A 124,599-nucleotide genomic window follows, 5' to 3' on the forward strand; every position below is an offset into this window, starting at 1 on the left:
AAAAGCCACATCACTTTACATCGACTTTACGACGAAACTGTTTCGTCGTTACTTTACGAGGAAATAACGCGGATTTTATTTTTCCGCGTAATTTTCTCGTAAAGTCGACGTAAATTTACGAGGAATGTTTTTCCTCGTTAAGCTTGTGTTTTCTTGTAGTGTAAACGAAAACAATGTCATGTTGCCACATATGTCTCTCTGGATTTTCTTTTCATGCAAATGTTTCCATCCAGAAGTTAATGGTTATTCACAATTATGCTTACGAACCTCTTTCACTTAACTGTTGACTCATTTTGGGTAACCAGGAACTAGAGATTGTCATCATCATCCTCTGTTCTCATACCTGTTTGCAAACTCCTTGAGTAATAGTCTCTGACGAAGACAAGATACTTATGTACACTAGCTTCAGCCCATTGCTGAGAAAAAAGTTTTCATCGTTTGCAAAAAATGAGCTAAGAGGGAATGGCACACTTTCTTTAACTCAACCAAGAAGTGGTGGCGCAGGCGTATCGTTCGATCCAGGGTCTAAACTCATGAACATTGGAGAATTTGATTACTTCTTCACTGTGTTGAATTCCCTCTCTGTGGACCGTTGGATCAAGACTCGTCAGATGAAATGGATGCGTAGCTTCGTTTCTCGAGGTACAAGTAGAAGAACATAGTTTGATGATTAATCGTCGGCTCTAGGTGAACTCGCTGCAAATTATAGTAGAACCATCGGTAGTTAGCTAATTCAATGGTATCATTAATAATGTAATTTCAATTCATTATATCTAATTATTATCCTAATTAATTGATGGATCTTGCAGCTTTCATGCTACCAATTAGGGGCGGGCGTTCGGATTCAGATCAGGTATTTAAGGTTTTTTGAATATTTCAGTATAGAGGTACAAAACTCATTAGTGTATTTTTTTTTATACTTCAAATTGGGTTTATGTATTTGAAGTTTGGGGAATTCGGGTCAAATTTGGGTTTTTGTATTTTCACAAATTTACATAGTCCTCACAAAAAAAGAACAACAAATGATCAAACCAAAATTCATAACATATAATTCATGAAACAAACTCTAAAAACATATATGTATATATGACTGATGTTGAATCGCTTAACGTAAATAAAAATAAAAAGAAAATGTTCGAATATGGAAAGAAGCCAAGGAGAATAATTTTTTTTGTGGTGTTCAATTTAATTAATTTGAAACAATTTAATTTTAAAATTGTGATTATCGAAAATCTTAACCGACTGCGAGTTTAGTTATAGCGAGAGAAGGATAAGAGATCTATTTAGTTTTAAGTTAAGGTGTATATATGTACATATGACTTTGGGTAGTGGTTCGGATTTCAGATAGAGATCGAGATCGAGTTCGGGTATCTAAACTTGTTCATTACAAAACCAAATCAGATATTTTGCTACTTCGGTTCAGAAATTTTTCCCTTCTAATATCAGGTAAAGGTCCAAGCATACTACCCACTTAAAAGTGGGCCCACGAAAATTAAAAAAAAAACGTAGGGAAAATAACAATGCGCTATTGGGTTTGGAAAACGGATACGAGTCCAATAATATTGGGCCCATTTGGAGAAGAAGACGCCTAGAATCTTGGCCAACCTTCTTCCTCTACCGCTTTGAGTGCGTCACCGGAGAATCTGCGGCTTCTGAATCCTCGCCGGCGTACTGTCCTACATTGCAAACAGAAAGCGGCACAGCTACACATCAATGGAAGCTGAAGATGACCCCCGCAACAAGGACCTCTTCTTCGTGCGTCTCTCTATTTTCCTTAAGAATCTCTCTATGGCTTTTGCCAAGTTTTAGTCTTTGTTGATTCGTAATTGTGCAGGATGGTCATCATCAATCTCTTTCATCCACCGAAGCTGCTTATAGTCCCAATGCCAAGAGGAAAGTTGAAAGCGGTTTTGGTCTCTTCTGCGTTATGAGAAAGAGAGCTCGTGGTGATGATGATGACATGTCTTCTTCGGATTTCGATTACGCAGAGAAAGGTGATGACTTTTTCTGCAGTGACACGGACCTGTCTGAATGTTCAGAGTTTGATGTTATATCACATCATGTTGTACAAGACAAGAGTTTGATTGGATCAGAATCTCTGTCTACATGCAACTCTGATGATGATAAGATTAGCCTTGGAATCTCTTCAATGTCTTTAACGAAAACCCTTGGCGGACCTGGTAGGCAGTGGTCAGTGTGTGGCTCTGTAACCGCAGTCAGAAACATACCTTTATTGGGAGATAGCTCAGCTGCTTTTAGTTCCTTGGATGAACAGTTAGATGTTAATGTGAGCACCTCTGAGGGCAGGGATGCAGAAGCTGATGGTGAAGATGACATGTCCTTTTCTGACATTGATGCTATGGTAAAACTTGATTACTCTTTGACACACAAGCCTGTCAAAACTTTATAATTAAAATGTGTGTTTCGTGATCTCTGACTTCACTTGAAAACATCTCCAGATACGCAGATTGAATCTGATCCCTGATGATTCAGATTCATGCTTAGATATGGAAGGTAGCTCATAGTTACTAGTTCATTTTGTTGCATCCACAAAGATTGTTAAAAAAACATGTCACGCTTTATGATTTCTAGAACGGAACATGTCTAAGCTTCCAAGGCATACATTACTTGGACTGGAACACTGCTCAGTGACTTCAGTTCCGAGAGGAATTATATCTCAAGGGGCAATAGCTGTCCTGCATTGTCGTGATTCAAAGCATTTTATCAGGAAACAAGAGGTATGTAAGTAATACAATCAATGTCCTATGTAGTCAGTCGTCTTAGTTATATGTCACAAGCTCATTTTGTCTGTTGAAAGGTAATTATTGGGAGGTCATGTGAAGGCATGAATGTTGACATTGACTTGGGTAAATACGGTTATGGGAGCAAGGTATCTCGGCGTCAGGTGATTCTCTTTATCTCTTTCAATGTTAAAATAAGTTCACTAATCAAAGTTCTTGATTACCATACTTTATATGTGACTATACTTTTCTTCCTAGGCACTGGTGAAGCTAGAGAAGAACGGAACATTCTCCTTAAAGAACCTTGGAAAGCGACATATCATTGTAAATGGGGAGAAGCTCAGTACAGGACAGATTGCATCCCTCGCATCATGTAGCTCAGTCGACGTAAGTACTATAGATTATGCACGTTGATGCATCTTTCCATTAACTAAAACTCTCAAATTGTGCCAGATCAGAGGAGAAGTGTTTGTGTTCAAGATTAACAAAGAAGCAGTGAGACAGTTCTTAAAGAACAACGCACGGAGAAACAGCAAAGACGACACCAAGTTCAGATGGTGCGAATAGATTATTGTTAGTACCTTTTGCTCTACTCGCCTCTGCATAGTCTTAATCACCCACACCTAACGCCAATGAGTGATCCACCTTTGATCATATGTGAACATTTTGGTCTTCTTTGGTATATTTTGTAAGTTATTTAGAGCCAAATGATTTGGAGCCTTTGCTTGCAACAGCTGCAATCACTTCTCTAAAGTGTGTTGTTATGTCAACAATCAAATTAGTTAATGTACATATTGACAATTTTTGGTCAAATGGGTACGTCATGGTAAGAAGACAACTTGAAGAAAAAAACAAATCCTTAACTGAATTTTGTGAATTGGTAATACGTCTAATAATAATCTGAATTTTTCTGCTTTGGAATCTAAAGAGAAGAATCAAAAGCTCTTCTTACATCTAAGTTTATGGTGGATGTTGATAGGACCAACCACACCTCACTTGTACAGTACTTGTCTTCACGCGTATGTCGGATGGACCATCTCACACATGATCAAATAATTACAAGTAGATATATTAATTATCAATCTATATATATAAGAACATCTTTCAATGGCTCTATCACATGTCTTGCTCCGCTCATCCAACGGTCCTTTTCCACTCCAAACATGGCTTCTCTTGTTTCTCTTCTTCTTGTATTGCTCACTTTTTCTTTAGCAGAGTCCAAGACTTACTGGGGTGACGTGGCAGCTCTCAAAGAGTTCAAGAACTCTGTCGACGCCAAGTCCATGACACCTGGCTCATGCCTCAGCTCCTGGGACTTCTCCGTCGATCCCTGCGACAATTTATCCGGCGAGAAATTCACGTGTGGCTTCCGCTGCGACACAATCGTTTCCGGATCGGGTCGGGTCACGGAGCTCATCCTCGACCAAGCCGGGTACTCCGGCTCCCTCTCCTCCCTTTCATTCAACTTCCCTTATCTCCACACCCTCAAACTCTCCAACAACTACTTCTCCGGTCCGCTTCCTAACTCGCTCTCCAACCTCACCCGCCTCACCAGCCTCTTCCTCTCCGGAAACTCCTTCTCAGGATCCATACGCGGTTCCCTCGGGTCAATGCCGCTTCTAGAAGAGCTCCTCCTCGACAACAACAACCTCAACGGCTCCGTTCCGACGAGCTTCAACCGTCTTTCCCGCTTAAAACGGTTAGAACTCCAGCAAAACAACATCTCCGGCGAACTTCCCGATCTAACCTCCCTCAAGAACCTAAACTACCTCGACGTTAGCGATAACCGGATCTCCGGTCCGGTCACGTCATCTTTACCCGGTTCACTAGTCCAAATCTCAATGCGAAACAATCTCTTCCAAGGAACGATACCAGAGAGCTTCAGAAACTTAACCTCTCTCGAAGTTATCGATCTCAGCCACAACGAACTCGGCGGCTCGATCCCATCGTTCATCTTCGCGCATCAAACTCTCCAACAGCTAACTCTCTCCTTCAACGGCTTCACTTCTATAGACTCGCCTCGCTACTCGCCCTCGGGTCTCCCCAGCGAGCTAATCTCCGTGGACCTCAGCAACAACAAGATCAGAGGCCCGTTACCTCTGTTCATGGGCCTGTTACCGAAGCTCTCAGCTTTGTCGTTGGAGAACAACAGCTTCTTCGGTATGGTTCCGACGCAGTACGTTTGGAAAACCGTGTCGCCTGCCGGGTTTCAGAGGCTGTTACTAGGCGGGAACTTCTTGTTTGGAGTCGTACCGGGTCCTTTGATGGCGCTCAAGCCTGGCTCGGTGAATGTGCAGCTCGCTGGAAACTGCTTCTTGTGGTGTCCCGCGACGTTTTTCTTCTGTCGGGGACAAGAACAGAGATCTGTTACGGAGTGCAGAAAGTTTAGCCGTGTTATTCCTTGATTGTTTCTTTTTTTCATTGCTTGGATCTTCGGGTCGGGTCGGATCTTTGTGATCATGTGAAGCTTTTAGGGGTCTTATGGCAGTTGCTTAACCCGAAGCTTAAAATGTGATTAAATTAATAAAGTGCCGTTAAGAGAGTCAACTAGGCGATGTTACGATACTAATTTATGTAATCAATAACATGGATGATTAGACCAACTCCATTTGGTTAGAATCCTTAATGGGTTCTTAAAATTAATTTAATAGTTAATTGTGTACTTTATGAGATTTAAAACCTCTATTAATGTAATTAGTTGTGTGAAGGTTCAATGGAAGAACCCTTATGAGGTTCTTAAATATTTTTTTTTAGAAATTAAATTATTAAACTTAAATATTACAAAACTTATAAATTATTTGATTTCATAACATTTAAACAAACATGACATAAAAACATATGAAAAATAGAAATACAAATTTATAATTAGAAAGCCATCCAATGAGCTTGTAGTTGGATTCCTAGGCTGGCTTTGGGTATTATCATCATCCTCTTCTTCATTACTATCAAGACTCTCTTCATCTTCGGGCTGAGAATCGTTGTCTCCTTTAGCACAGACTTGAACTTTCATGTGGGGGGGCAAACTTGGAGAAACACCGCTGTGGTGCGCATATTTTGATGAGAAATAGTTGACTGTCAGGTTCAAGCTGGTCACCAAGACACATAGAGAGATATATAAGTTATGTCGGTAATTATAACGGATACAACAGCGTAAACAACAACAAGAAGCTTTATCTTTCTTTACCTATTCCAAGCTGGAAGAGTTAGCGTTGTGTATGCAAGCTTGATCTTGCGTGCAAGTCCAGAGAAAGACTTGAAAGCAGCAGCAGCTTCTCGTACTGCACGCTTTCGGATGCTGCCACGCCCACTCAAACTGCAACACGAGACAAGAAAGCAAGGAGCTTTAGCCAGGAATTGGTGATTATTATTTTAAAGTTTGAAGCTTGGGGGTATCGAAGATCAGAAACTTTAGACGACAAAAGAGTACCTTTGTTCCCTTAACAGCAAGATGGTCTCCAACACACATCTCCCTGTAATCATGAGACATCCTTCCTTGCGGATACATCTAGCTTCACAATGTTAAACATGGTTCCGTTTTTCTTTATTTTGCAGAGAGTTGAGAGACAACACATTTTGATTTTAGTTTTTAAAATGAGGAAACCAGAACATCATCTGAAATATTAATACCTCTAACTACGTTCCTGTCTAAAGGTAGACTAGCTACAACACCATGTTCAAAATTCAAGAACAATGATAAGATTTAGACAAAAATTCAAGACCAAGTTTGATCCTTTTTTAACATGTAGCTTTAAAGAGCAAACGCTAAAAACAAAGGCAGATCAAATAAAATGAAAATGAAAATACCTGCATGTTGAAGGATGAACTGATAATCCCTAGAAGCAAGATAACAGATGCTAAGTAGAGCATGATATGATTATTAGCCATGAATCTCCGTCTTCTCCCTGATACAAAAAAAATTCAGAATCAAACAATGATTAGGGTTTACGGATTGATTACCGATCGGCGATTCAGTGAAGAGAGGTGATTTCAATTCCAACGAGGAGATTCACAAGATTCAAATCAACACATAAACTCAAAGAATTCGAACACGGATTTGGAGAAGGAGAGCAAAACCGATGAGAAAGAAAGAGCAGAGAGAGAGAGAAGATCAATACACAGAGGACACGTATGGGATGCTTAGTGGTTCTAAAACCTCTTAGTTTAGGGTCGGTTCTTTGGTTTTATCTCATTTTTCATTTATTTTTTTGGTTTTTTTTTAGAACCCTTTCTAAAAGACTCCCATGGAGATGCTCTTAGATAAGACGATTCTGTTGGATATGGTTTTTGGACTCTAGCAGCAAACCTTTGGCGAGCAAAGAGTTTGTTTGGGAGAGAGGTGAGATTTCTAAGTGTAGTTTGCTTGGGCTTTCCACTTTGGGCCCTATTATTTAAGCCTTTATTAGACGATACGATAAACAAAAGTTTGAAGAACATGATTTTGAATGTTTCATTCTTTCTCTCCATCTCCATGGCGCACAAAATTCAAAAAAAGGAGACAGCCGAAGTAAATGTTAAAAGAGTGCTCCGATAATGGAAATATGGGCCTCTGTGGCACCTGAAGCGAATATCATAAAGCTAGACCAAACACCAACATCCCTTTCAAAATTTTAAAGACATTATAACTAGTACTCAATCAACAAGTATTTTCCTTCGATGAAGCCTTACATGCATTTGGGTTTTCTCAAAAGTCAACACTAGCAATATATACAATCTGAGATGAGATGAAGGAAAAATTCGGATTGTATCGGTTCATGATATGTCAACCATTGATTTCATATCAAACCAGCTTTCGAGAAAAAAAAACCATTGATTTCATATCCATCATATATTCTTTTTTTTTTTTGCAACAGAGCTACATCCTGTTTCCACCATCATATATTCTTATGAGTACTTTTTGAGTGGGTGAATAAATAATAGAAAAAATTGCCAAAACAGAACATATAAACAACGTAGTTATCCCTATGTTATAAAATTATATTTGTCTATTTATTCTTCCTTTTACCCTTTCCATTTATGAAATTTAATGAAATAAATACTTTTATGAATCCAAAAAAATATTAAAAATATAAACAATTAATAAAACACCTATATACACAAACACATATTTTTTTTTTGGTTAAAAAACTTGATAAAAAAAATTTTAAAATTACGTTCCACTAAAAGTAGAATTCATCTTCTACGAAAAATGGGTTAGTAGAAAACGAATTCCAGAATAAACAAGTCCATCTACTTTTTTTAAAAAAAATAATCTAAAAATGATTAAAATTCTAAATATGGAGAATGCGAATTCTACTAATCGTAAAGATCGCTACTTTTCTTTTGAATGCAGCTTCTACTTTTATAAAGTATTCTAGAATTCCGGGTATGCGAAATCTAAACTTAACACGAACGTCTACAAAAAGTAGAAATTGTATTCAGAATTTTTGTCATGGTTCTACACAGTGTAGAAGGTGCCTTCTACGGATAAAAACCTAGTTTTTCCAAAAATTAAGGAAGTTTCAGTTAAGAAAATATTCTAAAAATATTCTAATTTCCTAAAACGTGTCCTGGTCGATTTTCTTTGTGAAAATATAAAAAAAAACTATTTTGGCTTTTCTTCTTCATCAATCTATGATTTCTCCATAGTTTGTCTTGTGATTTTCAAAAACTCTTGTTCTATGATGCATATTAATACAATATGTGGTGTTTGGGAATTTAGTGTAAGCACATGATGAGTTTTTTTGGCTGATGATAATTGGGGTAGGCTATTGTTATTGGAATCAAACTCTACCTTAGAGGATTTTAAAAGAATAGTTTTGGAAGATTTTAGAAATCAAATGCAATTAGGTTACGGGATATTTTTTTATTTGTGTCGTGTGTTCTTTTTTTTTAAAATTGTTTTTACATTTTTTTTCTTTTTAAAACATTATGGAATTACCTTATTTTTTTTTTATTTTTTTCCATTAAACTTTTTAAAAATGGTTTTAATTTATGTTTAATTTGATTAAGGAAATGTTAGTTTTGGGATTATAAAAAATATTATACTATAGAGACAACTTAGTGATGATTTTATATCATAGGGACAACTATATTGTTTTTTTGTTCCGTTTTGGCAATTTTCTCTAAATAATATACACAATTTGCTTGCCCATTCCTAGAAATGGTAACAATATTTCAATCTTCGATACATTAGTATTTCTTAGCATTTAATTCAAAATAATCAACAATGTTCCTGGGCGTTGTCGGAATCTGCTTTATTGCCACTTTTTAGTTGTCACGAATTTGAAAAAGGGGAAAAAAGGAAAAAGGAAAAAGGAGAAAAAGTAAATGCGACCATCAATTATTATTCGTGAATAATATATTTAAATCTGACTTTCCATCGTAGTAGAACTTGATATTGAAAATGCAAATGACTGTTTGAACAAAAAAAAAACAAACACATTAACTATTTTTGAAAATATGTAGTATTACTTTGATCAAAAAAAGATGTAGTATTACTTGAATTATTGTAGTTAAAGCATCATTCGGGCATCATTTTTTTTGTTTAATCTTGAGAAATGAAAATATCCCAAACCCAAATGTATAAGCTAATCTTCAAAGAAGAGGTCTAGTCCAAAGATGATTTTTTATTCTGGATATTCAAATAGGTTGTAAGATAGATCCATATTCGCGTGGTCCCAAAGTAAAACTTAGTGAAATGTCTTCAAACCTTAAGATTGTTTAGCACCCGAAAGCATGTCTACCATTAGATCAGCACATTGTGGTTAGTTAGGACATGATCTTATATAAGTATCTTACTAGTATAATATCAATATTTTTAGTCTAGTTTAATTAAATAATTTAATTTAAAATTATAAAAATTGTCTAAGCCAATGAAACAAAGATTGTAAGTTCAGGAAAATGTCGGATAGTGAAACAGGGGAGGTGTTACACGAGTTGATGGATGTGTAACTCGCGGTTACAAGTCAGTTATGAGATCTGGAAGATTTGGGTTTATCACAATATTATGAAAGATAGAATATTATGTTAAGGGTATTTAACCTGATTACTTTGGGTAGATCTAGGTTAGCCGTTTAAGACTGAAAAAGCTAGAGCAAGAGGTTTGTTCTTGAGAGCTGAAGAAATACGAGTGACATTGTGTGCAGCTCGTGTTTCTGTTTTGTGAGATTAGAAATTGGTCCGTCTCTAATCGTGTGTGACTGAGAGTAATTCAGATTAAACAGATCTAGGAAGATTGTTTAACAGATTTCTAATATACAAGAAAGCGTTCTTGGTATCCTGCGTCTTTGTTCCTGTAACTGGTAGTCTCTGAACTTTCATTTGGTATCAGAGCAGGAAACCTTTGTGGTATCATATACTACTAACAGGTTGAGATCCTGCGGATTTCATGGACACCATGAAGGAACTATTCGGGATTCATAAACCTATCATGCTGGACAGTTGCAACTTCGGTCATTGGAAGGCGAGGATGCGACAGTTGATCAGAGGAATTGATGAGGATGCATGGACCGCAGTAGTGGAAGGCTGGTTTGTCCCTAAAATGATGACCGGCGACAAAACCTTGGCCCCAAAGCCAAAGGATAGGTGGACTGATCAAGAGAAGGCAGCATCGAAGTTCAACTCTAAAGCCCTCACTGCAATCTTCTCTTCGGTGGATCTGCACCAGTTCAAAATCATCCAAGGCTGTGAATCTGCTAAAGAGGCATGGGATATTTTGACCAATCACTTTGAAGGGAATACTAGCGTGCAGAGAACAAGGATCGATCACTTAGCCTCAAAGTTTGAAAACCTTCGCATGACGGATGATGAACCAATTGACGGATTCATTTCAAATATCAGTGAACTTGCTAGCGAAGCATCAGTTCTTGGAAAGAAATATGATGAGAAGGATTTGGTAAAAAAATTAATAAGATGCCTACCTCCACGATTCGAAGCTTACAAGGCTGTACTGGATATAGTCGTTAATACTGATGAGATGAAGTTTGATCAGCTGTCTGGTATCTTAAAAGTTCGTGATCTGGAGAAAACTAATCGAACTGCAAACTCTCAAAAGAGCATCGCTTTTGTAGCTGACTCTAAAGAGCAGGATTGAGTCACAAAGATTGAAGAGAACTTGGGACTAATGGCTCCAAACTTCAACATGTTCATCAAGCGAATGGAGAAAGGAGGGAATCGATCCAACTCACGGTTTCAGAGGAATGACTCAGATCAAAACAGCTCTCAGTACACTAGGCAAGACTCGAAGAACTCGAAGAAGAAGGAGTTGCAGTGTCATGAGTGTGAAGGCTATGGGCATTATCGCATTGACTGTCTGCTAGCTAAACGAAAAGAGCTGAAGTGCATTGACTGCAAGGGTTTTGGTCACACTCGAAGTGAATGTCCTAATAATCTGAAAAAGGATAAGTCACTCATGTGTTTCAGTGATACAGACTCAGAGAATGACAGCGATGGAGATGAGCTACATCTAAACTTTATGGCACTTATCTGCAAGGAAGAAGAACCAAAGATGGATTCAGTCATGGATGAGGATGAAGATGATCTCAGCAACGACCTTGAAATAGAATATAAGTCTCTGTTTGAAAAATTTTCTGAACTCAGCCATGAGAACCTACAACTACTGAAATATAAGGCCATGCTAAAAGCTCAGGTGAATATCTTGGAATTGGAGAAACCTTCAAATCAAGTTGCTGAATTATCAATCTTAAAGAACTCAGACCAAGAGATGTTGTCCCTTAAGAGAGCGATGACAGAACATGAAAGGGTGCAGAAGTAGTTTGAGCTGAAGGTAAGTCATCTGAATGATCTACTGATCAAAGAGATGGACAATAGCAAATTACTTGAAAATCAACTCGCTGAAAATCTCAAGAGAGTAAAAATGCTCACTACTGGCACAACAACTCTGGATCATCTTCTCACCATTGGTCAGTGTCCTACCAGCAGTTGGGGTTTGGGTTTTCAAGGCTCTGCATCCAAATCTGTCGAAGAAACTGTATTTGTGAAAGGTAGTTCGAAAGTAAAAGAAATTCAAGTATCGATAAAGGTTCATCCTGATAATCAGAAAAGTGGAAACATGAAGAAGACTACTACTACGCAACGAGGAAATGGATGTCACTTCTGTGGAAAGTGTGGTCATAACATCCTTGTATCAAGGATGCTACTTCTGAAGAAATCAGTATCAAGGAGCCTCGAGAATGAATCTTTGCTTTATGGAACCATCCTTGTATGGTCATGTTTGGATAGCTAAGCGAGATCTGTACCCGAACTACAAGCAGAGAGTCTCGACTGTCTCACACATTGAGAACAATGAACTACACACTGATGCAGAACAACCTATCATCTGCAACTTTGCAACCTTGTCTACCGAAACTGAGTTAGTGAGCAACGTTGCATACACAAGTTCTGATTCCAACCTACAGTTTGATACTCATTGGTACTTTGATAGTGGCTGCTCAAAACATATGACAAGAAATCAAGATTTCTGTGAGAAACTAGAGTTTATCAAAGGAGGCAAAGTAACCTTCGGTGATGGTGGTCAAGGAAAGATACGAGGTGTGGGTGAATTGGACAAGGCTGTCTTACCTAGGCTCATTAATATCTTCTATTTGGATGGTCTTAAGGCAAAACTCATCAGTGTCAGCCAACTGTGTGATGAGGGATTGGAGGTTATCTTCAACAGCAAAGAATGTCGAGCTGTCGATGCTAGAGGGAATGTGGTTCTATGCGGTGTGCAATCTGGAAACAATTGTTATATGTGGAAGACATCACATTTGTGCTACTCGGCTAAAGAATCTAAGTTGGATCTTTGGCACAAAAAACTCAGACACATGAATACTAATGGTCTGACCCGACTGGTCAATGCTGAGGTTGTTAGGGGAGTTCCAGAACTGGAGAAACAAACTGACACTGTGTGTGGAGGTTGCTGTCAGGGAAAACAGGTTAAGGTTCAGCACAAGCAGATTTCTGAGATCAGATCCAAGGGGATACTGGAGCTGGTGCATATGGATCTTATGGGACCAATCACGCCAGACAGCATTGCTGGAAAAAGATACATCTTTGTTCTTGTAGATGACTTCTCCAGATACACTTGGGTAGACTTCCTGAGGAACAAATCTGATGCATTGGAAAGTTTCCGTATTCTGGCTTTGCAACTCAAACAGGAAAAAGACGGCATAGTGCAGATCAAGAGTGATCATGGAGGTGAGTTTCAAAATGAAGAATTTGATAAATTCTGTCACAGTCAAGAAATCCAACATAAGTATGCAGCTCCCAGAACTCCTCAACAAAATAGAGTAGTGGAAAGAAAAAACAGGACACTACAGGAGATGGCTAGAGCTATGCAGTGTGGAAACAGTGTACCATCCGATTTTTGGGCAGAAGCTATAGCCACTGTGTTATGTGATAAATCGCGTGTATGTCAAGCCTAACAAAAAAAAACTACTCCATATGAAGTGTTCAAGGGAAAGACGCCAAACCTCAGTCATATGTACGTCTTTGGTTATCTGTGTTACATCTTGAATGATAAAGAACATCTCGGGAAGTTTGATGCAAAGAGTGACGTTGGGATGTTTTTAGGATATTCAACAAACATCTCAGCATACAGAGTGTTCAATCAACGCACCAAGTTCATTGGAGATAATGTAAATGTTGTGTTTGATGACAGTATCATATTCTATCAAGCACGAGTAACTCAGAAAATTGAGTGTGTCACACAGCCAGCTTCATCATCCTCTGAGGTAAAAATCAAATACGTGTCAGAAGGAGAGGATGATCAGACCAGGGAACAGCATGTTGATCTGGATAAAGCTAAAGTGCATAAGAATCACTCTCCTGCTGATGTGATTGGTGGAGTGTTTGACGAGAGAGTCACAAGGAAGAAGGAGATTGACTTCAAGGAAATGGTCAAGCTTGCGTGCTTCATAGTTGAGATGAACGAACTCGAGTGTTTTGTATCCTTGATTGAACCTAAAACACTCCAGGAAGCACTAAATGATGAGTTTTGGACAGAGTCTATGCATCTGGAGCTTGAGCAGTTTGATCGGTTACAGGTATGGGAACTAGTTCCACGACCTGATGGTGTCAACATCATTGGCGCTAAATGGATCCACAAGAATAAGACTGATGAAAATAGGAACGTGGTCAGAAACAAATCTAGACTTGTGGGACAAGGCTACACACAAATCGAAGGTGTGGAATTTGATGAGACATTTGCCCCAGTTGCACGACTAGAGTCGATCATACTTTTGTTCGGAATGGCATGCAATCTGAAGATTAAGCTCTATCAAATGGATGTGAAAAGTGCATTCCTGAATGGTGTGTTACAGGAAGAAGTCTATGTCACACAGCCTAAGGGGTTCGAGGATCCTCACTTCCCTGATCATGTCTACAAACTCAAAAAGGCACTGTATGGACTTAAACAGACTCCCCGAGCCTGGTATGACCGACTGACTGAGTTCTTTACTCAGGCTGGGTTTCAAAGAGGAGGAGTTGATAAAACTTTGTTTATTAGTGAGAATGGAAAAGACATACTTATCATCCAAGTCTATGTTGATGATATCATATTTGGAGGAACCTCTCAGTCCATGGTTGATGAGTTTGTTAGAACTATGACCAAGGAGTTCGAAATGAGTATGGTGGGTGAGCTAAGCTATTTTCTTGGACTGCAAGTCAAGCAGCTTAATGATGGAATCACGGTATCACAAAGCACATATGCAAAAAATCTTATTAAGAGATTTTGGATGCAAACGAGTAAGACAGCCAATACTCCGATGAGCACAACTACAAAGCTGTCGCGAGATGCTGATGGGAAACCGGTCGATGAAATGCTCTATAGAGCCATGATAGACAGTCTGCTGTACCTTACTGCGAGTCGACCTGATCTATGTCTATGCGTAGGTATTTGTGCACGATATCAAGCCTCTCCAAAGGAATCACATATGAATGTTGTCAAACGCATTATCAAATATGTGAAAGGTACGTTGGATTTTGGTCTACATTATACCTTTGAAACTAATGTGAATCTTACAGGGTTCTGTGATGCTGACTGGGCAGGGTGCTTCGACGACAGACATAGCACATCTGGTGGATGTTTCTTCCTTGGAAACAACTTGGTAGCCTGGCATATCAAGAAGCAGAACTGTGTCTCTCTATCAACCGCCGAGGCTGAGTATATCGCCCTGGGGAGTTGTTGCACTCAATTACTGTGGATGCGCCAAATGCTCGTGGACTATGGTATCATCTCTGACCCTATGCTAGTTCATTGTGATAATATAAGTACTATAAACTTGTGTAAAAATCCGGTTCAGCATTCACGTACCAAACATGTTGACATTCGACATCACTTTGTGAGAGAGTTGGTTGAGATGAAAATCGTGATCCTGGAGCATGTACCAACTGAAAGACAACTGGCTGATCTATTCACCAAACCTCTGGACTATAACACGTTCCTAGGCCTTCGAAAGGCCTTAAGGATTGTGAATCTCTGAATAAGTCCTGTCAGAAGAGGAGAGCTGCTGTATATATGTGTTACTGCTTGTCGATATGTCACCACAACCCCAAAACCTTGCGCCAACAAGTTCGATTGTGTAGCTTACTCCACCTATCTTCTCAATAGTACAGTCACTTGATTCGCTGGTGAAAGACACTCATCTTTGACCAGGATGCTGCAACATTTTTGGTCTGAGCATTGATCACTGTCTGGATTGAATGAAGAAACACAACAGAGACTGAGTGAAAATAGGCAGAAGGAGAATATCGTATCTCATGCAAATGCAAAAAAAAAAAGAAAGGGAAAGGCCCGGAATGATGGTTACTCGTTTTGGAGCTGGATGACACAACATTCTGACTCTGATTTTGTTCACTGTCCGGATTGGGCAGGGTTGATGTCAACTCTTCGAGATAGCTCAGCCTGGAGTGAGGTGTTGCCCCACTTTGTCTCTAGTATTGACAACTGTCTCACTCACTTGAGTTGATAAACAGACTCTGATAAAAAGAAAAAAAAATTTGTTTACTCTGTCTGTCGAGTTGGAGAGACAGACCCACAGGATGTCTACACTATGTTTCCAGACCATACATATGACTGTGCTATAGGAGCTAAGGTGTGAGTGAGTTATGCAGTAGAATCATGTCTGTGTCAGCTACTCGGCTGAGAAATAGCTACAGATTTGGGTTGGTCTCTCTGATTTCTATTAAAACCTCTAGGTGACTTAGTACGAGTGGGAAGCAATCTCTGTAGCTCTCTTCTGGACGCTAAAGGCATCCTTGAGTATGTCTTCAGGCGGTTTGTTCAAGATACGGTTTCTCTTGCGTGATGTATTGCTCACAAGGTCATGATTATCAGTCACACAAACTCTCTCTCTCACAAACGTAAGTTATGTTTGTACATGGTAGTTTTAAAACTTAATAATAATTAAAAAATGCAACGGTTTGATTTTGAGTCCTTCATTCGTTAGTTCTGGTTCGTTTGTCTTGGGCCTATTTTTGTGTTTTCTAACGGGCCTTGTGTATGTCAGAGGCTCTCTTGTTGATTTCTCTCCGAGCTGATTAATTCTCTGTACTGCACTCCTGGATTTGAAGAAAATCCCAACTTGATGGAAGAAAGCATTGATGAAGTTTGTGGTTTTCTCACCGGCGGCATAATAAGACGATGGGAGAATATGAGTTCGAAGTATCTCACCGCTACAAATCAGGTTATGTACAAACTCGTCTGCTCGAATTGGATTCCTACCATGAACTATACATCTATGAATCAGAAGCGTCTCAGGTTTGTCTACATGCTCCATCATAATGATGGATTCGACTTTGGGAAACTAGTCTACGATCAAATTATGGCGATGGCAGGAAACACTACGACAGAGAAGACTCGTTGCATCATGTTTCCTACCTTGATTCAACATGTCATTCTCTTTCAGCGTACTATACCTCCTGACACTCTAAATGATGAATTCACGGGAACTCCAAAATTGGTCGTCAAGGACATTAAGGCCGGTCGAGGGTCTGGAGCAGATTCAAGTGCTGCCAGTCTTGAAGAAGACATCAATCGTACCATTGCTGGCCTCAAAGCCATTCGAGTTTGCCTGAGGAGTAAGGGAGTTGTACAGTATTTATATCTTTACCTGCTGCTTGTCTAACAAATATGTTATTCTCTTAATGTGCACCTAAGCAGGGGGAGATTATGTGCAATATGTCCCTCATCCTGCGTTTGATGAAGACGAGGAGGAGGATGGAGATGATGAAGACGAGGAAGAGGATTGAGGCGTCTCTGAATAACTACTGTGTCACATCTAAATTTCTTTAGAAAGTGTGATGTTGATGTTATTAATCTTGTGGCATCTAAGACTTAGACTATGTGTATTGGCTATGCTTTTTATGAATCGTATTTGCAACTTATTTAAGAATGTGTTTTTCAAGCTCATAATTAGTGGTTTAAGTTTTCTAGTTATCTCCATGCTCTTGGATATTTGTATTGTGTGGTTATTTGCAGTGCATGATGCTTAGGTTGTCATATTCAGATAAAAAAGGGAAGAATGTAAGCTCAGGAAAAGGAGCATGTCGGATCGTGAAACAGAGGAGGTGTTACACGAGTTGAGGGATGTGTAACTCGCGGTTACAAGTCAGTTATGAGACGATGACATGTCAGTGTCTCATTGGTTCCAGGATATTACTTTGGCGTGAAGCAAATGAGATTTTGAAGATTTGGACTTATCACAATATTCGGAAAGATAGAATATTATATTAAGAGTATTTAACCTGATTACTTTGGGTAGATCTAGGTTAGCCGTTTAAGATTGACAAAGCTAGAGCAAGAGGTTTGTTCTTGAGAGCTGAAGAAATACGAGTGACATTGTGTGCAGCTCGTGTTTCTGTTTTGTGAGATTAGAAATTGGTCCGTCTCTAGTCGTGTGTGATTGAGAGTAATTCGGATTAAACAGATCTAGGAAAATTGTTTAACAGATTTCTAATATATAAGAAAGTGTTCTTTGTATTCTGCGTTTTTGTTCCTGTAACTGGTAGTCTCTCAACTTTGAAAGATATGTTAAAAAGTTTCTTTACTTTATTTTAGAGTATTTTGAGAAATTCTTCTCATTCTTTCTTATACATAATCACTTTTTCATTATTATATTTTTGAAAAAAATCATTGAGATACTTCTATTGAAGATGTTTTTACAGTTTCACAGATAAGTGCCTGACCAACGATCATTTTCCTTAACCACGATATTAAAATAGAAGGAATATATACATATATTATATATAACTAAAATTAAATATTGTGAAAATATTTGCTCAGCATACGAGTAATTTGGTTTGTTCACATGCAAACAAAAAATATGAATGCATGTGAGATAAATAGAAGCAAGATTACAAGTTGGGCAAAACCTTTAATATGAGAGAGTTAACGTGACCGAGAGGAAGATAAAAGCTTCAAAGTTCACATGCAGCTTTGCTCTTTTTATAAACTATGTCACAGACATCGGTAAGGCTATAAACTTATAAGGCAGATAACACGTTTTTCACGCAGTCATTCGAACCAAATGTACATTTATTACGAGAAGAAACAAAATGTATAAACTACAAATGACTTTGCATAATTACATCTAATAGGCTACTATATAAAATAAAATAAAATTATCAAAAAGGAAATTGGAAACTTCAAAGTATAAATCGATCTTTAACATAATTGAGAATTTTTCAAGATACCATAAACATGAGTAATTTTGCATAAGAAAATGCCATTGTTTGTTGTTATAGTCTTATAGAGCATTTGTGATCGTTGTAGCCGATATCCTAAGCAAAGTCAAATGAAACATTCAATTCTAATCTTCATTTTTTTTTTGAATAAAAACGACATAGACATCAGCTTCTGAATTTGTAAGAATTTCTTTATTAAAATTTTTACTAAATCACCTACATCTATTTAAAGCATTATTGATCGTATATTTACACGAGAACTGAACATTTTATAATTTTTTTATAAAGTCCACACATTGATGGAAATATTCCTACTGATCATATTAATATCTTTGATAAATATCTAAAATGTGTTGTGAAAATAAATCTTCAGATGTTTATCTAAAGCCGTGTTTTATGGGAAAAAATTCAAAAGAGGATTTTGACAAAAGACTAGAAAGGAGTTTAGAACATTAGGGGTAAAAAGCTCTCTTTGTAGATTCGAAAGTCCCTTAACTCTAGAGCTGCCTTTGTGCTTTGAAATTGTAGAAACCTCCAAGAAAAAAAAAAACTTAATGTTGATAGTCCAAGTGATGAATGAATTCTAATAAAAATGACGTCTAGATAGTTTCTCTTTACACGCCGAAAGTTTGACTTTAGTTTTGTAAATAATATAAAAATCACATTCTTATAGATTTACTTGTTTTTAAGTTTTGATACAAATTTTATGGAAAATGTCCGATTTCAGCTTAAATTTTTCAACAGATCTATTATTTCAACTCTGATATTATTATGCTAATTTAAAATAACAATTTAAATGATCAAAAATACATTTAAATGACTAAATTTTATAATTTATACAGTTTATTTAAAATAAATTTTAACCAATATTTAATCGATACAAATTAAAGAATAAAAACATAACCAAAACATTTTTATACGTCGAAAATGGATTTTTTTCCAAATTTAACAAAAAAGGTTTTAATTAGCAATATAATTAATCAAATATTCTAACGTTTTTATCCTACCGTCATTTAATAACTCAAAGTAAATGATAATTCAGGTAGGATTCGAATCAAAATTTACTAAATTTCTCTAATAAATTCCTTCTTAAAACCCATTGAGTAAGGCATATGATCGGATAGAGTGGAATTTTATTGCGGCTCTCCTTCAAAAAATGGGTTTTGATCCTCATTGGATTAAATTAATGCGAGAGTGTGTCTCTTCGGTTCAATATAGGGTGCTTCTCAATGGGCAGCCACGAGGTGTAATTATTCCCCAGCGTGGATTACGTCAAGGAGATCCTTTATCCCCTTACTTATTTATTATGTGTACGGAGGCGTTAATTTCAAATATTAAAAAGGCGGAGCGGATGAAACAATTAACCGGTATGAAAGTGGCAAGAGCTTGCCCTGCAATCTCTCATTTGTTATTCGCAGATGATAGTTTGTTCTTTTGTAAGGCAAACAAGGAAGAGTGTCAAACTATACTCAGGATTCTAAAGGAATATGAGACCGTCTCTGGACAACAAATTAATTTCCAGAAATCCTCAATTCAATTTGGACATAAGATTGATGAAGATAGTCGTCAAGAATTGAGGGATATCTTAGGAATTCAGAATTTAGGTGGAATGGGATCTTATTTAGGCCTGCCCGAAAGCCTAGGAGGTTCTAAGGTACAAGTGTTTGGATTCGTACAAGAACGGTTAAATAATAGGGTTAATGGATGGAGTTTAAGATTTTTTACTAAGGGCGGCAAGGAGGTGATTATTAAATCGGTGATTACGGCTCTGCCAAACCATGTGATGTCTGTATATCGGTTACCGAAAACGACTGTGAAGAAGCTAACGGGTGCTGTTGCGCAGTTTTGGTGGAGTCCAGGAGGTAGTACAAGAGGTATGCATTGGAAATCATGGGATAAATTGTGTGTCCATAAAGATAATGGTGGGTTAGGTTTTAAGGACTTGACTGATTTTAATACGGCCATGCTTGGGAAGCAACTGTGGCGGCTGCTCGAGAAGCCAAATTCTCTTTTTTCTCGAGTTTTTAAAGGACGGTATTACAGGAATGCTTCACCCCTGGATCCGATTCGCTCATATTCCCCGTCATATGGCTGGAGGAGTATTACTTCTGCTAGATCTCTGGTTTGTAAAGGACTAATTAAAAGGGTGGGAACAGGATCATCTATTTCAGTATGGAATGATCCATGGCTCCCATCCACTCGCCCGAGACCAGCTAACAAAAACCTTCATAATAGTTACCCGGAGCTCACAGTGGATTCTCTCATTAATTCGGAATCCCGCACATGGAATTTACAGGCAATTAGGGATTTGGTGGATCCACACGATGCAAAAATAATCGAAAGTATACCATTGTGTAGAAATCGGATGGAAGATAGGAATGGATGGCATTTCACCAAGAATGGGAAATATACAGTACAATCAGGGTACCAAGTGGAAAGGATTTATCCTGATAAGGAAAAGCCACCAGAATTTTATGGACCCAATGTTGATATACTTAAAGCTTTCTGCTGGAAAGTGAGGTGTCCTCCAAAGTTAAAGCATTTTTTATGGCAGTTGATATCAGGATGTATGGCGGTAACGAAAAATCTAAGGGCAAGAGGAATACAAGGAGATACGTGCTGTGCACGGTGTGGTGATCCTGAAGAATCAATAAACCATGTGTTTTTTGAATGTCCCCCAGCTCGTCAAGTCTGGGCACTATCTAAAATTCCATCAAATCCGAATATTTTTCCTATTGGCTCTCTTTTTGCTAATATGGACCATCTATTTTGGAGAGTTAATCCAAAGATGGAGGATCATCAGTTTGCATGGATACTATGGTACATTTGGAAGGGTCGAAACAATAAAGTATTCAGTAATCTTGATATTGATCCCAGGGAAACACTTCGATTAGCAGAACTAGAATCAACACTTTGGGCTGAGGCACAGGTTAGTAACAACAGGTGTGCACAAGAAGTACAAGTTAGGCCTAACGTAGGAACCACAGGAAGATGGTGTTTCACAGATGGTTCTTGGAAAGATAACGACCTATTTTCAGGACAAGGTTGGCTCAATACATTATCAGGGTTTGATGGTTTACTAGGAGCAAGGAATGTAAGGGCTTGTCTTTCACCGCTTCATTCGGAGATGGAGGCATTAATTTGGGCAATGGAATGCATGAGAAACTTAAGACAGTTTCAGGTTACGTTTGCAACGGATTGTTCTCAATTGGTGAAGATGGTTTCAGAACCAGAAGAATGGCCAGCATTTGAAAGCTACCTGGAAGATATTAAGCTGTTGAGAAGAAGTTTCGTCAACTCAGATATTGTTCATGTACCTAGGACGGAGAATACAAGGGCGGATAGTTTGGCACGTAGTGCTCGGCAACAACCGTCTTTCGTCGTACACATGGATTCAGAGTTACCACTTTGGTTTACAGGGTCTATATGAGTCTGTAATCTTTTTGCTGTCAAAAAAAAAAAATAAAACCCTAAACTCAATTCTGAATGTTATCAGGAGTCCAATTCCAGATAGGCTCAAACAAAATTATTTATTTATTTATTTTAAAATCTTCACTATATATATAAGAAACGCCCACAATCTCTTCCGCGTATTTCGTCTTCTACAAAAGCTTCTCTAATCACTAGCACGCTCGCCTCCGCCGCTACCTTTACTTCCTTTCACAAACCTCAAAAGCCAAAGCTAAATCAACAAGTGATTTCGATTATCCCATTCTCTCCGGTTCAATCGATTCTGATGGTATGTTCTTCAATCTCCCTATCTAAGTTTCCACTGTTTCCGCTTCTGAAAATTACGTCGATGGTAGAGATTTTTGGGGGTTTTGATTCGATAGTTCTCCGTAATTTAGGGTTCCTACGATTCGTGACTCAATCTGCTCGATTTAGGTTTGAATTCGATACTGCGAAAACTGAATCTCAGCTCTGAATCGCTGATTCTACGATTTTAATTACGAAATGATTCTCTAGGTTTTGGACTTGCGTTTTCTCTAGATTCGATTCGAGTACTGAAACGGTGCCGTTTTGTGAATTCTGATTAGTCAGTTTAATCAGAATCTCACTCTGTTTTCACTAAACAGATGCTTCCTTGTGCGAGCTCCGAATCCGAGCCCTTGGACAAGGACTCTGAGCCTTTCGTGGAAACAGATCCAACCGGCAGATACGGTCGTTACGACGAGCTACTCGGCTCAGGCGCCGTCAAAAAAGTGTACAGAGCCTTTGACCAAGAGGAAGGCATCGAAGTCGCGTGGAATCAAGTCAAGCTGAGATGTTTCTCCGACGACACAGCCATGCTCGAGAGGCTCTACTCTGAGGTCAGGCTGCTTAAGAGCCTCAAGAACACTAACATCATCGCCTTGTATAAGGTCTGGAGAGACGAGAGGAGCAACACTTTGAACTTCATCACCGAGATTTGTACCTCTGGGAACTTGAGAGAGTATCGGAAGAAGCACAGACATGTGTCTATGAGAGCTTTGAAGAAGTGGTCCAAGCAGATACTCAAAGGGTTGGTTTATCTCCATACGCATGATCCTTGCATCATCCATAGAGATCTCAACTGCAGTAACGTTTTCGTCAATGGAAACATCGGCCAGGTAATACACAAACCAAAAGTCACTTTCTTTTTACTTTTGGTTAATGATTGTTATCTTGTTTGACGAAACCAGGTCAAGATTGGTGATCTTGGTTTAGCTGCAGTCGTGGGGAAGAACCATTTAGCTCACTCGATCCTCGGGACACCAGAGTTCATGGCTCCTGAGCTATACGAAGAGAAGTACACGGAGTTGATTGACGTTTACTCTTACGGGATGTGTGTTTTGGAGCTTGTGTCGCTGGAGATTCCATACAGCGAATGCGATAGCGTTGCCAAGATATACAGAAGGGTGAGCAGTGGAGTCAAACCAGAGGCTCTGAACAAAGTAAAGGATCTAGAAGCTAAGGCCTTTATTGAGAAGTGCATTGCGCAAAAAAAGGTGAGACCTTCTGCAGCTGAGCTTCTTCGTGACCCGTTCTTTGATGGGATAGTAGATGATGAAGAAGAAGAAAACAATGACAATAGTGGAAGTGGTCGTATTGTGTCTTGATGATGGGTGGATGCATAAGGTGACCAGTTTGTTTGTCTTGTGGTTTGAGTCTGTTTTTTTTTTAACATTTCGGGAGGCATTGTTTCGTTCTTTTTCTTTCGATTCTTTTGTCTCTTTAGTTTGCACATAAACTTTTGGTTCGATATTGGAATTACACAGCCTTTTCTTTTTAGTTATAACCTGGTTTCAAACGTGGGAGAAAGCAGAATCTATCATTTTATATGTCTCAGAAAATTTTGTAAATTATTGTTTTATGCCCTTCAATTTGCTAAACATTTGTTATCTTTTGAATGATGAATTATAAAAAATGTCTGGATTGAATAACTTGCAAAATATCTAAGCCGGCCCAAAACTCAGTACATCATCTTATCTAGTACTAAAACTAGTGCATGGGAAAAATAGAATGATTAACAAAAAATAAATGGTTTACTTGAGAATGTTCAGTTCAACTGAATCTCAAGAGAAGACAACAAAACAAGGCCGCAGATGCACTGGCAAAACAGTTTCATAATAGATATTCTTCTTTCAGTTATATGTATTACATTGAATCAATCCTCCATGAGGATCATAATTATTCTTCGTTATAATAAAGATAGCACGTCGTTTGGAAAAAATCGAAAAGTATAAAAAGGCTTTATAGCTTACCAAAATAATATGCCCACTTTCTAAAAGCCCATTTAAAAACGGCTCTGAGTGGAACCCACATTTATTTATTAAGTAAAAGACAAAAATCAAAAAACAATATTTCAAATCACAACGGTCGAATCGATGGGCTCTCAAACATTCAAAACTGCGCTTTACCTTATCGTCTTCCTCTCTCTCTCACACTTAACGTTCATATTACCTCTCTCCCTCTCCCTCTCCCTCTCCCTCTCCCTCTCCCTCTCTCTCTAAATCTAAAAACTCTTCCGTTTCTCTCTATCTCTGTGTGAAAACGATGAAGTCCCCAGCGAAGATCGGAGATTCTCGATTCTTAGGAAACATCTCGACTTCCTCTATCCGAAACCTCCTCCCCAGATCCATCTACGCGAAGCAGAAATCAATCCAAAGTCAGAGTTTCAGATCCAACGACGAGAACGCGCCACCCTGCGACCCAAACGCACTCCCTCCTCATAACGATCTTCAGTTGAAAAACAAATCTCCTCAGAAAGTTTTTCCCTCCACTCCCCCCGAAGAACACACTCAGGTACAGATCCATTACCTGAGAAGTTTCTAAATTAGGCTGACTTTAGTTTTATACCTAACAACGATTCTAGGGTAACTGTTTGATTCAAATGTGACAGATTCTCAAATTGGGACCGGAAACTTACTCTGAAGACAGAGGGGATACTGCTACAAAATCTCCATCGAAGGTAACGGTTATTTTTCGGAACGTGATAGTGAATCTTTTACTGTTTCAGTCGTTTGATTTTGAATTTGAAATTAACAACAGTTTGAAGGAAGGAGTGTGCTAGCCACAAGATCTAACGAGATGGCTAATGAGATAACAGAGGAAGATGACGAGTTGGGTGACCAGATCCGTGAACTAAAGGTCTCTCTTTTTGTTTCCATCGGTTGTGTATTTGCTGTGTGATTTCACAATGGCGTTGTGTGTAATGTTTGTTGTGGTTTACAGGAGGATCTAATCAGAACCAAGTCTGATGGTTACAAACCTGATGGAAGCAAGAGTGGTGGTTACTTTGCTAGGGAGAGCTTGAGTCAGTTGAGGATGAGCATCAACAAGTCTTTAGTCATGTCCTGTGATGATAACAAAAAAGATGATGATGGTGATTATGATGTGATGGAACTGAATAAACATGTTGAGAAGTATTGTGATGCTGATGACTTGAGGGATTCAGTGCAATCCTCCTTTGCTAGTGCTTCCTGCTGTGAAGCTGAGTCTATGAGTGGAGATGAGATCTGTTCTGAAGATGTTGAGATACACAAAGAGTGTGCATTTTCTGAATCTGTGGGAAGTGGGATCTCAATCAGTTTACCTCATCAGACTCGTGTTCTCGAAGAGCCAATTTTGTCTGAGTCTCCAAAGCTTAGGAACTTCCGCAAGAGCGTGGCTGCGTCTACAAAGTTTCAAGCAACTGCTAGGAATGTAACCGAGAGCTCCAACAAAAAGCCTTTGAATCCAACGGATTCTCTAGCTGCAAGTCTCCAGAGAGGACTGCAGATTATAGACACTCACCAACGGAGCTCTTTATCAAACAGATCTTCTGTTTCGTTCTCGTTTGGTCATCTGTCTCTGAAGCCTTGCGATGAAGCCGAGATTCTCAGTGCCTCTGTTAAATCGTTACAAGAAGTTAGATCAAAAGAAGGTGGTTCATCTATTCTCCTCTGCCTTTCTTGCAGACAGAAACTTGACCAAGAAGCTGAGGTATGTCTAGAAAACCTTGCATTTACCTGCATTTTACTTCAGTTATTAGTGAGCTTATGTTTATATCTTATATTTACCAGGGAGGATGCACAGACGAGAAGCATCTCAAGAACATATGTGCGGAGCAGGCTACCAAAATTGAGCAGCTAACTTGTCTGGTAAACATATCATGAGACTACTCAAGTGTTAAAGGCTAAGCTTTAGTTTTCTGACAATATGTTTTAATAACTTTTCAGTTAGACCAATACAAAAACAACACTATGCAAGAGCCTAGTACGGTAAGGAAACATGTTACATTTCAAAACACAAGCAAACCAGTGAGTTTTTGTTCATGCCTACTTTAACTATGCTTTATCTGTTTGTGCAGCTAATGCATACCAATGATGGAGGAGATAAGACAAACCAGCTAAGTGAAAAGGAAGCTCTTCTAAAGGAGATTGCAGAGCTCAAGAGCAAGCTGCAGCCTACTAAATCAACAGAGAACCTGAGATCCTCTCTGCTACTGCGGTCCTTTCAAATGAGGAAAAGCACTGATCTAACTAGAAACACTGAGAACAACAGTGATGGTCTAGAGGAGGAACGTGAAAGGTGGACAGAGATGGAGAGCGAATGGATATCTTTAACAGACGATCTAAGAATGGATATTGATAACCACCGAAGACACGCAGAGGATCTGGAGATAGAGCTCAGAAAAGAGAAAACGGCTGCAGAGGAGCTAAATGACGCTCTTGGTAGAGCCATGCTTGGTCACAGTAGGTTCATCGAGCAGTACACTGAGCTCCAGGAGAAGTATGATGAGTTAGTTGAGAGGCATAACGTGACGTTGGCAGGAATAGTTGATGTGAAGAAAGCAGCGGCTAAAGCTGCAGTGAAAGGTCGTCATGGGAAGAGTTTTGCCAAAGCCTTTTCAGCTGAGCTTACTGCCATTAGAGCTGAGAAGGAGAAAGAAAGAGAGTTCTTGAAGAAGGAGAACAAGGGACTTAAGATTCAGCTGAGAGATACCGCTGAAGCTGTTCAAGCTGCTGGAGAGTTACTGATCAGACTCAGAGAAGCTGAGCAATATGTACAATCCTCTGAGGTAACTCTTACTTTCATCAATCTTTTGCTTGTGGGTTGGCTCTCACTATTGAATTTTAATGTTTGGTTTGTGTTGGATTCAAAAACCATATATAATTGCAGGAACGTTTCAGCTTACTTGAAGAAGAGAATGCAAAGTTAACGATGCAGATGGAGAAGTTAAAGAGTAAGCACAAGACAGAAATGAGCACAATGAAGCAATATCTTGCGGAAAGCAAATTGCCAGGGTCTGCATTACAGCCATGGTTCACGGGGAATGAGGAACATTTATCAGAAGACAGAACCGGTTTGGTCAAGGAGGATGAAGAACACAGAACCGGTGTGGTCAGCTATGACGATTATGCAGACGATCAGGCATGGAGAGCTGAGTTTGGTGCCATATATCAAGACCATCAGTATTGATGACGAGTCTATCATTTCATTTCAAGAGCAAAAACTTCGAATCAGTCTCCTTTTGTCACAGACAAGACCCATCTTGGGTCATCTTATCTTCTTATGTTGCCTTAAAATTCTTATTCTGTCTTGTTGTTGTCGTCTTTACATCTTCAATTGTTGTGTGGCCATTAACTGATGAATCAGGTTTTCTTGTAATCTGAATATTATTAATTCGCCAAAAATCGTTCATTATCTTTTTTTTTTCTTCTGATTTAGATTCAAAAGTTAAGCTTGGGAAATTTGGTATGTGTATTTACTAATCATAGATAAGAAGAACATTTCTCAAGTTAGCTTAGCTTTCTGCTTATGCTTTCATTAATTGAGGGCTCTAACGACTGGAGGAACAACCAAGATTACTTGAGTTAGGGACAACAAATAGTGAGGTGAGACCCATTAATGTTTATCTTGGTGTCTCTTTGCATAGATGCACAGTCTAATAGAACTCTTGGTGTGTCTTTGCTTGTATGTTAAAGTGATCTATGTTTTGCAGCCATTAAAGTTGGAGTGGCTGGGTGCTGCACTGGACTTGCTCTTAGTTTCCCTGGTAAGTACTATATCGGCACTGTTCCTTTACAATTTAGACGGTGAAACTATTGAGCTATTCACGACCATTGAGACATCAAAGCACAAGCCTCAAGGTGAGTTATCACTATATTAAACATGAATTTTTACTTACAAAACCTCTCAACTAAAAATGGATCTTAAAATAACTTAACCAATTATCATCTTTCTAAAAGAATAAAGATGAATCCAGAAATTTTCTTACGGTGTTTAATCAAAGATTTTTTGTTCAGTTGAAAAGATTTGTAGCTTAATTAGCATTGTATTTTAGACATCACCGGTTTGACTTGCATTTTATTTATCATTGCAAATTTATGAATATTCCTTAAGATACCTTTTGTTGTTGTTTTTTTCCGTTGGTTGTGATTTTTTGGATAAACAATATATTTCTGTTCAAAAAAAATTCAACGGGGTTTTAAGTTCCATTTGGATTTATCATTTTGATTTAATGATCCAATACTAAAACTAACACCTCTATGTTTGCACTACTTAATTCTGTTGAGATATTTGTGTAGGCAGATACAGTAACAAATAAAATTTGCAAAATTCTTCCATTGTATAAATGGTTTTGTATGATAATGCGACGTCTCTAGACTATACACAATTAGTACTCGGATTTAATACCATTAATCAATATTATCTTAAATAAAACACAAAATAAAATGATTTTGAGAATTAGGAAAGTATCTTCTACGATCGAATATCTTATCCATTGAACCGAACTCAACTCTTTAGGTTCTTATAAACAGTCTTTTGGTTCTAAGAAAATTGAACAGTTACTAAAGACAATTGTAAAAACATACTGAAGTCATGGATCCTTCTTCTCAAATGGTCTACCTTCTCTCTCTCATCATCATCATCATCATCACAATCATCATCTTGATTATTTTCATCATTACTTCTTCCTTTTTGTGTCTTGCAGACTTGCGTTCTAAGGCTGGATACTGAGACTAGTGGATGGGACAAATCTATGCATAAGCTGTTTAAGGGCGTTCAAGGTTCTTTTTTATTCTCTCTCATTTATGTAGTTTTTCTTTTAAGTTGCAGTAATAGAATCAGTTAACTGAACCAAAAAATCTACAGACCGATCTATAATGTCTTTTTATAACATTAATGTGTTAGCTAATGATTTTGACATAAGTTTCATCGTCATCACGTGAGGCAATTGCTATGTTTAAAAACGTGAAACTGAAAATGCGACGTATTACAGTTGTGGAAACGTTGTTTTGAGGGGTGAACACTTAATCGAACGTTAAAACACTTTTTAGAACACTGATTCTGAAAATTGGTTTAGAACGTAGATACATGTAATCATAGTTAGAATTAGAAATGTTTTAATTACGAGATTCGATTAAAATCTTTTTAGAGAAAAAGACAAAAATAACACTAAATCAAGTTTTTGTTCCCAAACTAGCACTCAAGATCAAAAGTCACAAAAATAGCACTTAATATTTTATCAAAAGTCACAAACTTAGGGTTTAGAGTTAAAGGGTGGGGTTTAGGATTTAGGGTTTAGGGTTTAGGGTTTAGGGTTTAGGGTTTAAAGTTTAGGGTTTATGGTTTAGGGTTTAGAGTTTAGGGTTTAGAGTTGAGAAATGAGATTTTGGGGATAAGATTTCAAATTTTGAAAAATAAAAAAATTAAAATTTTCAAAAGATAAAATGCTATTTTGATCATTTTAGTTTTTGAGTGCTATTTTTGTGATATAAACTTAGAAAGATGTTATTTTGGAGATTTGCCATCTTTTTATACTTTTATGGATTTAAACACCCCCAGTCAATAGTCAACTAGTCAATTACTAGATTTTAACATTTATATCACTGAGAAATGATTTTCTTTTTTGGGGTGTACGTGCATGTTATGAACAGATGTGACATACACAATCGATGCAACAAGAGGATTAGTTTATCTATCAGGAAGAGCCAGCCCTGAGATTGTTCTAAGGATTCGTAAAGCAAAGAAACATGCAAAGTTAATCCACATGGATTACGGTCACGTTATTCCTCCTCCCTACAATCCTCCTAATCCTTACGAAGCCGTACCTATCACATACAATTACCAAAATACATGGCCACCGTCGCCGTATCAGTCGCCGATGTACCAGCCGACGGCGCCGCCGTCTCCTATGACGCAGTATATGTACTACCGCCAAGACCCAAATATCCAACAACCTCATCCTATGGCGTTTCCGTATAACTATTATCCGTACTACGTACCGGAGGTGCTTCAATCTCCACCGCCGTATATACCGACGCGAGAAGGCGTCACCGGCGAGCAGCAGTGTCGTATCTTGTGAAGAGGATGTCGTATTAGCGCTGAAGCATTGATTTGGTATTTTTTTTATATATATCAAATCATGCACAAACAAATGGTTTTAATTTTCATCACATTTCTTGTTTTTTTTTGTCACATTTCTCATACTGTAATCACAAGGGGATGATATTAATTGCAGACTCTAGCAAGTTATGAGATTAATTTTGTCTTTCTATATGTCTATAATGACCCAAATAAATGATTCCAGTTGTGTGTTAAAAAAAAAATTATATGCACTCGTGTGTTGATTAATTTATTTGAAATCATTCACCAAATTTAACAACTCCACCACTTACACAAGGATTTGGATAAGTAAACATGACCAAGAAGGCAATAAAACAGAGCTGAGGTGAGAAAGATTTAGAAACATTCAAAGAGAAAATAGAGTAGAGAATTGAGAGTGGCAAAATAATGGAAGCGGCAAGAATGTGTTTTGGTCCTAAAACTCTCCCTCACCTTTGCAACGGTGCTCATCTTTATATTCCGACCAAACTTTCGCTATTTCTTCACAACAAAGTTTCTCTTTCTCGGAGAGCGACAAAACACAAGTTGCTGTTGTGTGGCTACGAGTAGTCGTCCCTTGACTCACTTTGCTCCGTCTCTTTGGAGAGATCACTTCCTCTCTGCTCCCCTTGACTACTCTGTAAGTACCTCAGACAGGAGAAACACATAATCTCAATTTGGAGGCATTGAACAATTTATTAAGAAATTTAGTAATATTTTTTTAGACAATTATGGACTTATGTTCATGTATAATATTTTAAATCGATAATTTTTGGAAGCCTAAGGCCAATGTTTCACATTGCTATTCATGACCGGCTCCGTGTTTCGTAATAGGCCATTGTTGCAGAAAATGATTAATCTTGAATTGAACACTAACTTCTTTGTAGGAATATGATACTACTAGAGATAGAGATCGAATCCGTTTTTAAGCCGAAAGTGAGAAACATGCTCATGTTCTCACATCGGTGACAAGGAGAGGATTTGTCTCATCCACTTGCTTGTTAATCTTGGTACTTCTCATTACTTTGAGAAGGAAATTGAGGAGATTATCGACCAGGCTTTTCTAAATTTGGACAGTTTATTTGAGGAGGAAAACAGTTTGGAAATAACTGCCATCATGTTTGTTGTGACGGACCAGATGCACTCCTGGGCCAGATGCTCTACTAGAGCCAGACCGGATGCCCGTGCTGGAGGCCAGACGCTCAACTAGAGCCAGATGTCCATCACCAGATGTCCAACCCCTCGCTTAGTATGATATTGTCTGCTTTAGGCATAAGCCCTCACGGATTTGTTTTTGGGTCGTTACTCCCAAAAGGCCTCATACTAAGTGGAATTGGACCAGCTATATATATTAGACTTTATTCTGTCTAATATCCGATGTGGGACTTGGATTGCCTCTTTATTTATTCTGACAATCCTCCCCTCAAACCAAGGACTACAGAACCTTGGCTCTGATACCAATTTGTTGTGACGGACCAGGTGCACTCCTGGGCCAGATGCTCTACTAGAGCCAGACCGGATGCCCGTGCTGGAGGCCAGACGCTCAACTAGAGCCAGATGTCCATCACCAGATGTCCAACCCCTCGCTTAGTATGATATTGTCTGCTTTAGGCATAAGCCCTCACAGATTTGTTTTTGGGTCGTTACTCCCAAAAGGCCTCATACTAAGTGGAATTGGACCAGCTATATATATTAGACTTTATTATGTCTAATATCCGATGTGGGACTTGGATTGTCTCTTTATTTATTCTGACAATGTTTGAGGTTTTCAGGCGTTAAGGACACCATGTTTCTTCTGGTAAGAAATAGTCAATTAACTTGATTCACAGATTTAAAATGCATGTATATTTTAATAACATGATATTGATATCTAAGTTTCAACTAAGTGTGTTTGCAAGATTCAAAGGTGATGCTGGTGCAACATTTAGAGAGCATCTAGTCAGTGATGTTAGAGGAATGCTACAACTGTACGTACGAAGCATCGTATCTGGGGACAACCTCTGAAGGTATAATGGACGAAGCCTTGAGTTTCACAAGGTATCATTTGGAATCTTTGGCAAGCCAAGAAGCGACCACTCCTCCTCTTCTCTCAAGGCATATACTATCAAGGTACGTTGGTTTAACCAATCTGAAACTAATGATAGACAAGGAGCTAGTAACCGAATATCTCACCAATAAGGTCTTGCAACCATATTGCTTGCTTAGTTGTTTCTGTTGCTGCCATAAACTCCGTTTCGCATGATGATAGAGTGACTATCTCTTGCTTCTGTGAACACCATGTGATTGGATTGCCACCAAAGTAAAATATATGCCCGGTTTTACTCTTACCATCGTCGAGATCGACATTGTAGCTACTATCACTGTAACCAATTAAGCCTTCTTGCGGTTTTGCCTCGAAGATCAATCCGTATGATAGAGTACCTTGCACGTACCTCAGAACTTGTTTCAACGCGGCTTTATGGGACTCCTTTGGACTGTGCATATACCGACTCAAAATGCCAACGCTACACGCAAGATCTGGTCTCGTGTGTAGCAAGTAACGTAAGCAACCAATGTTCCTTCGGTATTCTGTCTCGTCCACGCCATTCTCCTTCTCGGTTTTGCTTTGTTTCAAACCTGCATCCATAGGTATATGCGTAGAGTTGCATCCTTTCATCCCGGCTTCCTCAAGTATCTTCTTGGCATATTTCTCCTGGCTTAACACAATGCTTCCCTTCCTTTGTATGACTTCTATTCCAAGGTAATAGCTTAACATTCCAAGATCTGTCATATCAAACTTTGCTGCCATATCTCTCTTGAAATCTACTGTCATGTTCAAGCTAGACCCTGTAATAAGTAGATCATTGACATAAACTGCAACCACCAGTAGATGTCCTTGTTCCCGTTTCTGATACAGAGAAGGTTCTTTAAGACAGCGATGAAACTTCAGCTCGTGCAGTACTGCATTAAGCTTCTCATTCCACGCCGTCGAGGCTTGTCGCAGTCCGTAAAGCGCCTTCTTTAGCTTATAGACCTTGCTCTCCTTCCCTTTGATAACAAACCCCTCCGGTTGCGATACATAAACCTCTTCTTTTAGATCACCGTGAAGGAAGGCAGTCTTAACATCTAAGTGATGCAGCTATTCCAATGATGAGACGAACCGTCTCTATCCTTGCCACAGGCGCAAAAACTTCTTCAAAATCTATCCCATGCTTTTGAATGTATCCTTTGGCAACAAGGCGTGCCTTGTACTTGCTGATACTCCCATCGAAGTTCCTCTTAATTTTAAATATCCACTTCAATCCTATTGCTTTGCAATGTGATGGGAGATCAACAAGACTCCAAGTGTCGTTCTTCACAATGGATTTTATTTCATCTTCGCATGCCTCTCTCCACACTTTTAGTTCCTTTGCCTCTTCGTAGTTCCATGGCTCCTCATTGACAAGCATCAAGAGATGTTCACATTCTATCTCACACAACGTCTCGTACATCTCATCTTCTTCGCATAGTAGTTCGTAGTCATCAAGATATACGGGTTTTACGATCGTACGAGACAAGCGTCTAAGAGCCACGGGTGCTTCCTCTTGTCTACCATCGGTATCGAGTCCTTCTTCTTCGTTATTTACCTCTTCCACCACTCGTGGAGTATCTTCTTCTCCAACTTCTTTGTAACCGAAGTTGATCATGCTCAAGTTATCATTGGCTTCTTTCTCAGTTTGAAGTCACTTCCACTTCTGATCCTCTTCAAATATTACATCCCTGCTAACCACTATTCTTCGTGTTGATGGATCAAGTAGTCGATACGCTTTTGTTCCCGGTTCGGTTCCAAGATGAACCAAAGGTCTTGATCTGTCGTCTAGTTTCTTTAGATGTGGTGTGTCAATCTTCGCATAACCAACACACCCGAAGACTCTTATGTGTCCAACATTCGGCTTCTTCCCTTTAAAACTTTCGTACGGAGTCTGCAACACCAGGGTTCTCGTTACCAACCTGTTAATGAGGTAGGTTGCGTGTCTGACTGCTTCTCCCCACAAGTAGTTCGGAACGCCCATATGTTTTAGGATACTTCTGGCCATCTCTAGTAATGTTCTGTTTCTTTTTTCCACAACTCCGTTTTGCTGTGGGGCGCATGGAGCTGTTAGGTGTCGCTTAATTCCTAAGCTATCACAATACTCTCTAAACTCTAGTGAAGTAAATTCTCCTCCTTTGTCGGTTCTAATTGTTTTGATCGTCGTTCCTGTCTCAGCTTAAACTGTAGCTTTAAAAAATTTGAACTTAGTGAAGGCTTCGCTCTTCTCCTTCATGAGAATGGTCCACATATATCTAGAATAGTCGTCGATTAGGACAAAGACATATCTGTTTCGTCCAGCGGTAGGTGGTGATATCGGACCACAAAGATCTCTATGTACTAATTCCAAGACTTTTGTTGCACGGTACGAGCTTGTCTGAGGGAAGGAAGTTCATATTTGTTTCCCTCGCAGATAGGCTTCGCATGTCTCCTTCTCCACTGTAAAACGAGGCATACCAGTTACTAGCTCCTTGTCTATCATTAGTTTCAGATTGGTTAAACCAACATGACCCAAACGTGAATGCCACTTTGATGATTCTTTGTGATGAACCAGCTGTAAGCACCTCCTATTCTCTATCTCCATCTCTACTTTGTATAGACGATTTGGTGCACGTTTTGCCCTTACAATAAGTTTGCTGTCATGATCATATAAGAATAGCAAGTCTCCCTTCATTGTTACTTCACAGCCGGATTCGGTAGCCTGTCCAAGCATTATTATATTGCTTCGTAGTTTGGGAATGTAGTACACGTCAGAGATCGTCTTGCTTTCACCATTCTTCGTGAAAAAGTTAATTGAGCCTCTACTTTTATATCTATCCGAGAATCATCACCAAACTTCACCTTCCCGGTTATGCTTCGATCAATCCTTGAAAAATACTCGAGATTTCCAGTCATGTGGTTACTGGCTCCATTATCTAAGTACCACAAGTTCTCACTAGCTGTAGTCGCATCGAGTTTGTTTGGTATGACCTTCCGCTCATTGAGATACACTATCTCATTGACCATCAATTCATCAGCTTCACGTGTAGTATTCGCTTCACTTTCTTGTGTTTCTTGCAGTTTAAGTAAGAGATCGGGACAGTTCTGGACGAAGTGTCCTATCTTATCACATCGATAACATACCACCCGTGATGCATCTCGTTCTTGGCGGTAGTATCCTCCATTCCTTTGATTTCCGTATCGTCCACGGCCTCTTCCTCGATAGCCATAACGACCACCTCTGCCTCCCTCTCGTGGAGTCATATTTTTCTTGGTAAGGTTGCTGCTGTGAGTCGTTATTAGCATACATTAGTTTGCTTTGCTCCTGATCTTCTTGTTTTTCTTCTTCTTCTTCATCATTGATTCTCTCTTCATATGCCTTTAGCCGTCCTACGATATCTTCAAAGCTTGTCTTGTTGAGGTCAACAACTTGTTGTAAGGCAGCTATGATATGTATGTATTTCTTTCTTGGCAAGCTATGAAGAAATTTCTTAACAACCTTTGGCTCCTCAATGATCTCCCCTAGTGCTGCCGATTTTGTTGATAATTCAGAGATTTTCCCAACAAAACTATCAATCGTATCAGTCTCCTTCATCTTTAGTCGATTGAAGTCTGCTGTTAGGGTTTGTAAGCGGGCTTCACGCACACGATCAGCTCCCATATGCCTCATCTTTATTGCCTCCCAAATCTCTTTTGCGGTATCAAGGTTCCCCACTTGAAGAAGTAAAGATTCCGGTATCGACTGGAATAGTAAAGCTCTTGCGACATCATTCTTCTCCCCACTCTTCTCTCATGTATCAGTGGCCTCCCAGACCTTGTGAACTTTCAATGCTGCTTGCATTCTCATTGTCCATACGGTATAATTAGTGTCGTTGAGCATCGGACACTGGATTGACGAAGAACCACCGTTCTTCAAGTTGCTAGTCACTGCAACGATATCTCCCATGTTTGCTTCAATTCAATAGTATGCTCTGATACCAATTATTGAATCAAAGAAACACAAATCTCAAATCACTCTTTATTAATCACTCAAACCTTTAGGAAACTCACTCAAAACCTAAAGCTCTCAATTCATGAGATATGCAAACACTCTTGCATCTCTTTATATATAACTCAATATTTCCTAAACTCATTAGGAATCACAAATAGATATTTTCTTATTCTATAACTCAATAGAATTAGGTAACTTGCATCTTAAGCTAACTCAAGCTTATCTCAACATATACTAGGTGCATTGTACAGACCTCGGTTTCTTAAGATGGAAATAGAAGCTGCTAGGGAATATATTTATTTCTATCAAGAAGAAGAAGGCCATAATGAGACGTTGCTCACTTTTGCAAAGGTCAATTTCAAACTTTGTCAGCTCCATTACCTTCAAGAGCTAGAAACTCTCACCAAGTACGTTTGACCTAGTTATATTTATTTTTAGCGTTTTTATATGCTTTTTCAATCTTGACTTCAAGGTCAAATTAATTAGTAATATCCTTATTTCTCTTGCATGTTCTTTAAGATTTTATCTTATTTCAAGTGTAGGATTTCTAACCGAGTTGTTGACTGTTATTGGTCCATCTTAGATAAATCATATTAATGGATATAATTTATTCATAGCTCAACTCTAATCCAAAGAATGGGTAATTACCATGTTTCTTTTATTTTATTTTTAACTTAATTCAGATGTGACATTTTAAAAACATTTTCACATTTGATGTTAATGCGGTTGAAGATGGTGGAAGGAAACTAATCTTGCATATAAACTACCATACGTAAGAGACAGGCTTCTTGAGAGTTGAGACCTTTGTCGGGGTTCTGGCGACATACTTCGAGCCACGCTATTCACTTGGGAGAATTGTAGTCTCTAAGATTTCCATATTGATGGTAGTTATGGATGACACATGTGATGCATATGGAAGTTTCGCCGAAGTTAAAAGTCTCATTGATTCCTTGCAAAGGTTAGTATGTATGTATATATATATATCTTAATATCAATGGCGTTAAATATATAACAATAAATTGCATGCATGGGAAAATCCATAAGGTGGGATCTTGGTGCCATTGACGAACTACCAAGCCATTTGAGAATCTTCATCCAAAGTATAGTAGACACTAGCGTGCAATACACAGTAGAAGAGGTAAGTCAACCAATTTGTGGTTTAATGCCTTATTGGCTTAATATCTAGAAGTAATAAAGTTTGAGTCTTATAAATTGAGCAGATTAAGAGACTTGGTAGAGCGTATGCAAACATATCGAAATGGGCACAAGCAGGTTACGTTCCAACTTTTGATGAGTACATGGAGGTCGGTATCTACTCGTCAGGGGTACGTTGCTTTGCAATGTACACCTTTATGGCGATGGAAGATTGTGACGAGGATCAAACGATCGAGTGGTTCAAATCCGAACCGAAAATGATACTAGCTTTGTGCATTATATTCCGTCTTGAAAATGACATGGCCGGATTTGAGCTAGAGATGAGGAGAGGAGAGGTGGCTAATGGTGTGTACTGTTACATGAAGCAACATGGTGTTACCAAAGAGGTGGCCGTTAGAGAAATCAAGAAGATAGTTAGAGATAACTATAAGATAGTAATGGAGGAGTTCTTGACGGTTAAAGCTGTGCCGCGACAGATTCTGGTACGGTGCATCAACACTATAAGACTGGTCAATGTGTATTACAGGGAGGGTGATGGATTCAGTGATCCCCATAGAAATCTCAAAGACCTTATCACGTCTTTGTTCATCAACCCTCTTCCTTTTTGAATCATAGGTCCACACTTTTTCTTGCATTTATTTTATTAAAACCTATGCTTTGAAAGAAAACGCATGGGGATGTAGCTCAGATGGTAGAGCGCTCGCTTAGCATGCGAGAGGTACGGGGATCGATACCCCGCATCTCCAAGTTTTTACTTGTTTTCATTTTTTTTTTCCAAAATCGTGTACAAATTTTATATCACGTTTGTGGTTATTACCTAGTTTTGTTTATCACTTTCGTTAGGGAATGCTAGTCTGGGGTTCGTGAAATAGCTAGAAATTTTATATCATTTTTAAAAAAAGTTATTTTGCTAGACAAGACATAAGATGTTACATAATTGAGTAAACTTAGCATCACTTATCATTAAAATATAGTCTCTTTTTACTATAAAATTAGATTAAGATCCGCGCCTTATCATCACTTGCACGGGATGTTTTATTATTTATTTTCGTTTTTTACTTATATTAAATTAGTGAGAGGTTAGTGACTATTACATATATAACTAAATTGGTGCGGATATATAAATCAAAATAATCATTGTTATTTATAATCATTTTATGGTAAATAAATACAAATAATAATTTTTATCTTTTATATTGTTTATAATTAAATTCAAATGATATGAATATCAATGTATAGTATATATTTTTATAACAAAAAAATTAAAGCATTGATAACAAAATTTTCAATATGAAACTTTTAATATTTTTTATTATCTTATAATCATTTTTAAAAATTCTATGAAAATTTTGAAACTAAAATATTAAATTCTTAGTATTTGTTCAACAAATTTTTTGAAATTTTAAATATTTATACATTTTATATAATATATAATTTAAACGATATTAATATATATACATATATTTTATCTTTTTTGAACACCTTATTTTTATCTAATATTTATTAAATAAGACATCTTACTCATATAATTTTATGAACATTTGTATCTTGTTATAAATAAAAATTAAACCATTGATCACAAATTTTAAAAATGAGATTTTAATTTTTTATTAATTTATATTCATTTTAAAAATTCAAAATATTACACATATATAAAAATCGAAATTTTTATTCTTTGGTTAATTTAGTTGTCTAATTTATTTTAATAATATTAATAAAAAAAATGATAGAGTATGTATAAATTATTATCAAATCTTTATTATTTAAAATCATTAATTATCATATATATTTTGATCATATTATGTAATTTCGTATGTTTTACTTAAGAAAATAATGAAGAATATTTTTATATTAATAATTAATTATATGATTAGGGTTAATGAAAAATATACTATATGTTTAGATGGCCAACCTATTTTTGTAAGGATTTTGAAATTGATTCTCGTGATAACTATTAGGGACAAAAGGTCCCACATCGGTAGTTGGAAGGGATCTTTAGTAATATATAAGATAGATGGACCACTCCACTTATCACCAATTGGTTTTAGGTTGGAAGCCCATCTAGCTTAACATGGTATCAGAGCCCGATCCACGCAGTCCAACCCGATCCATATCGACCCGGCCCAAAGTTGGCCCTCGATCCTTGCCCAAACATTCCGAGATTGACGCTTAAAGAGCCATCATCTCGAGGGGGCGTATTAGGGACAAAAGGTCCCACATCGGTAGTTGGAAGGGATCTTTAGTAATATATAAGATAGATGGACCACTCCACTTATCACCAATTGGTTTTAGGTTGGAAGCCCATCTAGCTTAACAATAACATGTCATGGTTAAAAATTGTAATGTTTCTCTTTTAATATATCGGAGATTTCAAAGATATTCTGAGAACCCTGCAGCCAAGAAAATCTATTGCGACTTCTCGGCGACTGCATAGAGAAAACAGGCAAACATTAAGAGCTTTGTAACAAACTATATATACTCAAAACCCTTTGGTCGAGTTACAAGCCTTTTCTTATGATGAACTTAAAAACAGAGTTAATGTTTGCTTGTTTTAAAAACAATCTTGTAAACTTGCCACTTCCAACACATTCATCATTGCATGCGAGAAAACTTACCGGCGGGTCGGAGGGGAACATTATTTTGGCTTTAGTACTATTTTCAAGTTCATCTTCTCTAAACGGATCATAGAAATCTGCAAAGAAAAACAAAAAAGAAGAGAGCAGATCTCATATATTTGAACTTCTTAAAACGCTCTTCCTTCAAATGTTTGAGAGCAGATCTGCAGATAATGTTACAAAGCTAAATTGAATTACACCAGAACTAGTAGATTCAAAGAACACTGAAAGAAACAAACAATTAATGACTCTATCGTTTGACACATGTTTCAATCAAACTTTGCTGGCCAAACAAGTATGGAGGTTACATAAAATGAGTCATGTAGCTTAATAGCTCAGCTCTACAAGGTAAGGGTACTTTGCTTCAACAAGTTTTTCTTGAATGTGGGAAAGGTTTCAGACCATCATATGCTTGGTGGAGTATCTTATTTGGTAGGGAGCTGCTTCTCAAAGGAATGATTAAGTCAATTGGTGATGGGAGATCGATTTGTATGATGTTTTAGCATAAACACACAAATTAAAAAACTATTTTACTAATAATGTTTGATTACAAAATAATAACAAAAAAATAATTAAATCATTAACTACACATTAATTTTTAATATTTTAATTAATTACTTTAATAATTTTACATAAAAAGTTATAAAAAAATCATATAAATTGAAACAAAAATATCTTTCAAAACATGAAAGAATTAAACGGAGGGAGTATTAAAATGTACAGTTATTTACGTATTTTGCAAATAATGTTGCTAAAGTACAAATGCTTCGTATGTCATTCTGTTCTTGTTTGTCAAGTGTACTGATGGTAAGTGAACGACAAAACGTAGAGTCATTATTCTTTTTAAACAAGTCTTCTTGAGTCCAAAATATGTCAACAAACGGACAAATGTGGGAGACCTTAGTTGCATGCATAAGTCTCCGGCTGCTGAATGATAGAACTTTGCGTCTTAGTCAGGTTATATAGTTTTCTGTGTAAAGAAAGGTTAAAAGACTGTATTCTTGTCATGTAACAACATGTCTTTTGTTTTGTGGACGATTCGCTTCCACGTGATGGATATAACAACACTAGAAACAGAAATAAACTCACTGGAGAAGTTTCCTATCTATTACCAAAAGTAAGCAATGACAATTGAACAATCTTTGTTTTTCTCAGTTTGTGAGTTTGGTTATTGGGAAAAGCCATTATGAATTTGTGATTACAGAATTTTGTGGTTTATATGGATCAGAGCAGTAAAAGTTCAATGTAATTTAAGATATACACTAGATCATGACCCGCCTGGTCGGGCGGGTTTTTATTCCTGCAATTTGTGTTTTTTTATTGTAACGCCAAATTTGGTTTAAAACTTGTGTTTTGATTTTTTTTTTGTACATTATGAAGTTAAATTTTTATAAACAAATATTACATAATTGCTCAATGAATTTTATTATATTCTGACTTCTAATATATTTTGTGTGTAATAGTTGAAAACATTTTCTGATATAATATATATTTCAATTTGGTGTGTTTTGAGTGCAAAGTTATAAATATAATACTATACAATATTACTATAGTATGTAATATATAAAACTATACATTTGTTTTTGAAATATAATCTGGACCAACGTAATTCATGAAGATCAATAATCTGGCCCAACGTACTCAAAGTACTAAGCCCATCAGAAACCAATTGGAACATAAAAATTAAGTTACGTTAGTAAATAAAGTAAACTATTCAGAAAAATCAGGAAACGTCTTCTCGGTGTCTGTCTCTCTGATCTGTTCATCTTTCTCTTTTTTTTTTCAAAAGTGTTCAACTTTCTGGATATTCATAATCATCAAAGTAAAAAAAAAACTATACAAATCCAGAGCAAAACACAGATTTATGGTGAATTTGATACTCGATCTATCGGGTACAGGTTAGACCGTGAATCCTTATTGTTTTTTCTTTGTTAATAGAATCGTTATTGTTTGTTACAATTTAAAATTTTAATAAATTGGGTTTTCTGATAGTTCGATATCTCTCTTTTGATGATAGATCTACTGTTTATAAGAGTAGTTTAGCCATAACATAGATAGATCATCGACAATCAATTCCAAAAATAATTTGAAATTTAAATATTCTTTTCGTAATTAAACCTTCGGGTAAAGATTCCAAGGTATGAAGACGGGTCAGGATAAGATAGGAGGCATTGAGTTTATATTCAAAATCCAACTTATTGACATTGGGGTTAGGATAGGTTAAGTTATGGTACATTTAATAATATATATGAGGTCGAACATGTTACAGCTAAGAAATAAGATAGATGCATTTAATTAAAATATTAGGTCCACTTTATGATAGATGAGTCGCACATGTTATGCAAATATATAAGGCATTAATTGAATTAAGATAAATGAGGTCCATATTAAAAATCCACCTAGAAGAAGTTGCGATGATTCTAATTTAATAAGATAGATTAGATCTGACAGGTCATTTATACTTCCCAATTACTATAAAAGATAATCCTAATGGTTAATCTTCATCAAGATTACACATGGCAAAAATATTATTTGATTGTTTTATGTTCTTGGCTTCAAATCATTGAAACTCCAAAACATACAATTTTCATAGGATTTTCACAGGATTTTCACTGGTTTCTACTGTGGCGTTTTAATGTTTCGCATTATGCATCATAACATAACATGACACAGAGTTCAAGGGATGACTTGTTCAGACGTTTTTTTCTTCTCTAAATTGTTTTTTTTTTTGCAGTTTTTTTTAATTAACCACAATGTCCGGCGACCGAAGTCAACCGACTAATCTGTGCCTCCAGCGATACCGACATTTGTAGATTTCCCAGTGGCCAACGGGAATTGAACTGCAGTTTCGCTACTACAGGGATAGAAGCCTGAAGAGTTAGTTTTTGGATATTAAAGAAAATAGAACACAATATTGTTTTCATTAACGGATAGATCACGTTCTTCTGAATAGAAAAGGTGACTCAAAAATAATTGCAAAAGTTGTTGATTTATTCGAATTGAGAACACCATAAGACATTATAACTTATTGACAAAATATGAGGCAGGCTTCCCTGTGTACACTCCAGCTCAGTTTTTCAATCTGCGTGTTAGAGCAAACGAAAAAAACGTTAAGACTTTCTCTCTTTAATCAACCAATTTATAATATTGTTAATGGTACATTGGTATTTACTGACCATGGCAAACAGGAGGGATTGTTAACGCCACAATTGGCAAAAAGAGCCTTGAGTTTTGCTGGGTCGATCCCGGACCGGGAGAGGAACGGGCAGAGACATTCAAGGTTCGCAGTTTTGGCCACTGTGCAGCAGGCGGGAGTCGGAGGTGGCGGGTAGTTTCCAGTGACCGCTGGACGACATTTCTGCAAGTCATTTGTGTTGACTTTACATAGGGGAATGCTCTTACCTTCTTGGATCATCATTGCTGCGGTTAAAACCATCGCAAGAACTGTGATGAGGATTCTGGCATTGTTCTTACCCATTTCTGTCTTTTTTTTAACAATATCTTCACTGTCTCTTCTCTCTCTCTCTCTCAGCTATATCGTGAAACTTAAAGATAGTGAGCTTCTTATATAGCAGTGTTAATGATAAGTGAAAGTTAGTAAAACAGTAAAGAATGTCACGGGTCTTTTACGTCAACAATTTGCAAGCAAACAGACAAATGTGGGAGACCTTAGTTTCATGTATAAGTCTTTGGGTTGGTGTGGATGAAAGAACTTTTTCCTTCACGTGACCCGATGGGTTTTGGCCTTTGTATTTTGTTCTGCCCTTGTCATTATCAAGTCATAAACATTTGTTTACAACTAAAAAAATTGTCTACTGTCATGTAACACCAGGTGACCGACCAGGTCTCTGGTTTTGTGAACGCACTCAGCTATTCTGCTTCCTCATGATTCAAGTCACAACCCCATGTTATATATTGAGGTAAAGAAAGCCCGTCTTAAATGAGGTAAAGAAAGCCCAGCTTTTTTTTTTTTTTTGAACAACTAAATCTCGTCTTATAAGAGTTATTTTTGGGTTCAGGGTGAACCTCTAACCAATTTCATTATTTCAAATTCAATATCTTTTAAAAAAATGAAATAAAATATTGTCAAGTTATATTATGTTTAAAAAAAAAAATATTAGTTATAGAAAAAAAAATTTTTAAAAAAATATTTTTAACATTGCTATCAAAACACTAAACCCTAAATCCTAATCCCTAAACCCTAATCCTAAACCCTAAACCTTTGGGTAAATCCTAAACCCTTGGATAAATCCTAAACTCTAAATAAAAAACACTAAACACTAAACCCTAAACCCTTGAGTGTTTTAGGACTTGATTGGTTACGGCTGTAATTTTAAAAAAATTGCTGTAGAATTGAAGCTGTAAGATTTTATGTTGTAGCTTTAAAAAAATTGCTGTAGAATTAAAGCTGTAAGATTTTATGTTGTAGCTGTAGAATTTTTGCCGTGAGTTTTTTTAGAGAAAATATGATTACCAGATATTATCTAATATTTATTATAATATGTTCACTATAATTAAATGAAAATCAAAATCAAATTGAGAAATATTTACTCCGTTTCAAAATGATCGAGGTTTTAGATTACGCATGTTAAAAAAAAAACCAAATCTGATTTAAATATATTATTTTGTGATTAAATATTTTACATAACGTTTAACCAATAAAAAATAAAAAATATAAATATTTGTAAAGTTTACAGTTTACCGTGATTACTTAATAAAAATTAGTAAAAATAGAAAAAAATATTTTTTGAAACAAAACTTTTTTAAAACATAGATCATTTTAAAATGGAGAGAATAGTAATTAATCACATTTTATGAACTGATTAATTATTATACAATTATCAAATGCTTAGTTTAAGTAAATGAATATAATAGTCAAGTATCATATATAATCAACATATGTGAGGTTTTATTTATATTTATGAAATTTATAGTTATATAACATATAAGTATATATATATATATATATATATATATATATATATTCTCCACATTAGTTGTCATACTCTTGAGTTATACGTGTAAATATATATTAAATTATATATATATATTACGTATCTATCCTATACTAAAAGGGATATATGAGGAGTAGGGAGGCTGTCCACGTCCTCAATTAAAATCAGCCAATAGGGTGAGTTTATTTGTCCACGTCACATTCGGTTTGGGCTTTGGTTTTTTTTATCCGTAATGTGAGGTATTTGCCCATAAGCCTGATCCAATAGAAGCCCTAAAATATGTGGGCTCCACGTTCTGTCCAGTTTATTTTGGTCGTAAAAGTTTTGTGTTTGATCTGATTTGGGTTTTCCACATTTGGTTCCATAATTAAGTCAAAATCTGCGTTTTATGCTTGAATGAATTAGGGCTTCATCATTATCTTTCTTCTTCCTCATTCAACCTCGCCGTCTACACTTATCTTAATCTGCAAACCTAATGATTGCAAACGTAAAGGTTGACATCACTGTCTCCGTACCCAACATCCATTCCTCTCTTTACCACCTCTTCTGGTTCCTGATGTCGTCCCTGAATCCACCGCTCTGTTTCGGCCGGCGAGACCACAAAACGATCCATGGAGGATTCCCCTGACATATCATGGGGCTGCAATATAGATTCAGTCGAAAACGCCACTTCTCTTCAGAGATGGCTAACCAATTCAGGCTTCCCGCCGAAGAAAATGGCTGTCGACTCTGTCGACATCAGAGAGAGGGAGGTGGGAGTCTCGGAATGAAATATCAACGAACAAACACTTGCTTAAGTTAAATTCAAAGGTATTAGAGCCAAACTCAACAGAATCGTTTTGAAACCCGTGTAGAAACTTCTTATTGTTATTGTTTTTTGTTACAGGAATGTGCTCAACTTACTTCTCAGTGCGCTCATCTACAAGACCGAACGATGGCTCTTGCCAAGGAGCTGGCATCGCTTAACTTGTGAGATTACTTTTTGTTATTTGGTCTTTTGGCGTTCTCTAAAACTAAATTTTCAATCTTTCTGAGTCTATCTATTTTTTATTTATTCAGGGTTTCCGACATAAGCTTGGAGGAAGTTGATGTGCTGAAGCTTGCCTTTTTTGAGAATAACGCAAAAGACAAAAGATACAATAGACACACCAGGTTTGTTTCCTGTGATATTGTGGTTTCGGCCTATATTGGTTTGTGGTTTCGGCCTATATTGGTTTGTGGTTTCCTCAAGTCTCTGTTCTGTTCGTATGGTCTCAGCCCGTGCTTATTCAGGTTCTTTGGGAACTTGCGTTCGATTGTCGTCTGTGTGGAGCTGGTTTTTTGGTTCTGATAAGAAACACTTTCCCTCTTTTTAATTAGTGTGCCTCAGTGTTGATTTCTTTCTTTTGGTGATTCAAAAGGTTGTCCGGTAGTGTGGAAAGGTTGTTTGTGTTTTTATGGTCTGTAATAATCGTACTTCAAATTACGTTAATGCAATTCAAAGATGAACAAAAAAAAACAAAATAGACACACCTGTCAAGTCCTTGGTTACTCGAAACATGTAGGCACATAGCTTATGTTTTGTTACAGCTTCCCTTCTCTCATTTTATCATGTAGGTACTATTGATGAGGTCCCCACGACTACTACTGTGACCAACCTCCAGAAATTCATGCTTCTGAAGTTCAACCATCTTCAAGCTCTTGCAAACTTTCTTTGAACTCCCCGGTATTGTTTTAAATTTCCTTTTGCATATTAGAATTCAACCACCATTGACTTATGTTACCTATTGATTCATCCACTTTCAGATATAGTTGGCCAAATCCGTTCAAGACTCTTAACATAAACAACTCTGTTCAAGGCTCTGACATAAACAACTCTGCTGCAACAACCCGATTATGCATGAAAGTTGGTGTCTCAATCATGCTGCCGCGCAACCTAAACCAAGAAGAAGGCTTGAGAAAGAGTTATCGAAGCAGAAGTGTGTGTGCTGATACCAAGAAACAAAATATCACCGACCTAAACCAAACATCTATTCATTCTAAGAAGCCGCCAGTTTCCAGTACATATATCATGGGGATTTTAACATTACCAGGGTCACGTGACTAACGACATTGCCAACATCGTTTACAGAAAAGCCTTCAATGGCCTCCCACAATCACTGGTATGTTAACTGCCTTCTTTATTAAAAGTCATAGCATACACCATCGCCAATGTTCTTCTGTTGGACCTTAAATACGACTGCATACACCATCACTGCCTCTCTTCTCTATCAACCAAATTAAATACGATAAAACGGTCTCCTTTACAAAACATACTTTTTCAGGTTTAGAAGAAGACTATGAGAGTTTCGCCAACATGCTTTCCTCTGTTTCTTTCTCTGTTCTGTCTGTATCTGTCCAAAGAATCATCAAATGGGATCCACTGAACTACAAGACACAGATTTGTTTAGCTCTTTTTCTGAGAACTTACACTCAACGTTCTTCACTCCAACCACAAGCTCGCTCTGATCTGACTCGGACACGGATTCACCAAAGCCATAAAACGAGGATGAAAATCGTAGAGTTGACTTGGCAGATGAGTAACTATATGAGCATCAGAAGGTACAATTTGATGATTCTTTGGCAAGATTCGATTATTTTCTCTTTTATTCAATCTCATATTCCTTATTAATTTTTTTTTTTTTTTTTTTTGATTCAGTCTTTTGGTGGAGACAACCTATTATGATTCCTTTTCAATCAAAAGAAGCTTTAATCGATGAGCAGATCCGATATGTTCAGGCAAACGTGAGTTCACGTTTTTTTAGTTGATAATTATTTAGAATCTTTCTTTTTATTTGTCGGTTATAATACGATCGTTTATAAAATAAAAAGTTTGATTGTTCATTTTGTGTCTATAGTTCCAAAACTAGAAGGAGAAAGACGAGCAGCGAAATGATGATGCATTTAAACATAAAGCAAGGAGCTACCACAACCAACAGAGAGACCAAAGTCCGCTGTGAAGGTGGAGTTCGTTGACGGGACATTCGAGAACCATGGTACTGCTGGGGAGTCACCCAAGAAAGTAGTTTCATATTAATTTAGCATTGTTACTTCTTCTTTTTTTAAGTCACGCAAGAACTCCATTATAAGTTTTTGTTTTGTTTTCTATTAACGAGATGTGGTTTTAAAGAAGGCTACATATTATATATAATGGACAACAGATAAAAGAAAGAGAGAAATGACGTCGTCTATATACTTTGAGTTTCGTACTTTGTTTTATAGAGGTTGACATATAGGAATCTTGCGTCAATATTAGACTTAGTAATTTCATAAAATTGTAAGTAAACAACACAAATTATCTCCTTAGTGTAACAAATAAACCACTGAAAACATAATTAAAAAAAAAACATTACAGATTTTTAGCTTAAATGTTATCTTTAAATTTACAGTGCTTAATTCTTTTTTCATGTGGTTTACTATCTCTTGCTTAGATCTCAATGATTTAAGACCTAGATATAATAAGAATCTTTATCTTACGTTGTTATATTGTTTGACTTAATAGATTCCAAAGATTCCTTCCCACCATTAATCTCACTATCACTGCCTCTCTCTCTATCAACCAACCTAATCTATATACGATAAATCCGATCTCTACAAAACATATTTTTGTAGGTTTAGAAGAAGACCATGAGAGATTCGCCAACAATTCATAATCTCCGTCAATACCAACCACCAAAGTCAGTAATTCATTGCAATATAATTATCACTTTTCTCAATTGATAAATTACTCAGTAGACAAATCAAATTCTACAATAGAAATGGTGATGAAATCTCAGCTGGACAACTCAAAACTCGAAGAAAAGAACAACTATTCAATTTCCCTCATCAACGAACAACGAACAACGAACATGGCCTAATTACATAACTCCAATTCAATTTCAAACTCTGCATTTAACTTTAACTTATGTTTACCGTAAAACCCGTTACCGCCAAACAATATGTGAAACTTTAATTTATCCATTAAAACCACTACGACTAAACAAAAAAAAAACATCTTAATCCACTATCTATTACATTTTTAAGTATTACAACACCTTTAATTATCAATAACACCGCGCTTGGGTGTTTACGACTCAACGCAAACACACATTAAAATGAGACATCATATTTTAATATATTTTAATATATAATTTTAAATATATTATATTTTTAATAATTTTAAAATTACTTAAAAAGAAACTAAATTATTAAAAAATTAATATACAACTAAAACTAAAGCAATATTTTGTAACATCAAAATAATAAATGAATAAAAAATATATTATGTTAATAAAATAGATTTTAGATTTTAAAGACTTCTAATTCATGTAATATTACAAAATTCAAAATTTGTTTATTACAATTAATATTTTACCATTAGATATATTAAAATAATATTCTAGATCAATATTCAGTTGTCAATTTTTAACTATTACACATAAAAAAATATTATTAAGTATGCTTTTTTTTTGAAAAGGAGATTTTATATTTTAAGTAGGTTATTGGAGTACTTTTTCTTTTCGTGAATATATTCGAGATGAGATTCCGATCTTTTAAACAAAGATAATTTATGTTCTATACATAATTTTTTTTACATAACTCTAAAATCTCGGATTTGATTGTTCATATTTTATTAGTTAATTGTGTTACATGTAATAGAAATACTTACTTCAAACTAAAAATATTTTTAAAAAATCAAATTTAAAATTAGTTATATATAATTTAATATACAAAAATGTACATACAAATAAAAATGATAAATGTAACAAATTTAAATATATTATCCGCGCGTAGCGCGGAAAAAGGATCTAGTACTTTTGAAAGAAAGGATAAGAGAATGAGGAAAATTATTATTCAAAGCACTTGAAGTAGTGTTCTAGAAAACTTGCTCTCTAAAGCAATAAACTAAAATAAAAGTTTGTTATGCATGGCAGTGCGTTTTAAAATTGAAATCTAAAGTTTGATTGCTTTTATTTTTTGACTGTAGATAAAATATGTCTGTGTACAGCCTACAGCTGTTACCAATCATTACATAAGTGTTTAGTAATTTTGATTTAGAGTTTAGGATTTATCCAAGGATTTCAGGTTTAGGGATTATGTTTTAGGGTTTAGTGTTTTGCTGACGACGTTAATTTTTTTTTTTAATTACTACTTTTTTTATTTCGTTTTTACCTTTTAATTTTAAAAACATAATATAATTTGATAATATTTTGTTTTCTTTTTAAAAAGATATCAAATATGAAATAACACAATTATGTTTGTTTGTGAATTTCTAGGTTCACCCTAAGGAGTGAACCCAAGAATAAGTGTCTTATATAAGAAGCTCATTAACTTTAACTTTTCACCATAGCAAAGCTTTAATGCTAACTGAAAGGTGCTATACGTAAGATATGTAATCATTAGGAGTCTTTTGGGTTTAGATGCGTGAAGAAACGGAGGAATGTGTGAAGGCTAAGTTGCATTTCATGCCCTAGTATCTGGGCTGTGAATGACAAAATGTTCATTGCAACTAGTTGCCTGACCAAATGTCAGTCTTTTGTTTTGGTTCTCTTTACTGAGTAATAAAAATAATTATGTACTTAATGGATTGCATAATTGCATTATTATTTTAATATATATGGATTCAATTATTGCATTATTGCATTATTATTTTAATATATATATGGATTACATATGGATTGCATAGTTGCATTATTATTTTAATATATATGGATTGCATAATTGTTTTGGTTCTCTTAAAGTTGCATTTTGTTACTTGATATGTGCTAGATGATAACCTACGCGTATGCGCGGAATGAGTTTTTTATATTAATGTTTGTTCATTAAATAATTTTAACATTTTACAACATTTCAATCTTTATCGATTGTAAAATGACGAATACAAATGTTGCTCTCTTAAATGTAGCACTGAAAAGTTAACGTATTACAACTAATTTTAATTATTTTAAAAAATTTATATGCACAAAAAAATTAAGTTTTGCTGCTGACACAAATCACCAAAACGGCAAAACCACAAGATAGGCAACATCGATTGTAAAATGACGAAAGAGGATTATGTTTTCGGCTCTCGATTTGTTTGCTATTGATTCTCCATTAGTTATCATCTAATATTAAGATAACAATAATTTTTCAATGCAAAATTTTGAAGTTAACATATTTTATATTTTATATAGTATATAATTTAATTTAAATGATATTAATATTAATATACATATATATATATAATATGAATGTTTATTAATGAGACTTTATATTCATACGATTTATGATCATTTGTGAGACTTTTACAACTTTTAGTGTGAGACTTTTACAACTTTTAGTAATTTATAGTTATTTCAAAAATTCAAAATATAACATATAAAAAAAATCTTAAGTTTTTTATTATATGCTTCATTTGATTGTTTATTTCTTTTAATAATATAAAATTAAACAAAAAAAGAGAGGATACAAAAATTGAAATATGTATTATTCATAATCATTAATTGTCATATATATGTTAATCATATTAGGTAATTCCATAACTTTTATTTAAGGAAAGCATTGAGAATATTCTTTTGTATGCTACTAATCCATTTGATAGTTAATTTAATAAAAATATCAATTTGATAGTTAGTTTAATAAAAATTATAAAAAGTAGAATATTCTTTTATATGAATCAACTTATTTTTCTAAGGATTCTATGAATCATATGACACGTAGTTACGAAAACACGTTGTAATGTTTCATAATTAATATACAGGGGATGAATTGCATAATTGCATTATTATTTTAATATTCTTCCGACTATCGTTTTATACGTACTTGGAACAAAAAGTGGCTTACATGTTAAACTTTATTTGATCTCGTGTTTCATTTAGAGGACTAACTCTCTTGTAAATTGTAATCGTTTTGTGTGTCTCTAGTTCGGGTAAATTTGAAATTAATGGCGTTCATCCACGATGATGAAGAGGAAAACTTTGTTCCTCAATTAGCCACCAATTACTATTTCGAAGATGACGACAAGGAACCTGTGTCATTCTCGTGTCTGCGAATTTAATGGAGTGACAAGAGAAAGTAGACTGAAGTGTAGCTGGTTTGTACTTGAGAGCAGTGGCGGATATAGGTAGGCCAAGGAGATAGCACTTGCACCCATGAAAAATTTAAAATCTGTTTGATGTTACTTATTTTTTTACTCATTTCCCTTTACTAAAATCATATTATATCTTCAATTCTGTGTTTATATGTAATTTGCCTCCATCCAAAAAATTGTCTACATCCGCCACTGCTTGAGAGGAACCTCTGATGATGGTCTTTTGCCTCTGCATAACAGCATAAGTTGGTTAATGCTTGGAGGTTCGCAGAGCCGTGCCTGAGATTTATTGGCCCTCAAGCAAAAAATATTTGTTGGTCCACTATATGTAATTATTAAACAAAATTAAAAGAATCCATGCCAAAGGTTCGAACTCACAACCTCTATTTACACAAATGAACTCATAACCACCTGTGCTACTGAATATTTCACGTCACAAATTGGCCCTCTAAATATATAAACTCCATCTGAACTAAAAGCACATGCTTGATGTGCTTAGTGTCAGGCACGGCCCTGGAGGTTCGACCTTTCCAACTTCATACCGGAGATCTGTTCTCACAAAGGATAATGTCTGGATTAAGCTTGAGAAGCAAGGAAAATATATGCGGAGTTGCTAAGATCATCTCCAACTCACCTCTATAATAGAAATTTCTAAAATAGAAAAAAAAAGTAGAGACTTAGGCCATCATTATCGGAGTCTCTCGGCACCGTCTTTTAGTTTATTTAGGAATAAAAGAAAATGGAAAACAGAAATTAAAATAAGAGACGTACCTTAATTAGGCAACATAAGAGACGCCTCTTGTGAGCCACGCGTCACGGTGAGAGGAGAGAGAGAGAGAGGTGATGGAGGAAGAGGAGCACGAGGTATACGGTGGAGAAATCTCAGACGTCGGAGTTGGATGGATTGATTGATTTGGTGTTGGTAACAATAGGAGTTGGATGAGATGAAGAGGAGAAGAAGACATCACCTCTTGAGAATTGTCGTTAAGCTCATCGATCCTCCAGAGGAACTGCGAATCATCAGCATCTGATCTCGACATGGCGGAGAATCGCGGTGGTGGTGGTTGCTGTCCGCCGATGGATCTGATGCGCTCGGAGCCGATGCAGCTCGTTCAGGTCATTGTTCCGATGGAATCTGCTCATCTTACCGTCTCTTACCTTGGTGATCTCGGCCTCGTCCAGTTCAAAAACGTACACATACTCTCTCTCTTTCTCTCTCCAGTTCAATTGCGATCTTTGATCATCGCAGCTTAATTTCAACGGACTTACGCTGCTCAGGTAAACTTCATGGAGGCTCTCTCTGAAAGAAACTTCGATGAAGCAATTGAGCACCGTTGCGAGTTTCTCCCTTGCCATAGATTTTCATATGTAAAGTCTGAAGGTTTTAGCTTGTTTTTGCTTAAAGCGTATAACTTTCTTCTCTCTGTTCTTTGTTAATGTTTTGATGAAGAGAATGTTGGAATGGATCTGAAGGTAAGAGCAGGGATGGAGATGGCTATGATTGATGCAGCTCCTAAGAGCGTTGGAGTGCCTTTGTGGAGATTATTTGTTGTTTTGAAGAGAGACCAGCACTGAGGAGAAGTTTGGTTATTGCAGGAAGAGTTTCAATGAGGAGAAGTTTCTTGACCAGCACTTCGCCACTAGACATTATAATCTCTTGAATACGGTATGGAGATACAATAGAGTTGATATGAGAGTTTACTTTAGTCCACTTGAGCTGATACTAGAAAACTTTTACTTAAATGTTTTTTTTAGACTGGTACAAAGTGTTTAGCGGATCTTTGTGGTGCATTGCATTGCGATTTTGTGTTGAGTTCCAAGAAGGCTAAGAGCAAGTGTAACCCTGCAGCTGCTGCCAAAAACAGTCATCTCTGCGAGGTTTCTTTCTTTGTCATGTTTATTCTTCTACTTCGTTCTCCAAGAAAGCTTACTTTGAGTGCCTCTTGTTCATTTCTTAGAATGTTCTCTGTGTTTCTTTGCTCCCCTCCTCATTGGTTTGTTAGTAAGAAAATTATTTCTTTTGAGTTTTACATGAACTATCGAAATAAGAAGTGGTGATTTTATTTAACTCTGAATCAGGTGAATGAGCTGCTGAGACATTCCTCCATGCCATTAGTTTTTCTTCCTTCACAAGTTCAACTTCTAAAGTTTTTTTTTTTTTAAGAACTCATACTTAAGAAACTTGCAATGTAGGATAAAAAATTAAGTATCTCTTAAGTAAAGTTCTTAACACATTTATTACTAAATAATTGATTAAGAGACCCTAATGGTTTCTAGGGATAATGGTGCTCTTAGATTTTGCTCTCTCTGTAATAGATGAATGATCCATTTACTTTTACCTCTATAAATAGATGAATGTTTTTTCCTCTATTGTAGTGGAAAACATTGGAGCAAAATTTCATAAAAACAGAGGCAGGTTGGAGATGTCCTAGGAATTGTTCTGGTGACATAGATACACTCAATGTTTTTTTCATACAGATGCTCTTAATTAGGGATGTTATATTGGGTTATCCAGCCCAACCCAGCACTAAAAAATATAAACCCAACCCTATTCTAGCCCTACTCATACTTTAGCCCTAATATGCATGAAGGGCTGGGTCAGGATTGGATCAGGGTTAGCCCATTCTGTAATGTCTTTCAAAACATAGGCAAATAATATTAACATGTGATTTAGATAATTATAGTAATATCATCAAATAATATATAATATAATCAAACAATGTTTTGCGGTTTTGGCGGGAAAACTCGATTTTCCGGTTTTGACGGGAAAACTCGATTTCCCTGTTTTGGCAGAAAAAACTCGATTTCCCTGTTTTGGCGGGAAAACTCGATTTCCCTGTTTTGGCGGGAAAACTCGATTTTTCAGTTTTGGCGGGAAAACTAGATTTCTCGGTTTTGGCGGAAAACACGATTTCTCGGTTTTGGCGGGAAAACACGATTTCTCAGTTTTGGCGGGAAAACTCGATTTCTCATTTTTGGCGGGAAAACTCGATTTCCCGGTTTCGGCGGGAAATCTAGATTTCTCGGTTTTGGCGGGAAACCACGATTTCTCGGTTTTGGCGGGAAAACACGATTTCTCGGTTTCAGCGGGAAAACTCGATTTCCCTGTTTTGGCGGAAAAAACTCGATTTCCCGATTTTGGCGGGAAAACTCGATTTCCTCGGTTTGGCGGGAAAACTAGATTTTTCGGTTTTGGCGGAAAAACACGATTTCTCGGTTTTGGCGGAAAACACGATTTCTCGGTTTTGGCGGAAAAACATGAATTCTCAGTTTTGGGGGAAAACACGATTTCTCGGTTTTGGGGGGGAAAACACGATTTCTCGGTTTTGGCGGGAAAACACGATTTCTCGGTTTTGGCGGGAAAACTCGATTTTCCGGTTTTGGCGAAAAAACTTGATTTCCCGATTTTGGCGGGAAAACTTAATTTCTCGATTTTGGCAGAAAAACTTATTTTTTCTGTTTTGGTGGGAAAACACGATTTCTCGGTTTTGGCGGAAAAACTCTATTTCTCCGGTTTGGCGGGAAAATTTGATTTCTCGGTTTTGGCCGGAAAACTCGATTTCCAGGTTTTGGTGGAAAATACTTTTTTTTTTTGCAATTTTAATGAAATATCAAATTTTTATGAATTCAGGTGGAATTTTTTTTTGAACTTTTAAGCCCAGTACTAAAACATTGTTGTTTAACAAAAAAAAAGTTATCTAGTACTGTGTAATAGGTCAACCCTATCAAAACCCTTTATTTCTTTAACCGAGCCCTAAATCGGCCCTAAACACCTTAAGAGTAAACACCTTATTGGACGGGCTGGGCCAACCCTAAGTCAAACAGCCCTATATAACATTCCTACTCTTAATATATTAGAAGAATTCATGGGCGTTATATTAGATTAGTCCAAAGCAGGGAAAAGACAGGACGAGTTAGTTTTTGGATATCCATGAAAGTAGAACACAATGGATGAAAGCCAAAAGCAATACTTTATTGTTTTCATTAATGTGTAGAACACGGTTCCTGTAGACAGAAAAGGTGACTTAAAAATAACTTCAAAATTTGTTGATTTTATTTGAATCGAACACCATAAGAAATTATAACTTCGAGACCTAATATTCAGATGGTGGCAAAGTACGCAGCAGGCCGGCTTGTGTCCACTCCACCTCAGTTCTTCAATCTGCGTGTTAGAGAAGAACAATTGAAAAAACGTAAGACTTTCTCTCTTTTACTCAACCAGTTTCTAGTATTGTTAATGGTACTTTGATCTTTACCGACCATGGCAAGCATGATGGATTGTTAACGCCACAATTGGCAAAAAGAGCCTTGAGTTTTGATGGGTCAATCCCGGACCTGGAGAGGAACGGGCAGAGACATTCAAGATTCGCGGTTTTGGCCACTGTGCAGCAGGCGGAAGTCGGAGGTGGCGGGTGGTTTCCAGTGACAGCTGGACGACATTTCTGCAAGTCATTTGTGTCGACGTTACATAGGGGAATGCTCTTAGCTTCTTGGATCATCATCACTGCGGTTAACACCAGCGCAAGAACTGTGATGAGGATTCTTGTATTGTTCTTACCCATTTCTGTCTTTTTCTAATCTTCACTCTCTCTCAACTCGTTGGTGAAAAGTTAAATCTAATGAGCTTCTTATATAGCAATGTAAATGCTAAGTGAAAGTAGTAGATCATGGCACGGGTCTTTTACGTTGAAAATTCGTAAGCAAACGGAAAAATGTGGGATACCTTAGTCATAGGCGGCTTAGGTGGGGAGACTAGGGCTGGGCAAATAAACCGAACCCGAAAACCCGAACCGAATCCGATCCGATAAAAATGAATCCGAACCGATCCGAACCCGATGTAAATACCGAATGGATCTTGTTTTGTGGTATTTCGGGTTATGTGTATTATCCGAACCGAACCCGAATCTAAATGAATATCCGATAGAACCCGAAAAATTCAAAACCTCTAAAAGATCTTGTACCAAACATGATCTCAATTCCTAATATATATCCAAAATACACTAAGAAATATTGAACATCTAAAATACTTATCTATTACACGAAGGTTGGTGGTTCTATTACATGAAGGTTGATGGTTGAAGATGGCCGTTGAATCTTGAAGTATTTAGATTTAGATTTTGTTTTCGTTAAACAATGTTTCTCATTTCATGAGAACTTGGTTTTCGTTTTATGCTTTTATTTATTGGGTTTTATTTTTATCAGTAAATATGTTTACTTTTCGTTTGATTTTGAATGATCACGGTTGATGTTCCTTATTTTTGAATCGATTTTACTTAAGTTTTGGTTACAAAATAGGTACAGATCAGGTATTTTAAAACTGAAGAACCGGTTTTACTCATGATTTGGTTATAAAATAAGTAAAAATCAGGTACTTTTAAACCGAAAAACCGATTGAGACCCGAACTCAAAAGTATATTGGGTTGTACCGGTTCTTTAAAGATTTACTAACCCCGACCCGAACCCGATAGAACCCGAACTGGTCCCGAACCGAACTTTCATATAATCCGAATGGGGCTGATTTTGATAAACCCGAAAAACCGAAACCCGATTGGGACCCCGAATGCCCAGGCCTAGGGGAGACAATCGGTGACTGCCCCCAGTTCATGCAGATATCTCCATATAATAAGAATTAAGGGTCCATTACAAATTTGTACAATTTTAACTATCTAAAAACAGTCTAAAAAATTCACAAATATATGCTTTTTCTTCATTAAATTTACAAAAATATTTTTTTTTAAATTTAATATAAATATAAATATAGGGGTATGCGTAATTGTTTTTGCTTTAGAAGTTAGAACCATTAGCTATGGAGTGCACGAAGACCTTTCAGTTCTCTGATGTAGTGTTTGCGACAGATTTTTCTTAATTGGTGAAAATGATGTCGACACCGGAGCACTGGCCAGCTTTCTCTACACACATGAAAGAATTCAAACGCAGTAAGTGTTTCTTCCCTGATTTCCAGATCAGACATATTCCAAGAACACAAAACACCTTGACGGACAGACTTGCATGTGGTGCGAGAAATTCTCCTACGGCTATGCTTTATGTCGATTCCATACCATCGGCTTGACTCTCCGAACCGGCTGGCGTAGTTATTTAGTTTAGCAGTTGTTGTCAAAAAAAAAATATAAAGTTAGAACCATTAAAACGTTGAGCCGACCCTGACCTTGGTTTCATGCATAAAGTCTCCGGGTTGGTAGATCAGCTGAAAGAACTTTCTCCTTTACGTGGTTCAATAGGTCTTGGTCTTCGTATTTTGTTTGGCCCTTGTCATTGTCAAGTCATATATGTTTGTTTTAAACCAAAGCAAAAAGAAATGTCATAGATTTTTTTGTAAATGATCAAAAGATTGTCATGTCTTCTTGTCATGTAACACCAGGTCTCTAGTTTGTGAACGTACTATTTGATTTCTCGTGATCCATGTCACAAGACTCACAACACCAGAAATAAAGGTAAGTAAAGCATGTGCACACTATCCACTGCTACTGGAGACAGGTTGTCTATTTTCATCAGTCTTCTGTGATTTATAGTCGAGAAAAGTAATGATGAGTATTCGACAAAAAAAAAAGTAATGATGAGTTAGTTTTTCGGATTGTCAAGAAATAAACAGCTTTATGCTTTACCGTTTTCCTGAATATATAGAACATGGTCTTCCTCTATACACAACACAAGGTATATCGAACATCATTACAATTCTTTGATTTATTTGGATTAGAACATTAAAACATCGTAAATTCAGTACATCAGATATTCAGATCAGATGCAGGACAAGACCCAACAAACACTTGCAGCACCATAGAGACATATATATGTCTCAAGCTCCATTCTTCAAACTGCGCGAAGCCAAAACTTTAGACACTTTAATTTTAAAATCCTGATAAATTTATCAATCACATGAGAAATACAATTAATATATTCTTTTCGTTTTACCTCGGCAACTAGGAGGGATTGCTATAACGCCACATTTGGCTACAAGAGCCGCAACTTTAGATGGATCAATCCCTAAAATAGGGAGATAAAACTTGAATCTGCAGAAGCATTCCAAATTAGCGGATCGGACCACTACGCAGCACTCGCTGACCGGAGGCGGGGGGTTGATTCCAGTGACGGCTGGACGACATTTCTGCATATCGTTTATGTCGATTTGGCAAATGGTAAGGCTTGTAACTTCTTTCACCATTATTGCAGCGGTTAAAACCATTGCAAGAACTGTAGATTGCGTAAGGATATTGTTCTTCCCCATTTTCTACTTATGGAAACCATTCATATCTTCTTACTATATATGAGCTTTTTATTATATAGCAAAGCTTTAATGCTAACTGAAAGGTGCTAGTAACGTAAGATATGTAATCATTAGGAGTTTTTGGGTTTAGATGCGTGAAGAAACGGACGAATGTGTGATGGCTTAGTTGCATTGCATGCCCTAGTATCCGGGCTGTGAAAGACAATATATTTTTAACTAGCTGCGTGACCAAATGTCGTCTTTTGTTTTGTTTCTCTTTACTGAGTAATAAAAATGATTATATATACTAGGGGTTTTCCCGGGCTACGCCCGGGATATTCGTATAATTTTTTGTTAACTTAAAAAGAAATTACATTTATGAACATAGACCATGTATATATATATTACAATCGACTTTAAACTATTAAATTGATAGAAATTCTAAAATTTGTTTGTATTTATTCACTATCTTGTATCTAACCAAATTAAAATCATATATAGAATGAGAAGTAAGATGAGTGAAAACTAACAAAACTGGTTATGATTTAAATACATTGTGTTAAGTTTTTGTTCTGTATAAAAATGTGTAAGATTTACAACTGATTTAAACCTTGTTTTCATTTTAGAATCTTTGGGTTCTTATGAGATTGAAAAGTTTTATAATAGAAATAAAATTGTATAAAAAATTGATCCAAATGTAAAAGTAGTATCATTGTCCAAGCCAAACCAAATTAAAGAACAATTTTTTTAGACAAACCATTACCAAAACTTGATATTTAAGACTGCATACACTTGTATGAACCTATAATCATTCACGTGACAATGATCTGATCAGGGAATCACTTTAGACTAATCTTAAGACAAAATCTTCTTACCGCCCTCCCTCTTAGTTAGTCCCGACTTCTTTATCGTCTTTAGAGAGCACTATATATCCTTTCTCGGACTGGATTCCATGATTTCTTTAATCTCGAGCTCCATACAGAGTATGCACTCTGCAAGAAAAAGCAATTTGAAGCTACTCAATTGATCAAGTCTAGCATGTTAATACAACACACACACTACTCACTTCACCTCTATAGCTTAAGATTAGAACCCACATTTACGGTGTCATGATACATCTTGTCCATTTGCCAGGTAAGAAGTATTTTTTTTAGTAATTTCCACAAACCTTTCAGTCTCATCAAAAGAAACATGTGAACCATACACTTACGCCTGCAACTCTGGAGGGAGCATGCCAATAAAATGATGATATTAGATGAGAAACCAAAAAAGTATTAAAGTGAAGTTAAGAGTTTTAGATGAGAAACCAAAAAGGAAAAGTGTTGCATGCTCTTCTTGTAAGCCTTATTCGACGTATAGTTGATGACTTATGCATAAAAGGGGTTTAATGAGAGGTTGAGATTCTCATCTAAAATAGCTAACACCGATGATATCAAGTATCAAATTATATTCAAGCAGCAAATTATATTCCTAAGTGTAAAAATGGAAATAAATTAATTTAAGATTAGAATAGTCCCTTTGATGAAGTTTCTCAACATATATTTCCTGCTAGAGAAAATAACAAAATGAGGACCAAGCATCAAGGCAATCACATATAATCTTCAGATCACTTTGGAACTTCACCATTAGCTCGTAACGATCCATCTCGCCAGAGAAAATTTTCAAATTATAATACGTGAGGTAGAAAGTAGACGGATGCTCTGCCTTAAAAAAAATAATCATAAACTGCATCTGATGTTACAGAGAAAATGAAGAATGAATCAGCTCACTATATAAACTTGGTGAAGAGAATATTCAAGAATCAAAAACCTTAACGACATAGGACTCCTTGTGACAGAACAAAAGCCGTAGTTGAACACGGTAAGCGGCGTATAAAGAAACTCAGAGGAAGATAGGTCACTTGTGCGGTAAAATGAAGATATAATTTATTTCACTTTCTACTATTCAGATCATATTCAGATCATATATGCACAGCACATGTAAACAATGATAGGTCACTTGTGCAGTAATATGAAGATATAATTTATTTCACTTTCTACATTACTGGTCCTGAAATTATTGTAAGAAAAGTGAATAAATTAATTAACCATAGTCTGAGAAGATTATAAGGATTGCATGTGGTTGCATGTTTCGCCATCTGAATTACTTCTTCAAAATGAGAGGGAAACCAATCAAAATGATGGCCTGTTTTGCCGTCTAAATCACACGGTATTGCATACCAATAAATTTGAAGAAAAGCTTTACTTTAATGTGGTTTTCGAGATTTTAGGTCATGTGGCATCATCTCCAGTTACGAAAAAAGAACACTAACTGTATATAAACATTATTATTTTAAAAAGTGATATTTTAATTTTTTATAAATGATTTTTTTTTCTTTATACTTTAGTTTTGATTTTATCATTTATATTTCTATTTAAAATATAATTTTTGTTATTTTGTCTTTCTCAGAAAATAATTAATCATCATATGATTTTATCATTTTATATCTAGGCTTAGGCAGGGGGCGTGGGGGTGGGGGGCTTGCAAGATTTATAACAAAGAATAGGCACCAAAGCGACGATATAATGAACGTAACTTATAAACTATGGCTACATGAGGTCATTCCGATTACTGATTTTTTTTATGTGCAAGGGAACATAATTATTGTATAAAAATAACTATTGCTTTATAGAATGAGTATAAAAATACCTATGCTGAATGAGTAGTAGCACTAATATAGATCAAACTGTGAGTTGTTTTGAATATGATCTACCAATACAATGATAAAAATGAATCTAATAGACACCAAAGTATATACCTGCAGATTCCACTGGTTGGTCAGGGGGTGGCGTGGCCATTGTGATTAAGCTTTCACAGTTTCTGGAGTTGAAAACCGAGAAGAAGGTGTACTACGTTTCTTGCGCTTATGCGTGAGGAATATGCGTATTTAGCAGATTTGGGTTTACTTGGAAGAGGTATAGAGAAAGAGTGTAAATGCTGGCACAATGAATAATACTTCTTTCCTTCTCAGATCAAGATTTTTCGTGATTTTGAGATTTGAAACTTATTTTGTATTAAATTAAAGATCATGTGCATTGATTAGATTGTGAGAGTTTTGATTTATTCCGAAAAACCCCCGGAAACTCTAGTCAGCACCACGTACACCTATCTCTCCTTGAACTTACTACAAACAGATTCTCTCATACCCACTACATAAGTCAACAAAACATAAAACATACTACATATGCAAAAGGCAAATGACCTTTTCCCAGATCCCTAAAGAGCCTGTGTCCATTCACATAGATCAAAGAACCATAGACTGTGAAAATCGTAAATGAATAACATTAAAATTAAAACAAAACACATGGGTTTGTCCTTCAGCAACTTGATAACATGCCACTACTCGTATCAAACTTAACTTCATTCTTAAGAACTAAAAGATTTGAAACACATAAATACTACCAAAACAATGTAGATTTAAAAAAAAAAGATAAGTGAACCAATAGATAGTAATACCGAAATGGTTCTAATCCGCAAAAACAGAGTCTAGAAAGGAAAGTAACAATGCATAGTCTTTAATAAAACCAAAAAACAGAGATAAGAAATTTCAGCCACAATTGTCCCGTTAGACTTCTGCTGACTCAACAACATCAGAACTCTTCTTCACTTTCTCATCAGCAGATTTCCCTTTCCATCTTCAGCTTCCTCATCCAAGTTGCCATCCAAGATGCCTTCAGGGTCCAGAGCCTCAGGGTGCAGTACCTTGGTGACAGTGAAAGACATGAGATAGAAACATGAGATCATCCAAGCCAACGCAATATTACAGCCTTAAAACGTTGAAAACCAAACTGAAGATACATATTTTCTCGGGTCAAGATCAACCAGCCTTAAAACGTTTAATACTCTCTAGACTAACAGCCAAAATTGCAAAGATCAGACACAACCAAGCAATATTTCATCATAACATAATCAAAACCAATCTGTTTACACAATTATATGGATTAAGAACCATAAAGGTCTCCTTTACGGTCTCAGGCCTCATCAAATTCCTTGTGCCCATAGAATCGGATCCGATCCTCAGGAAACCCAACCGTACTGTCCGCTGAAACAGAGAGGACGGAGTTCCAAAAGAAAGTCACGGTCACATTTGGCTCAACAACACGGTACACAATCTTGCTCTTAGACCCGTAGAAGTTGGTGAGTCTGTATATGGAACCAGCAACCAAGTGTGGCAGATAGGTGTCAATCCTCCCTGGCGGAATAAACCCCTGAATCACAATACCATGTTCATAACAGCGGAACAACCTTAGTTACTGTCAATCATTCGACAAACCACAATAGATAAATCAAACAAATATACTGCGAATCAGACCTGCTCGTCGATGAGCAGCATCTTCGTGTGGTCCGAGTCCCACATCCCTGAAGGACAAAACTGCATCGGACTTGTCAGAGGAGACAACGGCCTTTCCTTGGCGTTTCTTGTACCTAGCTTCTCCGGCGACAGCGTTGGCGGAGGAGTCACCAGTTATGCCTCTTTTTGGCCTAGCTACGACAGAGGAATCGGCGGTTTCAGAGGAACGGTTCACAGGCTCACCGGCGGAGTTGACCAACTTCGCGGAGGTAAGATCGCCGGAAACAGAGGTCTTGCTGTTGGAATTCATCGTTCTTGAGATTTTTGAGAGTATTGAATCCTTTCGGAAATGACCCGATATAAATAGGAGGAGATACATGAAGGCAAAACGAACCCATTAAAGAAGAATTCATGGTGCAGAGATGGATTAATGGGGTGGTGGCGATGAAACGATTTCCGTTGAGAAATCCAATCGCCGATTTCTCCACTCTCGTCGAAGAAGAAGGAAGAACAGAGACGGTAAGAGGTAGCACGAGAAATTAGGGTAAATCACGAAAACGAACTGGGCCTAATAGACCTTACAGATAAACAAATTAAAAACAAAGAAAAGTCCATTCGGTTTTTTGAATACTTTTGCCTACGTGGCACAACCACAGTTGAGGATATGTTACTTTTAGTATTGTATAGATATATATATATATATATATATATATATATATGAATATAGTAAGATTGAGTTTTTGATGACTTTGTATTTAACGAAAATCTTTTGTTTCATAATATATGGGGATTTATTAATATATGGTGGATTGCATAATTCGTTATTTTTTCTTCTGAATATTGTTTTATACTTGGAATTGTCTACCGATATTAGATGTACATTTATTTCAAAAACATAAAAATAAATAATTATACGCCACAGCAATGGAAATCTCTCAAAAACATATATGCTAAAATTAGATTTGTCAACAAAGACAACAATGGAAATCTTTTCTTTTGAACTAACAATGGAAATCTCTTCAAATAATGGAAAAATGTCAATTAAAATTTATTTGGGAAATAATTCAATAGTAACAAATATATGGTTAATTTAGACAAAAAGTAAACAATAGATGGTGTTAATGAAGCAACGAAAATAATTTAGAAACATTGGGTCCAAACTGAAGAAATAATTTAGTGGTCTAATTTAGAAACGATCGACACCTAAAACAAGTCCTTGTTAAAGCGTGAGGTCCACCGTGTCTCCTCCGCCTGTCGTTATCATAGAGCGAGTATCTGCTCCTCTTTTTGAATATTGGGCCTATTCTACCAAAGCAATTATCAGTACGGGCTTTACACACAAAACAGCCCACAAAAGCACACGTTTCTCAGCACGTGCGCGCACACGTTTCTTTAATCGTTTGTTCTCTCGTCTCCTCTTTCGTTCGCGCTGTGACGATTCGTCCTCTCTTTTTGATTCGATTCCGTCAAGTACACAGAGCGAGGAAGACTCATAGGAGAATTCTCAAAGGTTCTTGCTCCTTCTTCTTCTTCGTGTGATCGTTATTTCGTTTAGTTCTTCGATTCCTTTTGTCTAAGACGAGCCCTAATTCCCAATTTCGATTTTCCCGATTAGGGTTTAGGAGAAAGGTGTTAAATTTGCAATTTTGCCCCTTTTCGTTTCCAGTTAAACGTTATTTGGTCTCTCTCCGTTTACAATTGGAAGATCAACTCTCTTGTGATCGTTTAGTTCAGGGAAATTGATGGCGTTTATTGACGATGACGAAGAGGAAGACTCTGTTCCTCAATCAGCCACCAATTACTATTTCGAAGATGACGATAAGGAACCTGTGTCATTCGCCTATCTGCCTATTCAGTGGAGCGACAAGGAGAAAGTGGACGGAAGTGCAGCTGGTTTGTACTTGCGAGGAACCTCTGATGATGGTCTTTTGCCTCTGCATAAGCTTGTTAAGGCTTGGAGGTTCGACCTTTCCAACTACAGACCGGAGATCTCTGTTCTCACGAAGGATAATGTCTGGATCAAGCTTGAGAAGCCGAGGAAAAGCTATGCGGAGTTGATAAGAGCTGTCCTGGTGACAGTTCACGCTCTTCGGTTTCTTGGGAGGAACCCTCAGGCTTCTGAAAGATCTCTCTGGGAGCGTTTGTCTAAGATTTTCAAGTAATCTGACTCTCTCTTTTTTTTTTTTTTTAAATAACTCTTTTGTTCTTCTCTCTGTCATTCTTTTGGCTTTGACACCTGTGTTCTGGATGTTGTTTGTAGGGCATATGACGTGAAGCCATCACAGAATGATTTGGTCGATCACATTGATTTAATCGCTGAAGCTGTTAAAAGAGATGGAAAACTGTCAAAATCCAAGGTTAGTACGGAGACTTCTGCTGACTTTCTGGTCGGTTAGATGTTTGATTTAGAAGAGGCCATCTATTATAGTGTTGTAGTTTCAGTGTCTTGGAGAGTTTGTGATGACCATATTTGTTATCAGGAGTTTTGTTCGCTTCATGGCATGAATGTTTTCTGTATATGTATCATCTTTTTACCCTGACTCTCTCCTAATCTTGTGGGGTTTGTCTTTTTTTTTGTGTGGCTAGTTTATACCTGCATTTCTCTCAAAGAAGCCTACCAAATTGAGATTACTTGATGAGGTTTGCTTTTTTTCCCACTTGCTTACTCGTTTTCCTCATGTGTGTTTTCCCCTCGGTCTTAACTTCTGCTAAGAGTTGCTATTATATATCAGGACAATCCGAAGGATGATTTCATAGTTGAAGATGACTCAGCTGTAGCTTCCAATGAAGATGAATTGGATGATGAAGAAGACGATGATGACTATTTTGAGTCTGTTTGTGCAATTTGTGACAATGGTGGCGAGCTTTTGTGGTATGTTTCCTTGCTGGATATTGATCTTGGAGTTCGATTTTCTTTGGATTTGCTTTGCAGAATAAGTCTTCCACCTTTTATCTGTTTTGTTAGAATATGGCTCCTTTGTTTGTTTGTGTTATGCTGGCGCTTTTTTACATAGAGCGTGTATTTTCTCCAAAAGATTGACAACCTTTAGCGTTTCAAACAATCTTTTTGTTAATTTAGACTCTAGTGTACCTTCCGTTTTCATTTTTAGGTTGCCATTTTTGGTTTGCAAAAATATTTAATCAAACGCTCAAAATGTTAGCAATGTGAAAGATGCAAAAGCAAATGCAGAAATTGTCAGTTGTTTGAGACAACCGGTGCCTAAAAAGGTTTCTAAAGATCCACCGGTTTTGTTCTAGATTATGTGTTTTTATTTCAGTGAGCCAAATCATAAGTCTTGTGTTCTGCTTTGTGCAGTTGTGAAGGAAGCTGCCTGAGATCATTCCACGCTACCAGAAGAGATGGTGTTGATTCACATTGCGATTCTCTTGGCATGACGAAGATGCAAGTGGAAGTATGTCACATATAATATTTTCTTATGAGTTCTGAATATATCTGAGCACCTTGGTCTTCTTGTCTTATTATTTAACATTTTTCTGTATGGTTTGCTTATCCTTTTAATTTTTTTACGGCCTTGAGTAGGCACGGAGTTAATTGTTATTGTTGTTATGGATTATTTTCCAGGCGATTCAGAAATACTATTGCCCAAACTGTGAGCATAAGATCCATAGTTGTTTTATTTGCAAGAAGCTTGGTTCCTCTGATAACTCCAATGGCGCAGCAGAGGTATGGATTATTTATCACTAATGTCGAATTCTGGTCAGACGATTTTTGCTGATAATGGTGACTGTGAACTAACTAGATGACATTTGCAATTTATAATGTAATGCTGTAGGTTTTCCAATGCGTGTCAGCCACCTGTGGGTACTTTTACCATCCTCGTTGCGTCTCAAAACGACTACATTCAGGAAATAAAGAAGAGGCCGAAGCATTAGAGAGACAAATCATTGCGGGAGAGTTTACGTGCCCATTGCACAAATGCAGTGTGTGTAAAAACGGAGAGGTTAAGACTGACTCTGACTTGCAATTTGCTGTATGCCGGCGTTGTCCAAAGTCCTACCACAGAAAATGCCTGCCACGGTATACCTTCATATATTAGTCATTTACTTATTGTTGCACCTCTAGAATTCTATTTGAATAACTGTCTTGTTGGTTTCTAGGGAGATTTCTTTTGAAGATATTGATGACGAGGATATATTTACACGTGCATGGGCCGGTCTCTTGAACAACCGTGTACTCATATATTGCCTGTAAGATTTTTATATGCTGTATCTTAAGTGGGAATTCAAATTTAAACTTGCGTTGAGACACTTCTTTTCAATGATTTCCCTTGCGTAGAGAACATGAGATGGATGAAGAGCTCATGACACCAGTTAGGGACCATGTTGAATTTCCTATGAGCGAGGAGGAGAAGAGAAGAAAGATTCCTACGTTTAAAGATCTTGCCTCACGAGATAGATATGGACAAGCTTCTGTAAAATCATTTAGAAGTTCGTTTCCTTCTTCCAAAGATGGTGTCTCGACAAAGAAGCATGGATTAGTTTCGTCTGTACCAGATCATTTGAGGAAACGAAAGGAAGTTGATCCATTCAGAAAGTCGAACTTGGTTCGAAACAAATCCCAGAAGACGATGGAATATGGACAGTCTCGTGAAGCTGGCAAGAAGAAAGTGGAAGTGAATGAAGCACACGATGCTGAACACAGCAAGGTCTCACTGGGTGAGGGGTTGCTTAATTACATGCATGATTCTAACATAGTAAAATCTCGGCGCGTGGTTCCAGTCGACAGCAAACACAGTAAGACCGACTCATTCTCCTCCAAGGAGTCAGGAAGTGAAATCCCAAAATTAGACAATGATTCTCAAAGGAGGTTAGTATTTTTCTTGTTTGTAATTTAAGTTCCATTTTTTCCCGCTTAAAAAAAGTTTACGACTTATGAATAAGTTTACTCTAACATGACTACTTTTGTCACTGTAGGCTCTTGGCGATAATGAAAAAAGCTAAGGAAGAAATCACTATGGATACGATATTAAATAAATACAAAGGTCCATCCACGTACAGAAGCTCTGCAATGACTGTTCTTAGCAAGACGATCACTATGGGGAAGGTAGAGGGCTCAGTTCAGGTGGGCTAGAAAGCTGAATCCTATCTCTATCTAGGTACTCTTAGCCCTTTACTAATGAGACTTCAAACTTTGTTTCTATAGGCTGTCAGAACAGCACTGAAAAAGCTTGAGGAAGGAGGAAGTATTGAGGATGCAAAAGCAGTTTGTGAGCCAGAGGTTCTGAGCCAAATCTTCAAGTGGAAGGTCTTACGCTTAGCTTTTTAGACATGGCCGTAGCGGTCTCTTGTAGATCCCTTCCTGCATTTTTGGTTAATCCTTTTAAATGTTTGTTTCTTTTGCTTCAGGATAAGTTCAAAGTTTATCTTGCTCCCTTTCTCCATGGTGCACGCTATTCCTCCTTCGGCCGTCATTTTACTAAGCCCGACAAACTTCAACTGGTAATCAATCTTATCAAAAGCATATTTTATCTACATCCTGCAAGGATTGTCGGTTGACATTTCAAACGTTGTGAAGTCGACAGCTGAAAGAATTAATTATCAAGGAGAATGATTGGTTATATTTTGGCTGTATAGTGTTTTCAATTGGCAACTTAAAAATCTTTCTTCGGTTAGGATCACTGTGCTGTTAGTTTATACTTTCTGACACCTGCATGACTAGTTTCTTACAATCTTTTTAACTCTTGAATCTGAAATTTGATACTTGATCAGATCTTATTCTTACTTTGTCATGCAGATTGTAGATAGGCTCCACTGGTATGCAGAAGATGGTGATATGGTGAGATTTGCTCACGAACGTTATCTATTAGTATAGTTTTATTATTTTGTTTACTTCTCTTTATATCTTTTCTGAATAATGATCTTGTTAATATAATGTATCATTTTCTAGTGTATAAACAAACGTTGCTGTTTTCTTGTTCCTCTTCCAACAGATTGTGGACTTTTGTTGTGGTGCTAATGACTTTAGCTGGCTGATGAAAGCGAAGCTTGAAGAAACGGGGAAGAAGTGTTCATATAAAAATTACGATCTTTTTCAAGCGAAGGTAAATGACCTGTGCACCTGCTATCAACGTGAGCTGTTAGTAGTCTTCTTGGCTTACTCATTGAATTGTTTCTTTTACTTTCAGAATGATTTTTGTTTTGAGAAAAGAGATTGGCTGACTGTATGCAAAGAGGAGTTGCCACCAGGTCGAAGGCTGGTAAGATAAGATTTTTTTTTAAATATGAACTTTGTGTCAGCTAAATAGTTTAGTATCTGATTATTTATCATATGCTTATGAACAGATTATGGGGCTAAATCCGCCATTTGGACTCAATGCTTCTCTTGCAAACGCTTTTGTTGCGAAGGCTCTTGAATTTCTCCCAAAGATTCTCATCCTTATAGTTCCTCCCGAGACTGACAGGTTTTAGTTTCCATCTATCTCATCTTCTCCTCTGTACTAATCAGAAAACTAAATAACGACCCCACTCTTTCTCTCTCTCATTAAATCTGTCACTTTTCTCAACAGGTTAGATAAAAAGAGGTCATCTTATGTGTGTATATGGGAAGATGAAGAGATCGTATCTGGAAAGGTAAATTATTTGCAATTTCTTGTTTGTCTGCCCTCCTTGATTTAGTTTTCTGAGATGTTGAGCCTTTCTGTTTAAATTTGCTTCTTGTTTATTCCCTTCAGTCCTTTTACCTGCCTGGATCTGTCAATAACGAAGACAAACAGTTAGAAGAAAGCTGGAATGTAGTTTCACCGCCTCTTTCTCTCTGGAGTCATCCCGACTTTGCAGCCAAGCACAGGGAAATAGCGAAGATGCATAACCATTTGCCTAGGGATGTGGGGAGCTTAAATTTGAAGAAAACTGACGAAGAAGCAAATGCATCTTTTCATCCACTTGGAGCTTCTTCTGATGGCATATGTGATGATGATAAATCTACATCAAGAGATAGTCCATTTGAAAATGGTGAGAATTCCAGATTGGAAAACGAAGATGTTCCTATGGAAGTAGATGATGAGCTTGAGGTAGCTGATTGTGTTAATAACATTCTGCTCTCTGAGAAAATTGAAGCACGGGAAACTGCAGCGCATGTTAATCATCAGTCGGATCACTTGTCAAGGAGAAGTCATCTGGAAAAGGATCAAAATACCAGAGACTACTCTAGTAGGATGCTTGGGAAGAGAAATGAGATGGAAGGGGACCGAAGAGAGTTGAATAGAAGATCCGAGAGCATCGAGATCCCCGAGATGACATCTGATTGGCAGAGTCCTGTGAGGTCTTCTTCAGATGATATATATGCTGTCTGCACATCAATTTCTAATGTGTCACCACAAAGATCTCACGAGCCTGTAGAAGCATCTCTGCCTTCAATATCAAAGAAAAAAAGTAACTTGGGAAAGGATATTAGAGAACCTGAGAGTAAGGTGCAGGGCATTAGAAAACCAGAAGAGATGCGAAATCGGCCGACGAGCTCTGCAAAATCTTCTAGAGAGGACAGCTACACTGTTCGTCCATCAACAGCAAATACGAGTGAGAAACCATATGAAGCTTTTGAACGATCTTATGGTGCATCTTTATCCCATTTTGACGACGGTCTTGCTGCTAGATATGGTTTTGGTGGAGACTACAGGATGCCGGATCCTCCATTGATACCGGATCAGTTTCCATTGGCACCAGCTATGAGGAATGGGCCTAACGAGATGTATGATTACCGAGGATACTCTGACCTCAGTAGAGGAGGGGTTGGTCCTGAAGTGTATCCACAGCAGTACGGTGGGCACTTGGGTCCCATGTTAGCACCTCCTCCAAATCTGATGGACAGTGCATTACAACAACGTTATGCTCCTCATTTTGATGAAATGAATTACCAGAGGATGGGCTCTTTCCCACCTCAGGCTCCAATGCAACCTAGTGGACACAACAACTTCTATGATCCTCAGGGCTTTCCGCAGCAACCACCACCACCACCTGGAGACTTTGGGATGAGTCCAATGGGGTTTGCCCCTGGCCCGAACTACCCTTATATGGGTAGATCTGGCGGTTGGCTTAATGACTAGAACAGTTCTAGTTTACCGTGTATCTAAAACATTAGTAGTTTGGTCGATCTTTTATCTCATCAACTAAAGTTGTAGGAAGACTAGAAGAAGAAAATCCATAGTTTTTCTATTCCACTCATAACTCTTGCTAGTGAGCCTTCTTATTTTGTTTAATATAATTAAAGAAAGCCAGCTTCCATTTCTCTTTATATTATATATATAATATATCTTATGGTGACATTTTTCAATACTGGACCCCGTCCAGATCTGAGATATGGAACAAGAGTTGAGAAACTTAAGCAAGGCATGGATCTCTGCTTTAGTCTCCATCTGTTATTGTTATTTTATCTCATTTAGAATCTCCAAAGGTGTTCTTCGGCTCATCACCATTCTTCCAGTCAGTATTCTGTTTCTTGTTCTTCCTTTGTCCTTCTCTTCTGTGCATTTTTGCGTTATTTCAGCTCTTTTTTTCTCATGGCTCGCAAATTTCAAGCTTATGCTCTTTGCTTTTGATCAAGGACCTTTGTATCCACTTCCTGCTAATCTATACCGTTTCATCTGCTATGCTTGTTTCCCCATCAAAATCAGACAAAACCCGTCTCCAAGTGGCATCGCAAATCGTCTTCGTAAGAACAAACCTATACCTAAATTTGTTTTTGCTGTCAAAATTTTGATCTTTGGTGTCTTGCTACATATCTATGAATACAGCGACAGTTTACCTCGTTTTGCTGTTTTGAGTATATATTGTCTCCATATATACCTTGAGTTGGAACTTGTTTTGGTCTTTGTCGGGGCCGTGGTATCTACTCTTCTCGGCTGTGACATCGAGCCGGTTTTCAATGAGCCCTACCTAGCCACCTCTCTACAGGACTTTTGGAGCCGCAGATGGAACCTCATGGTTTCAGCTGTCCTACGATCAACCGTCCACATTCCGGTTCAGCGTTTTTGCACACGCTTTCTCGGTCCAGACGCAGCTGTGTTAGTAGGTGTCATGGCCTCGTTCCTCGTCTCGGGTTTGATGCACGAGTTGATCTACTTTTACGCAATCCGTCTGCCTCCAACTTGGGAGGTCACTTGTTTCTTTTTGTTGCACGGTGTAGCCACTACCACAGAGATAGCGGTGAAGAGAACTCTGCGGTGGAGACCACCGCATAGGGCAGTTTCAGGTCTCGGGGTTCTAACGTTGGTGAGCGTTACTGGCGTTTGGTTCTTCCTCCCTCAACTGCTGAGAAATAATGTTCATGAAAGAGCGATTAGTGAATGTTTGTTGGTTATTGACATTGCCAAACGCACGTTGTTCATTTCTTCTTCGTGATCTTTTTTTTTTTTTTATATGGTTATCTATATATAATAGCAAACCCAATTTTGATGCCAGATGAGCTAATCATTTTTTTATAGGAAAATAAAATTTAAATCTAACGGTTTCGTTTAACAATATTTTGTAATCTAACGGACATGATCATCTCTTATTTATAAGATCCGACGTCATCAATCTCTTTCACCAAAAGGCGTCTCAATCAACTGCTCTCTGAACGAGCACCCCTTATACATCCGCCTCTTTGCAAAGGACACCTCATTTGCCTCCTTTCGGATTCAACCCGTCTCTAAAATCCATCTATATATTGAAGTTTCAGATTTCTTATCCCTTTGCATATTCCATCATCATTCTGTCCATTTACATTGTCCATCATCCTCATCCATTTTTAGATGTAAGAATTTCTCTCATACAGTTCATCACCATCGTAGTACATGTATCTGTCTTTGGTTTTTTTACTTCGTTTATTATCTGGAAATAAATCAATCCAGTGTTCGTTGTTTTATTTAAAGGGACAGATTTTCAAAAAAAAATTAACTGTTTGGTACTGCGTGGGAGGAGATGGAGTGAATCACGTAGTTTTTTTGGCCGAAGAACAATCTATGTTCTCAGATTACTTATAGATTTCGACTTATTTTGTCTCTGAAATTGGAAAATTCCCAAGTTTTTCTTACTGCAGTTGATTAAAATGTATTTTTACTTGTATGGTCCAGCACAGCCTTAATAACATCCATAAGTGCATCACTCACGCGTGTGCCTTGAAGTGGAGAAGTTTGGAGTTGGAAAAGAAGTAGAGAGACTCCAACGGTGCGTTTCTATGGGAACCTGATCCTTATGATGTCACAAATCATTAATTTATAAATACAAGCATAATCTATTCATAATAGAAGGTACGTATTAATGTAAATTTCATGCTTTTGAGTTTTGAGTGATTAAAAGATTCCATATAGTTGTGTTGTTCTGTTCCTCAGAAAGAAACACTGTAAAAACAGATGAAGAAAGAAACCAACGATGAGTTCATAAAAAGTTGTGATTATATTTTTTAGTTTCATCAATCTTGTAACATGTGAAAGAAAAGCCTTCACGGAGAAGCAGAGAGAAGGACGAGTAAACGTCCTGGCAAAGAGTAAATATAAGGTTTTCCATTGTTAGTTTATTATAATTGAGTTTGGTATGATTAGATAATAATTATAAAGTAACTGTAAACCCAATAGGTGCATTTGTAAAGTCGTGAATTGTTTGTAAAGTCGTGACTTGTTGGAAGAGTCACAAGTAGTTTTCTTTACGGTTACTTAAGAAATATATGTAAGTCATGTTGTCTTATGTAAAAAGTGTCAACAATAAAAGATAAATTTTCCAAATGTATTTTGTTCTCTTTATTTTGTCCAACATTCTTTACTGCCGCACCAGTCTCTCCCGTTTAACAGACACGTAGTTGATATTGAAGGTTCCTTGATAAATGAGGTTGGTGAAAGGTTGCAATGGATTATACCTAAAGCTCATTAGTTTGCTGTGTTCACATTATTACAAGGCAAGGCAATGTCAAAGATTAATCCCTAATTGCTTGCTCGATTAGATACCCTGAAACTCCAGACCAAAGAGGAGAAGAAGTGAGTGAATTGTTTATACGCTGCGGTGTCTTGTTATATGATCCGAAAAGCAACTTACTACAAACTAACTTCTCCAAAACTCTGGAAGGGATCCTCCCTCTGCAACATCATGTGTGAAAGTATATGACTGAAGGAGAATGACCAGTCCAATAACTTACCAACTCTCCCAATAACATCAAATTCAAAAAACCAGTTCTATATATTGTCATCAAGTTCAGTATATGACTGAAGGAGATGTAACACGGTGCTGGAGACAAGCCTTGCCGTTAGAGATCCATCGCCTCTCTCTTTTGGTCGCTGTGCATCGGATCCGAGAGGCTTTGATGTAGAGAAGAGACGCACGTACGCGGAGCCATCACGTAGAGCACTTCCGGTGCCGATCACCAAGTCATCATCTCATCGGAGGAGGGTCCGAGATCCTTGCCGTGCCGCCGGAGCCTTTATCAACTCTCGACGTAGCCGTGATCATAACCGAGCGATGCGGAGGAGGCACGATCTAAATTGGAGTTGCGGCGTTTAACACCAACCACCACCATCGTTAACCGTGAGACATAGGAGGGGAAAGCCATGTCACCGGAGAGTCGTTTCATGATCACCGAGTTTGAGCCAGCCACCATCATCAACCGTAGTCCAAGCCGCGCAGCAGCTAAGTGTTATCTTCTTGTTACTTGTGTTACAAGCAACATATTTAGCTTAAGCTAAATGTTTCATGCGTAGGAAACATGCAACTTTGGATGTTATTATTCTAAAACCTAAGCGAGGCATTTTCCCATTATCTCCGACCTTGGCTAACCTGAGGGTATTTTTCTCAACTTCTCTTACACGGCTTAGGACTGTATTAAGTTTCTGAAATATGGGGATTTGAATCCAACGAATTAAATATTATAGATATTGTAGTTAATGGATTATATTGTTTCTTAAGTTATTCTTAACTACAATGGAAGTTACTTTATTTTGTTAAGAATTGTTTAAGATCACTGACTTCAATTTTGTTGGTAACGATTTGTTTTTTTTATGAAGAAGTTAAGTCTCTTACTCGATTCCTTCAATTAATAAATAGTAGATTGTATTTTCATTTGGTTACAAAATCTATATTATTATGTCTAATAGCCGACTGCAAAAAAATATCATTATTGTAAAACTCTCTACAAAGAATATTTAGTGGTTTGGTAACGTTATTGGGTAATATCAAGAATTTAGGGTTTTACAATAATGATACTTTTTGTAGAGAGTTTTACAATAATTAAATTTTTTTGCAGTCGGCTATTAGACACAATAGTATAGATTTTGTAAATATGGTTTAGGGTTTGTGTATTGGGTAATATCAAGAATTTAGAGAATATAATACGTATTGATGTTTAGTGTGTTTCAGAATAAATCATGTGTGAATTATGTTACCATATATTTGTGTATAAAAATGAATAATATTATAGTTACAATTAGTTTATGAACGATGAGTGAAAAAAAGCCATAGGTTCAACTATTTTTTAAAAGTTAATAACAAAAAAGTAAAAAATAAAGAGATTAAAACGTGGGTGTTACCCATACGGTTTTAATTAAAAATTAAAATTTTAATAATGAAACGGCATAATCTTGTAAATAAGTTGAAAAATAAGGACATAATCTTAGTAAGGATTGTGTTTTAATAGTATAGATATGTGAAATAGATGAAAAGTGGAAAACATGCCATGAAAGTAGCATCACTTTGGATACACCAGATCAATTGCTTATTTTTCAAATTAGTTCACTATAAAATTATAATTTCATAGATATTATGGTGATTAATGATCATACTGGATTTTGCAAAATACATGAAATTCTAGGAAAATAAGCTTTTTAATTTCAATCAACAATTTTATGAAAAATTCATGGGTTTGAATCTTGAAACTGAAAAGAAAAAAAATTCTTATAATCATCATATAGTTTTGTGACTATAACCAATTATTTTATGAAGAGTTATAAAGATATTATGTATGAGTAAAAATATTAAGGCTCCGACTGGTGACATGTAGTATTAAAATCGAGTTGCAATATGTATTACAATTCGATGTAACTTGCGGTAAAAATCATGTGGTAAAAACTGTAACTTTATGTGGTAAGTTTGCAGTAAAAATAAAAGTTACAATCTAAAGTATGGTTTTTAATCAAATAAATATAAACATAAGACAATGAATTATTATTAATAACAAAAAAACATTAACCTATTAAAAATAAATAAATAATAAAAATAAATGTATAAAATAAATTTTAACAAAAATTATGTTGCAATATATATTTTTCTAAGAACTATAATTACGGATTATAATATTTATCAATAACAAAATAATTTATAAATTTCTATTACAAATAAAATTTACAAATAATAAGATTTTGTAAAATAATAATTAAAAAGAAGAAGTTAAAAATACAAAAATAAGAAAAAGGAATAGAATAAAAAATCTTTGACTAACACAAAATTAGGTGAAGTTGTATAATAATGTTAAAAATATCTGGGAATTTTTTTTTTTAAAAGCAAAAAATGATAACTATGTCTCTTTAGACTAATCTCATATACTTTATGTCCCGTTAGGTTAATTATTTTCAAAATAGCAATAATTCCCTTAAAATTGTAATTTTTAAATATAATAAATAATGAGTTCGATCAAGCGGGATCGATCGATCCAAAATTATAAGGTCGAACTGATCGATTGATCCTGATCATTATGCAGAACAAAAAAAACGCGGAGCATATACTGATCGACCTGGTCTATTTCACTCGATCGTCAAAGGTCCATTTCATACGGATCGACCGATCTTGAATTATAGACCGATCGATCCGTGAAAGCATAGATATGAATCATGGTAGAATTAATGTGAAAATTTTGTGAACAATCGATGGAATATAGAAGACGGCGTGAGAATAAGGTTACCACTTTTTTCGTTTTTTTTTTTTAAAGATTGATTTTTCAAAATATGAAAGTGAATATTCCCAAATATTTTGTTTCCATATTTTTAGGAATTGATTTCTTATCCGTAGAATACATCTAATATGTAGAAATCGGTTTCTACAGGTTTTTAGAATTATAGTAATGTGTAGATTTTGATTTCTACATGTTTTAGATTTACAGTAAATCTGTAGAAGTCAGTTTCTACGTGTTTTAGATTTATATTAATGTGTAAATTTTGATTTCTAAAGATTTTAAATTGGTAGGTTAAGCGCGGAATGTGTATTCTAAATATTTTTAGAATACTCTTATTTATGTAGATCACGTTTTCTAAACATTTTAGATTCAATGAAAAAAATGGATTTCGTTTTCTACTTCGTAGAATGTCATTTATACTTTATTTAGAACAGAATCTGAAAATTATGTTTTAAACATTTTTAGAACTGAAAAAAATACCACTAAGTTCATATAGGTATTTTATCAATAGTTACTATTTTTCCAAATTTTTTTGTTTGTAAAACTATTTATTAAATTTTATTTTCAAAAATATTAAAGGGTATTATAGGTAAAAATGACACAAAATAGATATTAGTTTAAAAGAACGTGGTTATCATTTTTTTTTTGCTTAAAAAAAACAATTTTCCCAAAATATTTCTAGAAATAAGAATAAGATATTGCCATGGTGGTTTTGGAAATATAAATAACATTTTATTTACAAACAAAAAATTCCAAAACATTGAACATGAAAGCTTTTTTTTTACGTGGTGTGTTTGGAATTTATTATGTTCACTTGTAATTTTGATAGAAACTTTAATTATGACTGTATCTCAACTCTAAAACATGAGATTAGGCATGATGTTGCATTAAGTTTTGATTTAAAAATTTTATAAAGGGTATAACTCAAAATTGTAACTCAACCATAATACATGATAACTCAAACGTAAAATAAAAAAACTAAATTTAATACATGATTGGTGACATTTTTGAGTTATCTATGAGTTACACCTTTAACTCAAACTAAATCAATGTTATCACATGTTACCAATCAAAGCCTAAGTAGTCAAAATTTTTACATATGTTCAATTTTCAACCAAACATGTACGAAACAAAAGCCAGCAGCGTACCATACAATTATGTTTATCCAATATAATATTCGCATGAATATATTCATTCTAACAAATTCATCTGTTGGGGTAACATCTTTTAACACTTGTCTCTTTTATATAAATATTATTGTTTCACCAATTTTTGTTATATACGTTTTTACCTTAATAGTTTTATGATCACTTAAATAGTTTTATGATCATATATATTACTTTTCATGTATTTTCACTATATTTTATTTTGCAATTTTTCTTTCTGTAATCTTAATATTCGAATGGAATGTTATAAAAACTATGTATTTTATCATCATTTTTAGTTTATATATTTTCACATATAACCACTCTAAGCAATTCAGTGTTGATAATAGTGCAATAGACAACGATGACAAGATATTTGATTTTTAAGAATATTTATATATTCTTTATAGCATTAAACTAATTTTTGAAGGAATTATTAGTATTTTTATTTTAATAAAATTTTATATTATTAAAAAATTGTGTTGTATTTTGTTATCTATCTAATTTTAGTATCAATTATAGTTTATTTTAAAATATCTCACTTTATATATAAAATTTAATATATAGTTTCCCCGCGAATTCGCGGGGTCCGAATCCTAGTGAATACTAATAAAAAAGCAAACAAACTTTGGAAATACTCTTCATTGTGTGAAAACATATTTAGAAGTGTTAGACACATTGTGTAGTTCACTCCTTAGACCATGTGAAGCAGTTGAAACAATTATTGTCTCCCAACAGGTCTACCTGCTGACCAAAGAATGAAAAAAAATAATACATTTTTTACTATTCCTATTTTCTTTAACATCTATAAAGAATATGTTTTTTTTCATTCCTTTTATTCTAGAGTAATATAGAATAAATTTGTTCTTCAATAAAATTGATAAAGAATAATCTTTCTTTTCATTCCTGTAATTTTATTAATTTGCATTTTTTTCTTATTCATTCATAATATTCCTATAATGGTCATTAGTTAATCCGTTGATTAATTGTAGTTAAATACATTCAATTAGTTGAAATTTGAAAAACAAGAGAATGTGGTCCCATTGATGACTTCGACCAATCATAAAACATTCAATTTTATGTTTATTGATTTTAATTGGTTTAGATAAATTATCATGTAATAAATATTCTTTTTAAAAAGTATAATTTATAAAAAAAAATTATAGATAGAGAGACTTGGTTCATTTTATTTGGATACAAAAAATAAATCTTACTATACTATTAAAACTATTCACTAATATTTTTTATATTTATACAAATATTTTTTGTCAAATGGATCAAAACAAAATTCTATAATCAAAGTTTAACACTAAATAAAAATATTTTAAAATTTAGTTGTTTTGTTTAACTCAAAAAAAAAACTGATGTTAAAATAAGTTGTTTTGTACTTTTGTTGAATTTTTATAAGCAAAGCGATTGTATGTGATAAAATTGAATGTTTGTTGAATGACAAAAACCAGCAAAAAGAAAACAGAGCGCTCCAACACAGAGTTGAAAGAATGCTCAAACACGAGGACGCTTGGAAACCATACTCCCTATATCACCGGGTCGATCATCATCTCAAAGTTTTTTTAGCCATGTCGGGCTTCCTTGTGCCACATAAAACTCCTATTATCCCGAACTTCGTGCTATAGCCAAAGCACCGAAGCTTCGATCTTCTCTTCTCCAATTAGTCACCTCAGAAAGGGATGTTAATAAGTCCAAGGTATCCAACCGTAGAGCTGGCCACTCTCTAGGGGATCATACCGCAGAAACAATTTCAATAGCATCAACAAGATCACCCCCATGAATCGTAAACTTCGAATACTCTCGACAGTCCTCCGCACTTTAGCCTAAAAATCTGATTGCTTGTCGACTATGCATCAAAACCTTACCCATGTGGTCACGGAGCACCCAAGAAGCACCACTAATTAGTTTCTTTTTAGAACAGGCTACTCCAACATTACATTTCACAAAGCATAACGTAGGAGCTTCACCACTGGGCTATTTTCTCATCCGCCATGGGTTGTTGATAGAGCTCTCGATAAACCATTGTCGTGCGTCTTCCATGACCTTATCCACCGCTTTATCAGCTTCATACACCTTCTCCTTCAAATACCATTTTGTTCCTATTCTTCCACAAAACCCACAGAATCAAAGGAAACTTCTTATCTCAAAAGGCATTTGTCTTTTTAGACCATGAGTAAGTGATAAATATTAGCGTAGATAGAGGAAGAAGAATACTCTCCTATCATTTAGAAGAGAGAAAAACGGATTTGTAATTTCAAAAAAATTAAAGGAAATTATTGAATGATAAAACCATTGTACATAGGGGTGTCAATTCGGGCTGGCCCGGCCCGGGCCAAACCCGCTAATCCCATTGATATTTGAGCCTGGCCCACCCAGCCCGAAAGTATTTTGGGCCTAGAATTCAAAGTCCGGTCCGACCCTTGTAGGGCTATAGGGCTTTTCGAAAAATAATTTATCATTGTCACTTCCATCGTTTTAATATATGTGAATTTAAAAAAAAAACAGTTTTATTTTTTAGTTTTAAAATATAAAGTAAGTTTAAACTTTTCTTCTTTATCAAAAATATTTTACTTTTTCGTATGCTTTAAACACATATTATAAACAAACCAAATTTAATAAGATTTAAATAATCAAAAATAAATATATAAAAACAAAATTTATGATAAAGATAGTCAAACGTTTCATAATTTATATTTGGAAATAAAAAACATGTTGTACATAAAAGAAGAATGTACATTTGTAAAAATTAAAATGTGACACTTGTGATGATCAAACAATAAAATGCATTAAAAACTTTTATATTTTTTATTAGAGTTTTAGATAAAAATATTTAAATAATATGTCAATACTAATAATTGTTTGATTAAAGAATGATAATATTTAAGCTAAAATATAAAATTTTGGGTTTTCGGGCCGGTTCTTGCCCAAATGGACTTAGGCCCAAAATACCCAAAACCCAAATGGGTTTAGCCCGAAATGCCCGATTTTTTTTGGGCTTATAAAACTAAACCAAACCCGGTAATTTTTAGGACTAGGCGAGCTTGGGCTGCGGGCTTCGGCCCTAATTGACAAGTCTAATTGTGCATGGTCTTACAAAGTTTAACATGTTGCTAGCTTGTTCGGATCATTGAATATGATAAAACATAGTTAGACTTAATTAAGTTTGATTTAAGAGTAAACTCAAAATGTTAAACTCAAAATGTTACCAATCATGAATTATTTTAATTTTTTGAGTTAGTGTTTGAGTTAAAATGTATTATGTTTGAGTTACAATTTTCAGTTATTTCTTTACTAAAATTAGTAATTCAAATTATAACTCAACATCAAACAAAATCTCATGTATTAGAAATTTGAGTTAGTAATTTTTTTTTTTTTGCATTTTGTTAGTAACTTACGTTACAGAAATTTTTATATATTTCCTTAAGATTAAATTTATATATTTAATTTTCTAGGTTATTTTATTAAACAGATAATAAATATTATTAAAGATTTAAATTATACATACTACAACTAATACATCAAAAGTATTACCAATCAATTATTTTAATAAAATAGTAATTCATACTTATACATCAAACTCACTACATAAATCTATGGTTTATACCACGTAATTTTTACTGCAGGTCACATTAAATTATAACTTTTCTTGTAACTCAGCGCTAATACTACATGTCACCGATCATGGTCATTGCTTCTTTAGGCTTTAGTTGTATCAATTCAATATTGTATTTGTGTTCTTGGTCAAAAAGACAGAAACAATGGACAGTCTAGTGGATTCATTTAGATGTTTCATGTTAAGCGGTAATTAAAAATTATTACTACCTCCGTTTCCGAAAATAAGATTTTTTAGATCTTTTTCTTGTTCCACAAAGATAAATTTTCTATATTGTTAAGGTACTTTTTTATACTTTTGAGAAACATTAAATGAAAATATTTGAATTGATTAAATTCCATTGGTGGAAAGTTATTGGAAATTGTATAAAAAAGCAAAAAAAAAAATTATAAACATTTATTAAATTTTTAATAAGCGTGAACACTTTAGAAAATCTTACTTTTGAGAATATTTCCAAGTGAAAGAAATTCTTACTATGAAATAATATTGGATCAAGCACAACAAACCTTGATCATATTGTTTGCGGAATTTAAGAACCTCATGAAGATGAAGTCAAGAACACGTGAACTTCCAAAGATTGAAAATAACGTATCATTGAATGTGTCTAACAAAGGAAAATCTACTTTGCATGTCAAAGTATATTATATATACATACATACATACATACATATATATATATTTGGAGACAAATGTCAAAGTATATCTGTTAGAAAGTATTTAAAACAAAACAGACTGCCAAAATATCTGACATAAGTCCATTTAAAGCTGGTCTAAACTTTGCAGTCATCTATATATCTCATGCAAACATTTCAATCTATCTGAATTTTGTTGATTTAATAATGTCATATTTTAGGGAACGAAATAATACGGAAATATTCTCTTAAGGTTTGTTTCTTTTGTTTGACAAGAGAAAATTGAAAATAATTTGTTCATATGTTATTTCAAAAGCATTAGTTAATTGAATATTACTTAATTTCCAAAACACAGGAAAAACAAACCTCTAACTTTTATCATTTACTTCTTTTTTTTTTTTTTACAAAATATGTGATAGCAAATCCAAAAAATAAAAGATGCAAATTTGAAAAATGTAAAACTTATTTACAATTATGGATATTGTTTCATATCCTTATGGATATTGTTTATAAATTGCATGCTGCACACAATTAGCAACCCACAAAACTTAGAAGAAAGAGAGAGAGAGAGAGAAACAGAAGCATGGAAGAAGAGTTGAGAAACATGCTCAAGATATGGGTCTCTGCCTTAATCTCCATATCTTACTGTTATTACATCTCTTCAAAAATTTCCAAAGGTTTTCTTCGTCTCCTCTCTCTCCTTCCCACCTTCATCATCTTTCTTCTTATTCCTCTCTTCTTCTCTTCTGTCCACTTCTGTGTCATCTCTGCTTTCTTCCTCACATGGCTCGCAAACTTCAAGCTCGCTCTCTTTGCTTTTGATCAAGAACCTTTAAGCCCACTTCCTTCATCTCTCTCCCGTTTCTTCTGCTTCGCTTGTTTTCCCATCAAAACCAACCAAAAACCTTCTTCAAGTCAAACCTACAACAAACCTATGTCTAAATGGGTTCTTGCTTCCAAAATTATAATATTTTCCTTCTTATTACACCTCTATAGTAATAACTACCATAACGGTTTATCTCAGTTACCTTTCTTGGCTATCTTTACCATTCATATCTACCTTGAGTCAGAGTTCATCTTATTTTCCACCGGTACGTTGCTTTCTACACTTCTTGGTTGTGAAATCGAACGGGTCTTCAACGAGCCTTACTTGGCTACTTCATTACAAGACTTCTGGAGTCGTAGATGGAACCGCATGGTCCCATCAGTTCTACGTCCGACCGTTCACATCCCGGTTCAGCAGTTTACCACTCCCTTAATCGGTCCAAACCTGGCTTTTTATGCTGGTGTGTTGGCGACGTTTCTTGTCTCCGGGTTAATGCATGAGCTTATTTACTTTTATATTATCCGTAAGTCTCCAACTTGGGAAGTCACTTGTTTCTTTGTGTTGCATGGAGTTGTAACTTCTTTGGAGATATGGGTGAAGCAGATGCGGTTGTGTCCTCCACCGCATCGAGCTGTCTCGAGTCTTGTGGTTGTGGTGTTTGTGTTCGTTACGGCCGGTTGGTTGTTTACACCTCAAGTGCTGAGAAATAATGTGCATAAGAGAGTGATAAATGAATGTTTGTTTGTTATAGACTTTGTCAAATCACACCTTGTTAACATTGTAATGTAACGTTCATAATACGAAGAAGCGTTTTTTTTTGTTATCCTCATCGTTATTATCGATAAAAAGGTTCGGCCACACACTTAGGAAGTAGAGGCAGGACAAAGCTGGAGCAATGAAGTTTGTCATGCGTTACAAATTTGGACTCCTATAAGTAAAACAAAAAAACGTTTTATTCAAATATGTGCCAAAAAACTAAATCATATGGTGATCTAGTAGGTCGATGAATCACCATAAACTCAGTGGATAGAGTAGATAAGTGAGATCCGACCATCTTCCACGCCCTCATCCACTAGGCCAACTCCAGTTTCAGATTAACTCGGAACTACTTTCCTTATTTTGGTCAAACTCTCTATTGGAAAAAAAAAACAACCTTTATGACAAGGCCATGTGATTGGGAACAATGCATGGTGTGAATCATATTTACACATTTTTAATCATGATGAGTTGCTTGCAGTCTTTGGTATTGTACATACTAGTCACAAAACTTGGTTCCATCGTGGGCATGAGAAGACGAAGTTTGTGTGGCGGTGGAAGATAAGTCTGATGGTTTCACGATTGCTCACTGTAGTTTTACGAGTGGTTGGTTGTTTTTTCCTCCTCTTCTAAGAAGTGGCATGTTTGTTAGACTCTCTAATGAAGCTTTGTTGTTCATTGATTATGTGAAGGACTATGTTTTTTACTTTCCGGTTATGATTCGTGGATTATCAAATCATATTACTTTGTGAAATTTCAGAATTACACACATGTGATTTATAGAATAGTGAATGTAAGTCTTATTAGAAGTAGACAGGTTACACAATATATAGGTAAGTAAGGAACCTAGTCTAGGTTAATATCATTTACATTATAACCCTTTCTATATATACATATGATCCTCTATACGCCCCCTCAAGATGGAGGGACTTTAGTGACTCCAATCTTGGATGTTGCAGTGAAAAACTGTTGGCGACTGAGCGGCTTGGTCAGTGCATCTGCAAGCTGGTCTTTTGTAGAGATATGAGAGACACGAACCATGCCAAGTTGTATCATGCCCCTAATGAAGTGATAGTCAATAGCAATATGCTTCATTCTTGAGTGGAACACATGATTAGCACATAGATACGTAGCTCCAATGTTATCACAGTAAATAGCTGGTGTTACCGGGATCTGAACACCTAACTCTTGAAGCAACGAGCATATCCAACGAACCTCCGACGCAGTATTAGCAACAGCCCGATACTCTGCTTCTGTTGATGATCGCGCAACCCCATTCTGCTTCTTTGATGACCATGAAACTGGAGTAGACCCGAGATAGATGAGATATGCATTGGTTGAAACATAATCATCACTATCCCCTGCCCAATCCGCATCTGTGAAGGCATGGAGAGTAAGCGGTGATCCAACTCTCATATAGATGCCATGACTTGTTGTTCCAGCTAGATAGCGTAACACTCTTTTCGCTGTGAGCCAGTGATGTTCTGTAGGTTGGTGCATGAATTGAGACAGACGATTGACCGCAAAAGAGATATCCGGGCGAGTAAACGCAAGATATTGGAGACTACCAAAAATTGATCGATATTGAGAGGCATCAGAGAGCGGAGAGCTATCATTGAGTTTGAGTTTTGGTGTCGTCTGCATCGGTGTGGATACAGGCCTGGAGTCTACCATGTTGGTGCGAGTCAAGAGATCCAGTATGTATCGTCTCTGCATCAAGTGTAGACCCTTAGAAGACCTCGTTGCCTCTATGCCCAAGAAGTAATGAAGATCAGTCGGATCTTTTATAGAGAATCGTTGCGCCAAGGAGGTCAGCACATATGAGACGTGACGATGATCACTACCAGTTACTACAATATCATCAACATACACAAGTATGTACGTTTGATGAGAGGCAGACTTGTGTGTGAACAGAGACGTATCGGCTAAGGAGTTTTCAAATCCAATGTCAACCAAGTGTTGTTTGAGAGACAAGTACCAGGCACGTGGAGCTTGTTTCAAACCATAGATCGGCTTCTTGAGACGACACACATGATCTGGTCTATCTCGATCAACAAACCCCGGAGGTTGAGTCATATACACTTCCTCGTGAAGTTCTCCTTGAAGAAATGCGTTGTTTACATCGAGCTGCTTAATCTGCCAACCTCTGTTTACCGCAATGTCCAAAACCAGCCTTATTGTCGTCGACTTGATGACCGGACTAAATGTCTCACCGTAGTCAACTCCGTGTTGTTGGGTGTTGCCTCGTGCGACAAGACGAGCCTTTGGTCGTTCTTCTTCTCCATTCGGTAGGTACTTGATTGTGTATATCCAGCGACAACTCACAAGGTTCTGGGAGGGATGAGGCGGAACCAGTTCCCAAGTTTGATATTTGATCTGAGCATCATACTCCACCGCCATTGCCTTTCTCCATCTTTCGTCCTTAAGAGCTTGGGTAACATTTCGTGGTTCAGGACTGGGGTGTTGGCTTGTAACGGTAAGACTGAACTTTGAATTTGGTTTCACGATCTTGTTCTTTCCTCGTGTCTGCATAGGATGTTGATTCTGATGTTGTTGTAAGTCGACAGCGGTAGAGGAATTTTGTGGGTTTTGGGTGGTTTGAGAATTTATCGGTGGCTGATTTGGTGGTTCACTGGTTTGCAAATCATGGGTTTGGATATTGGGTATGGATTGTGTTTCCTGCTGTTGGGTTTCATTTATTTGGTGGTTAGTCTGGGCCTGGGGTGAAGGCCCATTTTGATTTGGAGCAGTGGGCTCAGAAGCAAGGGGGGAGGAAGAAGAAGATGGAGATTGAGTTGAAGAAGACGATACCTGAGTTTGTTGTGGCACTGGTGGAGACGTCGGTGTTGTTGGGTGAAGATCTAAGCACGGAGACGGGACCGTCGATGGCTGCAGCGGAACCTGAATAACCGGAGGAAGGTGATCAGAAACAGGAGTGACATCATCTTTGGTAGTGACATTTCCTCTTTCTGATTTGTTCATCGAGAAAGGAAAGATCGTCTCCTCGAATGTAACATGACGAGATGTATAGAGTCGTCTGGTTGGCTCATGGAGACACAGATAAGCGCTCTGACTCGTGGAGTAACCCAGAAAAATACAAGCTTTGGATCGATCTTCTAACTTGTGTTTGGTATATGGTCGCAGCCATGGGTAGCAGCGACACCCAAACACGCGAAGTCTGGAGTAATTCGGAGGCTTGCCAAAGAGTCTCTGATACGGGGAGTCATAGTCGAGGTTTGGAGTAGGCATACGATTGATCAGATAGATCGCAGCGGCGAAGGCAAAAGGCCAGTACGTCTTAGGCATTGATGCTTGGGACATGAGGGTCAAGCCAGTTTCAACTACATGCCGGTGTTTCCTCTCAGCAGCACCATTGTGCTCAGGTGTATGAGGGGGTGAAGTAAGATGAGAGATGCCCTGACTTTGAAGGTACGCACGTAATGCTATAAACTCTCCACCGTTATCTGAGAATAACGTGCCCATTTTTGTTTGAAAACGATTCTCCACCAACTGTTTGTAAGCTACAAAAGTTTCCTTGACTTGAGATTTTAGTTTTAGAGGATAAAGCCATGTATATTTTGTGTAGTGGTCAACTAGAATAAGATAATATTTGAACTGATCAGTTGATAGAACAGGAGATGACCAGACATCAGAGAAAACAACCTCGAGAGGTCGTGTAGAAGTTATACTCGATTTTGAAAAAGAAAGTTTATGGCTTTTATTGATCATGCAATCTGAGCAAGACATAGGTTTAGAAGATAACTGAGAAATAGGAAGAGAAAACTTTGAAACTGTTTTAGTAAAAATAGAAATAGAGGGATGACCCAAGCGTGAATGCCAAGAAGATAGTGTAGCTTTAGATGGAGAGGTGAACATGGCCGCTGGTGAAGCAAGACTAGTCGGCCATTCATAGAGTTTTTCTCTAGCTTTTCCGTGAACTAACCGGGTCCCCATGCTCAGATCCTTCACCTGAAAAGAAGAAGGAAAGAATTCGACGGAGACTTGATTAGTATTGCATAAACCATGAACTGAGATGAGATTTTTGTGTATGTTTGGCACACATAATGTATCAGTCAACTTAATAGGCTTAGTTGAAGAGGGAAGTATAACAGAACCAGTGTGTGTAATGGATTGATTCGATCCATCTGCAATCACCACGGCCTCACCTCCTTCATATGGTTGATGCAGGGACAGGTTCTGCAGATCCGAGGTGATGTGATGCGTAGCACCACTGTCAAGGAGCCAGTTGTTAGCCGTGTAGGGTGATGCAGCAGCTACATTCGCCCGTGGTTGCCAAGGTGTGAAGGGAGACTGTTGGGATGTGGCTTGATAGCTTTGGAGATGGGGACATCGTTTAGCTCCATGTCCTTGAGTACCACAGATTTGGCACTTGCCAAGGTAAGGTCTCTGTCCACGACTTTGGTTCTGCCAGTGCATATTGTTGTTGTTGGAGTAGAGGGCCTGGTCTGCGTGTTGAACTGATTGCTATGACTCTTGTTCTTGTTGTGGTTGTAGTTACCCTGAGTGTTCTTCTGTTGCACCATGTTCGCGGACACAGGAAGAAGAGACGCAGGCGTCATTTACGAGAGCTTAGCTTCATGATGGAGTAACTTCTCATGAATTTCGGTGATCGTGGGAGGCACCTCACGACCCTCAACCTGTTCAACCACCGTCTTGTACTCATCAGGCAAACCATCTAGAATCGCATCAATCTGATCCTCATGTTCCATAGGCTTCCCGAGAATTGCAAGTTGATCAAGTCATGTGGTAATTCCTTGTACATAGACATCGATCGTCTTTTCTTCCTTCTTCCAATACTTGAGTTGATTCCTCAGGTTCTTGATGTGCGCACGGCTTGGATTGGCATACGTGGACGCCAAGATTTCCCATATTTGGGCAGCAGAGGTCGCACGCGAGACAAGGGGCTGGATAGGCAACGTGATTGCACCAATAAGACCGCTGTAGATCAAGCGATCTTGACGGTTCCAGAGTGTGTGATCTGGATTCACCGTCGTTTCACCATCAACGGTGACTGTCGGAGATGGAATAACTGTAGATCCATCTACATGACCAACAAGGTCATAACCATCAATCAAGGCATGAACTTGGAGACTCCACATGAGGTAGTTTGTGGCCGTTAGTTTCGAGACATTGGCCATGTTGATGTTGAGAAGTGTTTGTGGATTGGTAGAGATTGTTTCAGAGAGAACTGGAGACTCCATTGTTTGTCGTGAAGGTGAAAAAGAAATTTGGAAAATTTAGGTCTTTAGGAGAGCGACGGCTCTGATACCATATAGAATAGTGAATGTAAGTCTTATTAGAAGTAGACAGGTTACAATATATAGGTAAGTAAGGAACCTAATCTAGGTTAATATCATTTACATTATAACCCTTTCCATATATACATATGATCCTCTATATGATTAGTGGTTTCGGTAGATCATCATCTACTGTAGAGATAGTTTGAGGAGGAGTTATGAGACTTCACATCTATATCATCATTTACATAAACAAGTGGTTTTGCTTACTTTTAGCTGGTCATGTTGGGACTTAAACGGATTAAGTTGTGAGTCGTTTGATTAAGCTTTAGTAATTTTGTGCAGAATCAGTAGAGCTGAAACTTTTCATAAAGGGTAAGTGTTTCGACAATGGCTTATGTCTCTGTAGCATAATCGCGTGGAGAATCTCATGAATCACGTGTTCGACATGTCTTAATTTAGCTGTTTGGTTTAATTTGGACTTTATGTAATGGGGTTAATCCCTTTTAAAACCAACCACTCGTAAATTGCATCCTTGAGACTCATGAAAGAGAAATGCTAATTGTCTTTTAGGGAATAATATTGCAGGTTCTCAGCCTAATATAAGAACCGTTTCTTAACTTTAATTAAGAAAAATTAAGAACCATCTCTTAAAACTCTTATTTAAAAACCGGTTCTTAGTTTTTCTTAGTTAAAAGTTAAGAAACAGTTCTTATTGATTCGTGAGACTTTAAACACACGTTGGCATATTTTAACCGGTTCACTTTTGTTTATCAATAAAATTTTGATTATAAAATTTAAGTATATCCAAAATAATAATATTATACCTTGTGAGGGACCATGATGAGTTCCTCCACCGGATGAAATGCCCTTAGAGCATCATTATCCAGAGGTTCTTAGGAAGAGGTTCTTAGAAAAATATAAGAAACTGTTTCTTAATTTTTAACTAAAAAGTTAAGAAACTGTTTTTTAACTTTTTAGTTAAAAATTAAGAAACAGTTTCTTATATTTCTCTAAGAACCCGGTCCTAAAAAACTCTGGATAATGATGCTCTTGTGCCACCCTGAACGGACTCTTGAAGTGTATCTTGCTATTAATATAATGAAATATATAAAATTGGATGAAAAAAGAGAGAAATCAAGACAAATTTGAATAGAGACGTCTTCGTTACAGTGTGTCAGTTTATGATTAGTCCACATTTTTATATTTTAAATCTAATTACAATGATTAGTTATTATTATATTAATATAAAATCTACGAGCGACTCTTATATCTATTAGATTTAATATTCGCGTTACGCGCGAGTCTGTATTAATAATTTATTTTAGTTTTATAATAAATTTTAAACTAATTATTTAACTGATTTAAATAATTTTCTTATCTGAAAGGTGATTTGTTGATTTTATTATTTATATTTATTTACAACTATACCCTCTTAATGGCTATTTAGTTATTTGTATTTATAAATGTAATACCTACATATATAAAAATATTCATATTTTTGAAAAAATTAATTTGTATTTTAAAATATTATAAAAATTTCTTTATGTATGTAAACTATTAATACATTATAGTATTTTATCATACATTTTACATATATTTTATTTGAATAACATAAACGATTGAACTATCTGCATAATATCTAATTTGGCTTTGTAGTTAGATAAACTTTACAATTAATGTGTGACTGTTATATATATGTAATACTCCCTCCGTTTTTTTTTGTATGATTTTTTAGAAGGTATTTTTGTTTCAATTGTATGATGTTAATTTTTTATGTAAAACTATTAAAGCAATTGATTAAAATATTAAAAATAATTATATAGTTTTTGTCTTATTTGTTCAAAATAGCAATGATTAGTTATTTTGATTAATTTTTTGTTGTAGTTGAATGCTTTTTACAAAAGTATATTTTTCTTAATTTGTGTGTTTATACTAAAACATCATATAAAAAGAAACATAAGGAGTAGTATAATATTTAGATTCAAAATTTAATCGTGATGAACTTTAATTAATATTAAATAGAATTTGTAAGATAATATAATGAATTAAACTAATGTTATGTAGTATTTTATTTATTGAAGTAATACTATCTAAAGTATTAGATTTATCTACTACTTGATCTATTTGTATTGTAATTAAGCTTGTATGATCGTCTAATGCATTACAATATATCCTAATTTATTTTTTGGATTAATAGTTAATATTTGTATGTTTTGGAGTTTACATGAAAAATTTTAAGATCTTTTGAAAACTATTACATAATTTTGATAATTGTTTTTTTAGTTGCTAAATGCTTAAGATAAGATAGCAAAAATCTTAGATAGCGTGTAAACTTGAGATCTATTTTTTCTTTCAAAATTTGTAAATTTGTATTTTTTTAGTTTGTTGATTATAATACCTAGATAGTATATCTATATTCATAAATTCATATTAATTGTTCCTTCTATTAGTATTTTATGTTATCTTTCATGCTAATTTATTGTTGGTCTTCGTTACAAATTTTATTTAAAATCTTAACTAACTTATTTGACATGGTTCTTAGGCTCTTTATTTTTCATCTATCTTATAAACATTGTTCTCTAAATATTTTCTTCGACATAACTCAACAAATGGCATCTTAAATTTTATAAGTTATTAGAGGTGAATCAAACTAATGAATATAAGAATTCATCATGTAGTTTGCTTTAAAAACAATAATTTTTTAAAATCTTGTAAACACATCATGTTAGATTATTTCAGTATATAGCTTATTTGGTTAGTTTTTAAGAAGATTTTGACTGTAACTAACTAAAATACTATTTGTCAAAACATAAAATAATATTTTTGATTAATATTAAAAAATAATGGATAAATAAATTTGTTAATTTCTTTTAATTAATTAAAATAATTTGAAACTCATAAATAAATTGTGGTCTGGGGCTCTCACTTTATTTTCTTACTGAACATCTTTCTGAGAAAGCGAGTATAAATTTCTAATTTTGTTATAAATCATATGTGGACGTCTGTAATAGCTCATTTTAATAATAAGTTTAACTTCATAAAAATTTCAAAATAACATGTATATGGTTTATTTCATTTTCTGTGAAATAATATACAAAATATGTTTTATAATTTTGAGAAATTGCTTTAACTACCAAATTCTTAATACTATTTATATATTTACCTTAATCACATTTAACTTTAGTCTTAGAGAAGTAAATAGACATTTAAATCCATAGGGTGGGGGTGGGGTTTACGAAAAGAATAGTTATGAAAATAATTTTCGAATTTCAAAATAATTTTTTCAAAAAGTCGGAAAATAATTTTGATATTTTTTCATAAGAAGGTTGGAATTTAAAAACGTATAATTCCAAAACTTTAAAATATATTTTTAGTTTTTGTTTAAATAATTATTAATATTATATATAAAATAAGGGTAAAATGATGTTTTTCCTCTTTAAAGAAACTTCATACTTTATGTATAAGTGAAAATGTCCCTCTCATTAAAGAAACATGAATAGATGTACAAAAATGAGGTAAGAGCAAAATTTTCCCTTTTTTCCAATTTTTTTTATATAAATTTATAGCTATTAAATCATTAATATTTAAGTATCTTTTGTCTTGTATATGTAAATGTATATGTGTATTTATAAAAGTGCTTATATTAATCATATGTTTTAAAAGTAGACTGTCAAATGCTTATTAACTAACTAGGAAAAGACTTGCGCCTTGCACATGGTGAGTTTATTTGTATATATTATCGATAGTTTTTTTATATATTTGATCATTTTATATATATATATATAATATTTTTTGTTGTTATTATATAATTTTTTTTCTGATGGATCAGGTCAATTTTTATTAAAAATAATGGAACAAAACTATAATTAATACATCATGGGTTGATCGGATTGGACATTAAACAAATTATGACATAAAAACCTTATTTTTCCATCGAACACATTCTTGAAAAAAGTGAACAGTATTGTTTTTACAATTGAATTATTTTGACTTTTATCTTCCATTTGGTTTTGAAAACTTTCAAATCAACTATCAAATTGATACATGTCATTTTAATGTTTTTAGTCGTATACTTAAGGAAAACTTACCTTTTTGTAATTTAAAGTCGTTTTAAAAAATTCAAAATATAAAATATAAGAAAAAATCTAAGAAAAATAAAACATATAAAGTGTCCTCATTTTTATATTTTAAAGTCGTTTAAAAAAATATATAACATATAAGGTTTCCTCATTTTGTAATTTAAAGTCATTTTAAAAAATTAAAAATATAACATATAAGAAAAAATCTAATTTTTTTATTATATGGTTAATGTGATTGTTTATTTTTTTTAATAATATAAAATTAAACAAAATGAAGAAGGATGCAAAAATTGTTATCAAATATTTATTATTTATAATCATTAATTGCCATATATATGTAAATCATATTAGGTAATTTCGTAGCTTTTATTTAGGGAAAAAATACACATTTCTTATATTTTAGGTTAATATAATGTTCTCTAATGGACATTAAACAAATTATGACATAAAAACCTTATTTTTTCCCTCGAATACATTCTTGAAAAAGTGAACAGTATTGTTTTCACAGTTGAATTATTTTGACTTTTATCTTTCATATGGTTTTGAAAGCTTTCAAATCAACCATCGAACTGATACATGTAATTTTAATGTTTTTAGTCGTATACTTAAGGAAAACTTACATTTTTGTAATTTAAACTCGTTTTAAAAAAATTCAAAATATAACATATAAGATGTATTCATTTTTGTATTTTAAAGTCGTTTTAAAAAAATATATAACATATAAGATTTTCTCATTTTTGTAATTTAAAGTCATTTTAAAAAATTCAAAATATTACATATAAGAAAAAATCTAATTTTTTATTATATGGTTAATGTGATTGTTTATTTTTTTAATAATATTAATTTAAACAAAAATGAAGAAGGATGCAAAAATTGTTATCAAATCTTTATTATTCATAATCATTAATTGCCATATATATGTAAATCATATTAGGTAATTCCGTAGCTTTTATTTAAGGAAAGAATACACACTTCCTATATTTTAGGTTAATATAATGTTCTCTAGTATTATATAATTATGAAATAATGTGACACCATTAGATAAACTATACTTTATACTAGATTAAGATTCGCGCCTTGCGCGGAATAAATATTATATATATGAATTATTGTATGTATTTTATGTTCTTACATATTATGAAATAATAAATATATATTGAATAATTAAAATTCAATAACTATTACATATATAGTTAAATTGGTGCGAACGTATAAATCAATTTTATTAATACAAACAATTTTTTAAAAATTTGATAGGATATGTAATTAAATTTAAATGATATTAATATACATAGTATATTTTTAATATTAATGTCTATTAAATGATGCTTTCCACTCATATATTATTTTTATCATGTGTATCTTTAATAGCAAAAACTTTAAATTATTGATAACAAAATTTTCATTGTGGGATTAATAATTTTAGTAATTTATAATTTAAAAAAATTAATCAATGTTTGTTCAAAACTTTTATCAAAAAAAATTATTCAAAGTAAATTTTGAAACTAAAATATTTATTTATTCAATATGGTTTATAGTTTAATTTAGAATGATATATACATATATATTTTAAATCTTAATGATTAATTAAATTAGACTTTTACTTATATGATTTTGTAATCATTTGTATTTTGTCATAACAAAAATTTTAAACCATGGATCGTAAAATTTGAATGTGAGACTTTTAACAGTTTTAGTAATTTATAGTCGTTTTTTAAAATTCAAAATATAACATATACAGAAAAATCTAAATTTTTATAATATGGTTATTGTGATTTTTTAAAATTATTTTAATAGTTTAAAATTAAACAAATTTGATAAGATACATTATTTTTTTTATCAGATCTTTATTATTCAAAATCATTAATTGTCATATATACTTTAGCCACATTAGGCAATTCCGTAATCTTTATTTAAGGAAATAATAAATGACATTAATAATGAATTTATGGTTAGTTTAATAAAAATCTTATTATATAATTAGATGGACCAACCTATTTCTCTAATAATTCTAAGAATCATCCTAGTGATGATACATGGTTACAAAAAGAAGTTGTAATATTTCACAAATAATATATAGGGGATTAGATGCTTTAGAATTCTTTGAAATGAAATTTAGAGGCATTTAGAGTGCCACCTAGGATTTGAGGTTTTTTTAATTAATACAAAATTAAGGTTCTAATTTTTCAAATGCTTCTCAATTAATATATAGGGGATACTATACTGTTATAAATAATTTTATTATAATTTTTTATCTATCATTTTTTTTTAAATGACATAAAGGATTAATAAGTATGCACAATGTCAAATTTTTCTTCGTATTTACCAAATTTTACAATGAAAGTATGATTAATATATACTTTTTGTGTGCATATGTATTTGAAATACTCTTATTTAATTATTTAAAATGCATATTGATTTAGGTTTTGATCATAATAACAATTTTGATGAGATTTAAACAATATTAAATATTTTTTCTTAGATATAAAAAAAGAGGATATAAATATATAGAATTTTAAACAAACACTAAGTGATGTTTTATTTATAAAATATATATAAAATCTAAAATATTAGATATATCTTCTACTTGATCTAGTTAGAGTATAAATCAATGTCGGGGCTATGATACTTTATTAATTCAAATGTATTTTTATAATATTTAGAAGTTTGTCATAAATTCATTGTTTCTATTTTATTGATTAAATTATTTTTTTGAAAATCAAAAATTATGTTTGAAACTATTTTTAATTTTTTTATATTTTTTATGTAATTATTTATATATTTATCAGAATCCTAAATTTAACATTCCAAAAATCATATCCCACCGCTCAACTCTAAACCCTAAGTCTAGATTAGTTAAACCTAGGAGCATAAATATCTTTTACCTTTCATTAAAATTGAGGATAAAAGTTGTTATTGTAAACATGAAAAGTGGTACAACGAATGTGGTATTTGTGGCAATTTCCCATCAAAGAATAGCTCAGAAAAAGGACCAAAATGTACCTTTTTTTTTTTTTTAAAACTTGTGTAACTGAGTATAAACTTAGACTATTTTTGAAGCTGATACCTTTATAACAAAGAAAAATTTAAATAGTAAATTTCAGTTTAAATATTTTGTTATTTGATTAGGTTAACTAATTTATTTTAACTATCTATTTTATTTTGATGTATATCCATTTGTATGTCTTGACATAATTTATGACATAATTTTTATCAAAAAAAATTTAACCTCAATTTTTAAATTTTGTTATTTATTTTATGTGAAATTTTGAAAATTTTACTATATATTACGTTAATTTTATAATATTTTTTCTTTTGTTAATTTACCTTATTTTAAATTGATTTCTATTTTATTTTGAGATAAAGAATTTTTGGAAATATTTATATTTTGAAAATAGTAAATCAATATTATTTTTATTAGTTATTTTATGTTGAAGTTTATTATAGATATTAAGTTCATTTATTATTATGTTTTTAGTTTTGTTAGTTTGCCTTATCTAATATTTATTTCTATTTTATTTTGAAAATATTGACATTTTTGAAAATAATAAATTTAAATGATGATTTTTCATATTTTGATTGGTGGCTTTAAATCATATGTGGAATAGTTTATAACCTCAACTTTTATACATATATAGATTTTTTTTTAAAATTGTATACCCTAAATTTTAAAAATTCTAGACCCTAATCTCCCCTTCCAAAAAAAAAAAACTAAACCCTAATTCTTAGCTAATTAACCCTAAGAATATATGTCATCAATTCTATTAAAACAATATCATGTTATGTCCAACTATATATTCCATTTCTTTAAAGAGCTTCTTATTATTTTCTTTATATAATTATATCTAATTTTATTTAAACAATAACCATTACATTAGGGCGATTATCAACAAGTAAAAAAAATTAATCCTACCTTTTTTTTTTGTCAACAATCCTACCTTAATATACGTAATATAACAATAACACTACATTTTTCTATAAATACACATTAACCGCTACGTTAGGATAATCCTACGTTATATAACTATATATAAATTAAATTTCTTTAATATATAAGAGAAAAATTACATATTTATAGAAACACAAAAAAAAATTACAAACCAACATTATAACCGCGAATCAAGATCTAGAACATAAAAATATGATTACAAAGAAACGAGTATACAAGCATATTGATTACAAAGAATCGAACGTATGTCGAATCAACTTTTAAATTGTTATTGTTTTATAAAATATATTTTGATTAAGATTTATACACAAATATGATTACAAAGAAAACACAAATATGATTAAAACACACACAAATATGGAAATTAAATTTCTAAAAAAGAAATGAAAACAAAAAAGGGTTTTTTTGCAGAATTGACCTATAACTTAAAGTCAAACACAAAACTAAGCTCCTTTTTTTTTTGAAAATTGGTTTTGCCCTATTCACCCCACAAGTTCATATAATTTACGAAAATGCCATCAATTTTTTTTTCTTTTTTTTTTCGAAAATGACATTTTTACTCTCTCACCCCCATCATCTTCAAGTAATTACAAGATTGCCATTGTCATCAATACCACAACCACCATGAACAACCAATTTGAAGCTCTTAATGCTCCCAAAATCGATTTACCATTCTTCTTTTTCCATTCTTGTGAACTAAACACAACATATCTCTCACTTTCTCTCCACAATGAGCTAAAAAAACCCAAGATTTTGATTCTAAATTTTTTATGGTTCATAGAGTCATATATAGAAGCTAACGATTCTGGGTGGGTTACTTTCGTTTGTGATTCTGTGTGCTTGGAGAAGCCTTATGTATGCTAAGAAACTTATCTCACCAATTTAAGGTATGACATCGAGTTTTTTTCCAGATCTGTTCGTCAGACGACTTACTTGGGAAGTCGTCTAGCTGTAGACAACTTATCTGGAAGTCGTCTGGTCAACGCAGAGGTTATTTTTGCAATTGACTTTGAAATCTGTAACCTGAGACGACTGAAAGTTAAGTCGTCTGTCTTTGTTTGGTTTCAAAAAAAATTCCAAAGAACCTAGACGACTTACATTTCAGTCGTCATAGGTTAGTTTTGCATTTGACTGGATAATTTCAGAAGTTTGACTTCCCCAGACGACTTACATTTCAGTCGTCTGGCGAAAATTAAAATAATAATATTTTTTTAAAAGTAGACGACTTACAATTAAGTCGTCATAGGTTAGTTTTGCAATTGAAAAAAAAAACTTCAAAATTTAATTATACACTGACGACTTATAATTCAGTCGTCCACGAGACGACTTACTTGTAAGTCATCCAGGATTTTTTTCCGAGATTCTGGTCAAACCTCGTAAATCTTGGACGACTTACATTTCAGTTGTCTTGTGGACGACTGAATTATAAGTCGTCTGTATATAATTAAATCTTGAAGTTTTTTTTTTTCAATTGCAAAACTAACCTATGACGACTTAACTATAAGTCGTCTACTTTTTAAAAAAAAATTATTATTTTAATTTTCACTAGACGACTGAAATGTAAGTCGTCCAGAAAAGTCAAACTTCTGAAATAATCCAGTCAAATGAAAAACTAACCTATGACGACTGAATGTAAGTCGTCTAGCTTTTTTGGAGTTTTTTTTTTAGCCAAACAATAGTAGACGACTTATTTTTCAGTCGTCTGAAATAACAAATTTCAAAGTCAATTGCAAAAATAACCTCTGCGTTGACCAGACGACGTATAGTTTAGTCGTCTGGACAACTTAGATTGAAGTCGTCCGCGTCTTCTCCGCTAGTTTTTAAGTCTTCTACGTTAGTTTTTGAATAACTTGTATTTTTAAGAGTGATAAGTAACTTCAAGATATGTAAAACTCATATTTACAAAATATGTTCTCTCCCTTAGTTTTACTAAATTTGACTAAGTTTTTCAACGCAAACTTATAATAAAATATGATATGCTTTGACTAGTTACTATTGTTTGTTTCCATCTCTTAAGTATTATTGTTATAGACAATAATGATGACTATTGTTATGAGTTGGAAGAAGGGTTAAAATGCTTCTTAAAATGTTGTATCAATATAAAGCTACCAACATTCTTGTTTATTAAGATGAGAAAAAGGCCATTGGAGTTTATTATTGCATATGAGAGATCCAAAGATAAGAAAAAGGCTACTAAAGTCTATTATTTCATTGATTTGTAAATGTGTAAACACATTGTTAGCACATTTAATACATCTTGGAAAACATTATTACTGATTTTACAAAAAATTCACAACTAAAAGAGTAGACATGCAATTCACAAAACAGACCACAAACAAAACTATTATAGATCATTCCTCTACAAAGACAAGCTTGGATTCCACTTGAGTAGACAAGACCACACGACTTTTAAGAAGCCCAGACGACTTCTAAGAAGTCGAGACGACTTCCAGGAAGTTCAGAAGACTTTTAGGAAGTTCAGACGACTTCCAGACGACTTTACAGGAAGTCCAGACGACTTTGTCAGAAGACTTCCAAGAAGTCCAGACGACTAACAGGTAGGTCATCCCAGAAGTCTTCCAGATCTGAAAAACCTGCATATTAAATCCAGATCTGAAAAACCTGCATATCCAAAAACGTTCAAATGGTTTAAAAACAGAAAAAATGAGTGAAAGATTAGATAAATCTACCTTTACAGAACACACAAAAATACATATCTAAAAATAATAGATCTACCTTTAAATTAGTGGAAGATGAGTACCATCTAATTAAAAACCTGCAAAAAAGATAGATTATTAAGAAAGACATGAGACAAAACTGGAAAATTCATATAAAGTTTGGTGTTTTCAAGTCAAAGAGATTAGAGTGGGTTTGGAGAGTTTTAGTTTGGGAAAAAAGTAAGAACTTTATACAACAAGAAGTTACCAAATGAAAAAAAATCAGACATAAGAACTTACCAAAACGCTCAGATCTATTATGAAAGGGAGACTTCGTCAGAAGACTTCCATGAAGTCCAGACGACTTCCTGGAAGTCCAGACGATTTTTTCAGAAGACTTCCAAGAAGTCCAGACGACTTCCAGACGACTTCCAGACGACTAACAGGTAAGTCGTCCAAGAAGTCTTCCAGATCTGAAAAACCTGCATATCCAAAAACGTTCAAATGACTTAAAAATAGAAAAAATGAATGGAAGATTAGATAAATCTACATTTATAGAACACACAAAAATACATATCTAAAATTAATAGATTTACCTTTAAATTAGTGGAAGATGAGTACCATTTGATTAAAAACCTGCAAAAGAGATAGATTAGTAAGAAATACATGAAACAAAACTGAAATTCATATAAAGTTTGGTGTTTTCAAGTCAAAGAGATTAGAGAGAGGTTGAAGAGTTTTAGAATGATGAACATTACATTTTTGTTGCAGCCATTTGAGAGGAGGAGAGATAATGCGTAAATTTTTCTTTATATAGGGAGACAAAAAATCCAATTAGGTTAAATATTTTTGACTCAGACGACTTCCTGGACGACTTACATTTCAGTCGTCTGGTAAAGAAATTAAAACAGACGACTTACATGTAAGTCGTCCAGAAGAGTTTAATATTTTTAGCGGGAAATTAAATATTTTTAGTGGGAAACTAAAATAGAAGACTTTCCAGACGACTTACAAGTAAGTCGTCTGGTTTAAATTATTTAAGCGGGAAAATAATTTTTTTAACAAATTTTAGGCGGGAATATTTGGACGACTTACATGTAAGTCGTCTGTTTTAATTTCTTCACCAGACGACTGAAATGTAAGTCGTCCGAGTAAAATGATCCGGTTAGGTTAAAACGTACATTGGTAAAATTAAAGGTTCGGTACGATGTGGACGACTGAAATATACGTCGTCCGAGTAAATTATTCAACCGACGACTGAAATATAAGTCGTCCACACCCTAAAGATAACCCCTAAACTTAATTATCTAATTAAAGACTTCATAAAATCAAATCAAACTTGAAAAGTGTTTACTATACACATAAATAAACACATATAGGTGAAAACTAATTTTTGAAAAAAATATTTTAGTTTTCCAAAATCTAACCCTAACAATACATACAATACTACAACATATGTTTGTCAAACTCCTAAACCAATGTATTTCATGATTTACTACTTCCACTCATCTATCTTCAAAACAAATCAATTTTATCATATCTTAATTTATATCACTTAAAACTGTTTATAATTACTTGATTTTTATTTTTCACGCATCAAAATATTTTTTTACAAGATTTATAAATTATTTTTAAAATAAACCGGTACCAGACGACTTACACTTCAGTCGTCCAGACGACTTCCAACATCTCAGACGACTCAGACGATTTACTAGGGCTATATTCGTAAAAATAGCTTCTGTTTTTTTGTTTGGTCACAAGGGGCTGAGCTGTAATTTCATTAGGCTTTTAGGTTAGTTTTGCATTTGATTCAAGTTTGAGTATAGGTTTGGGGTTAAAATCAAGTTGTGGATTAGTTTTGGCAAAAACCCCAACAAAAAATATACAAAGGACGGGTCAGAATTTCGTTCAATTGATCAGAAGTCGCGTATTTTGGGAAAATTTACATTAAAGCAATATTTAATAACATTCTAACTTCTTGATACCCTATATTTAGATTATTTAAAGCCACTTGACAGCCTAAAAAATCCTAAACCACAAAAATATAACTATGAACTACACAAACCTTAAACCCTAACATACATACAAACCCTCAATTGTATAAACATAATGAGTGTGTAATGATTTCAGCTTAGGCTCATACAAATAAAAATATAATGTCAGGTTACAGATTTTAACTTAGTGTTATATGAAACATACAAATAATACAAATAATTATTAAAAATTTGGAAAATTATAGTGGTATATTATTTTATTAATTGTGGTACTAAATTTTATTTAATAATATCGAAAAATGAAACCAATTAATATTCTATCGATTTCAAAACTTCGCAATTATAAATAAATAAATATATTATAAATTAACATCTGGTTATATATTATTACATTTGTATCTTAATACTTATCATCCTAAACATATTAAACAGCAACTACATATATACCCAAGACACATTATATATTTTTTCAAATATACATGTTATAAAATATAATATGTTCTAAAATAAAATATTTCAAAAGAAACAATCTCGCGCTTTCAAAGTGCGGGTCAATATCTAGTATATTCTTAAAATTGAAACTTTTTTAGGACTATCGTATGGCATCATCTCTCTTAAGGTTTCTCTTTAATAATTTCTTTTGTTACAACAGTTTAAGACATGGCAATGAATATGGATTACTACATCAAATTGCAAGTAGCCACTTCAACTGAAATTAACATCAAATTGTCTGCATAGCATATAAATCATACATTTGAATCTTTGATGAGTTGTTTTAAGTACGTTACGTAGAACATTAAACATTCTTGCTAGCTCGAACACAAACACAATCCCAATTTTTAATTTCTAATATACTTAGCATGACTCTTAACAAAACCTGAATAAAAACCTACTAAACAACTAAAATAAATTGCTTAGGACAAGAAATACACATAGCCAAAGAGTGAGGGAAGGTGGTTGGATACTCTTCATCACCCATAAATCATACAATCAACAAAGACCTAATCACACTTGGATACTCTTCATTACCCATAAATCATACATCCACAAAGATCCAGCTTTCTCGTAAGCCACTGCCATTGCTTCAATCGTTTCAACTTCAAGCTTGAGTTTTCCATCATCCACCTATTCACTCTTATGCTTGTCGATCAAGTCTGCGGCTGATACATCTGCGTTACTCACAAAACTAAACGTTGTTCATCGTGACACTATCCGGCACTATGTATCCTAGCTCTCCCATCTTCTTGAAGATAACCTCCGCTTTATTAACGTTTTGTTAGCATCTCGTGTAGGTGTTTAAGAGTGGAGCGTAGACATAGTACCCCTTCATGTTCTCGAAAGCCGCTTCTGCTCTATCAAAAGTCTTCTTCCCCGAGTTACGTAATTTTTTAGTAAAGCGGTGTACATAGACTCATCCCTCAGATTCTTAGAGATGCTCTCAAGAACTTCTCTGTTTCTTCTAAAAACTAACATGTTTAAAAAAGAAAAAAATCCTCTCACCAACGAAGGGTTCAACTTGTTCCCTTGTTGTCACCATTGCTCAAGCACCGTACTGATCTCTGCTTTCTAATATAAAGCCGACTCGATACGACTCCGCATAACTTGATTCGACGTCCATACGGTTACGTTTGTGTTGGAGCAGAAGAATCGAGCCATGCTATTGTGAGCGAGAATACGCTTTGCGTGTTGCTGAAGACTAATCATGCTCAACTTCAATCTTATTAAAAAAATTCTTAGATCAGCGGAAACCAAAGAAGAAGCTGAAGCAACATTGTTTAAATCTCTTTTCTTTTTCAAAACCGCTATCTCTTTCTCAAAATAAAATCTTAAAAACTCTTGGAAATTTAGACAATTATTTATAGTCACACCAATACTTCATATATCAGAAAGTTTCTCATTATCATATTAGATGGATTATTTTACCAAAAAAAAATATTAGATGGATTAAGTTAATTGTCTTTTTAGATGTTTTTGTTAATTTAACTATTTTAACATTATTTTCCATTTTATTTTGGTACAGAAGACTATCAAAAATCTATCTCCATAACAAATATACGCAGATGCATAGTAAATCATAAAGCTTCTTCCATTGTCGATATATACAATATCAACATTAATTTTTAAAAATATTTTATTTATAAATTTACTTTATTTGATAAAATTTCTATTTTATGTTTAAATTATTAAATTTTGGATATCTTGACATTTTTAAAACTGATAAAAAAACTTATTAGCTTAATTTATTAGATAATATATTTTATTTTATAGAAAATATTTTTTGGAAATTTTGACATTTTAACAAATAGTAAATTAAAAAAATTGAGATGTGTCGTATTCTGATTGGTGGTTTTAAATCTTATGTGGACGCTCTAGATGGTTAATAGCTTCAACTTTTATATAGTATATAGAAAATATTTTTTGGAAATTTTGACATTTTAACAAATAGTAAATTAAAAAATTGAGATGTGTCGTATTCTGATTGGTGGTTTTAAATCTTATGTGGACGCTCTAGATGGTTAATAGCTTCAACTTTTATATAGTATATAGAAAATATTTTTTGGAAATTTTGACATTTTAACAAATAGTAAATTAAAAAAATTGAGATGTGTCGTATTCTGATTGGTGGTTTTAAATCTTATGTGGACGCTCTAGATGGTTAATAGCTTCAACTTTTATATAGTATAGATTTTGGATATTGTTTATAAGTTGCAGCACACAATTAGCAACCCACAGAACTTAGAAGAAAAAAAAGAATGGAACAAGAGTTGAGGAACTTAATCAAGGTTTGGATCTCTGCCTTTATTTCCATATCTTACTGTTACTACATCTCTTCAAGAATCTCCAAAGGTTTTCTTCGTCTCCTCTGTCTCCTTCCCATCTTCATCATCTTTCTTCTTATTCCTCTCTTCTTCTCTTCTTTCCACTTCTGCGCCATCTCAGCTTTCTTCCTCTCATGGCTCGCAAACTTCAAGCTAGCTCTCTTTGCTTTTGATCAAGAACCTTTAAGCCCACTTCCTTCAACTCTCTCCCGTTTCTTCTGTTTCGCTTGTTTCCCCATCAAAACCAATCAAACCCCTTCTTCAAATCGTATACCTATGTCCAAATGGGGTCGTGCTTCCAAAGTTATAATCATCTCTTTCTTATTATATCTCTACGGTAAAAATTACCATAACAGTTTATCTCAGCTCCCTTTCTTGGCTATCTTTACTGTCCATGTCTACCTTGAGGCAGAGTTTATCCTCTCTCTATCGGTGCGTTGCTCTCTAAACTTCTTGGTTGTGAAATCGAACCGGTCTTCAATGAGCCTTACTTAGCTACTTCATATCCATCAGTTCTACGTCCAACCATTCACATCCCAGTTCAGCAGTATACGGCTAGGTTAATCGGTCCAAACCTGGCCTTTTATGCTGGAGTGTTGGCGACGTTCCTTGTCTCCTGGTTAATGCATGAGCTTATTTACTTTTATTTTATCCGTAAATCTCCAACTTGGGAAGTCACTTGTTTCTTTATGTTGCATGGAGTTGTAACTTCTTTGGAGATATGGGTGAAGAGGATGCGGTTGTGTCCACCACCGCATCGAGCTGTCTCGAGTCTTGTGGTTGTGGTGTTTGTGTTTGTTACGGCCGGTTGGTTGTTTACACCTCAAGTGCTGAGAAATAATGTGCATAAGAGAGTGATAAATGAATGTTTGTTTGTTATTGACTTTGTCAAATCACAGGTTGTTAATATTGTAATGTAACGTTTCATAGGTCCGACTGGGGGTTTCCGATTGGGGATTTGACCAGTAAAACCTTAAAATTTTTACAATTATCTAAAATTTCTAAAGTCAATAATTTTACCAATGGCTTTTCTTAAATTTCTCAAACTCCCTAAAAACTCTTAGAGCCTCAACTTTTATTTTTTGTTCACATTTCTTTATTTTTTTCTAAAATCAAGAATTTGTGACTTTTAATTTTTTCTAAAATATAGAAATTGTGACTTTTAATTTTTAAAAGCCACAGCCATAAAAGCCACGGACAGAATTTTTGTAAAGTGCTTAGTTTAAAAGCCATGAGAGTCAAAGTCCTAAACAATCACAGCCATAATACGAAGAAAGAGTTTTTTTTGTTATTCTCATCGTTATTATCGATAAAAAGCTTTAGGGCACACATAGTGATGGCAATCAAAGATCTGGACCGCGGGCCTGGCCCGTAAATACTTACTGCAGGGCGGGATTAGGCCTCCATTTGGTAAGCCCGCAAAATTGCGGGCCTCGCAGGACGGATTCAAAGCGGGACGGGTCGAAAGCAAGACGGGTTCAAAATGGAACGGGTCGAAAGCGGGACGGATAGAAAGCGGGATGGACTACAGGTTAACCTGCGAGATTTTGAAGACCCGCAACCCTAAGTCCCCATTTCTGCTTTCACCTAAAACATAGAGAGAGAGAGAGAGAGAAAAGGCAATTCGACGTTATGTAGCTCCGGTGATGGTGGTTTCAGGTCGATGATGCTTTCGGTCTCCCAAGCGCCTTCGAACTGCACTGGTGGAGCTTCTTCGAGTCATCATAAGAAATTTGAAAACTCACTTTCCACCGAAGAAGAAGATCTAGTTCCCGCAATGGGTTATTCATTGTTTTGCCTATATGTATTTATTCACATTATCATACATTTTGGAGTTTTAGGTTTCAATATATCTTTAAATGACTTCTATTATTCTTATTTGCAGAAGATGAAGTTGATGGTGAAGAAGAGAAATCTCCATCTTTTTGTCGCTTGTTGGTGATAAAGATGAAGAACAAGAAGTGTGATTGGTGTTTTCTTTTTATTTGTTTCTGGGAATAGCATCTTTGATTTGGTGTTGGTTTTATTTAATTTTGGATTCAGAAAACTAAAATATTTGTTATGAACTTATGAGTTATAATATTTGGATTTAACAACTAGAGTATTGTTTATTTTTAAAATGTTTGGAGTCTAACAAAAGTAAATAAACTAGTGTTTTGATCCAACTAAAATCTTCAACTAAGAAGTGTATTGCCTTATCCAGTTCAATCACTGATTAAACTCACTTACTGATACATCATGAAACTGATGAAGCGTCCTGAATCATGTCTTGAAGCGTTCAGGAGTCATATGTCTGTTTGTAATTCTATGTCCTGCGGGCCGATCCGCAAAGGCCTACATGTTTTGCGGTACGGGTTTGGTCAGCCATTTTGAGGACTGCAGCCCGCGCGGGCCTGACCCGCCGTGACCCGCTCGAAGACGAGCCCGCTGCGGTACAGGACGGGATGGGACGGATCAACCGGTTTGACATTCCTAGGCACACACTTGGGAAATAGAGACGGGACAAAACAGGAGCAATGAACTTTTTGTCACGCGTTACTAATTTGAATCTCATTTCCAAAACAAAAAATGGTTTTTGTTATAATTCATATTGTGGATGTCCATAACCGGCCCATATCTTAGAGAGAGAGTCGGTCCGTCTAGAGAAAGAGAGAGACGGACGCGCCGTAGAGAGAGAGAGAGAGTCGGCTACTTCCTTTTCTCCTTTGGCTACTTCCCTATTTATTTTAGACTTATTATTTGTACTCTTTCCATATTTGTATTTCCATATTCTAGTCTTTCCATTATTCTATGACGGTGTAATTCCCTATATATAAAGGGCTACTTATGTTTATGAATAATATAGAAACATACAGATTCTATTCTCTTTTTTCACAACATGTTATCAGTACGATTACTCTAAACCCTAAGCTAAACAAACCCTAGCCGGTGAATCCATAATCCCCTCGACGATAAACCCTAACCGTTGAGAACTCCCGATCACGAACCCTAAACCTAATACTCATCCTGTTCCCGTTCGTGACACGATCCCAGCTCACGACCTCAGACCGTCTCAACTCAATCCCGAGACACGATCTCAGCCATCTCGCGATAGACGACTCGATACCGCTCGCGATAACAGCTTGTTTCCGTTCGTGATCAGACGATCTCAGCTTCAGCTTGCGTTCCCGATACCAGCAAGGACAGCTCGCGATACGTTCCAGCTCTAGACAACCTCAGCTCGTTCGCATATCAATCTCAACGTTCAGCTCGCGATCCTCATCTCAGTGGTGGTCCATTCAACCCTACTTGAGGTTAAGGTAATCCTTAAAACCTAATCGAAACACTAGGGTAATAGAGTAAAACCCCAATGAGTAAATCGAAGCTCATAATCATAAGTTCGATTCCCTGAACCCCAATTGATCTAATGATCAAAATCGTTTTCCTAATACCTTTAGCCCCATACATGCATAATGCATGCTATGCATGAAATCGATTAAAACCCTAAAGCTAATGCATAATCGATTTTATCCAAACCCTAATTAATCTTTGAGATCAAAATTTATTGTTTGAATGTTTGTATGTTTGGATATAGTATGCTACCCTTGATTAATTAAAACCGTATTGAATTTGATCACATAGAAATCGATTGCTAGGATTGATAATCTCATTCTTGAGTTTGGTTGTTTGAATTGATAAAACCGATTGAATGATTTTCAAATTGAAGTCAAAATGATTGTTTATTCGAAACCCTAATGTCGTGAAATTAGAATCGAATACTATCTTGTTTTATTGATTAAAACCGAATGCTTGAATTGAAATAGAAATCACTAGCTAGGTTAAATTATTTATGCATTCTACTTGATAATGATCCGGCTAGTATTGATAGTTTTCATACATTCTCGAATGAACCCTAATTGATGCATTGCTCGACTGTTTGATTGCAATTACACATTAAACTCTTAGAAAACCGTTTGCTAAGATTGAAAATGAATGACCATTGTATTGATTGCATTGAAACCGTTTGCTAAGATTGTAGCCGTGCGGCTTGTTTGCATCATGCATGCATAATAGTACGAACTGATTGCATATAGAATTTGAATGCTAAGATTGAACATGTGTGCATCATATACGAATGACCTATTTGCATCATACCTATAATTCGGATTGCTTGAGCATATTGATTGCATTCGCTTGAACACTTTTAAATCTAAATTATGAAATATATGATTTCAGATGTCGAAAATCAACAACTTGGATTTTGCTGCCCTAAATCTCTCTGGAGATAATTACTTGCAATGGGCACTTGATACTAAGATCATCCTAAAATCCAAGGAACTCTGTGAATGTATCACCGACGGCAATAATGCAAGTGAGAAAGATAGATATGGAGCTATATTAATTATATGCCATCATATTATTGAGAGTCTCAAAGATCAGTATTTGACTATTGAGAATCCTCTAGACCTTTGGACATAGTTGAAAACGAGATATGATCACCAGAGAATGGTGTTATTACACAAGGCTATGTATGATTTGAGGAATCTCATAATCCAGGACTTCAAGTCCGTGGACGAGCATAACTCGGCCCTATTTAAGATAGTTTCTAAATTGAAACTGTGTGGTGAGGATATAACGGATAAAGATATGCTTGAGAAAACCTATTCCACCTTCCACACAAGCAATGTGTTGTTACAACAACAGTACCGAGAGAAGGGCTTCACAACTTATGCTAATCTGATCTCTTGTCTCTTGCTCGCTAAGCAGAACAATGAACTGTTGATGAGAACAGGGCAATTGAGACCTCCTGGGACAAACCCATTACCTGAGGCACATGCGGCCGTAGAGGATAAGAAAGAGTCGAACCATGTCCAGAGTGATAGCCAACACGGCCGTGGTCGTGGAAAATGGCACGGACGTAGTGTTCGAGGCTGAAAATCGTTTGGTCGAGGCCGAGGCAACTCATATGGCCGTGGCCAAGGAAACTCTTATGGAGGCCGTGGTCATGGCCGAGGCCGTGGTACATCATTTAAACTACAAAATTTGACCAAATCCATGTGCCATAGATGTGCTATGGATAATCATTGGGCTAAGACATGTAGGACTCCCAAACATCTCGTTGAACTCTACCAAGAGAGTTTGAAAGGGAAGAATCATGAAGCTCATATGACTTATCAAGATGGTGAAGATGATTTCAATCATGAAAGAGACGATCTTATGGATTATGAAACTTCAGATTGTTTAAAAGAATGAAGTTGAATTCGACATCTATATTTTGTGTTCTTTGCTTTGTCTTTTCCATGTTTTGATTGCTTTGAACTTATTTTATTAATGAATGAAAGTTTTTATATGAAGTCTCTAAAGTATCATTCTGGGTATAGCCAGTCTCATAGAGGGCTACGGCCAGGCCAACATCATGTTGCCTAAGGGTACGCATCTAGAGATATCTAATGCATTGTATTCACCCAGCTCTAAGAGAAACCTATTGAGCTTTAAAGACATTCGAATGAATGGTTTTCATATTGAGACTAAGGGCAAAGGAAACAAAGAGTTCCTTCAGATCAAAGAAATCGGCCAAGGACATAAGAAAGTCCTAGAGTCTATATCTACGCTCTCTACTGGACTTTATTACGCCAAGGTCAGTATGATGGAGGCCAATGCCGCATTTAATAAAGTGGCCACCAAGAATTTTACTCTCTGGCACGACCGATTTTTGAATACAAACGACCATCCTTTTAAAGACTATACGTCTTGATAATGCTGGTGAGTTCACGTCCCAAGCGTTTAATGATTATTGTATGTCCATGGAGGTAAGTGTGGAACACTCCGTGGCACATGTACATACACAGAACGGCTTGGCCGAATCATTCATAAAACGAATTCAGCTGATAGCTAGACTATTGCTTATGAGGTCTAAGCTTCCGGCCACAGCTTGGGGACACGCGGTCTTGCACGTGGCCGAACTGATTTGTATCAGACTGTCTAGTGAACATAAATATTCCCCATCACAATTGCTTACGGGTCATGAGCCAGACATATCCCATCTTAAGACATTTAGATGTGTCGTCTATGTGTCAATTGCACCACCACACAAAACAAAGATGAGACCTCAAAGGAGGATGGGGTATATGTTGGATATGATTCTCCCACGATTATAAAATACCTTGAGCCAACTACGGGTGATTTATTTAAGGCCAGGTATGCGGATTGTCACTTTGATGAATCCGAACATCCAACATTAGGGGGAGATAGCAGTAAACTGGTAAAAGAAATTACATGGAATCAAACATCCTTATCTTGGCAAGATCCTCGTACTCAAGAGTGTGATTTAGAAGTCCAAAAGATTATACATTTACAAAAGCTAGCTAATCAATTGCCAGATTCCTTTGCTGACCCGAAAAGAGTGACTAAGTCATATATACCAGCTGCTAATGCACCAATAAGAATTGATCTTCAAGAGGGACACAATCAAGTTGCTGCAGAGTCTAGACAACGTTTGAAACGTGGTAGACCAATAGGTTCTAAAGATAAGAACCCTCGGAAAACTAAGAAAGGTGCAGATAATGAAACCGAGGTTGTTAAAACCCTAGACACGACCGCGGCCGTTCCTAAATCCCGGGACTTAGCCGCGGCCGATCCCAAAACCCTAATAGCGATCGCGGCCGATCATGAATGCTTAGATGTGGTCGGCCCTGATGTATCTAATACTGATTCTTGGGACGCCAAGATTCAAGGTACTGAAGGTCTTGATAATAATGAGATCTCAATAAACTATGTCCTGTCTGGGATACAATGGAACAGAAAGAATGTCGACATTGATGATATATTTGCATGCAATGTAGCACTTGAAATCATGGATGATAATGAGGATCATGAACCCACGTCTATTTATGAGTGCACTCAACGATCAGATTGATCAAATGGAAAGAAGCTATAAACGTGGAGTTAAACTCTTTAAAGAAGAGAGATGTATTTGGACCAATAGTCCGGACACCTTATGATGTTAAACCAGTCGGCCATAAGTGGGTCTTTGTGAGAAAAAGAAACGAACATGGTAATGTCGTTAGATATAAAGCACGGCTTGTTGCACAAGGATTCTCACAGAGACCAGAAATAGATTATGAGGAGACATACTCCCATGTGGTGGATGCTACTACTTTTAGATTCCTGATAAGTCTGGCTATAAGAGAAAAAATTAGACTTGCGGTTAATGGATGTTGTAACTGCATACTTATATGGGCCATTGGATAATGAGATTTATATGAAAGTACCAGAGGGTATAGAGTTGAAAAACAAATCGAGTACTCGAGAACAACACTGTATAAAGTTGAATAAGTCACTTTATGGATTGAAACAATCACGCCGAATGTGGTACAATATATTAAGTGAGTACTTAGTGAAAGAGGGATATAAGAATGATCCGATCAGCCCTTGTATCTTTATAAATAATTCGGCCAGGGCTTTGTGATTATAGCAGTGTATGTTGATAATTTAAATATCCTAGGAACCTAGAGAGAGATTTCTCAAACAGTTGAATATCTTAAGAAAGAATTCGAGATGAAAGATCTTGGAAAAACAAAGTTTTCTTTGGGATTACAGCTTGAGTACATTAAAGATGGAATCCTTGTGCATCAAATGACATATACAGAAAAAAATACTCAAGAGATTCGATATGGCCGAGTCTCACCCATTGTCTAGCCCCATGGTCGTGAGGTCTCTAGGCCTGGACACTGATCCGTTTCGTCCTAAGATGAACGATGAAGATGTCCTAGGTCCCGAAGTGCCATATCTCAGTGCCATAGGAGCTTTGATGTATCTGGCGAGTCACACACGACCAAATATATGCTTTGTCGTGAACCTATTATCTAGGTTTAGCTCTTGTCCAACCCAAAGGCACTGAGACGGGATTAAACATGTTCTTCGTTACCTACAAAGAACGAAAGACTTGGGTTTATTTTATACTAACCATAACAAAGAAGGATTAGTTGGCTTTGCTGATGCAGGTTATCTCTCGGATCCTCACAATGCTCGATCACATACCGGCTACGTTTTTACTCATGGTGGCACGTCCATCTCATGGCGTTCCATGAAGCATACGATCGCGGCCACTTCATCAAACCACTCAGAGATCTTGGCTATTCACGAGGCCAGCCGCGAGTCTGTGTGGTTACGGTCCATGACCAACCACATCCGAGTCGATTGTGGGATGACCGAAGGCAAGGATGCACCAACCGTGATGTATGAGGACAATGCAGCGTGCATTGCTCAGCTTAAGGATGGCTACATCAAAGGAGACCGGACGAAGCACATACTGCCTAAGTTCTTCTTCACGCACGAGCTTCAGAAATCCGGCGAGGTCCAAGTCGTCCAAGTGCGTTCCAGCGACAACTCAGCCGACCTGTTCACCAAATCACTTCCTACCTGCACGTTCAGAAAGCTCACGCATCAGATTGGATGCGTAGACTGAAAGACCATTAGTGATGTTCAGAACATGGGGAGTAATATGTGTTGTACTCTTTTTCCTTCACCATAGTTTTGTCCCACTGGGTTTTCCGGGTAAGGTTTTAATGAGGCAACATCCAAAGCGTATTACAAACTCTGTATAGTTATGGCATCCAAGGGGGAGTGTTATAATTCATATTGTGGATGTCCATAACCGGCTCATATCTTAGAGAGAGAGTCGGCCCGTCTAGAGAGAGAGAGAGACGGCCGCGCCCTAGAGAGAGAGAGAGTCGGCTACTTCTTTTTCTTCTTTGGCTACTTTCCTATTTACTTTAGACTTATGATTTGTACGCTTTCCATATTTGTATTTCCATATTCTAGTATTTCCATTATTCTACGATGGTGTAATTTCCTATATATAAATGGCTCCTTATGTTTATGAATAATATAGAAACATACAGATTTTATTCTCTTGTTTCACTTAAATATGTAGCAAGAAACTAAACCATATACAGTAGTAGTCTAGTAGATCGATGGACTCACCTTGGCCATGTGATTGGGGACCATGGTTTGAATCATATTACAGTTTTATTTAATCATGATAAGTTGCAATAACAGGTTCATAATGTCAGAATCTGCTTAACAATGCGTGTAGCCATTTAAATCAAGTTTACTTAGTTTTTTTTTATATTCAGAACGTGGATGATTCGTCTGATCATTTAAACTATATAATAGAATCAAAGTCAAAGCCTCGGTGATTGGAGGAAAAAAAAAAAAGAGAAACAAGATCTAGAGAGATGGAACAAGAACTCGAGAACCTCATCAAGGTTTGGTTTTCTGCAATCATCTCAGTATCTTATTGTTACTACATATCAACCAGAATCAAAGCTGGAGTATTCCGTTTACTCTCTGTTCTTCCAGTTTGTGTTCTGTTTCTCCTTCTACCTCTGTTTTTCTCCTCTGTTCACTTCTCTGAATCGACAGCGTTCTTCCTCACATGGCTCGCCAATTTCAAACTCATCCTCTTCTCTTTCGACAAAGGTCCTCTTTACCCACTTCCCCAAACCCTCTCCCGGTTCATCTACTTCACTTGCTTCCCCATCAAGCCTCAACAAAGCCCTAAGTCTCATGACCAGATCCCTAAATGGGTTTTCGCCATTAAAGTTGTTGTATTTGGTGTGTTGTTACGTATGTATGATTACAAACAACACTTGTCTCCGACTATGCTGTTGGTTATGTACTCTCTGCATATATATTTGGAACTTGAGATTGTCTTAATGCTCGTCAAAGTCTTGGTCTTGATTACTCTTGGATGCGATCTAGAGCCACAGTCCAATGAGCCATACTTAGCCACTTCCCTTCAAGATTTCTGGGGTCGCCGGTGGAACCTCATGGTCCCGGCGATCCTCCGGCCAGCTGTTTACAACCCGGTGCAGCGAATAGCCGAAAGGACAATGAGCTCTGATCAGGCTAGGTTTTTGGCGGTTTTTGCGACGTTCATTGTCTCCGGTGCAGTTCACGAGCTGATCTTCTTTTATGTCACCCACGAGATGCCTACAGGAGAGGTCACTTGGTTCTTTCTGTTGCATGGAGTTTGCACGGCGGCGGAAGTAGCGGTGAAGAAGATGACGTTTGTGCGGCGTTGGACGTTGGGTCCTATGGCTTCACGACTGCTCACGGTAGGGTTTGTAGTTTTGACGAGTGGTTGGTTGTTTTTCCCACCTCTTATAAGAAATGGCATGTTTGTTAGACTCCCTAACGAAGCTTTGTTGTTCATTGATTTTGTCAAGGACAAGTTTTTTACTTTTATGTCATGATTCATGGATTATCAAATCATATCAATGTGGAATTTCAGAATAACTCACATGGTGATTAGTAGATCATCTACTGTAGTATGTAGAAATAGTTTTTCCACATCAAAAGTTATTCTATTACTCGAGGTGGTGTGAGAATTGACATCGAAATAGAACAACCAACAAAATCTAAATGTTTATGAAAATTTTGTGCAATCTTGGCTAACGAGCCCGCTGTCTGGTTTTGCGTCCTTGGAAAATGTGCAATCTTGAAATTTTGAAATCTTCTTTATAGATGATATCTTCGCCGGTTTGGTTAGTTACTGCAGAGATAGTTTAAAGAAAGTTCTGACACATCACATATATATCATGATTTATATATTTTTAAGGTTAGATTTTATTATTAAATATTTTATGCAAAGAGTTCTAAATTGTAAAAACAAATTACACCCTGATCCGCGCACCGGATTTGAATTTTCGGTTTTTGGTTATTTATTTAAATAAATAATGTATTTGTAATATTTGATGTATTATATTCAACGAGTAAATAATTTTTTTGGCATCTTAAACCATCTATTACGATGAATATTCGATATCATATAAAAAATTGAACAAATAGACGTAATTAGAGAATTGTAGACGATATATAAAAACAATGGTTATTAATGTAAAATATGAAGAAATATTATATTATGACTTAGTATGGCATAAAAGATTATAAATTAGTTATACATGTTTAAAGAAAATAAAATGATTTTTAAACTTCTATGAAAAATTTAACATATAAAAAAGGGCGATGAATTAGTCATCAAATTGTAACTAATTTCATAATTTTATTAATAATAAATTATTTATAGTCTTTTTTTTTCGTCAAGATAATTATTAAATGTCCATAACATTAATTTGTTAAAAGGCCATATTATGAAAGCCCATGTTATAACCATTTTTTCGGGAAGTGTAACAAAAAAAATAATACATTTAACTCTTCGTTTTATTTAATTTTGTGTCAGTAAAAAAATTAAAAAAAAAATATCTCTATCTTTTTCAATGTTAAATTTGAAGCTTATTATGCGGAAATCATACGCAAATATAGGCAATTGGTTGGAATATTTATATCTTTATATTCTTATAAATTTTAAATTTATTGTTTCCTCTTCTGCAAGCAAATCAATTACCCGAAGTAATAGATCAATTGGTTGGAATCAAATCTATTCTTATAATTAGTGTAGTTATGGTTACAGTTTCTATATTTAGGTACATTAAAGATACGACATTGAAGATATTCTGTTTTGATTAATAGAAGATATTGGATTTTGAGTTTGTATTTATTGATTTGTTTTTTATAAAGCTTAGAAAATCAATGGGATGATTGGTTGGTTGATACATCCTATAAAGAAAACGAAAACTATATGTGGTTTGAATATTGTACATCGATCGATGCATGATGTAAGTTGACTATATAAAACTTGAACATGATCATTTCAAACTAAAGTATAGGTATGTTATATGCATTTGTTATATTGTAGTTAATATATTTTAAATATTACATAAGTCAAGTGATTCATGTTTTCGTAAAAATAAAATTCAAGTTCATTATTGGACCGTACTCATACGTAATAAACTACGTTAAATATGATGTATTTTTAGGTTCATTTAATGACATTAAGTTTAAATTTGATTAAGGAAAACTCATTAATTTAACTCGAAAAGACAAACATTAAAATATGTAGGTTTATTTAATGACATTAAGTTTAAATTTGATTAAGGAAAACTCATTAATTTAACTGGAAAAGACAAGCATTAAAATAGGTAGTTTAATTTAATTCTCAATGGCATGGAAGTGTAAATAAGTTAGAAAACTTAGGATTATTTTTTAATGGGTACTTCTCTTTTAATAATAGAGATTGATACACCAGTAGCAACTAAAAGTAAACTAACATGTTCCCTCTGTTTTTAGTTGTAAGTAGTTTTTGTTAAAAGTGTGAATATTAAGAAAATTTTTACATTTGAAAAAAAGCATTTAATACATAAATTAAACCAATAATAAAAAAGTATGAATTATTTGATTGGTCATACAACATGTAATAAATGTAAAATGTGCTTTGGATTATATAAACATCTTACATTGTGAAACAAACATTTTTGCTAAAACTACTTACGTACCAAAACATAGGGAGTATTTATTTTGCGTATGAATGACTAAAAATTGTATATATAAAATCTCTATACTGTATTTGCTTTTAAAATAGTTGAATCTCAGATAAATAACCTTCATAGTAATCCAAAAAACCACACTTCAAACTAAATTCAAAACAATTATTTATCTATTATTATTTAATGTTTAATATATAGTATATCTAATATGGTTCAAAATAGATACAGATTTTCCAAAATGACAAGTTATATTGTTTTGAAATAATGTCCTATAATATATAATATAATAAATTATAATATGGTTCAAAATAGATACAGATTTTCCAAAATGACAAGTTATATTGTTTTGAAATAATGTCCTATAATATATAATATAATAAATTATGTTACTTACCGAATGGAATGATACTATACTATGTAAAACAACTTAATTTCTACAAGATTTAAAGTTAAATTTTTCATAAATCATATATATACGATGTAAAATGACAAGTTATATTTGTTTTTTGTAGTTATTTAAAACATGACTATTTAAAAAAATTATTGCTATTTATTTACAATCTTAAAATGATGTTATCATATACTTTAATAATGTGAAAATGTTGATTTTGTAAATAATCTACTAAAACATATTTTTCCCCTTAATGAATTTTTTGTATTTTTGTCGGAAAACATACAAACTTGCGTTTTGTGTTTTTTAGTTCATTTCGCAACTTTTGTTGATTGGCAAAAACCTCACAGAATCACGTTGCGCAGGGTTACCAATATAGCCAAAGTCTCAAATAATTGGGAAAGGAAAAAAAGATCGATGGAAGAACCCAAGAACCTCGTGAAAGTTTTGGGTTCCCTCCTGTTATAAGGTGTGTATGATCGGGAAGCTCTCTAACGAAGCCTTGTTCGCCATTTACTTCATCAAGCACAAGTTTTTTCGTACTTCTGGTACTTTTGTCAAAATCTTTAGTTAATGTTTTATAGTTTTTTGAAACTTATGTTTTATATATAACTAGGGGTATACCGGCGCTACGCGCCGGGTTCGGATCTTTTGTTCTTTGTATATTTTGTTTTCTAATAAGTTAAAATTGGTCCGTTTAATCCATTTGATAGTGGTTATTGTCAGTATTGTGTTACTTTATTTTTTATCTGATTAGGCGAAAGAGGAGTACCGTAAGTGATTTCATAGATTAGTATAATAAGAATATAATATATAGTTGATAGCTGGACAAAAGTAAATGTAGTACAATGTAAAAGATTAACTAAAGTCAATAGCCCTATTCGGTACATTGACGCTGCGATCACTTGCGGCGATCAAAAATCAGTCATCAAATTAGGCAAAAACAAAAGTGGCGTAATAATCAACTGACGCTACGATCAACTTTTACAAGGATTGCAAGTGACTATTCTGCCGCTGTGTAAAATAGCGTCACTTAAAATGGTGATGCGGCTGTTTCTGAGCGGCAAAAGTACTGCTGCCGGTGGTAGTCTCCACATACTTGAGCAAGAAGTTAGTTATAGTTTTGAACACCAATCACTGACGCTGCGTCTCTGAAACGAACATGGCTAATGTTCCAAGCTGCACAAAAGTAAATATAGTATAATGTAAAAGTTTAAGTAAAGTTAATGTTCCAAAAGAAACACCTAAATTCATGTGTTTGTTTACTGTTTTTTCGTGCTAATGTAGTCAACAAATTCGTTCATCCTCTTAAAGTAATAACAATCTTCACATGCGTTGTCCATGTCATGATTGTGGCAATCAGTTAGGGGTTCCATTGTGGCTGTATTTGTTAAATATTTTGTCTTCAAAATGACTCTGATGTTATAAACCATTTAGTGATCGACCCATTTATCAGCCCGTGTAGCAAGACGGGCCAAGCCCATCCGCAGGATCATACTGGCGCCTATCTACTCTTGTGTTTATCCACATTATAGTTGGTGTTTATCTTACGTATTGCTAGTCATTATCTAGTTAAGGATAAGTACGATCTCATGTCGATCCAGTACTTAGACCGTCATTACCATATGTATATAAAGACCAGTTGGTCGACCTAATAATAAACACAAGTTCCCCTCTTCATTCACAACACGTTATCAGCACGATAGACTCCAAAACCCTGAGACAAAACCTAACCTAAAATCCGTCACACATAAACCCTAATCCAGGCGTAACTTAAAATCAATCTATCTCTCAAACCCCGAGGAACCAGACAACGAGCCACATATCAAATTGAAGCTCTGGACAAGAAGAATCTATCAGAGAAAACCGTTCGTCAATCCGATCTCAGACGCGCCCACACTCGCAGAAACAATAGACGGCACCGCCTTGGTCTTTTGGAACCCTAATCCCGGAGAACCCTAATTCGTTCTTGATTCCGTTCTAGCAAGCATTACCGTCTCAGCTTCATCCCAATCTCAGCTCAGACGAACCCTTGAAATCAATCTCGTCTCGCGTTCCCGTCACTACCTCAGCTCGATCCGACGATCAGCCTCAACCCGTTCGCGAGAGACAACCAAGGCGATCGCGACCTAACAAACCTAACCCGATCGCATCCTCTCAGCTCGCGATCCCGAAGCAGCCAGCTCGCGTCCGTTCGAGGTTCATCTTGGTGGTCCGGTTTCTACAATCTGCAAAACAAAGGTAATCCTAATTCTGAGAACATGAATTGAACATGGTTGTTTTGTAAAGATTGAAACCCTAAAATCAGAACTCTAAAGATGAAAGCCATAGGGAAAATAGATCAAACCCTAAAGAGTAAATCGGAGCTCGAATAAGTCTGATCCCCTAAACCATAATTCGAGATTGATCCATTGATCAATTAAAATCAAAGTCTTAATGATTTTGAATCTCAAATCAAATCCCCTTGATCAAAGATCAAAGTTTTTCAAAATCTCCTAAAAACCCTAATTTTGGAAAATCGGTTTTAAATTGTTTGATTTAAACTTTGATTGTTTGATCACCTAGAGCTATTGATAAGATTGTTTAAATTCGAATCTAAATCACTCAAACTGAAACCCTAAAAGTTTAAATCGGTTTTAAAATGTCTTTGTTTGATGATTGATGATCTGAGATGTTAGGATTGATAAATTGATTAATAGATCTAATCTCAAGATTCGAAATCCTTAAGGCCTTGAAACTCTTAATCTTGATTGATATTTCTAAAGGCCTTGAAACCTTAAATCTCTCATTACTTAAAACCTGAAAGATTGATTTAAAGAATTTACATATTGAATGAGAGTTAGGTTGCTAGATTATTTGATTGATATGGATCGTGTGGCATTGTGTTTTTGTTATCAATCATACTGAATGGCCGTGAGGCATAATGCATTGGTTCATACATGCGGCCTTGTGCCCTTGATTGAGATTAAAGTCGTAAGGCCTAAGCATCACAAAACATGAGCCGTGTAGCCTAAAGTATTATAGATAGACTTATGAAATCATATGCACTAATTATTTGAATTGGTTGCAAGAATTTTAAATCATGAATTTATTAATGATTTCAGATGTCGAGATTTGAGCCTTCGGATTATGCTGTCCTAGATATCTCTGGAGATAATTATCCAGAATGGGAAATGAACACTTCAATTGCCCTGAAGTCTAGAGGACTCGGGAAATGTATCATTGAAAGAAATGATGAAGTTGAAAGTGAAAAGCATAGAGCCATAACAATTATGCGCTATCATCTCACTGAGGAACAGAGAAATAAGTACGAAAGTATTGAGGATCCTTATGATCTTTGGATAAAACTAAAATCCATATACTCAATGGAATTATGGCGAAATGCCATGAATGATTGGAAGATACTCAGGTTCCAGGATTTTAAATCCATGGAAGAATACGATTCTGCTTTAATGAAAATCGCCCATAGTCTTGAACTATGTGATGAAGTGGTTACAGATAATGATCTACTGTATAAAACATATTCCACATTCAATCCAAAGGATCGGTTGCTATCATATACAGCTAAAGGTTTCACAACCTATAATGACCTATTGTCATACCTATTGGCAACTGAGCAAAGAAAGCAGAAAATTAAAGATACCATTGACAGATTTGAGAAACTTCAGAAAAGATGCATTGAGGAACAAAACAGTGAGATGAGATATCCTGAGGCATTGGATCAGGATGAATCCAAGAAAGCCGTGTGGAGTAATATAGATTGTGAGGCCGGCTTATACATTGACTAAAAGAAAAATCTCGACATGATAATTTTATTTTAAGTCTATGATTTTGTGATTTGCTTTTGACCTACTTGATGATTCACGATTTTGTTTTTATATATTATCTTGCTTGGTCTTGCTTGATGATTCTTGATTAAATAACAAATAAAACCTTAATAAAAGGATAATCAGTCCACTGATAGTTGATTTCATGCATGGTTTAACTTTACCTTGATTGTATATAGGTTTAACTTTACCTTCCTGCAATCACATAAAATCAATTGTTGGGTGTAGACTAATGAGTCAGTTCACTGATAGATTGATTTCTCGCATAGATTTAACTTCATCTTAATTGTATAGGTTCAACTTTACCTTCCTACAATCACTTGAAATCAATTAATTGGTACTGACAAATGGCAAAAGACACGACATTATTCAGACCCATTGAGTTATAAAGAAATCAATTAATGCCTATACCCATATTTTCTACTGATTTATTCTATGCTAAGGATCAGTATGAAAGAGGCATAAAGCCATGGTAACCAGTATGGTTCACCACGAAATAAACACTTATGGCATGACCAGATTAGCCATCTTGATCCAAAACATGATGAAAAATTAATTAAGGCACAAAAGTGATCCCATAAAATCTCACAATGTGTTATAAGTACACAAAAGGGAAAATCACTAAAATAATTAAGGCTCCACTGTCCTAAGCACTACGAAATTATGAGTATGTTCATGAGGGGGAGAGAGGACTAAAACCCACAGTCCATGATCATATCATAAATTCGGATTCCATGGTTTACAACCATAATATACACGGTTGGAAAGCTTTAAAGCTCTCACTAATGGTACATCACCCACGTCCAGCCTAAAGCTTAAGGACATTATGTATATAAATATTGATTTACATCAGGCCATACATGTAAGCATAGACATTTCCACCTCTGAATGATTAAGGGTCATAAACCAGACATATACACAAATCATCTTAAGAAAATACGAATATTCCACCACATATATGTGTGCCATTTAAGATGGAACCTCAGATGAGGATTAGGAATATATATTAGATAAATAAGACTTCCTCCACGAAACTATAATGTATCTTGTGCCAAACATGGATGATTTAATCAAGTGGCCAAGAACACAGATTACAAAAGATAGTAATCTGATTATCCAACTTTGAAAGGAGAAAGTTATCAGGCTGATAAAGAGTAAAGAGTAAAAGAAAAATATAATGGTATCAACCATAGTTGTCTTGGCAAGATCCTCAGATCAAAGATTATGATCTAGACGTTCTAAAAGAATATGATCAAAAGATATAAAAGATAGCAGAAATATATGCCAGACACACTGACCCGAAAAGAAAAAATGACTATGTCATACCAGCTTAAGCACCACGAATTTGATGTCTAAGAGACACAATCAAATTGCTACAATGTCTATTATAGATAGACAAATAAGTTCCAAATAATAAGGAACCTCGGAAAGTAATGAAAGGTGCTCAGAATCGTACAAATCCGAGTTCATAAGAGAAACCAGTTCAGACAGAGAAATAAGGTTGCGCAACCACACATCTAAGGTACCAGACCATGTAGTTTGGGACGCCAAACTGCAAGGTATAAAGGTCTTGGATAATAAGATCTCAAAATCTAATTAGATCATGTCTGGAACAGTATGAAACTGAAGATAAAGAGTGTTAACACCAAAGATGTATTTACATACATAAGAGCTCATAAAAGATTGTAGTACTTGGGATTTGAAGGATATAACCTGAGGATCATGAACCCACGTAGAGTACTCATAAAACCTATATAGGGACGTGGGGTGTTCAAAGAATTCAAAGTAATTATAAGACAGATGGGCGTAGTAACCATGTACATACAGAAAAGCCATCTAAGAAAGAAACCAGTGAATGGATCTTGTGAGATAAGAAATTCCGTGAGTTTAAAGGACATGACCACATGGTATAGTGTGTCCATGTTCCTTCTAAATAACGTTCAAGTATAGCTTGATTACACAAGGATACTCACAAGGACCAAGGAACAATTTATAAAGAGATATGCTCCTATATGGTGGATGCTACTACAGAAAATCAAGTTTGATTTTGTCTGGATATTTACTAAAGAAATAATGGTGTAGTAAGCAGCAAATGGATCACTGGATAAAGGTATCAACGTACAATAGAAATATGAGAAAGAAATTCTCATAGAACAAGCTTTGTTCCTAAGTTGTTTATGGATTGTAATATACATCAGCTGTAAGTAATATGAAAGACTAAGTATTTAGTGCAGTCAGTCCATACAGAAAATATTATAATTCCTTGTGATCATAATAAAGACCAACTGAGAGAAAAAGGTTTTTAATGGTTCAAAGGTTCAATGATACAAGTTATTGATTGATTAAACAGACTATGTTTTACATATGGAAAGTCTGTAGAAAAATCATAGCCGTGTGTGTGTGTATGATTAAGTCAGCACGCCTAAGTGAGAACCATAAACCAGGATAGTGACCAGAAGGATGTCTGGTCGTGGCTTAGTGATTATAAGCATTGCTAAAGCAAGAAAAGATCGATAACCATGTACAAAGGTGATGTTAGGAGTTTTCAAGGCTCCTAAGACAAATGTTGTAGTATAGTGATTGTCGAACCAGTTCTGAGGGATATCAAAGCACTGAGAATGCAAGTTCTCACTTAATCTAAGTGAAACCAATGATTTAGATGAGTTTTAAGCTATGACTAAAACTAAAAAGCAATAACAGAATGATACTTTCTTGACTAAGGGAAAAGAGAACTCATGGGCATAGGGATTAGACTTTGGGTGATCAAGTTTCGAACTAAGGATGACAAATGATCAATCAAACTATCGACC

The 124,599-nt window shown here is 35.3% G+C and overlaps 17 protein-coding genes, 2 long non-coding RNA genes, 1 other non-coding gene and 1 pseudogene across 32 annotated transcripts; 15 read left to right on the plus strand and 6 right to left on the minus strand.

Moving 5' to 3' along the window:
• Nucleotides 1–1,244: 1,244 nt before the first annotated feature.
• On the plus strand, nt 1,245–5,344 carry BNAC02G12940D. 2 transcript variants are annotated; one of them, XM_013819271.3, is made up of 7 exons: nt 1,245–1,755; nt 1,835–2,362; nt 2,460–2,514; nt 2,593–2,738; nt 2,819–2,905; nt 3,000–3,128; nt 3,200–5,344. In XM_013819271.3, exons 1-7 carry the CDS (start codon nt 1,714–1,716, stop codon nt 3,224–3,226), a joined length of 1,014 nt encoding a protein of 337 aa, XP_013674725.1. In that variant the 5' UTR covers nt 1,245–1,713; the 3' UTR covers nt 3,227–5,344. The 2 variants fall into 2 exon arrangements, with proteins under 2 accessions (XP_013674725.1, XP_013674724.1); XM_013819270.3 differs by having other exon boundaries at nt 1,356–1,755; nt 3,195–5,344.
• Nucleotides 3,905–5,146, plus strand: LOC106380888 (leucine-rich repeat receptor-like protein kinase PXC2). Its single transcript, XM_013820729.3, has one exon. The coding sequence runs from the start codon at nt 3,905–3,907 to the stop codon at nt 5,144–5,146; it is 1,242 nt and encodes a 413-aa protein (XP_013676183.1).
• Nucleotides 5,345–5,455: 111 nt separating the features above from the next.
• Nucleotides 5,456–7,001, minus strand: LOC106380889. Of its 4 annotated transcripts, XR_002655765.2 has the most exons (5): nt 6,857–7,001; nt 6,546–6,643; nt 6,169–6,250; nt 5,926–6,054; nt 5,456–5,827 (listed from the first exon to the last, which is right to left on the minus strand). XR_002655765.2 is itself a non-coding variant. In XM_022695951.2 (4 exons), exons 2-4 carry the CDS (start codon nt 6,219–6,221, stop codon nt 5,536–5,538), a joined length of 474 nt encoding a protein of 157 aa, XP_022551672.2. In that variant the 5' UTR covers nt 6,222–6,250; nt 6,546–6,905; the 3' UTR covers nt 5,456–5,535. The 4 variants fall into 4 exon arrangements, 3 of the variants coding, with proteins under 3 accessions (XP_022551672.2, XP_022551674.2, XP_022551673.2); XM_022695951.2 differs by having other exon boundaries at nt 6,546–6,905; XM_022695953.2 differs by having other exon boundaries at nt 6,169–6,280; nt 6,546–6,892.
• A 14,971-nt stretch (nt 7,002–21,972) lies between these two features.
• On the plus strand, nt 21,973–23,658 carry LOC106380890 (probable serine/threonine-protein kinase WNK11). 4 transcript variants are annotated; one of them, XM_013820731.3, is made up of 3 exons: nt 21,973–22,143; nt 22,442–22,993; nt 23,066–23,658. In XM_013820731.3, the coding sequence occupies exons 2-3, from the start codon at nt 22,481–22,483 to the stop codon at nt 23,480–23,482; spliced, it is 930 nt and encodes a 309-aa protein (XP_013676185.1). In that variant the 5' UTR covers nt 21,973–22,143; nt 22,442–22,480; the 3' UTR covers nt 23,483–23,658. The 4 variants fall into 4 exon arrangements, with proteins under 4 accessions (XP_013676185.1, XP_013676184.1, XP_013676186.1 ...); XM_013820730.3 differs by having other exon boundaries at nt 21,975–22,143; nt 22,481–22,993; XM_013820732.3 differs by having other exon boundaries at nt 21,990–22,143; nt 22,446–22,993.
• A 600-nt stretch (nt 23,659–24,258) lies between these two features.
• Nucleotides 24,259–27,563, plus strand: LOC106380892 (kinesin-like protein KIN-12F). Its single transcript, XM_013820733.3, has 8 exons — nt 24,259–24,668; nt 24,766–24,834; nt 24,915–25,013; nt 25,098–25,847; nt 25,928–26,005; nt 26,084–26,125; nt 26,215–26,925; nt 27,027–27,563. The coding sequence occupies exons 1-8, from the start codon at nt 24,420–24,422 to the stop codon at nt 27,324–27,326; spliced, it is 2,298 nt and encodes a 765-aa protein (XP_013676187.1). The 5' UTR covers nt 24,259–24,419; the 3' UTR covers nt 27,327–27,563.
• Nucleotides 27,564–29,509: 1,946 nt separating this feature from the next.
• LOC106377860 (extensin-2) lies at nt 29,510–30,841 on the plus strand. The gene has a single exon (XM_048747147.1). It carries the CDS (start codon nt 29,902–29,904, stop codon nt 30,214–30,216), a length of 315 nt encoding a protein of 104 aa, XP_048603104.1. The 5' UTR covers nt 29,510–29,901; the 3' UTR covers nt 30,217–30,841.
• A 3,834-nt stretch (nt 30,842–34,675) lies between these two features.
• LOC125582152 lies at nt 34,676–36,208 on the minus strand. The gene is made up of 4 exons (XM_048748701.1): nt 36,077–36,208; nt 35,407–36,004; nt 35,125–35,336; nt 34,676–35,059 (listed from the first exon to the last, which is right to left on the minus strand). The coding sequence occupies exons 1-4, from the start codon at nt 36,206–36,208 to the stop codon at nt 34,676–34,678; spliced, it is 1,326 nt and encodes a 441-aa protein (XP_048604658.1).
• A 935-nt stretch (nt 36,209–37,143) lies between these two features.
• Nucleotides 37,144–38,016, plus strand: LOC106377861 (terpenoid synthase 22-like). Its single transcript, XM_048748702.1, has 3 exons — nt 37,144–37,211; nt 37,298–37,391; nt 37,474–38,016. Exons 1-3 carry the CDS (start codon nt 37,144–37,146, stop codon nt 38,014–38,016), a joined length of 705 nt encoding a protein of 234 aa, XP_048604659.1.
• A 65-nt stretch (nt 38,017–38,081) lies between these two features.
• TRNAA-AGC lies at nt 38,082–38,154 on the plus strand. Its single transcript has one exon. It is a non-coding gene; the product is annotated as a tRNA-Ala (tRNA).
• Nucleotides 38,155–41,572: 3,418 nt separating this feature from the next.
• Nucleotides 41,573–43,037, plus strand: LOC106380896. The gene is made up of 2 exons (XR_001276424.3): nt 41,573–41,921; nt 42,758–43,037. It is a non-coding gene; the product is annotated as an uncharacterized LOC106380896 (long non-coding RNA).
• Nucleotides 42,922–43,737, minus strand: LOC106380893 (putative lipid-transfer protein DIR1). Its single transcript, XM_013820734.3, has 2 exons — nt 43,200–43,737; nt 42,922–43,105 (listed from the first exon to the last, which is right to left on the minus strand). Coding segments are annotated over exons 1-2 (303 nt in total). The 5' UTR covers nt 43,502–43,737; the 3' UTR covers nt 42,922–43,104.
• A 1,453-nt stretch (nt 43,738–45,190) lies between these two features.
• Nucleotides 45,191–48,175, plus strand: LOC106380895. 3 transcript variants are annotated; one of them, XR_007319153.1, is made up of 8 exons: nt 45,192–45,788; nt 45,865–45,947; nt 46,038–46,130; nt 46,236–46,683; nt 46,764–47,119; nt 47,282–47,558; nt 47,656–47,741; nt 47,855–48,175. It is a non-coding gene; the product is annotated as an uncharacterized LOC106380895 (long non-coding RNA). The 3 variants fall into 3 exon arrangements; XR_007319152.1 differs by having other exon boundaries at nt 45,202–45,788; nt 46,575–46,683; XR_007319151.1 differs by having other exon boundaries at nt 45,191–45,788; nt 46,038–46,683.
• A 7,821-nt stretch (nt 48,176–55,996) lies between these two features.
• On the minus strand, nt 55,997–56,696 carry LOC106385445 (putative lipid-transfer protein DIR1). The gene is made up of 2 exons (XM_013825359.3): nt 56,305–56,696; nt 55,997–56,206 (listed from the first exon to the last, which is right to left on the minus strand). Coding segments are annotated over exons 1-2 (303 nt in total). The 5' UTR covers nt 56,607–56,696; the 3' UTR covers nt 55,997–56,205.
• Nucleotides 56,697–58,644: 1,948 nt separating this feature from the next.
• On the minus strand, nt 58,645–59,323 carry LOC106385955 (putative lipid-transfer protein DIR1). Of its 2 annotated transcripts, none has more exons than XM_022695381.2 (2): nt 58,975–59,323; nt 58,645–58,893 (listed from the first exon to the last, which is right to left on the minus strand). In XM_022695381.2, the coding sequence occupies exons 1-2, from the start codon at nt 59,285–59,287 to the stop codon at nt 58,859–58,861; spliced, it is 348 nt and encodes a 115-aa protein (XP_022551102.1). In that variant the 5' UTR covers nt 59,288–59,323; the 3' UTR covers nt 58,645–58,858. The 2 variants fall into 2 exon arrangements, with proteins under 2 accessions (XP_022551102.1, XP_013681306.1); XM_013825852.3 differs by having other exon boundaries at nt 58,645–58,877; nt 58,975–59,317.
• A 3,378-nt stretch (nt 59,324–62,701) lies between these two features.
• LOC106353667 lies at nt 62,702–64,246 on the minus strand. Its single transcript, XM_013793447.3, has 2 exons — nt 63,618–64,246; nt 62,702–63,513 (listed from the first exon to the last, which is right to left on the minus strand). The coding sequence occupies exons 1-2, from the start codon at nt 63,681–63,683 to the stop codon at nt 63,277–63,279; spliced, it is 303 nt and encodes a 100-aa protein (XP_013648901.1). The 5' UTR covers nt 63,684–64,246; the 3' UTR covers nt 62,702–63,276.
• A 714-nt stretch (nt 64,247–64,960) lies between these two features.
• LOC106388215 (protein ENHANCED DOWNY MILDEW 2) lies at nt 64,961–71,839 on the plus strand. Of its 3 annotated transcripts, none has more exons than XM_013828246.3 (19): nt 64,961–65,106; nt 65,326–65,754; nt 65,857–65,953; nt 66,183–66,236; nt 66,329–66,468; nt 66,913–67,009; nt 67,180–67,281; nt 67,391–67,635; nt 67,716–67,805; nt 67,894–68,424; nt 68,532–68,679; nt 68,761–68,862; nt 68,964–69,056; nt 69,352–69,393; nt 69,548–69,658; nt 69,743–69,814; nt 69,900–70,018; nt 70,124–70,187; nt 70,289–71,839. In XM_013828246.3, exons 2-19 carry the CDS (start codon nt 65,339–65,341, stop codon nt 71,657–71,659), a joined length of 3,894 nt encoding a protein of 1,297 aa, XP_013683700.2. In that variant the 5' UTR covers nt 64,961–65,106; nt 65,326–65,338; the 3' UTR covers nt 71,660–71,839. The 3 variants fall into 3 exon arrangements, with proteins under 3 accessions (XP_013683700.2, XP_013683701.2, XP_048603105.1); XM_013828247.3 differs by having other exon boundaries at nt 64,976–65,106; nt 65,331–65,754; XM_048747148.1 differs by having other exon boundaries at nt 65,024–65,106; nt 65,263–65,754.
• Nucleotides 71,840–71,900: 61 nt separating this feature from the next.
• Nucleotides 71,901–74,318, plus strand: LOC106385442 (probable long-chain-alcohol O-fatty-acyltransferase 1). Its single transcript, XM_013825358.3, has 2 exons — nt 71,901–73,843; nt 73,925–74,318. Exon 1 carries the CDS (start codon nt 71,913–71,915, stop codon nt 72,951–72,953), a length of 1,041 nt encoding a protein of 346 aa, XP_013680812.1. The 5' UTR covers nt 71,901–71,912; the 3' UTR covers nt 72,954–73,843; nt 73,925–74,318.
• Nucleotides 74,319–83,329: 9,011 nt separating this feature from the next.
• LOC106385849 (probable long-chain-alcohol O-fatty-acyltransferase 2) lies at nt 83,330–84,513 on the plus strand. Its single transcript, XM_013825747.3, has one exon. The coding sequence runs from the start codon at nt 83,446–83,448 to the stop codon at nt 84,475–84,477; it is 1,032 nt and encodes a 343-aa protein (XP_013681201.2). The 5' UTR covers nt 83,330–83,445; the 3' UTR covers nt 84,478–84,513.
• Nucleotides 84,514–104,443: 19,930 nt separating this feature from the next.
• LOC106386795 lies at nt 104,444–106,132 on the plus strand (annotated as a pseudogene).
• A 3,408-nt stretch (nt 106,133–109,540) lies between these two features.
• LOC125581527 lies at nt 109,541–110,298 on the plus strand. The gene has a single exon (XM_048747150.1). The coding sequence runs from the start codon at nt 109,689–109,691 to the stop codon at nt 110,115–110,117; it is 429 nt and encodes a 142-aa protein (XP_048603107.1). The 5' UTR covers nt 109,541–109,688; the 3' UTR covers nt 110,118–110,298.
• A 4,074-nt stretch (nt 110,299–114,372) lies between these two features.
• LOC106388212 (probable long-chain-alcohol O-fatty-acyltransferase 3) lies at nt 114,373–115,680 on the plus strand. Its single transcript, XM_013828245.3, has one exon. The coding sequence runs from the start codon at nt 114,422–114,424 to the stop codon at nt 115,439–115,441; it is 1,020 nt and encodes a 339-aa protein (XP_013683699.1). The 5' UTR covers nt 114,373–114,421; the 3' UTR covers nt 115,442–115,680.
• The last annotated feature ends 8,919 nt before the right edge of the window (nt 115,681–124,599 follow it).

The sequence above is a fragment of the Brassica napus genome, chromosome C2 (assembly GCF_020379485.1).
Source record: "Brassica napus cultivar Da-Ae chromosome C2, Da-Ae, whole genome shotgun sequence".
NCBI classification, from domain to species: domain Eukaryota; kingdom Viridiplantae; phylum Streptophyta; class Magnoliopsida; order Brassicales; family Brassicaceae; genus Brassica; species Brassica napus.

What these genes read in the sequence shown, in the direction of transcription:
- BNAC02G12940D (XM_013819270.3), top strand. Translation starts at nt 1,714, where the DNA reads ATGGAAGCTGAAGATGACCCCCGCAACAAGGACCTCTTCTTC. An exon ending in TTTCTGACATTGATGCTATG is followed by an intron (nt 2,363 to 2,459) that starts GTAAAACTTGAT and finishes AAACATCTCCAG; the next exon opens with ATACGCAGATTGAATCTGAT. An exon ending in CATCATGTAGCTCAGTCGAC is followed by an intron (nt 3,129 to 3,194) that starts GTAAGTACTATA and finishes AAATTGTGCCAG; the next exon opens with ATCAGAGGAGAAGTGTTTGT.
- LOC106380888 (XM_013820729.3), top strand. Translation starts at nt 3,905, where the DNA reads ATGGCTTCTCTTGTTTCTCTTCTTCTTGTATTGCTCACTTTTTCTTTA.
- LOC106380889 (XM_022695951.2), bottom strand. Translation starts at nt 6,221, where the DNA reads ATGATTACAGGGAGATGTGTGTTGGAGACCATCTTGCTGTTAAGGGAA. An exon ending in TTGCTGTTAAGGGAACAAAG is followed by an intron (nt 6,055 to 6,168) that starts GTACTCTTTTGT and finishes CTCGTGTTGCAG; the next exon opens with TTTGAGTGGGCGTGGCAGCA. An exon ending in ACTCTTCCAGCTTGGAATAG is followed by an intron (nt 5,828 to 5,925) that starts GTAAAGAAAGAT and finishes CTTGGTGACCAG; the next exon opens with CTTGAACCTGACAGTCAACT.
- LOC106380890 (XM_013820730.3), top strand. An exon ending in TCAATGGAAACATCGGCCAG is followed by an intron (nt 22,994 to 23,065) that starts GTAATACACAAA and finishes TGACGAAACCAG; the next exon opens with GTCAAGATTGGTGATCTTGG.
- LOC106380892 (XM_013820733.3), top strand. Translation starts at nt 24,420, where the DNA reads ATGAAGTCCCCAGCGAAGATCGGAGATTCTCGATTCTTAGGAAACATC. An exon ending in CCCCCGAAGAACACACTCAG is followed by an intron (nt 24,669 to 24,765) that starts GTACAGATCCAT and finishes CAAATGTGACAG; the next exon opens with ATTCTCAAATTGGGACCGGA. An exon ending in ACCAGATCCGTGAACTAAAG is followed by an intron (nt 25,014 to 25,097) that starts GTCTCTCTTTTT and finishes TGTGGTTTACAG; the next exon opens with GAGGATCTAATCAGAACCAA.
- LOC106377860 (XM_048747147.1), top strand. Translation starts at nt 29,902, where the DNA reads ATGGATTACGGTCACGTTATTCCTCCTCCCTACAATCCTCCTAATCCT.
- LOC125582152 (XM_048748701.1), bottom strand. Translation starts at nt 36,208, where the DNA reads ATGGGAGATATCGTTGCAGTGACTAGCAACTTGAAGAACGGTGGTTCT. An exon ending in CAGCATTGAAAGTTCACAAG is followed by an intron (nt 36,005 to 36,076) that starts GTCTGGGAGGCC and finishes TTACTATTCCAG; the next exon opens with TCGATACCGGAATCTTTACT. An exon ending in AACGAGATGCATCACGGGTG is followed by an intron (nt 35,337 to 35,406) that starts GTATGTTATCGA and finishes TTAAACTGCAAG; the next exon opens with AAACACAAGAAAGTGAAGCG.
- LOC106377861 (XM_048748702.1), top strand. Translation starts at nt 37,144, where the DNA reads ATGGATGACACATGTGATGCATATGGAAGTTTCGCCGAAGTTAAAAGT. An exon ending in CTCATTGATTCCTTGCAAAG is followed by an intron (nt 37,212 to 37,297) that starts GTTAGTATGTAT and finishes AAAATCCATAAG; the next exon opens with GTGGGATCTTGGTGCCATTG. An exon ending in TGCAATACACAGTAGAAGAG is followed by an intron (nt 37,392 to 37,473) that starts GTAAGTCAACCA and finishes TAAATTGAGCAG; the next exon opens with ATTAAGAGACTTGGTAGAGC.
- LOC106380893 (XM_013820734.3), bottom strand. Translation starts at nt 43,501, where the DNA reads ATGGGTAAGAACAATGCCAGAATCCTCATCACAGTTCTTGCGATGGTT.
- LOC106385445 (XM_013825359.3), bottom strand. Translation starts at nt 56,606, where the DNA reads ATGGGTAAGAACAATACAAGAATCCTCATCACAGTTCTTGCGCTGGTG.
- LOC106385955 (XM_022695381.2), bottom strand. Translation starts at nt 59,287, where the DNA reads ATGGGGAAGAACAATATCCTTACGCAATCTACAGTTCTTGCAATGGTT. An exon ending in AATCCCTCCTAGTTGCCGAG is followed by an intron (nt 58,894 to 58,974) that starts GTAAAACGAAAA and finishes AAGTGTCTAAAG; the next exon opens with TTTTGGCTTCGCGCAGTTTG.
- LOC106353667 (XM_013793447.3), bottom strand. Translation starts at nt 63,683, where the DNA reads ATGCAGTTTTGTCCTTCAGGGATGTGGGACTCGGACCACACGAAGATG. An exon ending in TGCTGCTCATCGACGAGCAG is followed by an intron (nt 63,514 to 63,617) that starts GTCTGATTCGCA and finishes ATTGTGATTCAG; the next exon opens with GGGTTTATTCCGCCAGGGAG.
- LOC106388215 (XM_013828246.3), top strand. Translation starts at nt 65,339, where the DNA reads ATGGCGTTTATTGACGATGACGAAGAGGAAGACTCTGTTCCTCAATCA. An exon ending in CGTGTACTCATATATTGCCT is followed by an intron (nt 67,806 to 67,893) that starts GTAAGATTTTTA and finishes TCCCTTGCGTAG; the next exon opens with AGAACATGAGATGGATGAAG. An exon ending in ACGATCTTTTTCAAGCGAAG is followed by an intron (nt 69,659 to 69,742) that starts GTAAATGACCTG and finishes TTTTACTTTCAG; the next exon opens with AATGATTTTTGTTTTGAGAA.
- LOC106385442 (XM_013825358.3), top strand. Translation starts at nt 71,913, where the DNA reads ATGGAACAAGAGTTGAGAAACTTAAGCAAGGCATGGATCTCTGCTTTA.
- LOC106385849 (XM_013825747.3), top strand. Translation starts at nt 83,446, where the DNA reads ATGGAAGAAGAGTTGAGAAACATGCTCAAGATATGGGTCTCTGCCTTA.
- LOC125581527 (XM_048747150.1), top strand. Translation starts at nt 109,689, where the DNA reads ATGGTGTTATTACACAAGGCTATGTATGATTTGAGGAATCTCATAATC.
- LOC106388212 (XM_013828245.3), top strand. Translation starts at nt 114,422, where the DNA reads ATGGAACAAGAACTCGAGAACCTCATCAAGGTTTGGTTTTCTGCAATC.